This window comes from Talpa occidentalis, unplaced genomic scaffold (genome assembly GCF_014898055.3).
Source record: "Talpa occidentalis isolate TD23 unplaced genomic scaffold, MPIMG_talOcc4v2.1 talOcc4.10, whole genome shotgun sequence".
NCBI lineage: Eukaryota > Metazoa > Chordata > Mammalia > Eulipotyphla > Talpidae > Talpa > Talpa occidentalis.
This window is the reverse complement of record NW_023600993.1, coordinates 305237-432267: the sequence shown is the minus strand read 5'-3', so window position 1 is coordinate 432267 and position 127031 is coordinate 305237. Positions and strand designations below refer to the sequence as shown.

The window sequence follows — 127031 nt, the reverse complement described above, 5'->3', positions numbered from 1 at the left end:
CCAGCTGGGCAATTGCTGATAAACCCGCCTCTGCAGTGACCCTTCAGCCTGATCTCTGATATTAAATTTCTTCTAATGGCTTTTTTAATCTTCACTGTGAGCTCAGCAAACGCATCCACACAGGCACGAGGCTCCCCTCCCGGCCCCAGAGTGGCAGTGGGCAAGTCTCTAAGCAGCATTAAAAATGCAAATGGGCTGCGAGTCGGAATACCCACGCACGGCTTTTCACTTCAAAACATGGCACCTCCATGACCTCAGGCAGTTGTTTAAGAGCTTAAGCCCGGCTCCCCGAGAATCACAGGGGTGCTTCCTGAGGTGGGAGGATTATTTGAGATAATGATGTAAAGGGCTTAGGACTTCTGTGATGTGCATTTAATGTCGTGTAATGCTCTGTGCACTTATTACTGAAAGATCAGCTGGAAATGGAAAACAGTTTTTTCAAGGTTCATAAATATTTCTTCTTTTCCTGAACAGAAATGACCCGGGCGGACGGGCCTTCGGAGCACCGCTGTCCAGGCCCAGCGCAGCTGGGCTGCCCCAGACCCTCGGCCCATCTCCCATGGGTTTCCTCGGAGTGGCCTGAAGCCCTCCTTCCAGGCTGACCACATGGACAGCGCGCCAGGCCCCCGCAGAGATGTCTGGGTCTGTGCTGGCGCGCGAGGGCCCTGCCGTGTGGCAGGCGGCTCTGCTGGGGAGGCAGCGACACCACTCAACTCCCACCCCTGACAGTGACCCAGCTGTCCGGGGAAGTGCCGAGAAGCCCGGCGCTGTCCTGACCCAGCCGGAGAGCAGGCCCATTGTGTCGGGAGGAACAGATTCAGCAACATGACAGAGTTGCTGATCATGAGAGAAAATGAACAGCTGTTGCAGACACCTGGGGAGGTTAAAACCGGTTTTGAGAATGTTGGGAGAAAACGAGCTCTAAAAGGTGCAGGTAAAATCCCGGCCCAGAGGGTCAGGCCGCCTACCCGTAACCCGTCCATGCTTTGTTCTGCCAAAAGGACCCAACGGCCGGCCCTTTGCAGAGCCCCAGAGACCACACTCGCGGGCAGAGTCCTCCTCTGCAAAGATTCACCCCTTTGCTGTGCTGGGACCTCAGCCCCACTAGCGCTGACCCCGTAGCACCTCTGCTGGCACAACGCCGCTGGGGCAGGGGCGTCCCCGGGAGCCCAGGAGTGTTACATCCACAGCCCATGGACCTCGTGTGGCTAGTAGAGCAGCCATTCGGGGGTAGATCGTCCATCTATAACCAGTCCTTGGCCCCAAACCCAGAGTCCATGGAGTGACGAGAGGCGGGTGGATGTGTTCATAACAGCCACAGGCATCTGGCTCCAAAGCCAGCGCACTCGGGATCCAGGGGGTCATTCACGATGCCTTTTAAAAGTTTGCCGTGACGTATATTTAAGCAATCAGACACAATGCATCACACAAATCGCCAAATATCCACGTCATTACAAATTAAAATTGGCCTTCACAGGCCGAGAAAATAGCGCCCCACACGCGGTGTGTCTGAAAGTGATCGGTGACTTAAAAATGTCCTTGAGGAACTGCGGCAAATGCACATTTACTGTAAAAATTTCAATGAAATGACCAGATGGGGCGCACAGCCTTTGCAGATGAAACCCGCTTTGCAACCAGACATTACATGAAAACTGGAAACACCTGAAAAGCGCTCGCTCTGTGAAGGTGGAGTGTGCAGCCCTGGCAGCCCTGCGGCACCCCCAGCAAGGCCAGCCCGCCCGTCCGTAGACACCGGTGGATGCCCTGACACTCACGCGTGTGCTCTGAACGGTGCAGAGATCACTCGGTCCCTCCTTCCTCCCTGAGTATGAGGGCGGGGGGAGAGTGCTCTGCCCGGGCCTCTGGCAAGGATGGAGGATGAGCTTGAGAGGCCAGGCCTGTGTTCTCCCCTCCCAGGAGGGGTGAAGGTGCAAGCTGGTGCAAGCTGGGAGGGGAGCTAGGGGCGGGGAGAAGGGTGGAGCAGGAGGGGAGGAGGGAGAGCAGGAGCACTGCCTCTGACTCCTGCAGTCTGGTCGGCCCAGGGAGGCAGGAGCTCATCACCCCATTCACCCCATTCCTGCAGTTGCATGGCCTGCGGGGAGCTCAGGCCCTGAGGGATGGGGGGCAAGTGCCCATCAGGGGAGCCAGGAGACCCCAGGAGAGGGCTGGGCCGCATGCATCCTCCCCGCGGAGCAGTGCCTCACAGAGCTGTCTTCCCCAAGAACGCAACACTGTGCACAAACACACTCACAGTGGCTCACAGTCACACGCTCACACACTCACACGGCCACACGTTCAGTCACAGGGTCACACAGCCGCACACTCATAGTCACACAGCCACATGCTCCCTGCTGCCGCCCACATTCCCCGCAGCAACGATCCCGCAGACCCCAAGGCCCCTTCCCCCAGGAGAGGTAACAAATCATCAGTCCTCAGCTCATAAAAAAATACTAAATAATTAAAATACCACATCGACACTCTAAAAAATGTTTGTGATGCAGTATTATAAAGTCTCTTGGGTCTCCAAAAATACATTAGAAAAATCCTAGGAATTTAAAATAAAGGTGTCTTTAAATTAAAAAAAGAAATTTAAATATATCAGTGGGTTCATTCACAAGCCTCGCTCTCTGAGGGGTCTGCCTGGGAGCATGGAGATTTTTCTCTGACAATGAAATCGCTGTTAATATGCTAATTCACTGAGGAGTCATCTTAAGGCCAAAACGCCTGTTCATTTCTGAACTCAGATCAGAACAATTTTGAGTGTATATCCTTTTCTTTGCATGTCTTTTCAGATCCTTAGTTGGAGCTTCCCTGCTCACGCCTTAACTGGACCCCACTGTCCCCCCACGCAGGACCCCACACCCAGGTGTGTCTGAGCCAGGCAGAGATAATCACGTTTTGTTAATTAGAATGAATTTCGGCAGCCAAAATTGCACAACACGTTGGACTGTTCTCTGACTCTGAAGACGGGATAACGTTGTGTGGGGGTCACTGTCTATGGGTGGTAAAGCGAGGGTCAGGGCACACACGAGCTCCGGCGCAGCGCGTGGGTGAGCTCTTTTGTCTTAGTCTGGTAGTTTTTTGTGGAGTGATTCTTGGTCGGAGATTCGGGAAAGGACATTCGCCCCAGGATCAGGAGGTGATCGCTATAGCCAAGCACTCCCCAGCATGGGCAGGCGCAGAGCTGGCTGGGGGCGTCCAGGGGCCCACCCAGGCCTGTGTGTCTCGCCTTAGCCATCACTTTCCTTTCATTCCTCAAAGGTGTTTGTTTTTACTTTATTTTTTTAGGTTACTTACTTTCACTGACAGCCTGTTATTGAAGTTCCCCATTATCTTGAAAACATTCAGCTCAGGTAGAGTTTAAAACTGGCAGGTCTAAAAGCCGAACGTAGTGATAAACCTAAGTTGAGTTCCAAGATTAGTCAGCACGTCTGGGAGCAAATAAAACATTGGAAGAAGAAGTTTGTATTTTTTTTTTAATTTCAGCTGACATATTTAAGAACAGATTTTGAAATATCAGTATTAAAGATCATTTTGGAATTCATTATCACCCTCTGTAAGGGAACAGTTGCCAAGGCACCATAAATAGGGACTGACACGCTAAATAATAAGACATTTCTAGCCCGTGACAACACCCGAGATCCAGATGTTTATTTGGAAACTTAGTCTCTTGCTGCCCCTTCCAGACACTTTCTCACCCGGTGCTGCCCCCAGGCCCTGCCCAGTGCCCATTGGCTGCCCGCGGCTGCCCCTCCAGGCCCGAGCCCTGACTCCCGGAGCCCGCGCCGCCCGCCTCTCTTCAGGTGTCCAGGTTGAAAGATGTTTCTTTGCAGCGGGGGTCGCGAGGTCTTCAAGCCCCAACCACGTCACTTTCCCTCCAGGCCGATGAAAAATGTATTTTTTTAAGGCCTGGAATGAATTTTCCCCCCAGCCAAACTTTCAGTTCCCGGAATGAGTTTTTGACAGCTAACCTTATTTTGCCGAGTAATACATCAAAGCAACACAGGCAGATAGTACATCACCGGCGGGATGAAGCATTACCCCCGGGACTCGAGACCGTCGCTCAGGGACACAGCCCGGGCGGCCGCCACACGGGAGGCACTTGCCGTCATGGGCACTTAGAGGGCAGCGCCTGCAGCAGGCCCAGCGCTGGGCGGGTGTCCACTGCCCCAGGGAGAACTAGCCCTAGCCAAGGCCCTTGGGGCCTGAAAGCACACATCCCTGAGGGAACCCAGCCAGATCAGAGGGAACGGCCCCCTTCTCTGCTTGCGAGTGGAGTCGCTGTTCATTGTCAATCTCCTCCCAGGCTCTGCTGTGAGGGAAAATGACCCCCTGCAGCAGAGCCAGGGCGGGGAGGCGCCTCCAGGGCCTCCCACCACGTCTACTCAGGGCCAGCTGCGGAGGGGCCAGCTCCTCACCCTGCAGAGGACACCGGCCTGCAGCGAGCTCAGACCCTCAGGCAGGGCGGTCTGGGGCCTCCCGGGCCTCCTGGACCAAGGCGCGAGGGAGGAACCTCGTGGCCAGCTGCAAAAATTGCTTAGCCGTTATTAGCGGCGCAGTGTCAGGAGCCCAGTTGATAAGGGGGGGCATCCCGCAGCCTTTGACCACAGAGCAGCCTCAGCTTCCATGGCGCCCGTGGATTCCGAAGTGCCAAGGACACCCGGCGGGCGTTTGAACTCACGTCGCACTTTCCAGGGCAAGAGAAACGCTCCTCGCCCCTCGCCCCAGCCCGAGGCCCGCCTGTCTCTGAGCTGCGCCCCCACATGCGGCCGCGGGCACCACCAGGACCCCAGCCAGGACCCCCGCCGCTCTTGGCCCAGAGTTCTGCTCCCCGACTTACTTCCCACCTGACTTTCATAGGGAACCCGGTTTGCTGAGCAGCGGGGTGTCCATGCCCCGGGGCGCCCCTCCTGCTGCAGGGCCCCCCCCCCCCCCCCCCCCCCCCCCCCCGCCCGCAGGGGACCCAGGCGGGAGAGTCAGGGCGGGGCCTGCTCGCTGCCCGGAGAGCAATGGCGGGGCTCCCCGGGCGGTGTCCGGGCGCCCCCGCCCCGCCCCGCCCCCGCAGGGCACCCCGTCCTGAGAGCGCGCGCGGCCCAGGGGCGCGAAGCTGGGGCCGCTCCGCCGGGGCTGGCGCCTGACCCCGCCTCCCTCGTTCCCCGAACCGGGCCGGCCCGCGAGGACTGAGGGACCCTCGCGGCCCCAGGGGCGCGCGCAGCGGGAGGGCGCGGGGCGCTGCTCCCCGGCCGCGGAGCCCGGACAGGGGCGCTGGGCGCGAGGTCCTGTCCACGCCGCGGGGGCGCCGGCGCGGGAACGCGGGGTGTCGGGCGCGGCCCAGGGCGGAGGGCGGAGGGCTGGACACCGGAGCGGGGCCGCGCCCCGAGAGTGGAGCCGCCGGGCCGCGGGGCCGCGGGGGGGGGGGGGACTCGCCCGGGTCCGCGCAGGCCTCGCCCCCGGGGTGGCGGCGCCCGGAGCGGGCGGCGCGGCCCGGGCGGTTGGGGAGCAGAGCCCGAGCGAGGCGGCGCCCCCTCTCTCCGCGCCCCCGGCTCGGGCCGCGGGGCGGGCGGACCCGCCAGGCCGGACCCCGAGGCCGGACCCGGAGGACGTGCGCTCGGCGCCCCCTGCCGGCCGCGCGCGGGACGCCCGGGGCGCGCGTCGGGCTCGGGCTGGGGGTCCCGTCCCCGCGGATCCAGCGGATCCAGGGGCACGACCGCCGGCCCCGCCTCCAGGGGCTCTGCTGAGCCAGCCCCCCCCTCCCGCAGCCCTGGCCTCCAAGTCCACGCGTCTGCACCCCCGGCTCGGGCCAGCTCTGCCTCCAGGGACCTGGACCCAAAGCTGGGGCCCAGATCTCAGCCCCCTGTCGCTGGGGCGCCCCGCGGTCCTCCTCCCGGGCTCTCCGGCAGCTCCAGAGTCTGGGGGACCCCGCGCTGCTCACAGGGTGGCGGGACGCTCTCTGGGTTTCTAATCCCCAGCCCAGACCCCAGCAGCCAGACGCAGTCACCCGCACAGGCCCTGGCCCACACCATCCCCCTGACAGCTGCCGGGCAGGCGGTTCGCCCTCGCACCAGAGGGGCCTTCAGGACTGTCCCTTGTCTGGACTCCTGCTGGCTTTGACGGCGGCCGTCGAGGACACACATCGGCTTGGATGGGAAGGACTCCCCTCGCTGCGGGCACCCGGAGGCCCCGGCCATGGGCGCCAGCCTCGCCGACAGCAGCGGGACACGGGGCGTCGCACCCGCTGGAACAGACGCGCGTCCAGGCCCGGTGTCTGGGCTGGTGAGTGACTCAGGGAAACCTGCTCCCTTCAGCACGTGTGGGAGCAGATTCTAAATACCCACATCAATCTCATTACCAAAAAGCAGGGAAAATATTAATATCCTAGGCATATGCAGGAATTTCAATGATCCCTTGCAATATGTTGTGATTTTGCATGTTACAAAACATTGTTATTTTAATCCTCAGATCGTGATTCAGCTTGAGAAACTTTGCTTAATTTCTGTGGACTTTTCAAAGTTTTCCTTTACCAGGAAGCGATGTCATAAGCAGCTGCAAGCACGTGAGTGTGCGTGAGGAGGGAGCAGGAGGGCTTGGCGGGTGCAGGTTCCAGCAGTGGGAGCTGGTGCGGAGCCAGGAAGAGCCGAGGGAGAGCACCCGTGTCCTCCATCGCGCTCCCCGAGGCCCAGGAGGAAAGTGCCCGTGAAGGACAGGGCCGGGGCCATCCAGCTGGCCGGTCTCCTGCGTGTGAAAACACTGACTCGGAAGCTCAGCCTCAGAGCGGTCAGGGCGCAGGCACTGAGGGCTGGCCAGCGGCCAAGGCAGCTGGGTGTGGGTTTGGGGTACCTGACCCAGCCGGTCCCCAAAATAGGTGCTTAAAGGGAATCCACAGTGTGAGGATGGGGGCACCCTAAAGAGAGCTTCTTCTGGAAGAGAACTTGGCGTCAGTGGGAGACAGTGGAGCCACCAGGGCTGGACCCACAGTGGCCGTGGGCGAGCAGGGCAGTGGTTCCAGGCCCTGTTTTCTCTGACTGTTAAAGGGCACTTTTCCATAGCTCAGCTGGTTTCTGATTTCCCTTGAACCTCCAAGAACTAGCAGGTGAGGCCACATTTGGGGGTCAGCAGCAGGGAGGCGCCTGCCCACGGCCTTGAAATCAGGTTGGGAAAGTGCATTTAGGAGCAAACGACCTGCCTGAGTCCCTGCCAGCCCAGGGGTGGTGCCAGTGCCCCTCAGGGCCATGGGTTTGCAGGGGCCTCTGGCTGGGCCTTCCTGATTCATTTGCCTAATGGCCCCTCTGGTGACCCTGACCCTGCTCAGGGCTTTGCAGGCAGCGAGGCTGCAGCACCCCTCCAGGTGGGCATGGGACACACCTTGCAGGTGCCTTCCCACCAGCTCCCACCAGCATCTGGAACTCGCAGGGCTTTGACGGCAGCTTTTACTGGTCAGCTCCCAAGCCCACGGCTCGTGCCAGGCGTGTTGGGATGAAGCATCTCTGCGGAGAGCACTGAGCTGGGGGTTGGCCTGGTCAGGAATCCAGGATGGCTGACACGCGTCTAGGCATGTGGCCACAGTGGCCAGGGCGCTCCCCTCTATCTGGGGCCCGTCCTGCTTCTCCCTGCCCCTCCCCTGCCCCTCAGGGGTTGCCAAGTCTCTACCCAGGGCCATGTGCTGGGGGAGGGTGGAGTCCGGCCAGCGCGCGGTTGGCCGAAGGGCGACCACAGGAGGGTGGCTGGGGCCACCGCCCACAGGACGCAGTGTAAGCAGGGTGCGGGCACAAGATGAGAGGAAAAGATACACAGAAATAGCTGGTGTCTCCTGAACATGTGTTTGTTCTAGATAAAATGTCCTTATCAGCACGGATCTACTCTGTCCTGGGGACTGAAGTCAGAGCCGTGAATACGAGCACACAGGGGGGACCCCGTGGCTGGAAACAAAGGGGTCAGCAGGTGCCAGCAGACAGGAGCTGGCGAGGGCTGGTCTACGCAGGTGCGCTCGGGCACAGCAGCGGGCAGGGCCGCCCCCAAGCCTCCACCCCACCAACAGGGTGACCCACGCGCAGCGAGGCCGCCGCGGGCCCTGACCCCAAGAGGTGTCCGACTTGGGCAGATCCCAGGGCACCGGCTGGGGCTGTCCCCCCACTGTGAGCACCTGCGAGGAGGCGCTGCCCCCCAGAAAGGCGCCTCACAGGAGCAGAGGAAGCGACGCCCTGGCCTCTGATGTGCCGCCCAGAACCCCAGGGTTGATGTCCATCGACCCCCATCTTTCTGGATGACTCCACAATGTTAACAACCACAACCGCCGTCAGCTTTGGTTTTGTCCTTAATTCCGCCTGGACACCGCCGCTGGGATCTCCGGTCGCGCAGGGTTCTCCCTGCACCTCAGGGGTCCAGCAGCAGGACCCCCGCCCTGCCAAGCGCGTCTAAATGAGCCCTGACGTCACCTGAGACCTGCGTCACCAGGAGCTGCTGGGTGGCGTCATAGGGGGGCGGGGAGCGGCAGCTCAGCGTGCAGAGGAGACTTTCTCCGCGGCCGCGGGCGGCCCCCCCGAGGTCACCGGGGCTGCGCGGGTGAGTGGGGTGCGGGGCCCAGAAACCCCGACCGCGGCACAGGACCCGGCCCGCGCTGGAGACCCGCGCATGTGCGCCCCGGGCCCCGGACTCTGCCGGGCCGCTCCCTGCGCCTTCCCGGGGTGCCCGCGGGTGGGGCGCGGGGCCGGCTGCGCCCTCGGGGCGCGACAGGACGCCGCTCCCTGGGGAGCTCGGGCCGCGCCGTCCCCTCCCGGCAGCCCCTGACCGCTCCGGCCGCGGCGTCCACGCGCCTGACCTGCCGGATCGCCGGGTGAGCGCGAGGCGCCGCCCCCGCCCCCCCCCAAGCTGGCGCCGGGAAAACGCGCGGGAGCGGCGCCCCGGCCGCCGAGGGGCAGCGCGAGCGTCCAGCGCGGCCCCGGAACCGAGGGCCCGGCGTGGGCAGCCTGGAGGGCCCGGGAGGGCGGATCCCGGGCGCGGGCACCCGCTGAGCGGCCCCCAGCGGGCAGAGCAGGCCCCTCGGGGCGCCCCCCTCCCCCCCGGGCCCCCAGCCCCCAGCCCCTGCCCCTGCAGAGCCCCCAGCGTCGCCTCGCGGCCCGAGGCAGCCGCTCCAGCGCGGCTGGGGAGAAGGCACGCGGCCCTTCCCGCCCGGCGTCTCTTGGCCTGAAACCCCCCACCCGCCGACGCTGGGGCCCGGCCTGCGCGCCCGGCTCCGCGGCTCCTGGCTGGGGGCGCAGCCGTGTCCACGCAGCCACGAGGCCCGCCCGCCATCTGGACCCCGGTCGCCCGCCCCCCGGGCCGCGCTCCCCGCGCCAGCAGCCGGCGCAGCCCGACGTCCGAGCAGGTGGTCACCTCCCGGGACCGCGTGTCCTCTCGAGCAGGTGGTCACCTCCCGGGACCCCGTGTCCTCGCGGGCGCTGCGCGGCCTCCTCGGGGCTGCACCACGCTGGGCGCGGGGACCGCGGGGCGCCGTCGAGGCCGCTCCCGTCTGTGTGGTCAGAGGAAACGGTGGAACGGGAACTGGAAGTTCTTCATCTTCTAGGTGTGACTATGCGATCCTGCTTCGTGAAGCCTGGGAAATACTGACCCTTTCAAAATCAGAGAAGATTTAAACGAGTCACAAACCTGGACGCGTTAAAGCTGATAATGATGCGGCCGCAGCCGGGAAGGGAGAGCAGACGCCCCCAGGCGCGCCCGGGCTCCTCGGCCACCCCCCAGCGCCCCCGCCGGACCCCGCAGCCGCACCTGGACGCAGCCGGCCGGAGGGGGCCGCCTGGGCCGGCGCTGACCGGCGGTGGAGCCCCGGACCGGCGCGTGCGCAGGGCTGCTGGCGCCCCAGGCAGAGTCGGGGCGCCGGAGGCTGCAGGAGGAGAAACAGCCGCAGGCACAGAGAGGGCCGCGGGGGGAGCCATGTCCAGGAGCCGCAGGCCCCGGAGAATCCCAGGAGAAAACGCCTGTGCGGCAGGAGGCCGACCTCCCCGCACAGGTCGCAGGCGAGCAGCCGACTGGACGGCACCTGCTGGGCCCTGCGCGGCAAGTCAGTCGATGTCGCTGCTTCTGGCGACACTTCCCCGCAGAACCAGTGATCCCAAGACACTCCTGGGGAAAAGCACGCACCCAGCTCGCTTGGAAACATCTGCCCTGCGGCGGCCTGACCACGGGCCTCTACTGTCCAGGCCACTCTGCAGACTCGGGGTCTGGCCCCCTCACTGTGCACGACTCACACTGCGAGTGTGTCCAACAGACAGGCAAATGGACAGAGGCCCCTTCTCACCAGCGCTGGGCACGTGTAGGGGCAGGAACCACAATGAGCAGGTTTTCTGACCCAGCAGACCGGGTAAAGGAGGAGTCGGAGGCCTCAGTGGTTTCGCAGGTCTTTTATTTAGATTTACCAGGCACGCGGCAGGCAGGGGCGCTGGGGGCCCGGGAGGCTGGCAGGCCCCAGCCCCCAGCAAGTCCTCACTCTATCTGGGCCCTCTGGCGTGCTCTCCGCTTCTCTTCTCTCGGCTTCCGTTCGTTCTTGGCTTCTGCTGGCGTCCCCGTGATGCCGCCCTTATAAACTCAGTCTCTCAGCCCAGGTGTACCCACTGCAGGTGCCGCCATCAGGCATGCACTCAGGACCACAGGGTTCCCTCATCCATCCTAATGGTGGGAGGGCAGAAAAGCCTGATGCTTTTACCTTCCCCTACAGCATGGCTCTGCCCTGCTGGCCATCTCCAACCGCCGTCTTGGCACCGGGCATTCCCCTGCAGCACATGAATTGGGCTGCAGAAGATAAGATTCGATGAGGAAACACAAACACGGACTTAGAAACGTCCTGGGTGATTCTTCCTGGCACCTCTCACCTGCCCAGAGTGGGGCGGGGCCAAGGGGAGGAGCCTGAGGCCCACCCACCATGACCAAGGCCCCGCTGGCCACGCTCACCATCTGCTCACAGTGGGCTGCTTCATGCTATGGGAGGGACCCGCGCCATTGCACCCCAGATCGGTCCATAGCACCTCAGCACACACTCCACCCACCCGGACACCAGCAGGTCAGCAGCCTCGCCACCCTAATGTGGACTCTCCTGACACTGCAGGCCCACCCGCGTCACACCACTCCGGCAAGACAGCTGCGCCTCCTGGACACCGTGTGAGCGGACAGACCAGGAAGAGGGGGTGGATCCAGAAGCCCTGACTCTTCTCATGCGGACAGAAAGGGCACAGATGCTTTTGGGGTCCTTGAAGTCGCTTTATTTGACAGGTTGAAATTCATGTATAATGAAAATATTTTAAACCATACATATTCATAAGCATAATACAAACACCACCTACAATACAAACACATTTTAATAAAGTTCTGCTACGAGTATTAACCTAAGCCCAAAAAATAAGGAATCAGGCAAACCTTGCTACACCTTCGTCTCTTTCAATGACGTAATCAAACAATTTAAGACCACAAAGAAGCTTATGCTCGATCCTACTGACTCACCTAGAGGAGAGGACGCGGGGACATACACCACCAGGATTACAAACCCGACCCCTTGAGAACCAATTTAAAATTGCTATAAGGATTATATCTTAATGGCATGTAAACATACTTGGGTTTCAATTGGCAATTATGTTTTAAATGCTTAGAAAAACACACCAACATTTCTCATTAGTGTTCTCTCCTTAGCTCATCTCTTCCGTGAATATAAAATAGGGAAAAAATATCATTTGAGACTTCCAGCATAATTTCATTGTGCTTTATATTTTTATAAACATGGGTACATCTAAAATATCAGATGCCTTTATACCAATAGAATAAATCCACCAAATTCACATTTTCTTATAAACACACATGCAAAATCAGTGAAAAACTTTAGTATAGCAAAGACCCTGCTTAGTTTTCTTCTGATGAACAATTTTTTGATGCAAATCACACTGCTCACGGGACAGCAGGTTGATGTCCTGGAGGTTGGCTTTTCTATAAAAATATATTTATTCGCTCACAGGACAACATGGGGTTGGTGTGACTTTTGGATACTTCCTTCCATTACAGATTGGTTGACGAAGTGAAAAGGCATCTTAGCTTTGATCGTTTTCAAATTTTTCTTCATAAAAAAGAACACCCTGTGACGACGGAGAAGGTACGTGAGGCGACATCAGCACTGGAGGGTCGAGAGGGGTCGAGCAAAGGGCCTCGGGACAGCTAAGGGCTATGTACAGACCAGCGCTGCGGCGGCCGGGCCTGGCCAGGACCCCTCATGGGCGGCCCCCCCAGCACCCACAGCGACGCATGCAGATCCAGGGGTGGCAGGGAGCCCCTCGCGTGCCCACCCCTCCCCTGCGGCAGCCTCAGGGAGGAGGAGCCTCAGGGGACACGAGGGCAGGCCCGCCTGGCCCACTGGCCTCCTGCCCTCAGACATGGGCGCAGAGGCCGGGCGGCCCCTCTGACCTGCAGGCCTGTGAGCCCCCGCCAGGCCGAGGGCAGGAAGGGGCACCGGGTGGCGGGAGGACGAGCTCAAAGCCCGGACTTCACTCCGCGGTGGCTGCAAACTGGTGGCTCCTCCCGGTGACCTGGGGGCTTGGGGGCTGACTCGGGCGCTGGCAGAGCCGCCCGGCCAGGCCCCCGCTGCCGGACCCCGCGGGCAGTGTCCATGGCGCTGGCCTGACCCACAGAAACAGCACAGAGCATGCGAGGACATGAGAACACCGAGGGGCTGGCCTGCAACAAGGCGACTGGGGTCGCCCGAGACGCAGCTGGAAGCTGCGGTGGGGCCAAGCCCTGCGGGGTCTCCCCGCCGCCCACCCGTCCGGGCTGCACGCTCTGGGCCCTCTCGCTGGCGTTTGAGAAAGACGCGCAGCCACGTGCCAGGAAATGCGGCCCGAAACGTCGCCGACGGGGACAGGAAGTCGCAGCTCGACCCCACCAAGGGCGTGCGTGGGGGCGGCTCCCTCAGTGTTTGCACGACATTTTATCCTGAGCCCGCTGCGAAGAGCGATGTGAGGACAGAATCCAGGTGCTGCTGGGTCTCCCGAGGGAGCCTGGTGTGACGGGCCCTCGCCTCTGACACCCGTGGGCCCCTGGCCCACAGATGCGGGGAGGTGAGCGTGTGGGGCCGAGCCGGCCCGGCAGGGCCAGGTCACAGAGATAAAATGTACAGATTCCGGATGAGAAATTGCCAGAGTCACACTCGGTGTCCACGTCCGTCTCCGGGCAATGGTCCGAGCTCAATAAATACGAGTGGACGGTCCACCTGTGGCGTCTCCTGCTGACCAGGTAAGCGGCACTCTAGTCTGCGGCCATCCAGGACAGTTGGATGAGACACCCAGAGTCCCCTTTACACGGTGAAGGGCGGACGCGACCACCGCCAGCCGCGCGGGGGCCAGGCAGGGCCGGTGCCCTGGACGTGGCTGAGCAGACCTAGGGCCGGGCTGTTCCGAGTCCGCCTCTGAGCCCCTGGAGCAGCGAGGGCGCGGCCTGCGGGGCAGGGCTGCGGCTGTGCAGCCACCTCAGTGTCCTCGCAGGCTGTCCAGCCCCCTGCAGACCCGGCCTCTGCCCACTGGGCGGTGCTCCTGCGCCCTGGCCGCAGGGGCAGGCTGGTGCGGGCCAGCGCTCACGCCCGCAGGGGGAAGGTGGCCGTGGAGCTGCCCGTGCTGCCCACTGAGCCCTTCTCCTTGGCGCCGGCATAGGCCCCGATGAAGGAGCCGTCCTCCCCGAAGAGCCCGGGGCCGCCCTCCCCAAAGTCCTCCAGGCTGTCGGCACTTGGTGCGGCCTGCAGGTCCCGGTGCAGGGAGCGCAGGCTGCCCTTCAGGGGCTTCTCGTCGCTGTCGCTGGAAACACACACGGGGGCTGCACCAGGAGCACAGGCGGGAACCCCACTCCCCTCTTAGCTCCCCACACACCCCAGGCCTGGGGCGCCCCTCCACCCCAGCTCCCCACATGCCTGAAGCCCAGTCATGAGCCCAGGGCCTCTGCACGCAGTGAGCAGGCAGCGCTGGGTGGGGCCGGGCCAGGAAGGCGCATGGGCGGGGCCAGGGCCGGGCTTTTCTGCCAGAGGCCAGCTGAGCAGTGAATGCTTAACAGTTCCAGAAGAAATGGAAATTGCTACTGGATGGGGGCACACGAAGCGGGGGAAGCTAGCCCTGCTACTGAGGAGCCTGAGCGTGGGAGGCCTGAGGTCAGGCCCCCTTCAGGGCTGCCTGAAGGGAGAAGCCTGAGGAGGTGCAGGGGCCGGCTAAGCCTCCCTTCCTCCCCGAAGCCTGCCCGGGCAGAGCCAGCTGCCCCCCAGCTGCAGTTTCATTAAGCAGGTATTGACATGCTGCGTCCTCTGCACACCGTGTCCACCTTCAGGGCAGGGCAGCGCGTGCCTCATGTGCCTGGCGCACAGTAGGGACACAGCATACTCGTGCTGCAGAGGGAGGCCAGCCCGCCAGGAATCCGGGTGGAGGGCAGCTCCGCCCCCGTGGGGAGTCATGGCGAGCGAAGAGGGGCCTGCGGCCAGCCCAGATCCCAGGGCTGAGACCTGCCCTCACGCAGAGGTGGCCCTGCCAGGAGAAGGGCTTCAGGCCCTCCAGGGGTGTCTGCGGCCCTCCTGGGGGCAACCCAGCCATGCGGCCTGTGGCCCTGGAGCGGGTCTGCGCCTTCAGGCGGAGGCAGGGTTACCTGTAGTCACCGAATGTCTCATCCTTCGCTGACTGGACTTCCGGGTCCGGGTGCAAATCCTCCTTTTCCTTCACTGTGGAGAGAGCGAGCGGCATGGGCGGGCAGCAGACACCCCCACAGGCCTGGGCTGGGGGCCAGCGGGCGGGAGGGCGGCTGCTGAGTTTCGCGTTACAACTCAGTCAGGCCCCAGCCCAGGGCACTTACCCGAGTACTTCCCGCCCTTGTTCCTCCGCACGAAGCAGATGGTCAGCAGCGTGAGCGTGAGCAGGGCCACGGCACACATGAGCCCAATGAACCAGCCCTGCGAGGCGACGTCCCCGTACAGGCCACCGTGCTCTGCCGGACAGGGGCGCGGTGAGCAGGGCCAGGCGCCCGAGCACATGCCCGACGCGCGAGGAAGCCCGCCGGGTCTCCCGGGGACGCGGTGGGACATGCGGGGCCTTCCCGGCTCGGGGCCCGGGTCTGTGCTGGCGGCCGGAGAGGCCCGGGAGGCTGGAGAGGATGGAGGCCAGAGGCCGGGGAGGCCGGAGAGGATGGAGGCCAGAGAGGCCGGGGAGGCCGGAGGCAGGAGAGGCCGGAGGCCGAGGCGGTGGGGCCAGGGCTCCGCTGGCTCTTTAGTGTGGGTTATTAGCAGGCGTTAGCAGCGAGCAGGAGAAACGTTAGGCAGCAGCAGCGAGGGGGTGGGACCTCGGGGGGACACCTGACATGCTCCCCCAAACTATCGAAAGTGGCGCTGCCCGGCACACGTGCACGCATGCCCTGGCCTCTAACGCGGGGCTGCGCGTCACCACCTACAGCACAGACGCCCAGGGCTGCCCCGAAGGCCGTCTCGTTTCTCACCTCTCCCTCGCGTCTCAATTACATCTTCAAAAATGCTATTGTTATCCACCCAGTTCTTAGTCACTAGGCGGACTATGTGCTCAGCTCCCGGCTCAAATACCTCTACTGGACGGCTCTTTTGAGTAAGATTTACTCCTTCTGACATCTTCCCGATACTTTTACCTAAGAAATGCACACAGTTAATCATAGAAAGTGCAGCCGTTGAAAAGCAGGACAGCAACGGTAAAAAAATATATATTTGACATGAGTGACAGAACCGCCTGGAGCCTTCCCCTAGACGGCTCTTAAACTCTCGGGACATGCAGAAAGTCAACATCACAAGGCTTTTCGAAAAATCGAGTAAATGAAATGAGCTCATGTCTCTGCAGACAGATGTGCGTGGGTGAAGTGGGTCTCTGCCCTGAGGGTCCCGTGGGTGAAGTGGGTCTCGACCCCAAGGTGTACCTGGAGGAAGTTGGCCCCTACCTCTGCCCGCACCATGTGCAGTCGGAGCCGACCTAGATGGCCAGCCCACATGGGCCCCGGGAGCCCGGGGGGCACTGTGGTCTAGCTACGTAGGACTTAATTTTGCTCTGGACGTCTCCACAAACATGGAAGAAATAATGCTGTGATATGGTCGTTGGCTCAACATTTGGAATTTGGGAGCTTGAGCTCCATCAAATGCAGACTTGTAGGTGCATTTAAATGAGATGGTTCTGTGAGGTTCTGAGAGCTTTGTGAAAACCAACACTTCTCAAAAAGGAATCACAAATATGCTAATCTAAGAATCTTAGGACCCACAGGAGCAAATAAAAATGAGCAAATATAACTAAATATACATGTAATTTCTGATCTTGCTGCAGAAGGTCTAAAATACTCGCACTGGGTCCACGGTTTCGCTAAGAGCCCGCTTGAGATGGTAAATGTAAACTGGGAAATGTTAGCAATTTATACGGAAAATAAAATTTACTACTTGTGGAGGATATTGGGGGGTGTCGGACTCTCCTTTAAGCGGGCACATGTCACACCACACTGCAGATGCGGCTTTCGCCACAGGACAGAGTGGATGCTACAGTCCCTGACCGCCAAAGCCTTCTCTCGAGAATGGGGCCTGGGAGACCAGGCCGGGCACGTTAGCTGAGCAAAGCCGGACGCTGAGCACCCCTGGAACAGAACAGCGAGGACGCAGCCCGTCTTGACTTGTAAAAGCAGAATGTTAGTAGGATGTTAAGTAGTGAAAGCTTTTGCAAAGTAGAGCGAAGTCAGTGTTTTGTTCCAGCCAATCACCACACAGAATGCTTTGATCAGCCCAGTCCCCTGCTCTTTACCGAGCAGGAGCTGCCCAAACCGGGGGCACTTGCGAGTCGGCCGTGTGGGCAAGTGAGGGGAAGAGGGGCCGAGACGCGGGCCCAGCGCACACGGAGCCATCGTTTTCACAGTGTTTGGGGGAAGGTGCATCTCCTCGGTGGAAACACACGTTGCTCCCTTTTCAAGACCGTGCTGAAACCGGTGGGAAGAGACTTCTGTGTCCTCTGGAAACATGGCACAGATGCCACAGACACCAGCATGGTGGGGGAGGGCACCGGGGCCGGATTGCTGGAGCCAGGGCCCTGGCCGGGGCAGGTGCACCCTGTGAGTCGCACACTGAGACCGACCGGAGGCGGCCGCTCCTTTAGCACACGGCCCACATGGCACTTCCCACCGGCCCGCCAGTGTGGAGGTGCAGCGCTCCCCAGGCCCGGGGCCCTTGGCAGCCTCAGCCAGGAGCACGGCTCAGCGTCCCGCTTGGCATGTCCGGGCTCTGCCCACGCAGCCATGGGAGGGAAGCGGCAGGCCCATGGCTGCCGTCCACTGCTTTTTTAAAAAAATATTTTCACCACTTGACAAGGGTTTGAAGTCTCAGAAAATCAGCTCCTCTCAGCTCCTGGCAGTTTCCATCACCCCCTTCCGTCTGACTTTCAGGAGGAGATAAGTGAGTTCTCGTTCACTTGGCACCTGATTCGCCCTTAGGAATAATTTGTGGGATTATTTCGGAGAAACTTGGAATATATGCACTTTTCCCGTAAAGGGGAGTTCTGGGTATGTGAAGAACCCGACTTCAGCTCGTTATTACTTAGGCTCAGCAGGACAAACAAGCAGAAGGGTGGAGCTGGCCCGAGGCTGAGCGCAGCCGACCAAGCTGAGAAAGATCTGAAAAGGGAACTGCAAAGAGTTCTGAGTCGAAAAAAACAGAAAAACACAGTCGAATCAGGGAACCGCACCACCCCCCGGTGCCCCGCCAGGTACTCACTGCCTTCCCCCAGCGTGGCGCCTTCCTCCGAGACCGGCTTCCCACAGCCCCGCGCGGTGCAGGCCCGCACGTAGAACTTGTACTTGGTGGTGGCGTTGAGCTGGGAGAGCCGCCAGCTGGGCTGGGCAGGGGCCGTGATGTGGACGTCATTCAGCTCCCCCACTTCGTAGGTGCCGTTGACTAGGGAAGGAAACCCAGGCGCTGGCCGGCCGTTGGGCCTCCCCGAGGGGCGTGGTGGGTGCTGAGCTGCTGCCGCCGTCCCCGTGCTAGAATCTTGGGCTGACCGCCCGTGGGCCAGGTCCAGGTGGGCACACTGAGCCCGCTCATGGACACCGCCTGGATCTGAGCCCGTGACTGCGACTTGGGTCTGGCCTCAGGTCACAGCCACCAGGACCAGCGCTCATGGCCTCCAGGGCTGAGCAGCCCGGCCCTGCGCCCCTGGGTCAGGCCCCCAGCACCCAGCTCATGCACTCGGTGTGGGGAACAGTCCTGTGCTCTGGTCTCTGCGTCAGCACATGCCACCAGGAAGTGCTCGTCACACAGAATCAAACTCACTCCCAAGTCAAACCTTCCCAGCAGCCGCTGGTCAAGCACCACATGAGGTGCTGCCTTCAGAGGACCCTCAGCCTGTGCCCAGGGCCCGGCCTGGGACACCCCCGGGGCCCTGCAGACTCTGCGAGAAGGGCCAGACAAACACCTGCAGCCTCCTCCCAGATGCACCCGCCCGCCACCTGCAGACAGTGACACAGACACCGAGTGGCGAAGCCGCATCACCAGCCTTCCCAGAGCAGAGAACTCTCCCGCAGATGCCCCAAAGCCTGCCAGGGCTCCCCCAAGGCAAGGACCCCAGAGCTCGCCAAGCAGGTATGGGCGCGGCCCTCACTGGTCTGGTACTGCAGCAGGTAGCCCGTCAGGTTTCCGTTGCGTCTCCTGGGCGGCCCCCAGGACAGGGTGGCCGTATCCTTGTCCACCTTGACGACCTTGAGGAAAGTTGGCTGCTCAGGCACTAGGAGATACAGACAGGACAGAGCCCGCCAGTGAGCCTCAGGCAGCCCCGCCAGGCTGCGCTCTCGCGAGACCAGATGCCCCCATGCAGCTGCCTGCCAGGCCCCGGGAGGTGGGGTCTTTGGGGGAGGCCAGGTGGGGAGGGTGTCCGGTGGGCCACATCACCCCAATTCTGCAGCCCGTGCTCACCTCCTTCTGGGGTCTGAAACACGAAAGGCTCGCTCTCCGGACCAGCTCCTCTGGAGTTGAAGGCCAGGACCGTGAGGTGGAACTCGCTGAAGGCCTCCAGGGAGGGCACGATCCCCGAGGTCCTCTGGCCCGGGAACCTCAGAATGTTGACTTCCTTGGGGTGGGCCCTCCCGTCCACCAGGCTCCGTGTCTTCCACCAGTTCACCTGCAAGGACAAGAGTGTCCTATCTGCCGGGCGGTCTCGGCCTCTCTGGTCAGTTCTGTGGTGGAAGCTGCCCTCTGGCTGCGGGAGGGGGGGGCACGCAGACCTGGTACCCTCGCAGACGTCCGTGGACTCGGTCCTGGGGAACTGCGGACCAGGTCACCTTGGCGAGGCTGCTGTTGACGACCTCCACGCCCTGGACTGCAGGCGCCGCGTCGGGATCTGAGCGAGAACCACAGCAGTCAGCACCCCCTCAGGTCACCCCCCTTACCCAGACGTGGCTCTGTCTAATCTGAGGAGAGCGTGTGAGTGAGTCCACCCCAGAAGGAATCAACCGAGTCCTTAACACAGAGGGGCTCCGGGGAGGTGGGCTCCGGTGGACACTGGGCAGCAGCGGGGCCAGATGAGTGCCTGCCCAGCTCTCGGGCCATGCCCAGGGCAGACTCAGCCCTCCAGGAGGCTGGACAGAGGGGTGCTGCTAGCAGGTCCCCACCTGCCCCCCGAGGTCACGGCCCCCAGAGCCGGCGGTGTGCCCAGGCCCACTCACAGTCCTCTCCCGAGTACAGGGTCACGGAGGGCGGCTCTGGGCCCGCGCCCAGCTGGTTGATGGCCTGGACCTGGACCTCGTAGGGCGCGTAGACCGCGGACGTCATCACCCGCAAGGTGTGGTTGGTGACCGTCTCCTCCCCCCACTCCACGGAGGCACCCTGGGGCTTCCAGGTGACTCTGTACTCCAGCCCCGGCCCGTTCTGCTCCATGGGCTTCAGCGGCTGAAAGAGAAGCCGGCTCAGCTGGGCCTCGCAGCCACAGGGGGCCGCCATGGTCAGGGGCTGCTGCCGGGCTCACACCCCTTTTGGTGTGGCCACAGCTGTGGAAGGGCCTATCCTTAAGTGTGAAAGTCGGTTGCTTGCCAGCCCAGTGGTGGGAAACCCACCTGGAGATGCCAGGGCTTGCCTGTGTTAAGTCTAAGAATTTACTACGAGAACCCCCCGGCTCTAGTCTTCAGTGGACTCTGTACTCCAGCAGTCCGCACCCAGAGAGCGAGGCTGGAGAAGGCCCTGGATCGGGTGGTGAGTGGGGCCCCCCGGGGGGCGTCCCAGCCACGCCTGCTGACCTGTGCCCACTGCTTTTGCAGTGTAGGAATTTATTTTATTTAATTAGCGGAGGAATTTCTATATAGGAAATGAGTTGTTTCCACGCTCATCTTGACTGGAACAATACTTAGTTCAGCCATATTCCTGGAATCGAAGCACCTGTTTAACGTCACCAAAACAGGCTGTGCGCTCAAGTGAGTTCAGTACCACTTGGCACATCAGGGAGGGTCTGAGCAGCCCCGGGTGGTGAGACCCTCCAGAGGCAATGATGTCTGTGCGTGAGTCCTCCGCCATCACAGAACAGGCCCTCCCGGGTCTGCTCACCCCTTGACTAAGTCTGTTGGCTGAAACACTTAGCAGGAGCGTGAGTTGGAGTGAGGCTGAAAGCACAGAGTGGATTTCAAGTGGATTTCAAGCTCACGTCTCCCCCAAGGCGAATCAGTAAATCAGCCGGGAGGAAAAGTGCAAACACATCCTGAGATCGCCGCAGCCCCGCGATGCTCCTCCGGAACCTCTGCCCAGGCCCCACCCCGAAGGCGCAGTACATGGGCGCTGGGTGCCCCGGGCGAGGCAGGCACCCGCAGCTAGTCTCCCGCACAGCCGGGAATCACCCCGGAATCACCGTCCCCTTCAGCCCCTGCTGACGGACACCATTTCCCGGCCTGTGCTAGGCTTCCAGGGCAGCAGCACAGGGACAAGCTGTTGCGGAGCCCAGGGGACCCGGGCCGCCTTGGGGACATTCCCAGAAGAGTCCTATAAAACTCCCGGCCTCTGGGTGGCCAGGCTCCTGGACAGACAGCAGGAGCAGCCAGTGTGGCTTTCAGACAGTGGACCGCGCGGGGCCTCACAAATTCTCACGCGCCCCCAACCGCGATGGGCGCAGAGGAACAGCGGTGGAGAAGGGCCACCAGCCTCCCCATGCAGCTGCCAGCAGGCGGGGTCTCACCAAAGGTGGCTGTGAACTTGGGGGGCAGGACTCCACATGGCCCATGGACATCTCCAGGGGACCCAGGAAGCCCACGAGCTTGTGAGTCAAACGCCCGGCGTCTAATTTCCAGGGACACCCGTGCTTCTGCTGTCCCAGGGCTCTATGGACAAAGCCGGGATTGGACAGGCCCAGACCCTCAGTGCCCTAGACCCACTGGAAAGAGGCAGCGCCCTCGTCATCCATGACGTGGGAGTAAGACCCTCTACGCATAAAACACTGTGCCTGAAAGCACCGGGCAACGGAAGAAATTCCTGTTCACCAAACGTGCGTGGGTTGGTGTGTGTGTGTCTTTGAGATTAGAAATTAACCACTTATCACCGTTCAAATTCAACATGAATGTACTTAAGAATAAGAAAAAAAGGAAACGTCAAGCCAAAGTCACCCGGAAGAATGGACTAGCTGTCCAGGTCACAGCGGCCCTGACTCCGGTGAAGGGCTGAGACATTTCATGCTGAAGACCTCGACGTGACAGCGAAGTCCATGGGTAGGAAAAGCGAGATTTAGAAGACGGTGCCGGCCAAGAAGCGAGTTCTGTCGTAGTCAAGTCTTAACAAAAGTGACACTTTTAAAATGTGCATAAGGGTTAACACAGCACAAGCTATAAAAACAATCGCTACGCAACAGGGCATGAGCGGAATAAGAGAACTAGCAACAATCTCGGCCAGGCCAGGATGCCCCCCACGCGGGCACACTCAGCGCTGCTACAGGCCTCTCCCTCCACGGACCTCGGTGGCAGGATGGTCCTGCGAGCTTGCCGCTGTCCTGTGAGGGGGGCACCCCGGAAGCTCAGAGCAGAGTGCTCTCTCACCTCGCACGTAAGCTAGGGCCCCCCCCCCCACGCTGCTTTTGACTCATGCTTAATGCTAAACAAACCAAACACCAGGTGGTCCAGTCTGTCCTCCTGTCTGTCTGTCCTGCTAGTCCTCTCGGGAAAGTTGGGCTTTCTCAAACTGCCTCTCTCTGACCAGCATCAGCTGGTCAGGAGTTGCCCTGGAGGCCGTCTCTGGGGGCGGGGCAACCTCACGTTGTTTTGTGCCTAAAGGTGCATCGTTCTGCACAGAGAACAGGACGCTCCTGCTCTGCAGTGCACAGCGGCTGTTGACCCTGGGCTTGGCGCCGCTGCCATGCCCGTTGTCTCCAGGAGCTGACTCAGGCTGCCTGTGACCCTAAGAAACAGTTGACAGGGAATTCCCACCTCGCAATAACCAGGAGTGGGGGTCCTTAAGGTCCCCGGGTGCACCCACAGCACTGGGGCACATACGGACCCTACAGGTCAGGGCAGCTGCCTCCCACACCCCTCCAGCGACGACTGAGCTGCCTGCATCCGCTCTCAGACGCTGGATGCGCTTTGCTGACGGAATCCATTATTCCAAGAGAACATGGGGTCGGTCTTGGGCATCGTTGGGGGAAGGGGTGAATCAGGAGCAGAAGGAGCAATGAGAAGTCTGGGGCTCCCCCTCTCGTTATTGCCTCCCCTGGGTCTGGGCAAGCCCAGGAGCTCGGAGCATCCTGGCTTCTCTTCAGAAAAGTGAGGCTGGTCCCTTGGGCTGCTGGGCCCCAGCTGGAGCTGAGGCCCCAGGAGGAAGGTGGGTGGGACTGGTGCTTGCTGGGGTTTGACCTGTCACCTATGTAAGTAGCATCATCATGTAGCCGTGATGTCGTCTACCTGACGGGAACTTGTCTGGGGCTTAAAAGAGAATAAAACAAATATCCTACAAGAAGATGCTGACATCACATCAGACTGAACTAAGCAATTATCAAGACAACGAGGTTGCAACTATTAGTATTTATGGCCCAAATTCAGGGGAAGAATAAAATTCTGAATATATTTAATTTCTGTGCATTACCATTTTTTTCAAAATTGAAAGTTGCAAAACTTAATTGAAATGAGAGCAAAAGGTTAGTGTGGCTATAAAAAAATGTTTACCGAATATCTCACAGAAATGGACCCTGTGACTATGCAATGAGAACGGAGGACAATACATTAGGAAAGAAAATCAAACCCGACTTTATACGTTCTAGAATTTTCCCAAAAATCACATTTGGAATGAGGTATGGAAATAAACCAGCCTTTCCAGACACACACTCAGTTTCTTCTGTTTACATGACATCCAGGGAGTTCAACGTCGAGGGGCCACTGTAGGCCTAATGGGGAATGCCAACCTGTGACTACCTTTGTCCCCAGACGCGTCCAATGCAGAGGGACAGCTCCCCCGGGTGCAGGAGCTGAGGCCTGGCCCTGCACGGTGGACGCCCTGAGAGCAGATGGAGCTCTCTCGCCCCACGCAGAAGAAAGTCTGCTTCATCGCCTCTAACAGCTGCCCGAGGGGCGAGGGGCCTGCAGCCAGGGTGGCCGCGAGAATCTGGTCTTGCCGGTCTCTGGTTGAGTGTGCCAGGCAAGATGGCTGGTCACCCTGGCCGCAGTTTCTCCAACTGCAACCCACTCTGAACCATGCTCCTGGACCCCTCAGAATTAGAAAGGGGGCGCCAGAATTAGAAAGGGATGGAAACTGTCAGTGATGGAGCGCAGTCCCGCCAGCCCACGTGGGCTTTACATTACTCAAAGCTGTTCCCGATCGCCCAACAGCCAGCCCCACCGTCTCGCAGGCACGTGCGCAGAATGGACTCATGAGAGAAACAGTCTCGCTCCTAACAGGCCCTCAGCAAGCAGACCGCGGAGGGGGGGGCCGGGCCGCCCCAGGACACGCACCTCCCACCTGATGAGCATCTCCTTGGGCTGAGAGGCCTGGACCCGGACGTTCTGAGGGTTCCTATCTGGAGCTGAAAAGTCACAAGCATTAAAGTCACGTCCCCCACGACATGGTCTGTCGGGAGCCATGGCCTCAGCCCCTCCCGCGGGAAGCAGACGGAGGCCGCCGTGCTGCTTCTGTCTGTGGCCGTCCCCCCAGCCCGGCTCCAAAACAGGCGGAGAGCAGTGTTGTTCCAGCTTCCTCGAGACACGCACGCCCGCAGACCCACGGCGTGGGCTTGGGTGTGCGACACGGGACACGGGCAGTGGACGTGCACACGTTACACTCGCAAGTGCGTATGCCCAAGCGGGCAGCACAGTGAGCCCAGCCGGCACATCCTCCCTCACAAGGCAGCTTTAATATATGTTTATGCTTTTTTTTTCTTGAGTGAGTAGCCTGCGTCCCCGGAGCTCTGTAACTCCTCCTTCGTGGAGAGTGGCTGGTCTGCTTCCTGTATCTAAATTTTAAACCTGCTCTTTGTATTTTAAAATCTGCTTTTTAAAATCTTAACCCTACTTTAAAAACGTTTTGATTTAAAATTTGCTTCTGGTTTTCCATTAGATTTCTTGCTAGAAATGCATCCAGCGACTGTTATCTCCACGGGAGCCGAGTGGAGCACCGGGGGCTGACACTGGAGTTTCGGGGGGCACCGCGGGGCAGGCGCAGCTCCGGGCCGAGGAGCTCCAGGCCGCTCTGCGGAAGGTCTAGGTGGGCATTTAGTCCCCGGCCAACCCGCTGAAACCCCACGAGCGTCGGGTTCCCTGACGCCCCCACTGCTCTGCTTGGCCACAGCGCGGGCCTGGCGGGCAAAGGGGCGCCCTGGGATCTGGACCCACCCTGGAGGCCGCGCACCGGATGCGTGAAATGCCCGCCGTGGGGCGAGGGAGACGTGGCGGGCGGCAAAGGGCCGGCGTCCCGTTCCGGAGCCGGCTCTCCGCGGATGTTCCCCGGCGGCCGGACTGCGGCCCAGCGCCTGCCCGCCCGCGCCCACCTGCCGGCCCCGCCCGCACCGGCCCTGCCCGCCCGCGCCCACCTGCCGCTCGTGCCCACCTGCCGCCCGCGCCCACCTGCCGGCCCCGCCGCCGCCCGCCGCCCGCCCGCCGCCCGCGCGCCGCGCCCGCGCGCCCCCTGCCCGCCCGCGCCCACCTGCCGTCCGCGCCCACCTGCCGCCCGCCCACCTGCCGCCCGCGCCCACCTGCCGGCCCCGCCCGCACCCACCTGCCCGCCCGCGCCGCCCCTCCCGCCCGCCCACCTGCCGCCCGCGCCCACCTGCCGGCCCCGCCCGCACCCACCTGCCCGCCCGCGCCGCCCCTCCCGCCCGCCCACCTGCCGCCCGCGCCCACCTGCCGGCGGCGTCTCCAGCGGGTCGGACGCGCGGCTGGGCGGGCTGCAGCCCACCTCGTTGACGGCGCGCACCCGGAACCGGTACCGCACGAACGGGGCCAGGGCCAGCGTGGCCGCCGTCTCCGCGCCCGAGACGCGGGCCAGCTCCGCCCAGCGGCCCGGCTCCTCGCGGTCGCCCTCGAACTCCACGATGTACTCTGGGCGGGACAGGCCGCGGTGAGGCCGGGGCGGGGCTGGGGGGGCCCGCGAGGCCGGGACGTGGACACGGGCCCTCCCCGGCGGGGGGCGGGGCCGGGGCGGGGCCAGAGAGGACGGGGCGGGGCCAGAGAGGGCGGGGCGGGGCCAGAGAGGGCGGGGCCTTGAGGCGGGGGCGGGGCGGGGGCTGTGGGCGGGGCCTGAGGAGCAGGGCCAGTAGGGGCGGTGCCGGCGAGGCGGGGCGGGGCCCGCGGGGGGCGGGGCCTGGCAGGTGCGGGCGGGCGGCAGGTGCGGGCGGGGCGGGCGCCTACCGCTGACCGGGCTGTGGTGGTCGTCTCCCGCCCGCCAGGCCAGCCGCACGCTGCGGTTCTGCGGGTCCGACAGGCGCAGGTCCGCGGGCGGGTCCGGGACGTCTGCGGACAAGACGCGGTCGGCTCCGGCCGGGGGGGGGGGGGGGCCCTCGCCGTCCCCCGCGTCGGGCCGCTGGCGGGGCCGACCCCGGGCGGGCTGGCGCGAAGCTCGGGGCTCCCCTCGCCCCCGCGCCCGCCCGGCCGCCCTGACTTCGGGGAGACGCGCTCCTGGGCGGGCGCGGGCGGCCTCGGGGCGCGGCTGCGGCTCCGCGCGGGGGCGCGTCCCAGGGCGGCGGGGCGGTCCGCGGGCCGGGCCGGGGCCGGGCGGGGCGGGGCGGGTGAGCCGGGCCGGGCCGCCCCCGCCGCGAGTCCGGAGCACGGGCCGGCGCGTTCAGAGGGGCCGAAAGGGCGAGTCCTGGGCGCCGACCCGGAACGCCTCGGCCCCCCGCCGGGACTCGGCAGGCGCCGGCCCGCGCAGACAGCGCCGCCCGCGGGGGCACAGGGGGGGCACGGGGGGGCACGGGGGGGCACGCTGATCGCGCGGCCGGCCGGGCCTGTCCAAGACCGAGCCCGGGCGCGCGCCCCTCCCCCGCCCGCCGCCGTTGCCCTCACCCCTCCCGGGAGGCCGGGCAGGCGCCGCGGGCCGCAGGGGAGCCGGAGCCGGCGGGCGCGCGAGGGCCCGCAGAGGGCGCAGCGCCCCAGTGTCTGTCCTCGCCCAGGACTCGGCTCCACCGCCCGCCGCGCGGCCTCCGCCCGGCCCGACGCCCCCTCCCGCCCCCGACGCCCCCCCCGCCTCCCCCGCCCCCGACGCCCCCCCCCGCCTCCCCCGCCCTCGACGCCCCCCCGCCTCCCCCGCCCCGACGTCCCCCCGCCCCCGACGCCCCTGCCCGGCCCCCACGCCCCCGCCCGCAGAGCAGGACCACCCCACCAAGGTCTGGCCACCCCCGCGGCACAGGACAGCCGGTGCTGCCGCCCCACACCCGTGCCACCCCCACGCCTCGCGGCTGCCCCCCCAGCCGTCTCTGGGGGCCGGCGCTGGGGAGGGGCCGGCGGGGGACGGAACGAGCGGGCAGGGCTCCGCGGTCACTGGCACGCGCCGTGGACGGGAACGTGGCAGGAACGGGCAGGAGCGAGGGCACCGGGGCCACCTACCCATGACGGTCACTCGGGTCACGTCCACGGCGCTGTCCAGCGCCGTGTGGGCCGAGCAGGAGTACGCGCCTTGGTCCTGCAGAGTGACGTTGGACACCGTCAGGGTCGCCCCCTCGATCAGGATCCTGCGGGACAGGGGGCGGGTGAGCACCAGCGCAGAGGGGCCCTGTCCAGCGGACAGCAGGCCTCGCCCGCACTGCAGCAGGCGCCACACCCAGGCTGCCCCAGAGCCAGAGAGGGCCCCCTCCCGCCCCTGCAGGGCCAGCGCCTCCAGAGCTCAGACAGGAGAGAAGGCCCAGGTGGGCCTGGGAGCCACCCGGTGGGGGCAAGCGGGGAAGCCGCCCGGCGGCCTGACTGGCTGTTCCCTTCCCGCCAGCTGCCCACAACTGCCCCCAGGCCTGGTGGGAGCAGGGAGCAGCCGTGCCCGCCCGGCGCCCAGGCCAGTGTCCTGCCTCTCCTCATTTCTGCAGATTTGTAACGAGTTTACTCCAGGAAAATGGCTTTGAAACATAGTCCTTTACGCTCTCCCTCCATCTGCTAACAGGACCATTCAGGCTGTGTTGAGATAAAGTCCATTATATTTAAAACTCAACTCACAGCACCTGTGTGGGTGGACGAGCTGGGGGCCGGGGGCCCAGGCCAGGCGGAGACTGGGGAACCCCTGCTGGACTCCCCCAGCTGCCCAGGGCCTTGTGAGCACCGAGCACCTGCCGTCCCAGGACAGCCCAAGGAGTGAAGAGGCAGCAGCAAAACCATGCGGAGCCCAGGTGCACACCCTGCAGGGCCTTCCAAACTGCCCAGAGGCTGGAGAGGGCCCCGCTGTGTCTGCCAGTGTCCGCACCCCTGCCCAGGCCTTGCAGCCCCCGAGCCCGGCCTGTCCTGTGCCACCCACCTGCCGTCCTCCGTGCCGTTGGCCTCGAAGGCGGCGCCGTCCTTGCTCCAAGTCAGCCTCAGGCTCGGCCTCAGGTGGGCGTCGCAGGTGCTGTGGCAGTGGAGCGCCAGTGTGTGCGACCTGGCCACACGCGGGCTCTGTGGGGACACCTGCAGCAGTGTCGCGTCTGCGTTTACCAGGACAGAGATGCCAGTTAGCGCTGCAAAGCCGTGGGCTGGCTGCATGCCCTGTGAGCTGCCCGTCCCAGCCCCCACGGCGCCCCCGTCCTGGCCCTGAGCCCCGTCCCAGCCCCCACGGCGCCCCCGTCCTGGCCCCGAGCCCCGTCCCAGCCCACGGCACTCCTGTCCTGGCCCTGAGCCCCATCCCAGCCCCCACGGCGCCCCCATCCTGGCCCCGAGCCCCTGCTGTCTCCTCTCCATCCGGCCCCGGCAGCCCCTCACCGCGACGGCCTGCAAGACCAACTATTCTGGACCAGCCCAGAGGACATGCGCGGGGGGGCAGTGCAAGCTGGACTGGTCACTGGGGAAGTGAAGACCAGCCGGACGCGGGGGAGACAAAGCCACTCACTTCTGACGTCCAGGGTGGCGGTGACGGCTGTCTTCCCGCGGGTGTTCTCCACCCAGCAGGAGTAGGAGCCGGCGTCGTTCTCAGTGGTCCTGGGGATGTGCAGGGAGCCGTTCTCGTGGATGAGGTAGTGGCTGCCTTCCAGGGGCTTCGCCGCCTCCACCTTCTGCCTGTGGACGGGGAGCGCTGTCAGCCTGGGGGCAGCCGGGCCTCGTCCTGCACCGACCGCACCCCCAGGCATGGCAGCCGGGGACCCAAGGCCCGTCTGCCGTGGACCCAAGGCCCGTCTGCCCCCCAGCTGCCGGAGCTGCATGGGAACTGGCATGTGGCTCCGTGGCCACCCTGCACCCTCCGGGAGCCTCATAAATCTCCGCGTGTTGACGGGACTCTTAGTTAAGGATCACGGCAGGGACTAAATGGCGGAGCAGTAATTGGAGGACATAATGAGCCCTGCTCCCTCCTGCTGTCCCGGGAGCACATCTGTCACCGGGACACGCTGCGGGCGGGTGGGGTCCCCGCTGCGGGCACGGCCCTGCTCTCACACTCGTCCACTTCCCAGCGCGGCAGCCACAGCCCCACGCGCCCCCATACACCGGACCCAAGGAGCTCCTGCGGCTCCTACAGGGTCCACGGGGACCAGGCGGCCCTCAGAGGCAGCATTTGGGGGCGGGGGGCAAACTGTCAGCAAGCGAGATAAATCGGAGTTGAGCAGACTCTTTAAAAAAACAAAAACGAGCAGAAAATAATCCTCGATGGACTTGATGGCCACGTTTCAGGCAGACGGGTGGGCGCGGCGCGTGTGCCCCCAGGGCAGAGGCCGACCTGGGGCGACCAGGCTCCCCGGGAGGCAGTGGGGCAGGTTGGCCGCGAGCCCAGACCTGGGCATCTGCACAGACTCAAGAAGAGCCCGACACACACAAGAGAGCCGAGCACACAACAGGGGCAGAGGACTCCACGGCCCTGGTGACCCCGACAGCAGCGCCCCACCCGGTGCCTCCACCCGGAGAAGCAGACACCTGGGGAGCCAGCACCCCAGGGACACGCGGCTGTGTGTGCTCCTGTGAGCAGGGGGAACCCGCCCCCACCTGGGGAGGAGGCGACTGAGTCTGCTGCCCTCTCAGAGGCCAGGGGCCGAGGGGCCTGCAAGGACGGGGTCCAGACGCCGTGGCAGCTTACCAGGACACCTCGGCCCTGGGGGACGCAAAGAACTGGCACTGCAGCGTGGCGCCGCGCCCCACCACCGCCTCGTAGCGCTCCTCGTCCGCCGTCTGGATCAGCGGGGCGACATCTGTGCGGAGACAGCGACACACGGCCTGAGGTGCGCAGGGAGAAACAGCTTGCGCGAGCAGCGAGGAGGCTGTGGAGCCCGGACGAGGGGCGTCCATGCCGCCGCTGCCAGGACAGTAAACTCAGGCCCAGCCTGAGGCCACAGGCACCGCACGGGTCCAGAGTCCAGCTACTCTGGGTGTGGCTGGACACCGCCCTGGAGGGCAGGCTGCACCCGCCACGGGCCTCACCCACGATGTCGATGTTGGCGTTGGCCAGGATGGTCCCGTGCTCGTTGGAGGCCTCGCACTGGTACACAGCCGTGTGGTTGGGCTGCAGGTTGGTGAAGCTGATCTCCCCGGGGGACACGACATCCCCAGCAAACGGGTTTTCTGAAAGATTAGGAACGTCAGCCTGATAGGAAATGGGACATAAAATATTTACACCCCATTTCTTAAATGTGTCACATAGCATCTATATTTCAACACCAGTTTAAGATGAGGAACAGCTCGGCGGGCCCAACGCGTCGAGAGCTCCCAACATCAACCCTGGGTTTTCCTTTCTGGACCCATGTACAGTTACAAGCTCCCTCAAATTTGTATTTCTTGCCAAATATCTGTTGATCTCAGCCTAATGCCTGTCCCGGGAGCCCCAGAAGGTGCTGGCGTCTCTGTGAGATGTGAGGGTGTGCATGTGGCCCGACCCCACAACCCTGGGCCCAGCCAGGAGGGGCGCTGGGCCCTGCACCCCCTTCCCTCCCCACTGCAGCATCCTGCTGTCACTGCCCCCGTCCAGGTGAGCACCCCTGGCCCTGCGAGGGCCACTGCCAGGGGCCAGCCCAGCGAGGGGCACCACCTCCACCCCGTTTATCACCCCCGGTTGGCAGGAACAGGGCGCCGGCCACCCCTCGCACAGGGTCTTACTCTCAATGGGGGCACCGTTGACGCTCCAGCGGACAGTGGGTGCCGGCTCCCCTGCGGCCTCGCACAGCAGGACGCCGCTGCTCCCGCTGCTGTAGACATGGCTCTGTGGCCTCCTGGTCCAGCGGGGCGGCTCTGCGGACACAAGGGCATGCTGTGACGCCGCTCAGCGGGGGGCGGCAGCAGAGCCTCCACCCTCGCGCCACAGAGAACAGGCTCTGGGGTGACGCGGCCGCGGAGCGGGACGCTGGGGGTGGGCCAGGGGTGGGAGGGAGGGGTGTGCAAGGTGGGCGTGTCGCACTGTGATGCTGAGCGTGTCCCACCCAGTGCACAGCGGGGACTGATGTGATGACAGCTTGTGGGGTCCCAGCAGAGGGGTCTGTGGTTGTTCTCCAGTGGGGGGCAGACGCCTCAGAGGGTCCAGGGGCATCAGGGAGGCAGAGTTTGGGCATGTGCATGTGTGTATTCGTGCATGTGTACCTGTGTGTGTGTGCATATGCATGTGAGTGCACGTGTGTGCATGTGCACGCCCACATGTCCCGACAAGCATTCAGCACGTGCGACACAGGCACATCTGAGGTGGTTGTCAGGTGGGCTCAGCCCTGTCACCCTGTGGGGACGCGTGTGTGTCTGGAGCTGCAGCTCCTTTTCAAGCTGCGGCAAACATCTGGGAGACTGACCACCGAGACGAGCACTTTGAGAATCTGCAAATGGGTTTGTTGCTCAGCACGTGTGTTAAATGTTTCCTCGGTGCTGCCTTCACCACACTCATCCATCCATGTTGCACCTGCGTGTCACAGAATTTGGGACACGTTTCCCAGAGTTTTTCCTTTTCTGTGAGGGGACAGGTATGCCTGAGGGGGCGCCGGGACAGCAGAGGAAGGTCAGCAGCCCCCCGCCCTGCCCGCCGCGGAGGCGAGGCCTACGTGGCCCACATGACTTGTCCACAGAGTGAGACCCTCTCTGTCATCACTCCGCCGGTGGGGGCAAGGGTGCGGAGGGCCGTGACGCCGGCTGACTGGGCATCAGAGGAGCCGCCGTGCCCACAGCCGTCATGCTGAGCGCTCCTTGTCAGCACCCCAAGACGCTCTGAACCCCATGTCCAATCAGAAAGGAGACTCCGTTCAGATGCGCCGAGCCTAAAATGAACAGTGTCGCTTAAACCATTTTTTCCTAAGTGAAGGAGTCAAAGGGCTGGTTGGCGGGAACGCCCAGGTCACAGGAGCAGCGGAGCCACACGCGGCCCCGGGTTCAGCCAGCAGGAGACGAGGATCCCGAGGCCCATCGTGGTCTCCGGCCTGAGAGGCCGTCACTGGCTTAGGAGGCGGAGATGGTTGGGCTGTGACCGCGCCTGACGCTGCAGGAGCAGGGCCTGGCTCCTGTGTGCTGGCATCTTGGTGTTGTGCTGCCTGTTTTTGTTTTGTTTTGTTTTGTTTTGTCTTTTCATATAATCACGATAAAATTAAGCGTCGGAGTTAGAGAAAAGTGTCCATGGATATGAAAATGCTCACGGTCACTGTGGAAAAGTAAGATGTGTGTGGCAGGAGGCCCTCGCCGTCCACCTGGTGGCTCAGAGCAGAGCATCACGCTCTCACCCTCAGGCGAGCCAAGCTGTGTGCGGGGTCTGGGGGCCCTTCGCAGACACCGTGCCCGGTGCTCCTGAAACTGGCACAGCCACCCGCCCAGGCCACGGGCCGCCACCAGGGCCCTGAGGCAGATGCCGTGGGCGGCGTGCAGGGCCCAGTGGTCACGGTGGCTCCCGGCCCACGGCTGCCCGTTGATCTGATCTCCACTGCAGGTCGGAACCCGGCTCTTCTCTGTATCGCAACTTCCTTTCTGCTCCCAGGTCCAAGTCCCTCCAGCCTGGGTCGATTCACTGGGAGGGTTAGGAGTCCTCGCCTGGCTCAGCCCACCGGCCCAGCCCTGCTCCTGAGCTCCCGGCTCTGGTCTGCACACCTCTTCCCTGCGTCTCCTGGGGAGGGACCTGCCCGAGCCCAGGGGCTCTGGAGAGGCCTGAGCGAGTCCAGCTCAGAACCCTCCTCCTCCGGCCTCACTCCCCCAGATGGAGCCCTTCGCTGGGGGCCAGGCGCTGCCACAGCCAGGGCCCCGGTGGGCGACGCAGCTCTCCCACTGCAGCCTTTACAACAGCCGTCCCGGGGCGCATGGCTGGCTGGTCTACATGGTCTACAGACTGGCCACTTCCCTCCCCGAAGCATCTGCAGGGCCAGGCACTGGGCAGGGCCTTGCTGGTGGGGGTGCTGGGGACAGAGAGCAACACGTCTCCAGGCTGAGAGCACACAGCCCCTCCTGAGGGCAAAGCCAGCCGCAAGGGCCGAGGGGAGAGGGATGGACACTGCCAGAGCAGACGCCACGCGGGTCTCGTCCTGGCCCTCTTCTCTGAGACGCAGGGACTGGCGACTGCCATGTCGAGACTCGGTCCGTGGTCCCAATCGCAATGGAGTGTGATGACGGCTGTCTCTCGTGCTGCTGAGAACTCAGACACTGGGTCTGGACGTCGAAAACAGTCAGCTGATTAGACGCTTCTCCCCTGAAGGGAGGCGAAATGAAACAGGAAATTTGCTGCCTATAAAGCATGCAGCGGAGACTGTTGCTTCAGTAACAGGTTCCTATTAAATATCTGTTTTCTAACAAGTCAGAATTTGTCAGGTCTGTTGTATTTGGGCTTAACTGCAACTTCTTAGAAACAGACTCAACATGTGAAAACACAACATCCTATGAGTGTGTCATGACTGAGCCGCACTAGGGCCTGGGGGCTCAGCGAATGCTCTCCCGTCCCACTGACCGAAAGCTCAAAAGCCTTAACCGAGTCAAAAGTTGACGACGACATGAGCCTTCACTGTGGAATGGTCACGTGGCGTGTGGCCGGCCTCACGCTGATGCCCCACGGGGGGCACCTGAGGGGGTCCTGGCTGTTTCCTCAGGCCCTTACGGGGTGGGGTGGGGTGCGGCTGCTTCACATTGAGCAAGTGTGGCTCCCATTTCAGGATGTGACTGTTTCGTAACGAGGGAGAGAACACGCACTGCTCCCTCAGCCGTGTCTCCAGAGGGCCGAGTCTCAGGGCGCAGGAGCACAGCTCTCTTCCCGGTGGCAGCCCCTTGCTACTTAATTTGAGCTTCTAAGCAAGCAACAGAAACAGGGAAAAAGAAATTACAGACTGGCAGAAGAAGCCGAACAGAAGTGAGCTCACCCATTGAGAAGCGAACCGGGGGCACAGTGACTCTGTCACACTCGAAATAGAGGCTCTTGAGCTCAGCTTGCCTTTCACCGGCAAGTGTGAAGAGAAATCCCCAAACATTCCAGCCAGGCCCCGCTGTTTAGCGATTTCTCATTACAGGGAGAGGATTAAATGTCCCCAATAAAAACATGATTTACATCTCAATAGCGCTAATAGCTGCTTTAGGAGCAGCCAGCACAATTTGTTCAGGAAACCTACATCCCTTCTGAGGGCCACAGTCCACAATTTAAACTGCACAATAAATTCTACATCCTTGATTTTTTTTTTTTTTTTTTGCAACCTTTGCAATTCTTGTGAAAGCTTCAGTCTAAGAGCGAAGGCAAGCGTGGCCAGATTGCTAAGCTATTCAGCTGCCGCAGCGGAGCCCAGCCATCTGGAAGGATTCCGCGCAGTCAGCAGCGCGGGCAGGAGCTGAGGCCCCGGCGTTGTGGCTGGCGACGTCCAAGTCGACGGGACACATCCCGTGTCCTCTTAGTGTCTTCGTGAGTGACTCAGCGCCGTGCGGCCGGGGGCAAAGCGGGAGTGGACAACTCTGAGCTCTCCCCGCAGAGGCCTTGATTTGGCTGAGGCAGGACGACGCTGCTCTGCCCCTGGCACGTGCTTCCCCCAACCATGCCCACGGGGAGCCCTGGACACGCGGCATCGCCCAGGCAGCAGCCTCCAGACAGCCACGGGCACACTGGACGGCAGTGTCGGGCCCCTCTGTCCTTTAACAGGGCCACTGGCCAGGTGCTTCCTGTGCAGCTGAAGCTCTGGGAGGCAAACTTCGCTGGGGACAGCAGCCACGTTAGCACCCCTCCGTGGCCCAGGACCCAGGAGGGGTACTGTGTGTACCACACTGGGCCCCAGAGAGGGACAAAGTTCCCTGCAGCCGGCAGTGCTGGCAGCTGAGCTGTGGACAGGGGCTGCGTGTGGATGGACCCAGAGGCCAGCCTGCCCCAGCAGATCCTCAGGCTGGCCGGACAGTGCCCACCTGCCCAGAGGGTGGCCAAGGGACACCGTGACCCATCCTCAGCAACACCATCACGGCCTGCTCACGCCTGGACTCCAGCATACGAGACACGAACCCCGCAGGTCAGAAGCAGGGGCGACCAGGACACGATGGGCCCTTTGTGCAGAGCCCGTGGCGCGCCTCTCTCCTTCAGTACACACCGAAGGAGTGTACTGACATGGCCGGACATGTCATGTCAACCTGCGTCTAGGAGAGTCAGGATGCATCTAGGAGAGTCGGGATGTTTGTCCCACCCCCCCAGTTGCTGGTGGAGAAACAGGTACAAGAAGGAGAAATGACCACCAGTCGTGAGCCCACCCAGGCCGGGGCCACAGAGCCCAGCCCAGGCCCAGCAGCCCCCCAGCTGGACAGCCACCCACTCCTGCGTCCGGCACAGGGTCTGGTCTGTCCCTGTAGTGGTCCTGGGGGAGATGTGAGCCCTGCAGGGCAGCGCCCTGAGCCTTGAGCCCCATGATCAAGGGGAGGCAGCCGCCACGCCCCCCCCCCCACCTGACGCCTCGTGGCTGAGGAGCCTGCACACCGAGCGCTGAGGTGAGTGGGGAAGCAGCGGGTACCTTCTACCACGACGCGGAAGTCGTGGGTGGCGGCCCCCAGGGCGTTGCTGGCCGTGCAGCGGTAGCTGCCCCTGTCCCGGTAGGAGACACTCTCGATCTTCAGAGTCTTCCCGTAATTCTCCTTGGCCTCTCTCCCCTCCGGCAGGTCGTCCCCTACCTTCTCCCACTCCACCAGCGGGGTTGGCCTACGAGACAACAGGCCTTTCTTTCACGGGAGAGACAAAATGCAAAGGAAAGCCTTGGACGCCCCCCAATGGCAGGCGGCCCTGGGCTCCGAGGCGCCAGCCTTGGGGTCTCCCAGGACGCGCCCAGCCCCTGGGCCAGTGCCTGAGCAAGGACAGAGACACGCAGCTGCCCCTAGAGAGGTGAAAGGTGCTTCCAGTGCAAGCCCTGCGGGCAGCTCAGGCCAGCATCTCACTTCCCGTCTCAGGAAACAGAGGAGGGGCCGGGCCGGAGAGGCCAGGCTGGCCTGATGTTCGGGACGTGGGCCCCGGGGGGCGGCTCCGCAGAGAGCCAGCGCGCTGAGGACACTGGACCCCCCAGGGCAGGCCCTGCGGGACAGGGGTCGGGGGTGCACCCAGCACCGACTAGAGTAACAGGGAGACCAGACAGCCCGGGACAGGGACGGGGTGAGCACCGGGGGAGGAGACGCGGGACGTGGAGTGCAGGCGCGGCCGTGGGTCTGGCTCGAGACCTTGGCTGGCAGGGGTGGGCCGTGGGGTCTGCCCCTCTTGAGGGGAGACACTGAACCTTGCTGAGGTGTGGAGGCGGCTGCCTCGCCCCATGTCTCTCTCCTGAGCAGCTGCGGGCACCGGGTAGGCCTGAGGGGTCCTCACTCCGCTCCAACAGGGAAGGCCCATGGCCCCGGGGGCTGTAACCTGCTCCTGTGCCCAGGCAGTGAGGACCCACAGAGCTCACCCTCGTCTGCCCCAAGCCCGTGCTCTGTGTGCTGTGTGCGGTCACATTGAGGACCTGTCCTCCCACACCTCTCACCGTCCACCCCGGTGAGGTCGGCCACTAGCTAGAAACCAACCCCATGGTCTGTGAGGCCCCTGACCGACGACCCTGGGGAAGAGGACGCTGCCCTGGAGGGCCTCCCCTCTCCGCCTGCTGCACCTCTCGGTCGGGGCTGCTGGCAGAGCCAGCTCCCTCCTGAGCTCCTGCGGGCGGGAGGCAGTCCCGAGTGCTGGCTCTCCGCACCATCTGCCACCATGGCCACATGCCAAGCACAGACTGCGGGACCTCAGTCCTGCACATTGGGGCTTCTCCTGAGTCTGGCCTTAATAGCACAAGCAGCTCACCCTCTGCGGACGGCCTGAGATCAGGCCCATCCTCGTACGCCCACCGGGAGGGGCAGGGCGGGGTGCGGGGAGTCGGGGCTGACCCACGGGGCCAGCAACCCAGAGCCGCCAGCTGTCCCGCTGCTCTGCTGGGTTTTGTTTTTTAGGAACGCTCACTAATGGCACGTGAGCAGCAAAGTCCTGAGGGAAGATGTGCCCACCCTGCACGTGGACCCCCATCTCGGCCTTTGCGGGGTCCTCACCCAGCGCCCCCGCGAGCCTGAGTCCCCGGGAGCATGCACAGCGGCCGGATCAGGTCCCAGAATGGGTGAGAGAGAAACAGCGGGAGCCGACACCTCCTTTTGGGCGGAGACTGAGCTCTCCCCAGTTGCCGCTCGCGCAGGAGAGCAGCAGCTGACCTGGAGGTGGGCTCCAGAGGTCCTAGACCCGCTTGGCGTGGCCTGGCCCTGCCCAGCAGCTGCCACTGGCCAAGCGCGGCCCTAAGAGCTGTGGTCTGAGCTGGACCCAAGTGGTGGGGGAGAGGCCGCCTCACTGGGCCGGGTCAGGACAGCCCCTCCGTGTGGTGTCTGGTTCTAGGACCCACAAGGGACCGAGCGCAGGGGCTCCAGCTCCTCCCAGAGGCCTTGGGAAGGCAGATGGCTCCTCCGACGTGAACAAGTCGGTCCACTGTGTGTTGATGTTGAAGACTGTCTACTGGCGGCTCGGCTGGGTGTGCCAGAGAGTGTAATAGGGTGGTCCCCACCCATTTAGAATAGGCAGGTTTGCGGGGTTTGGGCTGCCCCTCTCCCTGCCCTGTAACAGGAGGACGCGGCCATGGGGAGGACTCGGCCGCTGGGAGGATGCAGCCACGGGGAGGACTTGGCCGCAGGGAGGACCCCACATGGGGAAGCTGCCAGGAGCTCAGCAGGAGACACAGGCGGCAGAGAGTCCCAGGGACTCCTGGCACCCAGGCACTGGGCTGATTCCCGGCTGGCGCCTGTGCTTAGTGGGGAGAACACAGCACCCCCTGCCCTCCGCGCCCCTCCCCCCGCCCCGAGCCCAGGCAGCACTCACAGGCCCTCGGCGAAGCACTCGAGCAGCAGGGTGTGCCCCTTGAGGACGGTGACAGAGGACTCGTGGCCACTCTCCGGGGGAGGCAGGAGCATCCTGGGCTTCCTCTGCTTCATGGAATTCGCTGGAACAGAGCAGACGGGCCCTGAGTGCTCAGACCGCAAGCACAGCCCCAGAGCCGAATCTCCTGCGGACCCGGCCCACAGGTGGGGCTCGTCCCCTCATCGCCCTCCTGGCGGGCCCCTCACGGAGGCCCCGAGGCCTCAGCCACGAGCAGGCCGGCTCCGGGGGCTGCTGGGCTGAGCTGCTCCTTCAGGTCTGGGGTTCAGCAGGGCCCAGGGTTGCTCCAGAGAAGCCTCCTGGTGGGAGCAGAGGCTCAGGCCATCCCCTTGGCCCGGGCCTTGGTGTTGACGCCTGCGAGTTGCTGCTCTAGGGCCTGAGTGTTGCTGAGGTCCCTGTTCTCAGCGCTCTGACTCCCCCGGGGCGTGCAGCTCAGGGCCGATGGGCAGCGACCCCGTGGGTGGTGGCCCCGTGGGTGGCAGGACCCGCAGGGGCGCGGGCACGTCCAGGACAGCACGGCCCAAGGCCCCTCTCCTCGTGTGCTCGTGAGAAACGCAAGCACCAACCAGGAGAAGCCCGCTGTCAGGACAAGGTGTTTGCTCATTTGCAAACTATTTCACACCCAGATCTGGGAAGATGCGGAGGATACGGAGCAGCTGGGTCAACTGGCCCTGACCCCAGCAGAGGGCTCTCCACAGGGGAACACCAGCATTTTAATAGAGAGGGATCGAAGACAAAGGTCGAAGGTGAGATGACAATGAGCTACTGAGGCGAAAATGAGCGACACCCATGAGACCAACTTACCCTTGGGGCCCGCCTCTGCGGGGGGGCTGGAGCCATTAGCATGCTTTACTGAAACAAGAAGATGGAAGAGACACTCACAAACATGATGGCAGATGCTGAATCAACAGAGAAGGAAAAGCACAGTTTTCTCCTAGGAAAAAACGCAAACGAGGCGTGACCACGCGTCCCTAGGACAGCCTCCACACGGCTGGGCCAGCCGGTGAGGAGCGTGGCCTGGAGGGGGCGGCCCGGAGGAGGCGCTGGCTGCGAGAGAGAGGTGGCGCGGGCACTGGGTGCAGGTGGAGGACGTCCACACACAGACAGACAAGGAGACTGACGGATGAGGCGGCGCCCGGCCCCTCACGCTCTCCCCCAGTGGCTTGTCCCACTGGGCCCAGCCCGGCCTGCGGAACCCAGAGGAGTCACTCAGACAGCAGCTCGGGGAGGGCAAGAGCCCGGCTCCCCTCTAGCTCTGGCTTATCCCCTCCCGCGCTCTCAGCCTCTGCGTTACCAAGACCTCAGCCGAGACCTGCTTGGGAGCCCGGAGCCGCATGCTCCCCCCACCGGGAGCCCCCGGCCCCCGGACGCCCCGGGACACGGGCCTGGCTCCAGCCGAGGCAGGTGTCCTGCTGCGGGTCTGGGAGCGAGACCAGACGCCGGGATGCCCCGCCGGCATGAGCGCTGCCCCTGACTTACAGCTGCTGACCGTCAGCTTCATGGGCATCTTCTGCACGATGGTCCTCAGCCTCGGGAAGGCGGCGAAGCAGCAGTAGTCGCTGCGGCTGTCCTTCTCCTCCACGTTGGCGAAGTACAGGTCCCCCCTCTGGCTCATGTACACGCGCTCATCCTGCTCGATGTGCTGCAGGTCTGGGGCACGAGGGGGCACCCACGTCAGGCTCCACCGTGCTGCGCCCTGCTCCCTCCCAACCCCTTCCTCGGGTGCTGCTGTTTTATCTGTGTGTCCACTCCTGCCCTCAGCACGGCCTGACCACGGGGTCGGCGGAAGGGAGGTCAGAGAGCGAGCAAGGAGCAAAGATAAAAACAAGGCCAAGCTCGCTGGGTCCCCTCAGGCAGCTGCCGGAGCTCTGCCCCTCGGGGTCAGCGCAGCCGCAGCTCTTGCCGTGCTCTTAAGACTGGCCTTGGGGTCACACAAACAGCCCGCAGAGGGACTCCACGCTGGGAAAGAAGTGGAGCCATGACTATCCGCTGACGAGATGGTAGAGTCCACGCGGCTCAGAAAGGGACAGAAACCACGGAACGCAGTGGCCACACGCGCCCAGGCTTCCTCAGCACAAGCACACGAGGGGCATGAGAAACCAAGGGGAGCCACTCGCCACTCCAACAAAAATCAGGCACCCGGATGCGATGGGGGGTGGAAGCCCCGCCCAGAGTCACCAAAGGACTCGGGGGACCCGGAGGTGGGGGGACACGGGGTGGGGGTCACGGCCTCCCCGGGACAAGCCAGGGCAATGCGCAAGTTCACTGCAGCCCCCAGCAAAACCCCAGCGACACCTTCGAAGAGTGAACAAAAACCACTGACATTTATATGGAACCACAGAAGCTCCTGAATTGCAAAAGCAACTGTGGAAGGAAGGGTGGGGGGTGCGCGAGGGGGGAGTGTTACCTGACTCCAGGCTCCACCACAGAGTGACAGGGTTAAAGCCGCGCGGCACCGGGGGCACCAGGGGTCATTGGGGGGCACTGGGGGCTCGAGGGCCGGGTTGGAGCCGGCCTGGCGCACAGCTGGACTCCCTCCTCCAGGGACGGCCACGCGTTTGGCAAAGCAAACACGAAGGCGGATGCTGACTCCTCCATGCCGCCCTGCACGCGGACGCAGACGTGCAGAGCGCAGCGGGCGCGGAGACGCCAGCCTCCTCGGGCCCGGGGCCACGGCAGCGAGCGGCCGCCTGGCCAGCCCGTGGTGTCCTCCAACATCCCTTCCTCGCGGCGGCGGCCCCCGTGGGGCCCCGGGCGCCCGTGAGCGGGATGCAGACTCACCGATGTTCATCCAGTAAATGTGCAGCGGGGGCAGGCCCCGGGGAGGGCTGCACGGGAGCACGACCGGGTCCCCCTCCTCCACTTCCAGGGGCTCGATTTTTTCTTTCGGGAATTTAGGAATATCTGGCATAAAAAAGTAAGAATTTAAAATTAGCCTTATGCCACAAGCCATACCTTTACTCACCCATTTTATAAACAATTAGGGCATTTTAGGTGAACTCAGTGCAGCGGTCCTGGCCGGCAGCCCCTGCAGAGGGGACGGCTGGGCGGGCAGCCCTGGACCGGGGGCAGCCCAGCACGTGGGGGCCCAGGCAGCCTAGTGCAGCGCAGGGGGCGGCACAAGTCCCTTGAGGGCAGCGGGGTGGGGGCAGAGTCCCTCGTTCCCCAGGCCACCAGCACTGTCCGGCCTGGGCGCCCCTGGGGACCCTCGGGCCCTGTGGGGTCAGGCGTCCTCGCCGGCTAGGCGGATGCTTCTGGTGAGGAGGGTGCAGAGCCGGCTCCTGCGCTCTGGCCGAGTCTGTGCGTTTCATTCTTAATTTCTGTTGTTTACTCTCAGAGGTTTGCAAAACCACTGGTGAGCACGTACACTCTCCATCTCCAGTGACAGGCACCAGCAGAACTCCTTCCTGGTGGGGTGTCTTTCCCGCCCCTTCCTGGGCCCCTTCCTGGGCCTCTTCCTGGGCCTCTTCCTGGGCCTCTTCCTGGGCCTCTTCCTGGGCCCTCTTGATGAGAAGAGGCTCTCAAGGCCGGCGAGGTCCGGCCACGTCCTGGGCCCTTCCTGACCCTTCCCAGACATGCACCATCTTCTCACCTTGACAACACGCGTGTCTGGCTCCCCGAGCATCGACCGCTGCGGTGGGTGTTTTCCATGCTCTGAGGTGGGTCCCGAGAAATGGCTTCCCTGCCCAGCATTGGCTGTTCTGCGGACACCAGCCCCGCCGTGTCCAGGAGCAGAGGACGCTCTGCCCCCACCCCCACCCCCAGGAACAGCCACTCGGCCTTGGTCCCGCAGCGAGTCTGTTCTGCAGGCCAAGCCCCGACTGTTCTCATTCTTCAAGTTTCTACTAAATTGTTTCCTCAAATATACTTGTGATGTCCACAAACAGGAAAACAAAGATAAACCAGAGAGTCCAGACGTCCAGCAGCGGAGAACTGGTCTTCAGCCTGCCGGGGCCCATCCCCAGGCTCTTCACAGCCCAGGGCAGCGGCGCCTCCTCTTGGCCGGACCCACCGCTGCCCACGGTATCCTCGCCCTGCTCTCGGAGTTTGTTTTGTTGTCTTAAGCAAGGTCAGATATTTTTACCGTAAAACAGCGTTATGGGTAAGATCAGAGCGTTAATTTTCACCTTCCTTCCTCTCTGACATAAGCGTGTAAGGCTGGAGAGTCGCTCGGCCCAGGCTGCCACCCCCACAGGCCTGTCCTTGCTGCACTCATGAGGCCCGTGTGTGCCTTGCGGAAGTGCTGTTAACTGTGAAGGGCAGCTAAGACTTTTCTCGTCATAATTTCTTTGTGACTCTGTTGTACTTGGCCATATTTTCCTCAGTTGTTACATCCTCAGGTAATGGCTGGCGCAGGGCGCGGCCGAGCCTGCTGGCCTCCACGCGGCTGACCCCCCGCCCGCACCGGCTTCCTCCCTGCTCGGCACAGATGAGCACAGAGGCATGGTCGTTCCCTCATCAACACGGTGCCTTTGTCTGTCCCCTTGCGGTTCTATTTTTGCTTCATACATTTTAATATTACACATGCCTTGTGAATTAATCTCCAGGAGGCCTTTTTAAAATAAAGTCTGTTTTGACTGATATAAATATAGACGCACCTGCTTGATTCTATAAAAGGACTCACACAGACACGTCTTTCTGTCTTTTTAGTTTCAACCACTCTGGTTCCTCATGCCTCGGGCTTGTGTTCCGAACTATCTACAGTTGGAACATTTCATCTGTTTACTTTTACTGTAATTATTTGGGTTTATTTCTACTTTTTAATTCTGCATTTTCTTTTTCTCTCCTTTCATATATTTTCCTTCTTCCTCCTCCTACCACTGCTAAAACCGTTCGCATTTTCCCTACACGCTCGTGTCACTGCTCTGCGCTCCAAGATGCATGGTCACCAGCACGAGTCCAGTGATGGACAGGCCTGCAGTGGACTATGGACTATGGACTTGGCCGGGGCCAGCGGACGTGTTCCCCTAGGGGCTCTCCTGCAGCGTGGGGCAGTGCCCACTCCAGTGCAGGCTGAGGGGGTGAGGCCACGCCTGGGGCCTGTGTTTTCTGCGTCTCTTCATTGTCCACAGGAGTCCTTGCCAGAGAGAAGTGGACCCAGTCTGTAGGGAGCCTATGAAGCCTCTGGTCAGGATCAAGCGCTGCTGGACTCCCTGGATCGGGACAAAGACATGAGCCCCACGAACTGAGTCCCCACAGGGGCATGGGGGGGGGGGGGGTGCAGCGCCTGCAGGTCCTAACTGTGGCCATGCCCCCAGGCGTCCAGCAGATGGACACAGCTTGCCACCAGGCCAGGTGGCCACTGACACCTCCCAGCACGGGGAGCTGACGCCCCCGCAACAGCTGTCAGGTCAGCCCCTGGGCTCACGAGCACTCCAGGGTGCTCTGTCTGGGAGACGGGGCTGCCCAGGGGCCCCAGCTCAAGGACGGGGCGGGGCGGGGCCTGAGGTCTGCTCCCCACACCAGCCACAGGGAGCCGGAGCTGGCCCTGCTGCAGGCCCTCCACCGAGGTGGCACAGGACTCTCCTGGGCTGGCGGGGTCGCCGGAGGCTGTGGGGGCGGAGAGGCCGTCCCAGGCCCTGGAACCAGACGCTCTCGGCCTGGGGCTGGAGTCAGGGGTGTATTTTACATGATTCTCCTTGTGCAAAGTGTCACAGATACAATTTCCCTACGTCAGACATGAGGTCACCGAAGCACAACAACGTTGCTTTCAAGGTGATGTCCCTGTCAGTGCCAGGCCTAGAGGAGACCCCCCCCCTCACAAATAAATGGATGGCGAATGGGAACAGTTAGACCTGGGGTCCCGCCGAGCCCAGAGGAGCCCGCCCAGCCCCTGGGAGGCTGTACGGCCCCCCCACCCCGGGCACCTACTTGGGACGACGAAGTCGATCTCCTCCGACATGGCGACGCCCAGCCGGTTGGCAGCGAAGCAGCGGTACTTGCCCTGGAAGGCGGCCACGTGGCCCTCGTTAGGGATCTTGAAGGTGCCGGAGCCATTGGACACGACGATCCGTGGGTCGGACAGGTCGAAGGGCTTCCCATCCTTCGTCCACGAGAACCTGCGCGTGGCAAGGAGGCCGTCCTGAAACCACGCTGCTCCCGCGCTCGCGGTGTCTGCACACGTGACAGAACGACCATCCCGGGATCTACACACAGCCCAGACAGGGATGGCGTGGGGGACACCAGAGAGTGTCTGGAGCCACTGGCAGGCCCCAAGAGTCCCGCGGGTTGAGGGTCTACGCCCCACAGGTCCTGGGGCAGGGCTGGGGGCTGTGTTATAAGCTCCCAGTCCTCGGGAGTGGGGTAGGTCCACTCTCCATGGCACAACCCCGATGGGCTGTGCCGGGCACCGGTCAAACGTGGGCGCAGGACAACGGGCTGCCCGTTCACACATCTGTCCTGCCCACATGGTCAGCCTGTCTAGACGCTCTGTGGTTCGGGGACACAGCCTCGGGGCGGGGGTGGTGGCTGGCGGTGTCCGCACTGGCCCTGCAGCCTGACTGCTCTTCAGCTGACCCTACAGACAGGTGTCATGGTGCTGACCGGTCCTCATTCATGCGGACTGGATGAATTCTCCTTCACCCATTGTAACTCTATTCCCATTACGTGTATTAATCCGATATATTCTGTTTGGGAAATTAATAGAAATAGTGACATTTAACCTGTTAAAAGTCAATATTGATATTTTTTAAACATCAAATTATTGCACACGAGTGTTATTCCTGATGTAATTTAAAATAATCAATTGTTGGGCCTCCACGGTGGTGCAGCGGTTGAGAGCTGGGTTGCGAAGCTGCCCGCAGCCTCTGCAGCACCGGTTCGATCCCCGACCACGGGGTGAGGGTCCCACATGGTGTGCAGACCTCTCCTGCCACCCGCTGCTCCCCTCAGCAGTGTCCTTCGGTCCTTCTGCCTGCTCTGCTCCCCGCTCTGGCTCTGGTGAATTCTCTCACCCTCCCGCGCTTCTGACTGTACCCAGTGCATGTATAAATAAATAAATAAATCTTTAAAAATAAATAAATAAATAAATAAATAAAATAAAATAATCAATTGTCAATAATATGCATCTTCTTAGCGGATACAGAACACTCAAGTAAATCCATCAAAGTGTGCATTGAAGTTTTGCTTCCTGTTTGGAATCGCTTAGAACCTGAAAGCCTGGAATCCTCCCTGCAGTTTCTCCACCCTCATTTGCGATGTCCTCACCGCTTTACCTCCCTTCCAAAACGTGGGGTATTTAGAAAGAATTCCACGAGGAAGCATGAGCACCTAGACTAATGCATCATAGGACACCGGCTGCCAGGGGGAGCTGCAGGCAGCCCTCGGCCCCAGACGGCTGCTACACAGGCGGCTTGAGAGACCCGAGCAGCATGGGCACCGGACAGGACGGCTTGCCACACACAGCAGCTGACCGCAGGTGCTGCTCGTGAATGTATCAGCTTTTGTCTTAACAAATGCCACCTCCACTGAGGAGGACAGTGGGTTGTCGGGGTCTGAGCTGGCGTGTCTCCCCCTAATGTGAGGAGTGTGGGATCTCTGCCACGGCCACGCCCACGCCGAGCATCTAGCAGAAGAAATAATACCACTGGCAAAAGAGCAGCCGTGGAAGATACACGCTGGGCTTTCACCAACACGGCCGACATGCACGCAGAGATCCTCACCTTTGGTCAGGTCTAGTCTGCAAGGCTGTAACAGGCGGAGCAACAGGCAGCGCGCAGGATTGTGCACGGTTATCGGGTGTGCCGGGGCGGGCGGGGGGTACTCACAGAGGCTCTGGATTTCCTGTGGCTTCACATTCAATCAGGAAATACTCGTCGAAGGGAAAGGCCACTTGCACCCGGGACTGCCTGGTGATGGTCGGCACCTGCGGGACTGAACGTCAGAACGCGCATTTGAGGAACGTGCTCCCTAAAGGCTGGCGGCTGCCTGCGTGGTGGCAGAGACACCGGCCACGCCTCACACTGCTGACAGGGCGACCACGAGGGAGGGCATCGCGGAGCGGATCTGGCCTCCTCTGGCCACAGCGTCTGCTTCTAAGGGACATGTTTCCCTGACATCGTCTCTCGCTGTCATACATGTGAATTTTATTTCACCCAGGATAATGTAATGATTTTCTAAATGGAATAAACACTGTGTCATGATTGTAAACATGTAATTGTAAGCTACGGCGCCAGCCCATGTAGACGCGGCTCACACTGTTCCTTACCTGAGTCACCCTGACAGCTGCTTCCTCACTGTTCTCTGACAGACCTTTCCTCCCCGTGCTTACATTTATCTCTACTGGTGCGTAATTGTCCTGGTATTAGATATTAGATATTAGATTTCCACTTTTCTCTTCCCGGGAGCGTCCTTCAGCCCACACCCTCGGCGTGGCCTCCCGGTGGGGCAGCCTGTGCTCTTGGGGCGAGGCTCACCCCCGCTCAGAGGCGCAGCCACAGCGCCCCGCGTGGAGCCCCGCTCCCTGCTTCCATTGATGCTGGCGTTTAAAATGACAAAACAGCAGTTACCGCTGAGGAAGCTGTAACGCCCTGATTCTCTGAACTTTTATTTCCATTTCGTTCCTCTGTTTTGTTGAGGAGGTTGACGCTGGTTTACAACACTGTGCGCCCCGGGCGACCTGGAGCCACATGCAGGCAGAGACCCTCTCCTCGTCTGCAGCGTCAGGTGAGGCCCGGACGTGCTGGCCTCGGGCGCCTGCGAGTCTTAGAGATTATAGGGGCTATGGTCCATGAGGGTGGCAGCTCTCAGACTTGCTGTATTGGCAGTTACAGCTGAGAAGTCTTGATTTGTTTGAATAATCCTATCACACTTAAAATGTATAACGCCCTTAATCAAGAACTTGGAGCAGAGAGAGGACAGTGGGCTGTTCTGCCTGGTGTGAGTCTCCAGCACCGCAAAGCAGGCCGCCCTCACACCCACACCCACACCCACCCCCCACTGTGACGCGCGGCTTTGTCTGCATAAGCCAGGGGATCGGGGCCCACGCGGGCACACGCCTGGGAAGGAAGAGCACTGACAGTCTGTCTGACGACTGTGGATGTTCCTCTCCGAGAGCTCCCCAAGCTCCACAGGCGTGGCCCTCACACACCTGCCGCGCGGAGCCTGTAGCCAGGGAGGCAGCATCACATCCTGTTCCAGGAAATGCATGTCCACGCATCCTGGTTGGTTTCCGATCTCACAACATGTACAACTGGGAGAATGTCGCTTCGTGGAGTTCCCGAGACCTTCCTAATAGCAGCATGATCTCAAAAGGGTCGCATTTCCAGCCCGATGGCCGGCCAGGGAGGGTGACGCGACCCGCCTCCACTTCCGAGCCCTGCGCCTTGCTTGTGTGTACAAATCCCATCACCGAGTCTCATAGCCAGAGTCAGCGGCCACGCTCGGTCTTTAGCACTGGACACGAGAAACGTCTTGGTGAGACGCAGGACCCTGTCTCCTCACGGACACCTGCCTGGCTCTGATTCCCACAGCTGGATTCCCAAGTGGAGGAGGCCTTGGGCTTATTGCAAATTCACGTTATTTCAATTTCACTGCAGTTATGAATGGAGCGGGGACGCGCCAGAGTGGCAGTCCCTGAGATATCAGCTAATAACTTGTGAACAAGTTGTTGATTAGCACATTATTCTTTCCGAAATTTGCAAAGGTTGTAAAGCCTTCCCGATAACTAATGATTCAGGGGATGAAGTTAATAACCTTTGGGTGTTTATAAGAATATATATGCTACATTATAAATCCTTCCCTCCACAATTAGGCCAATTAAGGAGCCACCAGACTCGTTGACATTCAGATTGGGCACCTGCCTTGGATGCATTTGCCGGTGAGGGCCCTGGAGTGCCGGAGTAAATGGTAATGTTCAGTTGTTCTCTACGTGTCATTAATATTTTATAACAGTTGTTGTCTGAGGATAATACAGCATGAAATGCCTAAGAACCGAAACAGCCGGGATAAAAATGTGAGCGGCGGGTCACAGCGAGGCTCACGTCCTCAGCGGCAGAGGCGCGAGAGGAGGGTAGGAAGGGTGTCCTGAGGGCACGCGGCCGGAGTCTCAGGCAGGACCTGCCTGCGTCTCTGTGGCTGCTGGAGAGGGCGTGCAAGGGGCCCCCAGTGCCGGCTGCTCGGCCTGGGGTTGCAGCGGATGGACCCGGCGTGGGGTGAGTTCAGGCTCTGCCACAGCCGAGCTGACAGGTCTGGGGCCGGGGAACAGGCCGCGCTTGCTCCCAGGGACCTGCACGTCTGCCCGCGGGGACAGCCCCAGAGAGAGGACGGGAAACTGAGAGGGCCAGGCCGGAGATGACCCTACTTCCCTCCTCTCCACTCTTGGGGCTCCAGGGGAGGGCGGCAGCCAGCCCACGCCGTGCTCAGGCGCCGCTGCTAGCACACATGAGCATGTGCCTCCTTTCCACGCCCTGGGCCCGCGGGGGGTCCCGGTCTCCACGAGCTCCTCTCTGTGCTTACTCAGTTACCTGAGGTGAAGACTAAGTCTCCAGAATTTAGAGGATGCACAAAGATCATTTCCAAGGGTAAGATTCTAAGAAACAGCCAAGGCTTCTTCTGTAACAACTCTCTGGCTTCCACGTGGAGGCACAGCTGGGTGTTACTTGAACTTTTTGCATAAAATACCCCAATATTCTCCCGAGGGTCTTAGAACCTCGTGTGTTTATAACCCAGAGACACCCAGAACCTGACGCCTGTCACTGCGTGTGCAGACCTGCCACTCCTGGACTCAGGTACTGTGATGGGCACAATGATGTGTGACGTGCGAGGACTGATGTGTGACGTGTGAGGACTGATGTGACATGTGGTGACTGATGTGTGACGTGTGAATGACACGTGACATGTGACGTGTGATGATTGATGTGTGACGTGTGATGACTGGTGTGTGACATGTGATGACTGGTGTGTGACGTGTGATGACTGACGTGTGACGTGTAACATGTGGCGACTGACGCGTGAGGACTGACGTGTGAGGACTGAGAGCCTGCAGCTGCTCTACATTCACACTATACCCAGACAATCTCTTGATACAAGTTCATACCCCAGACTTGTAGTTTTACAAAGTGGGTATCATTTGATACATTTCATTGGATCCACAAATAATGGCCTTTTAATTTTTCCTGGTTTATGGTTTTCACCCTTAGATACGCAATCACTCTGAGAAATAGTATAGGGTTTGTTCAATTCCTCCTGGTCATAACTGGTGGAATGTTGGTGATTTCTGAGTCATAATTCTCCCCAAAATAAACCAGCCCAGGCCTAGCAGTCACCCTGCTGGGCACACCGCGACCGTGTCCAGGCAGGTGGCAGCTCCCCCGCAGGTCTGCCTCCTGCTGTGCCACGGCAAAGGGGCGATTCCCGGCTGTGGGATAATCCAGCCGAGCAGACGCCACAGAGTGAGCACGGAGACAGCGCCCAAGGACAGACTGCGGGAAAAGCAGAGACCTCGCCGCAAGCCAAAGTCTGAGCCCCCGGGCCCGCCCCGCCAGGCGCAGACACGAGCCCCTGTTACCTGAGAGCGGGATCTCGGTGGCTGCAGGGACCCGCAGCAGGAAGAACAGCAGGGCCAGGACCCCGCACCCCAGCAGCGGCGACCCCATCGCTCCTCAGGCCCGCACTGGGCGTCCCGACGGCGCCTCTGCCCTGGACGTAAAGACGAGGAGGGGCGAACCTGGAGACCGGAGAGACAAAGAGAACAGCGATCTCAGCTCCCTGCTCTGAATGTCCACACGCTCAGACGTTCCTGCCCGCCCAGACGCTCCCGCAGAGACCCACGCCTGCCACCGGGGGGTCATCAGTCATTCCGCTTTGCCCTGGACAAACGCGGGGCAGGCGCAGGCCAGCGCCGGGCATCATGGCCTCCAGCCCGTCCCGTGGGGGCCTCATGGGAAGGCCCGACCCTGAGCAGAGAGGCCCAGTCGCTGTCCTCGCCTGTTCAAGGGGGCTCTTGCAGCCCAGGCTTCTTCCAGGCTCGAGCCCGCTGGAATCACCATTAAGTGTGGCCCATCCAGTCTTTCATTTTCCTGGCAAGTTAACTCTTCCCGACCCAAGTCAGCGCAGCAGTAGAAGGGGATGAGGGCGGCGGGGAGACAGGAGGGGCAGGGGAGGTCGGCCTGGCTTTGAGTGAAGCCGGGGCGGGCAGACGCGGGGGCCAGCCCCCAGCCTAGACGGGGGCACCGCTAGTCTCGGCCCCCCGCTGCCCCCCACCGCCGCCATTTTGTTCCCAAACATGAGACAATGGACATCTACACGCTGTTCTTCTAACAGATTTTGCTTCAAACTGTGATAGTTTTCCAGGTACATCATGTTCTCTTTCTGTAAAAATCAATGATCATATTTATTTGCTTTGAACTGGTGACAAATTAACGAATGTGACACAGACGAGCCTTTAAAGGCCCATTTAATCCTGTGTGTGTTGGTTTTGTTATCCCCCGAGGGCCTCTGACAGCAGACGAGCTACAGCTCGGGACTTGGAGACTGGCTCGCACCTCCGTGTGAGAAGGGCCACACCGCTGACGACGGACTCCCGACCCTATAAACACGGCGCCATGTGCCGCGTGTCCCGTTCTGCTCTCCTCTGCCCACTGGCCAGAGCCGTGTCCACTGAGCCCGAGCCTTGGCCTTGTTCCCACTGCCAGATCTTCCCTGAGAGCGAGAACTAAGACGGTGCTGGGGCCACACGGGAGCAGGCCGGGCCGCCCAGTGCAGGGGGGGCCTGGCATCGGCAGCTGCAGAGCGATCGCACGGGCCTGACCACCCACCACCGGTCCTGGGCCGACGCTGCCCCGGGGAAGCTGCCCTGAGCCCTGGGCTTAACGGAGCCTGTAGTGAGAGGCGCGGCCTGCAGGGGGCACCATGGCTCCGGAGGACGGATGAGGGGCAACCCAACTTCTCACCTCCTCCCCCATGACCAGTTCTGAGGATGACATGGGACAGTCACGTCAAAGCCGCTGCCGGCCCCAGGGTGAGGAGGGCAGGTCCGGAGCGGCCTCTGATGAGGCTCCAGTCACCGTCGCCGATGCCCGGCCGCCTCTGTGTAACGCTAGGAGATGCCATGAGGCTCCATTTGTCTCTCCACACTGGGTGACTCTGATGCCGCACGCCAGGCCCCAGAGATAGGGGACCAGCAGGGCTCAGGGGGGCCGATGGCCAGACAGAGACAAGACACAGCCGAGCGCCTCAAAGGCCCTCTGACAGCTCAAGCCAGTCCACCGCTCTTATGCTCGTAAGTTGACGAGTTTCCCTGGTTTTGGACACAAAGGGTCAGACCTTCCCGCTGTCCAGCTCATCCTTCAAGAGAATCAGCCCTGACGCCGAGCCGAAAAGATAGCTCCGCCTCCCGGAGGAAGGCCTGCGGGCATGCAGGGGGCGCTTGGGGCGGTGGGGCGGCTCCAAGCCAGCAGCTGGCCAGGACTCAGTCTGTGGGTTGCACGGTTGGGACAGGCCGAGGGGCAGCTAGGTGTCCGCGTGCCCCGGCTCAGGCTGCAGCGGCTGTGTGGGGCCGTGAGTACCATGGCGCTGGGCACCTGACACCAGTGAGGATTTAGCGAGACGGGGCTGAAGGAGGATGGAACTGAGTGGTCTCCAGGAACGGCGGGTGAAATCCTGAGGCAGGTCACCTGTGGGGACAGCAGCTCAGCATGGGCCTGCTCTGCCCGCATCCCGAGAGGAGACGCCAGCACGTCAGCGAGGCCGTCTCTGCCCCTCCCAGACAGCAATGGTCATCTCTGGAAGAGCATCTGCCCCAAGGCGCAGCCCACGACATCCTGCCACCAGCGCATCAGACCGGCTCCTGGCAAGTCCAGTGAATCCTAGGCATGGCAAACAAAGGCTCCAGGGTCCATCGCTGATGCTGGGGTGGCCTCCAGCCTCTGCCACAGAGTCTGGGTGGACGGGGCAGGCAGACAGGACAGGGCTCTCCCGTCCCTAAGCTGGGGCACCGGTGGCAGCACTGGGCTCGCCTCCCAGACAGGGCTGGGCTCCGGCTCTCGGGAGGGGACGGCACGGCCTCATGTCCAGTGCCACGGCCAGCGCCTGGCACAGGGACAGGCTGGTGGACGAGACAGACCCATCTGGCCGCCGGAGCTGAGGTGCGGGCCGTGTGCAGAGGGCAGCGAGGCTGTCCCCCGCCCCCTCCGGTGCGTCCACGCCGCTCTCTGCAGACTGCTGAAGCGCCGGACACTTGTGGGGCGATGGGGGGGCAGGGAGGCTTCACAGCAGGGCCTGACTTGGTGATTTATGTTTAGGGCCCACATCTCAGCAGGAAGCCGCAGCTTGGACTCAAGCATCCAGCGCAAGGGAAGGTGCGATGACGAAGCCGTCATCCTAATTGGAATTTCAGTCACGCCTGCACACAGCCTCTCCTCCAGCACAGATGCTGCTGCAGGCCCGCATATGGGGAGGGCTCCCAAGTAGGGTTTCTCTCTACAGGAGCCTGAAAACCCAGACAGGATTGCTACCATTCCTCAAAAGGCAGGCTAGGTTCTGTGATGTTTACACTGAGTTTCACGCCTGTTATCAACAGAATCACAAATGAGTTCATTGTTTTTCATTAGCACCAGCCATGTAATCACCCAGACACACACCGGCTCATTCACACCTCGCTCTGTCTTAAGATGCGTCTCCAGTGGGATCTTTGGGAAGGCTCAGAAACCTGAGGAAGGTCTTTGATGAGTCAGGAAGGAGACAGAGCCGTCTTCAGGGGGCTCTGCCCAGCTCCCTCTTGGCTCCCGGGCAGCGGGTGGCCCAGGCCGGTGGCCACAAGGGGTCAGCCCACATCTCCTTCACTGTCTACTTGTCACAGCCTTGCGGGGAGGCGCGGCGCCCTTGAACCAAACCACCAGATGCCCAACCGCCGGGGCCTGTTGCTCCCAAGAACCCGTGTCCACGTGTGCGGGCCCCGCTGCCCTGGCCCTTCTTTCCCCGACAGAGCCCGAGGTGCACGATGTGTCGGCCGCTGTCCCCACCCACCACCCTCCGTGGCCCAGAGGGCAGCTCAGCGCCCGCGTAAGAGCATTTTAGTTTCTTTTCTTTCCTTTCTATTTCCTTTCTGTCGGGAAGCTGACGTCCCTCTCAGTAGGATCGCGCCCAGCGGTTCCAGCAACACACTGTCCAGCGGGGAAAGCCCTTTGATTTCACGCGAAGGTCTATATTCGGCACGAGAAGAGGCCACGCAGCAGAGGCATCCTAGCTCCCACGGCGAGGCCCCTGGCATCCCTACTGCAGCCAGAAGAACTGCTTGGGAGTCCCACGGCACAGAGACTGTTCCACCAGCGCCAGGGGGCTGGGAGACAGGGCCAGAGCAGGCCCGCGGCTGGAGAAGAGCAGGCCGCTCCCTCTCGTGGGAAGAGAGAAGGAAAGAGGCTCTTAAACCCATTTTGTTCTTCGTGTGTCTGAGCATAAAGCCCACATCTGAGAAGCATTTCACTGAGCCTGGCGGGGAGAGGGCGGCTGCAGGAAACCAGCAGCAGCATGACCAGTATTACCAGCAGCAACTAGTATGACCGGCAGCATGACTAGTATCACCAGCTGCAGCACTGGCATGACCAGCAGCACCAGCCTGCCCTGGCCCTCGCAGCAGCGCCAGCGGGAGTAGCAGCAGCAGCGGCGGCAGCAGCTGAGGACATGGCAGCAGCAGTGGACACCGGCAGGCCTGGCCCCGTCCCATGGTGTGAGTGGGCCAGCACGCAGCCCCACAGCTTCGGGGCTCGCTGAGGTCCCCCCACGCCAGGCCCACGGGCTGGGGACAGCGGGTGTCCACTATGGCTGTGTCCTGCTCTCCAGCTCTAGACTTTTAGGCAAATAGTCCATTGTGGAAAGAGACAGAAGGCCTTTGTTTTCCAGAGGACAATTTCCTACAACCCAGGACCGTTTGATTCATCAGAAGCCCTTTGTTAGGAGACCGAGGACCATTCATGCCGAGAGTTAGATGATGCGCATCCACGAGAGCTTTTCCTCCCCGGTCTGTGTCACCGACCGTGGGCACTGGGGATCCTCGCCGCGGTCCCAGTGTGCGCGTGGCGGGTCCGGAGGACGCGGGCGTGTGTGATGGCCAGGGCTGGCTCTGGGTTAGCCTGAGGCCTCAAGTCATTTCCTAGAGGTGCAAACTGGCAGCAGCTGCTCTCGGGCCCTTCCTTGGAAAACTTCACGGAGGCCTCAGATGTCCATTCAAAAGCTACGCAGCATTAGGACTCCCAGGTCCTTACTCCCACTGGGACACAAACAGCAAATAACCCCAACTCCAACCCTCAAGATGGGCCCCCAGGAAGGGCAGGGGCGGCCATGTCCATGGCGGGGTTGCCTCAAACGGGCACGGAGAATTAACCCTCTTCCCGAGCAGTGACACAGGGTCACCGGAGTCGAAAAGACTCTTCAGCTCATGCATGACTGACCAGTCACCCTCCGGCAAGGACTGGACGACCGGCCAGAGCGGAGCACCCAGGAGAGGACGACAGGCAGCACCTGGCTGCGCCTTTCTCCTGCGACAGGGCAGCCGGAGGAGCACCTTGAAAGCACACGGGGGTCCCCTCTAATCAACGAGCCCAGATGGGTTCCTCCGAGGGAGCTGCTCAGCCGAGTCTCCAAGAACGAGTGAGCAGAGCTCGGGCACAGCCTGTCTCGAGCAGCCAGGGGCCCGCACAGGCCCTGGCCAAGCCCAGGTGCCCAGACCGGGAAGTCCTTCAAGTCTCTACGTGCGAAAGCAATTCGTGCGTGAATCAAAATGTCAGACAATCCTTGTCTTTGAGAAAAATGACTCAAGGACCCAATCACGTGACTGAAGCTCCGCTAGACAGAGGCGCAGGCCCTGGCAGGAGAGCCAGGCCAGGAGAAGCTCAAGGGGGTTCGGCCTCCCCAGGCCTCCGGAGGCCCCCCAGGCGCTGAAGTTTCCAGTAACAAAACAGAAATCACTGCCTTTCCCTAACATTCCTTTTTAAAACAAAACCACAAGCCAGCAAAATTCAGAGCCATCGGGGTGGGGTGGAAAGGAGACATTTCCAGTGAACTGTTGAGCAAGCCTGTTGCTGCTTTTCTCAGTAACTGCTCCAAGAGTCGCAACCTCCGCTGCTTCAGTGCCGCCTGCGGGAGGAGGCTGAAAGGCTCTTTCAGAAGGCGGGCCCATTGATGAGTCACGCAGCCTCAGGGCGCCTGAGGGGCCAGGGCCCTCCGCCTGGGGCCAGTGCTCACCCGCTGGGCTCTGCTTGGGCCCTGCCCCTCAGCAAGAAATCCACCCCAGCCCCTGCTCTCCAGATTGACCTCTCTTTGCCCCACGCTTGGGGCTGAACAGCATCTGGTCCTCACGGAGCAGGGTAGAGGGAGGGGTGCCCTTTATACATCTAAAAGATCATTAAAGAACCGTGGGAGGGACACCAGCCTTGGTTCGGTTGGTACTTGACCCGGTAGAAGGCTCCGGAAATCCTGGAATCAAAGGAGACAAGCTCTGCTCACAAGTCTTTTTTGTTTGTTTGCTTTTAGTTTGCACAGTAACTTTATTAAAGGCCGTATTCACGTCCATTTCATAAACATTAGGAGTTTTAACACTAAAATTCAGATCACCGTCCTTTCTTTGAAGCATTGAATCTGGCAGGACCAGTCTTGCTTCAGGACATGGCAAAGCTTGTCCAGAGGGGAGTGGAGCTTTGCCGTGTCAAAGCAGGCTGCATTCTGGTGCCCCAGTCCCCACCACTCCCTATTGCTTTACACGTCTCTGGATACCTCACTGCTCAGCATTTCAGCGTGTGATTCCTGTCCTGTAGCTACCATGTTACCTTTGACCATCAATATACTCAAACTACAGTCACGCTCAAACTAAATCACTGCCTAAAAGAAGTTAGTAAAAATATATCCTGCTCAGTTTCTTTTTATCAAAATATAAAAGCCTTGGGCTTCCCCGGTGGCGCAGCGGTTGAGCGCTGGGTTGCAAAGCTGCCCGCAGCCTCTGCAGCGCCGGTTCGATCCCCGGCTGCTCCCCGGCCACCGGAGGAGGGTCCCACATGGTGCGCAGACCTCTCCTGCCGCCCGCTGCTCCCCTCAGCAGTGTACTTCGGTCCTTCTGCCTGCTCTGCTCCCCACTCTGGCTCTGGTGAATTCTCTCACCCTCCTGCGCTTCTCACTGTACCCAGTGCGTGTATAAATAAATAAATAAATAGATAGATAAATAAATAAATAAAATAAAGGGAAAAAAAAAGAAAAACAAATATATATATATAAGCCTGGATTATAGTTCGGCAGTAATTGTCCTATGCAATTACCTTCTGATTCAGATTCCGCTCCCCTTGATCATGCCGATTCAGGTCTCCCGGAGCAGGGCCATAACCTGCGGCTTATGTTTTTCAGTGCTTAGCCCGTTCGTTGAGGTTTAGGTTGACAGGCACATTAAGAATCGAAGGGCCAAGTGCCTTTTCAGGTGGGAATGTGGCTCCAGGGCCATTCAGCCTCACCGCGTGCCATTTCCAGGGAGCGCTGCTGGGGGCGCAGCAGGGAGCAGGAAGCCATGGGTGGCACAGGGTCTCCTGGCCTGAGTCCAGCGCTCAACTCTAGGAGCTGACCTAGTCCACGCCGCTCCATGAGGGAAAGTGGCACTGTCTGCCCAAGGTGGGGCCCTTCCTGTCTGTCCCCTCCTGTGGTCCCCAGCCCTCCCGTCTCATCTCCCTCCCTCCTTCCCTCTCTCCCTTCCTTTTCTCTCTCCAGTTGCTCCTCCTGCCCTTTCTCCTGCCTTACTTTTTTAAGACCCACCGGCTTATCTTGGGCAAGACGAACACACGTCACAGCGAACAGAGCACGTGTCCGTGGCGAGGAGCACGGGGGTGTTCACCTGGGCCGGCGGAAGGGGCTTGTCCGAGACAGCGGGAGAGAAGGTGGAGCCACCTCGGGAAGGTCTCAGCTTCTCCAGACACGGCAGAGCCAGCTTGGCCAGTGCCCGGCCCTTCCCGAGCAGCAGGGCAGGCCCCGGCGGCCCCCGGCTCCCCGCGCTGTCCCCTGCTCCCTCCGGCAGCGTCTCTGGCACTCAGGGTCATGCGCACGACCGCCCGTCAGTTGCTCGCAAACCACCGTCACGTGAGTGCCCGCGAGGCGCCACGCTCCCACGGCACCCAGAGAGCCCGGCCCCGCATCCGGCAACGGGGCAGACCCTGGCCGGCCCAGCGAGTCAGGAAAGAGGGTTTTTTTTAACCGCACACAATTGCTTCCACTATATCACACTAACAGCTCAAAACATCCTCTCCTAGAAAACAGCCGCTGCTGAGGCCGTAATTACAGCAGGAAGCATCGAGAAGGTCAAGAATGAAAGGGCCTGTGAATAGCATCTGAAAGGAAAACCGGATTCAAGTGGACTCCTTGGGCCGAGACCCGCCCACAGGCCAGAGCCGCTGGCCAGAGGAGCCGGCCCGTCCCCCAGCCTGTAGGAAGGAGGCGGCAGGCCTGGCCTGCTGCCCGGCCCCTGTCCCCGGCCCCTGCACTCCCTTGTGGATCCCCCACCCCCCACGCCCACCCTTTGTTGCAGACGCCCCAGGGACCTCGTGGCCCAGGCAGATTCAGAAGCGGCCAGGCAGCCTGGTGCCCTGGGTGAGAAGCAGGGCCCAGCTGGTTCCCGAAGGCAGGATGGGAGCCACGTGCAGGGAGAGCTGCTCGGAGGGCAGAGCGCCCTGGGCCGTGTCATCAGATGCGAGCTGGGCTGGCACCTCCACACAGGTTGGGACAGGCTCCCAGCAGCAGGCAGGACCTGGAGACGGTGCTCAGCATTGGGGGGTGGCCGACTCAGGTCAGGGCTTGGCTGTGCGCAGGGCAGCCCCCTCTACCTGCCTGGCCACCCCTGTGCATGCGAGGGCTGCTAAGTGGGCGCGCTCTAACCTGGGAGGACAGCTGGATGACCTCAACCCAGTGGCATCTGGACAAGGCCCTGCAGAACAGCCATGAGAAGTAACAGGCCCCACTGGGAGTCACCAGCTAAGCAGAGGGTAAGGACAGGTGACTCCTGGATGGGGGTCACGAACCCCAGGCCACACTGGTTGGGGGACACAGCTGTAGGGCAGAAGGGGAGATGGAGGCCACCGGTTTCCAAGTCCCCCTGGCCTGGAGGCCTCCTCTGCTCCTGCTCACACCCACTTTCCTTGCCAGGGTGGGACACCGCAGGCAGGGAGCCTCACATCACACCCTGGGCATGCCACCGCCCCCTCGTCCTCAGAGATGCAGCAGCCAGCAGGGACAGGCGCGGCCAATGCGGGGCGGTGGCCCTCCTCGGCAAGCCCCAGCCCCAGGCTCACCTCTGGGCGTCGACCAGGCCAGTGCCATGGATAGCACAGCGTTGCGCTGGCAGGGAAAGGGCAGGGCCGGCCTGGATCGAGTGCTGGGCCACAGAGGCTGCGCGGTGCCGGCTCCTGGGGCCAGATCCTAGGCAGGGGCACAGATGGGGTGCCCCGGGGTCGGGAAGCGGCGGAGCGAGTTGGGGACAGGTGCTGGGGGCAGCTGGTCAGGTGTTCTCAAGCCAACACACCTGGGCGTGCACCTGCCGCTGGGGACAGTGGCACCTGCACCCTGGACATGGCGTGTGGGGCTGGCTGCGTGGGAGAAGGCGAGAAGGCGGCGCTGGGAGCGAGTGTCATGCAGGGCACATGGGAGGCCGGAAGCGCCACAGTGGAAGGTCACTGCGTGAGGCTCTCCTGTGCCTTCCCACCTGCGTCTAACTGCGGTGTGGCTCGTCCACCCAGATGCTGGGCAGGTAATGAAACGCTCGGGTAATGTAAGAGTCAGGTTCGCAAATCTGAAATAGCAATTTAAGGGGAGCAAGGAGGGTGAAGAACTGCCCTAACCAAGCGGGCATTTACCTCTGGATAAACGGCGACCTGTAAGGACGCCCTCTCCCCCTTCCCAGGTTCGGGACAGCGCCAGGGGTCGGAGACGTCCTGTGGTCTCTCTCGAGGGGGAGGGCTGGGCCTGAGGCTTGCTTCCCACCATTCCACTTCACAGTTCTTGGATTCAATTTCCAACTCAGCTTGATATTTTTAGTTGGAAAACTAAATTCACTTTAAATAGGACCGTAAAACGTGACAATTGCAAAGGGAATGATTTGAGAAACCTACTGTAATGGGAAATCACACGTCCCGCCGAAGCACTGTAAAGTCTTTTTAGCAGAGGAAATATGTGCTATAAAAAGTAATCTAAGATAACAGAAGCTACTAGAATGGATTAAAGGAATGTAAGTAAAGCTGCTAAAAAGTGATACTGTCCCTTTCCAAGGTATACTTCCCCAAACCACCCCTTTCCCTAACCTGCCCGTCTGCGCTGAAATTTTCAGCTTTACATTGTGTAGGAGATCGGGAAAAGGTGAAGCAGGAAAGAATCTTGAAATCACTCAATTCAGCACCACCTAGTTCATAGACATATGACGTCAACACTCAAAGTAATGAAGTGACCACCGGTCATACAACTCAGTAGGGGGCCCCCTGGATGACTCAGAGGGTGGAGGTGGTGATGGCGGTGGTGATGGTGGTGAAGGTGGTGATGGTGGTGATGGTGGTGATGGTGGTGGTGATGGTGATGGTGAAGGTGGTGATGGTGATGGTGATGGTGATGGTGATGGTGGTGATGGTGATGGTGAAGGTGGTGATGGTGATGGTGGTGATGGTGATGGTGGTGGTGGCGATGGTGGTGATGGTGGTGATGATGATGGTGATGGTGATGGTGGTGATGGTGGTGATGATGGTGGTGGTGATGGTGATGGTGGTGATGGTGGTGATGGTGATGGTGGTGGTGATGGTGATGGTGGTGAAGGTGGTGATGGTGGTGATGGTGGTGGTGATGGTGGTGGTGATGGTGGTGAAGGTGGTGATGGTGGTGATGGTGGTGGTGATGGTGGTGGTGATGGTGGTGAAGGTGGTGATGGTGGTGATGGTGGTGGTGATGGTGGTGGTGGTGGTGGTGGTGATGGTGGTGGTGATGGTGGTGGTGGTGGTGGTGGTGGTGGTGGGTGATGGTGGTGATGGTGGTGAAGGTGGTGATGGTGGTGATGGTGGTGATGGTGGTGGTGATGGTGGTGGTGAAGGTGGTGATGGTGGTGGTGATGGTGGTGGTGATGGTGGTGATGGTGGTGATGGTGATGGTGGTGAAGGTGGTGATGGTGGTGAAGGTGGTGATGGTGGTGGTGATGGTGGTGGTGAAGGTGGTGATGGTGGTGGTGATGGTGGTGGTGATGGTGGTGATGGTGGTGATGGTGATGGTGGAGGTGATGGTGGTGATGGTGATGGTGATGATGATGGTGGTTGTGGTGGTGGAGGTGGTAATGGCGGTGATGGTGATGGTGATGGTGGTGGTGGTGGTGGTGGTGGTGATGATGGTGATGGTGGTGGTGGTGGTGACGGTGGTGATGGTGGTGATGGTGATGGTGATGATGATGGCGATGATGGCGATGATGGTGGTGATGGTGGTGGTGGTGAATGTGGTGATGACAGTGGTGTTGGTGCAAGCAGCCGGCGTCATGGCTGGGCCTTACTCTAGACACTCGGCCGTGGCATCCTAGCCACAGGCTCCTCCCTGTAGCGTCTGGGATGCTCAGAGGCCTCCAACCCCACACGCAGCCTGGACACTGCTTTTCATCCCTTCACTTCTGAGAAGACTGATCAACGTCTCCTCTGAGCTAGAACTTCACTTAGGATGAAGTCAGAGATGTGCTGGGTGGAGTGGCGACCCCCTCCCAGCCAGTCCCCAACTCAGGGCTGGTGAATCGGGCTCCAGGGAGAACCTGTCTGAGAAGGCTGACTGACTTTCTCTCCATTCTTCTAATGGCCCTGCCGGAGTGGGCTGGGTGGCTGCGGGGAGAGCCGTGGAGCGGGAATGGGGCAGGCAGGACTTGCGGGGCACAGGGCCCTGGGGCGGAGACACCGGCCACTCCTGGACCAGCCCCAGCAGCCCCAGGGCCCCTGCTCTTAACCCCTCTTCACTGAGCATCTGAGGCCCCAGTGCACACCCAGCAAGCAGAAAAACTCGGCAAGGCCCAGGACCCTGGCAACCCGTGGGAGCGACACTGGGATGACGAGATGCGGCCAAGGGCAAGCACGTGCTCCCCGCGAGGCACTGAGCAGGGACCCTTTGTCACTAGAAATACTTTGGCTTTAAAAGCTAAAATGGCCGCACTGAGCCAACAATACCATGGCTAGACCAGGGCCTGGAGCACCGGCAGCACAGTCTCGCCAGCCCCCGCGGCAGGACAGCGGCCCCCATGCCAGATGCAGAGCTGCCCGCAGCACCCGGGGTGTGGCCTGCCGACAACGCAGCAGGCACCGTGCACAGGAGCAGGGCTGACTCCCGCAGGGGACCCGGTCGCGTCTCCCCAGTGTTGGCCCGCGGTGGAGTTGCTCAGACACACAGGGTCAGGGGTTTGCTCCCCGGACCTGCAGGCCTGCAAAGACACAGCCCACCCCACCCCACTGCGAAGCTCACACCCCATGGCAGACGGATAAATGCATCAGGACGCGACGGTCAAAGATGTGGACAGGCCAGCTGGCAGGAAGAACGTCTGGCTACGAGCTTTTGCGCTGTCAGAGGAAGCCCGTCTCAGTGGGACTGGACAAAGCCACCTGAGTCTACGGTGGCCGGCGCAGCCCCGGCCCCTCCCGCAGTGTGGGCGCGGGCGCGGGCAGAGGGAGTAGGCGCTCACAGCCTCCCTCCCCGGCCTCCCCGGCCACCCCGGCTGCGCTGACTGACCAGGCTGCAGCCTCGTGTCCATCCTGGCTGGCTCTTTGTGACACCTAAGGGGGATGAAAGTCGTCATTTTAGAGGTGATTTCTGTCTGGGAAATGACCTTAGAGTAATTTTTACCCCTTTCCACTGTAGAAAAGTTGACTTCAATTTTCCTCCCACCATCCGGCCCAGCTCCCAGCAGCAAGCGCCCTGGGCTATGCAGCACCCGAGCCCCCCCCCCCCCCCCCGGGTGCCTCAGACCCGGCTCCTGGTGCCTGAGTCGCTGGAGCAGCGGCCCACACGCAGGCCTGCAGGCACAGCGCCCTGCGCTTCACCTCACAGGAGCTCCTGACAAGCCTCGGCTCGCAGACCTCGTGTTTTGCAACAGACCAGCTGCAGGAATGTCCGCTTGGCGGGCGTCCTTGAGCTGTTTTTCGTAAGAGCCACTTGTGGTTAGCTGAGCTTGCGACCCTCCCACACACCGCCACCCAGGCCGAGGTGAGCATGGGGCGCACTTGCGGGGAACCCGGTGGGGGACCCACCCCCAGCCACGTGCCTGGCCCAGCGAGGTGCCTCCTGGGACATCTCTGGCTTGGCTCCAAAGCCACCATCAGAAAGCAGCCAGTGCTGCCTCTGAGCCCCACCCCCCCCCCCAGTGCAGGAAGCAAGGCCCCTGGCGGGAGCCCCAGCACCCCCAGTGCCCCCAGCACCCTGGGGGTCGCCCTCACACCAGGACCAGCACCAGAGTGTCCCAGGCCCAGTAGGCACGACCCGCCTGTCCTCTCACTCGGCGTCCCGTCTCAGGGTCAGCGCAGGATGTGTGCAGTGGCCCCGCCTGAGTCGCGTGTGCCCACAAGACATCAGAACGACCTGCATGACACAGCCAGCCCAGCCGAGTCAGCTTCCAGCAGCAGTGAGCGAGGGCCGTGCGGGCCCTGGGGCTGGGGCCTGGCCTCACGCTGGGCCCGAGAGCAACCGCTGCAAAGCCAGGGCCGGCGTGTGCTGTGGCGCCTCTGCCAGGGAAGTGGAGACCTCCTCGGCCCCCTGGACCTCAGGGACGCGTGGGCACAGGGGTACTTCAGGAGCTCCGAGGAGGCACTGGGAGCCGCACCACACAGACCTGGGGTGAGGGGATGCCACGCCCGGGCAGCCCCTGCTTCCAAATCACAGCACTTGGAAGGCCCCTCCAGGGTGGGTGTCCGGACCCACCACCCGCAAGTCACCTGGGGGGCCATGGCAGGGGCTCCCCTATCCCCCAGCACTGTGAGTGCCCCAGGGAACTGCGCATGAGCTGCGTCGCTGCTATAAGAGTGAATCATGGAGACACTCCTCAGATCCCAAGCAGGACCTCGCCCGATTCTGTATTACTTCCCAATGAAACCAGAGGTTGTCTCCCCAGGAGGTGAAAATGCTCTTCACACACTCACAGCAGCAACTCTGAAAATCCTGGTGAGGTCCACGTGGCTTTTATTTGTGATCTAAGTTATTTATGTCGGGAAAGGCTCTTGCACTACAGTTGATCAAATCACTTTGTAACTGAGGCCAAATGGTTGAATTGCTCTCAAACTCTGCATCACAAAAGAGAAAAAAGGCCAACTTACCCAACTTTCTCTCTGGCTCTGCAGTCCCCAAGGCCGTGTATTTGCCGAATCGCCAGCGGAACAAGCAGAGGGGCTGACCTTGAGCAGAGCTGCAAGGTCAGCTGGAGCCAGGAGGCTGCAGATGCAGGGGGTGAGGCCTGGCCGGCCCCAACAGATGCTTGAAACACTGTTCAGTGACCTGGACAACGGCCTTCATCCTCCGCGTGCCAACCGCCCGCGACCAGCCAGCGAGCTTAGCCAAGCCCATGCTGCTCTGTCCTTAGCCAGTGCCCTTGTTCTCCCCGCTCCCCAAACCACATCGCCTCATTTCCTTCCCCAGCCAGCAGGCGGCTGAGAGTGAGTGGGCTCCTGACCCCCACCAGGCTGCCCGTCTAGCTCCTCTCTCCTCTCACACAGCGCCATGACTTTGGCTTCCACGCACGCCGGGCAGGGCGCTCACACTCAGTCCACGGTGGATGTGGGCAGGCTGCCAGGCCAGCTGACGCAGCAGGGAGGCTGGGACACAGGTGCGTGCCAACCTCCGTCCTCAGTGGACAGTCACGCATGGGCCCTCTGCCTGTGACGGGCACTCGGCACTACGGGAAACTGGAGCCGACGCAATCCTGCTTTGCGGACTTGAGGCTCAGCTCGCTGGGCCAGGCCTGCTCCGTGCTGTGAATTGCGCGTCCGCAGCAGTCGGTAGGCCCCAGGCTGAGGAGGGTGCGGGCAGGCGGTGCCCGCGATGCAGGAGGAGAGGGGAGGCCAAGGGCCGCGCATCCTGCCTCAGCCAGGGGAGTCACGAGGGCATGTGCTCTTATGAACGTCGGGGAAGCGCCTCAGCTCTCCCATCCACACTAATCCGCTCCTCCAGGGAGCGTGAGGGCGCAGAAGGCGGAATCAGTAAATACAAACCAAAAACCTAACCCACTGTTCAGGGGGCAGCTCGGGCCCGCGGGTGACCACAGCTGGCAGGGGGGTCCAGTCAGAGAGCCACGCCTGACTCTGGAGAGGGGCAGTCCTCGGCAGAGATCGGACACGCGTGTCCACAGTGCAATGATGGCCGCACCCTAGGGCCCTCATCACTTTGCGCACACGGACCATGTGAGCACTGGGGGCCCCGTGGGGCCACACCTGACGGGGTCCCGATATCACTTCGATAAAAAGTCAATAAACTTAAGAAACACAAAAAGGAAAGGCCAAAAAGACGCAGACAAAGGGCTTGACGACTGGTCTCACAGGGAAAAGCCGCCCCTTACGTGGGTCACCAGAGCGTCCCGAGACACGGTCAACGTAAACAAGAACGGGAGCTGGCAACATTGCAGACCGCCTGAGATGGCACGGCACACGTGACAGTGGGCGAGGCCTGTCCCCAGCCCTCGCGAGCCCTCCGGAGCGGCTCTACTGGGCCAACTCAAAGGCTGGTGACACCTCGAGTTCACACACGGGGGTCAGGTGTCGACCCCAGCTGCTGAGTCCTGCTCCAGCCCCTTTCCAGCCATGTCACAGCCAATTTCTAGGTGAAAACCCACAGGCTGCACTCAGTGCCAGGGGCAGATGGGAGGACCCGGCCTTCCTGGGCCTTCCTGGGCCTTCCTGGGCCTTCCTGGGCAGGAGCAGGGTCCCCATCACCCCCAGGGAACAGCTCTGCAGGGGCTTCTCCCCTGGGTGTTTTAAGCCTTTGCTCCCATCCAAGCCTGTTTATTATGACAAAAGCCAGCGGGAGCCACAGCGGCACCTGTCCCAGGCCAGCGTGAGCTCAGAAGGCAGGATCCATCCCTCGCAGCGCACACTGGGTGCCCCACCGGGGACAGCAGCGCCCTCTGGTCCATCAGAGCAGGACTCTGTGATCTCTGGGTCAGCGGGAAGCACCCAGGGGCTTCCCCCGCGGCCAGCCCACCCAGCTCCTGGCCAGGCACGCCCCATGCAGCTCCTGCCTGGTGCCTGCAGCACAGGGACTGGGGGACTGGGGGGCGGCGTGGAGACCAGGGGGTGGGAGGATGCAGGGAAGCAAAGCAAAACAGAGGGAGCAGGGAAGAGGGGCGCCAGCCTCCCTTGGCGAGAACAGGGCGCGCCCGAGGAGGGAAGATTGTGCCTCTCAGCAGGTGGTATTGGGGGGAGGTGGAGGGCCGAGGCAGAGGCAGGCTTGAAAGGCCAGAGGAGAGCGGAGAAAAGGCTGCTGTCCACTCTGCAGGCGTGGACACGGTTCCTGCATCCCCGGCCGCACAGAAGGTAGCAGAGCACAGTCTGGCCAGTTTTCAGGGCCGCGCTGACATCCGGAGGGGTGTTGGAGCCCCCGGGGGTGGGGGGCCTGAGGCTGCACTGATCACCTGGGAGACTCCAGCCCTAATCCTCCCACATCCAAGACCAGTTCGGGAAATTCTGGGCCGTGGAGACCCACCGAGTCTGGAAAGCGGGCCCGGTTCCGAGCAGTGAACCCCCCAGGACAGTCTCGTCATTTTGCCTTGAGAAACGCAACGTTCTCTGGCATGTCCTGCGCGCGTGGCTCCCTGCGAGCCTGTGCTCCAGAGAGACTGGGGCGACTCTCGGTGTCGCCAGGACAAGGTGCTGGCCGGGCGCTGTGGGAACATTTCGTCCTGTCATTTTTTACACATCAGCGCTCAAAGTTAATGAGGTTTCTGAAGGACATAACAATTGGGGAAGAAGATTAGGGAAGACTTTTAATAAATTGTATCAGGCATAAAACATGTTGCCGGAAATTATGATTAATAAAAAGTGACTGTCCCCCATACAAAGCCGAGTCTCCTTAGAAACAGCACGTGCGGCCGATGCAAAAATCAATGTCCCTGTGTGGCCGCAGAGGCCAGAGCGCTGGGTCCCGTCCCCCAGGGGGCACCGAGCGCTCCAGGGAGAGCGTCCGCGAGATCCGTGGGCTCTGAGGCGTCCATCACCCGAGAAGAGCATTTTTACCCACTTAAGGATAAGAGTCTCGGTGCCTGCTACGCATGTGGTCGAAGCCACCATTAAATTAGTCGTCAGGAACCAGAGAACACTGATCTGGGGGTGCAGAATAAACTGCTGAGGGCATCCAGAGTAGGGGGGGATTTAGAAAGCGCCAGGAGAAAGATGCCCCACAGCCTCCGACATGACAGTGACCGGCCGCCCCCAGCAGCCCCGGGCTGAGGAGCTGCTGGAGACTCGCAGCTGTGCAGGGCGCCCTGCAAAGGCAGACGCCGTGAGACCCCCAGCAGCCTCCCAGTGGCCCCCCAGCAGCCCCCCAGCAGCCCCTCACAGAGTACGGGCCCTTTCACTCCACTGCAAAGACAAGCGAAGTCCCACGGGCAGGTTCTGGAGCTGCTGTCCTGGGCGGGGGTCCTGGGCGGGGGTCCCGGCCCCCCGGCGGTGATGGGGACAGTAAACACCGCAGAGCAGATTGTTTCACTGCTAAACACAGTAATGGGTTTTTAATGGCTGCTGTCCAAAATCACACCGGAGAAAAATGGTTTATTAGTAATAATAATCGCTGGCACTTTTGTCGTCACAGCACTTCACAAATATTGGCTCATTAATCGTCTGCCTGCCTCGGGGCATGGGGAGAGTGGACCCTCCGCTGGCGGCGTGGTCGGGACCAGGAGAGGCCGGGCTTGCCGGCAGTGTCTGTGGCCACGGCCCATCCACGGCCCATCCATGGCCCATCCACGGCCCATCCTTGTGTGGGGTCTCCACACAAGGCTGCTGGGCAGCCCCTGACGCCACTGGCCCGAGGGGATGTTGGCTGGGATCAAGCCCATTTATCTGAACTTCACCCTCAGAAGCTCAGCAGTTGCCGGGGGGTTCGATGCAGCCTCTGCTACGTCAGGCAGATCGACTGTGTTCAGCCCAAATCAATGACAAAAGGGACAGGCTCTGCCGGACCCTCGGGGCTGGGCCCGCAGACTCGCTGTGGCCACACCGCGCACCGGCTGAGGTCACACTCACGCCTGTGCCTGGGGCTCCCGCAGCCTCCCGGCCTCCTCCACGGGGCAGCGGGCGCCTCCGGTCCAGGCCACACCAGGCACCCCTGCGCTTGCTTCCAGCTGGGCGGAGCATCCAGCTCCCTCCTGCGGCCCTGAGCCGCCGCCACGGTTGTGTCCAGTCCAGCGGGCGGACTCCCCACTGGCCAGTGCTGCAAGGCCCAAAGCCCATGGCACAATCCTCACAGCCGCCCTGGAGAGTCCCTGGTCCCACGTGCGCCCCCTGGCCAGGCCCCGGCCCAGCAGGCGCACTTGCCGCCCCACATCGTCCTGTGGTCCCTCCTCACTGGGGACGCTGTTCACAGCAAACACACTTCTTAAAACTAACATTTGCCTCTCAATTCCACAAACCAAAAAAAATCAAAAACCCCAATACACTGGCCGTGCCTGGAAAATTAAATTTTTGAATTGCGTCTTTGGCGGCGGCTGTAACCGAACCCGTATCACCGCGAGAACAGCTGGCCCCGCTGTCCTTCTGCCTTTCTGGCTGGCGGCCGCTCCGTGCTGGAGAGCGGTGGGGAGCGGGGCCGGGCTGCGGGCTGCGGGCGGCAGCCCCTCCACACAGGCCCTGTGCCTGGGCTGCTGCCTCGAGTCTCTCCAGGGCTGCAGACAAGCCCTGAGCACCCACGACTGCAGAGTCCACGTGCCGGCCTCAGCGTCCACGCAAAGCAGTTGCTCCGTCTAAGCGCCAAGGACAGCCCCAGCCCGAGGGCCACGTGGGCCCCACCATCCCTGCTCCACAGTGTGTGCTGTGGTGAGCCCCAGGGGGTGGGTCCAGGCCAGCTGTCCAGCAGCCACAGGGGACAGACCGGTCAGTGCAGCGTGGCAGGGAGGGGGCAACGTGCAAGGACCCAGCCCGGCAGCCACCCCACCCCAGGCATCGGGCACTTCTCCACCACCCGGTCCATGCCGCGCTGCGTCTATGTGTCTGCGCTGAATGCGCTTCTTACAAAGCACTTGGCTGGGCCGCCAGCCGCCCGTGTCCTGTCGGACAAGGAGCCCGGGGATGGGCTTGGTGTACGGCGAGTCAGGGTCTGGTCCCCTCGCCCTCTGGCAGGGTCAGTCCATCTGTCTGTGCAATGCTGACAATGTGCACGCACCCTGCATGCACCACACCACTGCCCAAGCCAGACGGGGTAGAAAGAACGACCTTCTAAGAAGCGGGACGCACCCCAAGAACGCAAGTCAGGTGGCTGTTGCGACGGGGAATCCAGCAGTGACCTCGGCCTATGGCCAACCGTCCGTCTCAGCAGAGGAGGCGTCCATCTTCCCCTGAGCCTGGAGCTGTGTCAGGGCCTCCCTCTGCACAGTGTGTACACCAGACACCCCACAACCGCCCGACGGCACCACTTTGCCTTCCATAGCGAAGGCCTTCATTGTGACCACAGACGTGCTCCGCTCGGCGCCACCAGCGGCAGGTCGCCAAGAACAGCCATGCTCTCTGACCACCTGCCTCCCGGCACGCCGGGCAGCACACCCCTGCCTCTGGCTCCCAGAATGCCGGGGAGCACACCCTTGACTCCAGGCATGCCGGGGAGCACACCCCTGCCTCTGGCTCCCAGAATGCCGGGGAGCACACCCTTGACTCCCGGCATGCCGGGGAGCACGCTCCTGCCCCACGCCCCGCCTGACACCAGGCCAGGCCTGAGCTTTGCCGGCCTGTCCCCCACCCTCCCCACCCTGACAGCCTGTGCCGAACAAGGGGGATCCCCTCAGTCACTCTGGGCAGGGCTTAACCTGCGGGGGACCCCAGGCAGGGCGGCAGCCGCTGCTCTGGAATCGCCACTAACAGGTGATGTCTCTGTGAGGGGTCCCTGCTAAACGCGCCCGGTTACCGTGGAAGCTGGACGTCATCCGTGTTACCTCTGCCCCAACGCGCTCATCTGCAAGAGGAGGGACAGCGGCGGGGGCGGGGGGTGGGGGCACGTGAGCCCTGGAGAAGCCGGGTGGCCATAGAGCCCGTCCTCCTGCGGGTGAGCACCTGGGTGGTGGCAAGCTGCCGGCAGGGCGAGAGCCGGACGCCCTGGCTTCCGCATGCTCCCAGCACGCCTAGCCACGGCTCTGCCCAGCAGAGACGCCCTTCCTCACCCTGCTGGGCTCCAGCCGCCCTGGGGGCCAGCACTGTAGCCACTCAGGGGCAGCAGGGGCTCCCGGAGGGCCGGAACTTGGCAGGCGCAGCCCACCCCCAGGCACAGCTCCAGCCCAGGGTCCAACCCTGCAGAGTGAAATCTCCTCTGCCCCCAGGGCACTCCAGGCAGGAGGAGCCCTGGAGCGGCCCCGCCCAGTCAATCCATGTGGCCCCCTCCGCAGCCTCCCCTCAGATGCCCCAGAGTGCAGCTAGCATAGGCCCAGGGCCTTCCCAGCCCCAGCCACTCGCAGCCAGGGTGGTCAGCAGTGTCCTCTGCCAGGCCTCAGCATCAGCCCTGGGAGATGGAAGGTGGACGAGATAAGCCAAATGCGAATTTCTCCAGGAAACCTCCAGTTCACGATCACCGGCCGGACAGGGCCAGAGTCCGCCGTGGCGCAGGAGACACTTGCAGCCTGGACTCTGCCGGGAGGCGTCGGGCCTGGAATGGCCGCCCTCTCCCCACCTGCACGCTGGAGGCACCGAGTCCGCCCGGGACGGGGCCCTGGTTGGGACGGCAGCCGAGGCCCATCCCTCTTCCCAGTGGACTCCCCACGGCCACGCAGGTGAGGGCACAGGCTCCTCTCCACCCGCGAGACATCGGGCAAGATCACAACTCCGTGAACTAAAGTTCGCTTGTGGGCCTCCCTGGGGGCGCAAGGGGTTAAGACGCAACCTATGAAGCTGTCCACAGCCTCGGCAGCATGAGTTTGATCCCTGGCCAGGGAGCTACCCACATGGTGCGGCAGACCTCTCCTGTCTCGCCCACTGCTCCCCTCAGCAGTGTGTTTCAGTGGATCTGCCTGTTCTGCTCCCCACTCTGTCTCTGGTGAGTCCTCTCACCCCCCACACCTCTGGCCTGTACCCCAGCTCTTGTATGCATAAATAAATAAATCTGTAACAAATAAATAAATAAATAGATAAATAAATAAATAAATAAATGAAGTGTGCTTGTGCCCCGTCAAAGAATCGGGCCGTCGAGCCCAGGGGTCAACAGGGCCTCGGAGGCTGACAGGGCTCTTCTCCTGGCCTCGCTGGGCAACGCTGAGTCAGCCTGGCCTGCGGGAGGCCCACCCAGCCTGAGGTAGACCCAGCCCTGGTTGCGGCGGGCCTGACCCGCCCGCGGTCCCCACCCAGGGATTCCCACCAAGCTGACCCGGCCGGCAGGAGCCGCAGGTGAGAGCAGAAAAGCCACACCTGGGAGCAGCTGCCCTGCCCCACCCAGGCCTGCCAGCCAGCCTGGGGGCTGCCAGCAAGAGGGGGGGAGCCCTGCCAGCCATGGGGCCAGCTCACACCCACCCACACTCACGCACACTCGCCCATCTCTGTCGTTCCCCGTCACACACCAAGCACCAGTAGGAAGAACATAATTATTAGAACAAAGAGCCAAAATGCAGGGGGAGCTGGAGGCGGCCCAGCCGTCGGGGAGCCCAGGACGGGCGCGTGGGCCATCAGCATGGCTGGCCTCGCTTCCCAGGCCACCATCAGCCTCCCGGAGCTGAGCTGCCTCAGCCAGCGACACACGTGAGGCGTCCTCAGACTCAGGCCTGCCTCAGGGAGCCCGCCTGGCCAGCCGGATGCTGGACGCCACTCCAGGGTGCTCGTGCGTCCAGCCTGAGGCTCAGGGTGGGGGGTCAGTGCCCTTGGCTATGCCCTGAGAAGGGGACTGGGGCGCACACTGACCCCAGGGCTGGGCAGGGGGGTGGTGGCTGCATGGAGCCTGGAGTGACGCCAGGTGGCCGCTGTCCTCAGCCAGGACTGGGAAAAGCCCAGGGAGGGAGGGTGCCAGAGTCGGCTCATGGCCACGGCGACACAGGCACTACCGGACCCACCACGGCGGCACTGCCTGGCCCTCCGCTCCCCCAAGCCCCGCAAAGCGCCACCAGTGCAGACCGTGCTTTCTGGGAGAATTCATCTCAGTCCGGCCCCTACCTCTCACTGACAAGTGGCACTGGGCACACACACTCCCGGTAATGTGACTTCCACAGAGGTAAATAAGTCATGATCTTTTGACAGCAGGGAATTAAGGTGAAAGTGAAACAAACATTTTTTACAGAAAATAAAAAATTGCAAATGGAAGATTCTTTCTTCCTGTATTTTTATCATCTAAACACAATGGGAAGGTTAGCGGCATCGTTTTGAATCCACAACACATAAAATCTCAATTAGTTATGGTCTATTTGTGCACTGACTAAAAACATTCGTTAACAAAACAGAATTTTCTAGTTTACTGGATAAATATACCAGCAGAAACTGCAGAATAATGTTAGGTTGCCAAGCAACTCAGCTTCCTCCCTCCCGGCCACGAGCCAGCCAGCTCATTCATCAAGCTCTGAGCCAGAGCCGGCCAATCCCAGCAGCTCTCTTTTGCGAAAATTATAGTGACTTTTGGTAACACAATCACACTTATTCTCAGAAGAGAAACTTAGAGGTTCTTTGGATCAAAGGGATGTGCTAATTCATTATTCCCTACATGGCGCTGATGAGAAAGCTATAATTAACTAACTACACTATTGCAAGGCAAAATAAACTGCAGTAATTAGTAATATTTAAGGTGTTAACCAGCCTCCAAGATTAGAAAACACAAAGTCTTTCTTCCAGTAAAGATGCAGAGAAGGGGACAGCAGCGAATCTAATTAAAATGAGACTGTTTTCCTGCCCCTCTCCCAGGGAGAGCCTGCGAGCCCCAAGTGTGAGAGATTCCCTTGGCAGCAGAGAAAATGGCTCCTCGCTGAGCTCCTCCAGGTAGACGTGGAACGCTGAGCCCGTCTTTCCTGTGAAAGAATGCTTAGCACAATATTTTTCTAGGGATGAATAGAGAGAATATTATGCCTTCACTCATTAGCAGTGTTAACGCAGCACGTTGTATGTAAATCACCATAATAATTGCATTCTCTTCAGGCTGAATTAGCGAGAAGGAAGCTGTAACCTCAAAGCTTGTGACTGACAACACAGCGTCCTAGCGTCCTGGGTCTCCGCGTGGAGAGAGCAGGGGCACGTGAGCCAGACACTGGCTGCTTCTGAGCCAGGAGCAGCCCCTCTGCGCACACCTGGGCACTGGCCAGGCACCCATGTCACCCCCTGTGGACACAAGGAGCATAGGGACGGGGGCACAAGGAGCGCAGGGACGGGCAGCTCGTTCTTGTCTCTAGAGCATCTGGGACCTGCAGGCCACACAGTCCCAAGGCCACAGGCTCTCCAGTGGGTGAGACACTCAGTGCCCCAGGCCTGGACCAGCCCCCATGATGGGTACCTCGCTCTAAAGAGGACACAAAGGAGGGGTGTTTGCCCTCCAAGAGTCAAAGGTGAGGTCACACCTGCTCTCTGGAGGGACACCCATGGGCTTCTGACCCCTCCTGTCTCGTGGGCACACCAGACCCTGCTGTGCCAGCTCCTCTGTGAGAGTAAAAATGAGTAGAATCGTAAATCAGTCTCTATTTCTCTGTTCTAATTCTCCTTGAAAGTGAATCAGGCCAAGTTATTTCAACAAAGCAATGTTGGGGTCTACAACCTCCTGGCTCCAGAGAGGAGCCGTAAAATCAAGACCCTGTCCAGCGACTCTGTCCCCAGGTGAGCTATATTTGTGCAAAATCCCAAATGGCGAGATCTACTTCAGACCCACGGAGACCTGCCTTTGATTTAGTAAGTGATCTTGAAAATGTGTTTAAAGCCAGTTCGCGCCTGGGGTGACACAACCCAAGGGCAGCGAGTGTGCTGTGTGCCCGCCGGGTCCTGTGGAGCCTGCAGTGGCTGCAGACCTCAGTGGCTTGCTCCCAGGTAAGCCGAGCACCTCTCCTCCAGGTAGCAATGGACACAGACAGCCTTTTCTTCAAAGGGCAGGACCCACAGGCATAGGTGCAGCAGAGAACTCTCTGGAAAGGCTCTGTGCATTATCCTAGTGCTCTGCTTCTGCAGCCGAGAGTCGGCTGAGGACTGTGCACCTGCTGCCACACCTGCCAGCCCCACCGCCCGCCAGGCACGCCCAGGAGGGGCCAGCTCAGCTCTCCAGAAGCCAGCTCCCCGCAGGGGGCCCCCAGGGGAAAGCCTGTCCTACACCAGCGTGGGAACCGAGTTCAATCTCCAGCCGCCCTGGTCAGTCGAGGAGAGACGGAGAGGAACCCAGCCGCGCCTCACAGGTGGCGGGGAGGAGCCCCACAGCCTCAGACCACATCCTGCTGGCCGAGCTCTGCTCCTCCCAATGCCCGGGCCAGCCAGCCTGGCCAGCGCCGGCCAGCTTACAGCTCGCCCTGCCACCCCGGGCGCTGCAGGTGTGGGCAGGCCAGGAGCGCCCACACTGGCGTTCTCCAAAATGAGAGAAGTTGGTATTTTGCCTTCATTAAAGACGCAGAGCATTGAGGACACTCGTCTCCTTAGCGGGGATTAATCAATGGCAGCGTGGCCGCCAGCAGCCTGACTCCCCGCGCGCCCCGGGGTGCGGGACCAGCCCCTGGCGACCGCCCCAGTGAGGAGGACGCGCCCCCCCAGGGCTGAGGAGGCGGGCGGGAGGCTCCCCGCGGGCCCCAGCGCAGGCCAGGGCAGGAGGCCAGCCACGTGGGGGGGCCCGCGGGTGCCCAGGAGGCCCCAGCGCCACCTCCGCTAGCGGGCCCCGCGCCCCCCAACACCCCCCCCCCGCGCGTGCCCCTCCTCCTGCGGGCTCCCCGCACCCCGGCTCCTTCCGCACGGCACCCCAGCTGCGGGCTGAAGGGCTGAACCATCATCCCCTCCCCCGCCGGAGGCCGGGCTCCCGCCCGCCCCCCCCACTCCCCTGCTCCCCTCCCCCGCCCCCCACGCTCCCCTCCACCCCGTCCCCGCTCACGCCACCTGCCCCCGCCCTGCCCTAAACCTTCCCGCAGCCTGTCCGCAGACAGACCAGACCACCGCCCCCTTGGACAGACCACCGCCCCCGCGGACAGACACCCCCCCCTTGGACAGACCACCGCCCCCCAGGCGACAGACCGACAGCCCCCGAGGACAGATCCACCGCCTGCCACCGACTGCTCGTGCCCCCCCCCGCCCCCCGCCGGCAGCCGCCCCGCCCCGCCAACAGCCCCTCCCCGGTGGAAAGGCCCCCCGCTGACAGCACCTCCCCGCTGACAGCCCCCCCGCTGACAGCCCCCCCAGCTCACAGTCCCCCCCCCCCCGCTGACAGCCCCCCTGGCGGACACCCCCACCCCCGGTTGACAGCCACCGCCCCCCGCAGAGCTCCCCCCCCTGCGGACAGCGCCCGCCCCGGGACACCCCCGCCCCGGGACACCCCCGTCCTGGCGCACCTGGCCGGTACCTGCGGCGGGTCGCGGCGCACCTGGCGGCCGGCGAGGGGCGCGGCGCGGAGCAGCAGCGGCGGCAGCAGCGGGGCCGGCGGCCGCTCCAGTCCCCGCCCGCGCGCGCCGCCCGCTCCTCCCACGCGCGGGGGGGCAGCGCACAAAGGCGGGGGGCGCGTGACCGGCATCCCGAGCGCCCCGCCGCTCCCTCCGCTCCCGGGGCGCCATGGCAACGCTCGCCGGGCCGGGCCGCCGACCCTCCTCCTCCCGGGCCGACCCTCCTCCCGGGCCGACCCTCCTCCGGGCGCGGGGCGCGGGGCGCTTGGAGGCCGCCCACAAAGAGCCGCGCTCGGGGACGGGGCTGGGGGGGCGGGGGGGCGCGGGGAGGGGCGCCCCGGCCGGAGCCCCGCGGCTGAGGCAGGGGGGAGGGAGGTGCCCGGACCCGCCCCCTGCTCGGCCCGCGCCCCCCCCCCCGCCCCCGCCCCCCGTCCGGCCAGAGGGGCTGCGGGCAGGGCTGGCGGGACAGGTGCTGAATACCTGGGGTCCCTCCACACACCTGCGACCCGGGACTGCCCAGGGGCTCCCCGAGCCCGAGGGGCGGGCGGGAGGAAGCCGGCCGGAGGGAGCCGGTCCGGGAGAGCGCGGGGCCGGGGCGTGGAGACCCCGCGCCCGCCCTGCCAGCCCGCCGGCCACCCTGCCTCGGCCCCGGGCTCTCCGGGTGGACGCGCCCCGGGCGGCGGCCCGGCGGACGTGGGTCCCGTTCACCCGCGGCCGGAGGTGGGTCCTGCCCCTGCGGTCTGCAGGCGGGGCTGGGGGCCCCCACGCACCCCACCCCGCGGTGAGCCCGGATTCCAGGGCGCTGGGCTGGGAGGGGCTGCCGGCTCGAGGACACCCTCTGGCGTCCTCCTGCAGGGGCGCGGCGGGCTCGCTGTGGTTTCACAAAAGATGCTACAGAACCAGAACCGGCCATGCGCGTTGGGCTGGAAAGGCCTGGTGAGCGCAGGCCGCCCGCCCAGGCCGGAGCCATTTCCCTTGCCTGCGAGCGCCCCCTGAACGGCAGGTATTTATTTTGGGGTTCCAAAACGAAGATGGGGACGGCCGGCCTTCCGCAGTCCCTGACCTCCGTGACCCCCTCGTTCCCTTCACCCCAGATCACGTCTTGCAACATCTCCACACAATGCCACAGGAAAACAGCCCCATTGAGTTCCGTCCCCTTGATGGTGAGTCACTGATTTCTAATTTCTGCTCCGAGACAGCGGCTTGACCCGCAGGGGTTCTGGCTCCTGGGCTGGGAACAAGGAGGGCATTTAGAGTGGGTGCTGCCCTCCCAGCCTGCGCCCCGAGGGGGCCGCGGCAACTGGGGCTTGCAGGAGCCCGGCAATGCGTGGAAGTGAGCAGGGGAGGCTGTCACCAGCCGCCCGCCCTGGCACCCGCCCCTTGGCGCCGGTGGGCTGGCTCCCGTGGGCTGCTCTGCGACGAGGGCAGGGTTTGGCCGGAGTCTCAGCTGCCCTGCCAGCCCTTCTCTGCCGGGCCAGCTATTCATGGGCTTTCTAGAGGGAGACAAAGCTGGACCAGTGAATAAAATTCCAGCAGGGAAACACTGTGCCTGCAGGAAAACATTCCCAGGTCGGGAGTTTCCAGAGGGCCGGAGCCTGCGGATGGGGGTGGGGGCGGCCCCACCTCCAGGGAGCCAGCCGCAGAGCCAGGACCAGCCCCTCCCGCCCGGCCAGCGGCATCTCTGCCCAGCCCGCTCTCCTCCCACCCTCAGGCTGGACGTGGGTCATTCCTTACAACAAGAAAGGATGGGCTTCAGCACCTGTGGCACCGGCACCGGCACCGGGTGCGATGGACACACAGTCGGCTGGCCAGTTGCTCTGTCAGCTATCCCGAGCAGAGAGGACGCAGGCCGGACATGCCTCCCCGAGCAAGACGATGAAGGGCCCTGACCGTGGGCTTTTCTGGGGAGGGAACCACACACGTGCGGCCTCTGACGCTGCCTGTGGATGAGTGAAGAACAGCCCCAGGCCGCGGCCTTCACGCACCCACACCGCAGCCCAGCAAGCGCCAGCCCACTCTGCCCCGACACTGAGGCCAGAGGAAGAGACGGGGGAAGAGACGGGGGGGAAGGGGAGAGAGGGGAGGGAGGACAGTGAGAAACTAAACTGTATTTGAGAGAAAGGTGCTGACACACTTTTAAAGGCGTGAAAGTGGGGCTGCAGGAAACACCTTGTAGCTGCCGGAGGACGAGGTCCTGGTTAACACGGCAGCCCTACAGGCAAGGGCCTCGGCTTCCAGCCCAGCCCTCACAGCCCTGCTCCCCACAAGGCTCCCGAGCCCCTGCAGCCAGAGCTGCACCCCCTGCCCCGCCCCAGGCCTGGCTGGCTCCTGGACTCCGGTCTGACACCCTGTCCACGCCCATCTCTGCTGGGGCCCATCTCCACCCAGCCCAGTGCCAGCCCCGCCCCCGCCGGCTTTCAGGTGCTGAGAAGGACACTGCCCACCGTCCCGTGGAGACTGGACCTGGGCTGCAGGGGCCTGGCCGCCTCTCACCCTTCAGGGACGGGAGCAGAGGCCACAACATGGAGGGTGGGCTCTCGGGGCAGGGGCGGAGGTGGGCCAGACAGGCCAGCCTCTGCAGGACGAGGAACGCTGGGCACTGCGGGCCGGACCAGTCACGGCGCCCCCCACCAGGCTCTCGCAGGCTGCGGCCTCTGGCAGAGCTGAGGAGCCGGCACCGGCGTCCTCCCTAGAAAAACCGCCCAGCAGCAGAGCATGGCTTGGGAAATGGCGCTTGGGCCTGGCAGCTCCGAGGACAGACAGATGACAGGGTTTTCTGGCCCACCCCGTGGGAAGGCCGTGGGGCGCACGGGGCCGGACCCTCCGCGTAGCCGCCGGAGAGAGGCCCTCAGCCGGTCAGCGCCACCCGGCAGCCTCGCTCTCCTCAGCAGGAGATCAAAGGCCAGCCTGCCATCAGGGTCCCCGAGCCAGAGAGGAGGCAGCCCAGGCCTCCCGAGGTCGCGGACGCTGGATTCCGCTCTGGGCGTCGCGGGGCCAGACCCTTCAGCTGGGCTCGCAAGGGCCCGGGCCATGCAGCAGGGGAGTGGGGCAGAGAGAACCCCAGCATGTGGTGGGGCCCTGTGGTCACCCTGATTTCCATTCCCCGAGGCCCCTGGGGAGTCCGTGCTCCCGGGAGAGGGCGGCAGTAACCAGGACGAATCTGAAAGCTGACCCCGAAGGCTGACCCCGAAGGCTGACCCCGGGGCTGCCCGCGTGTGAGCTCCGCTGAGAACCCATGCAGGCACCAGGGAGGCTCTGTGGGTCAGATGGGCCGGCCTGGCTGAGGCGCCGTGTTCAAGGTCTGTGCAGATCTGGACATGCGTGGGGACTATTTTTTCATTTTCAGTTATGATCGTAATATCCTTTGGAGATAACTTCCAGCAGATTGTTAAAATCATGGGCCAATCAGCCCTCGCTGCACGGTGCTCAGGGGTTACGATGCTGGGGGACAGGATTCACATCAGGGTCGCCCTGTCACAATAACTCTCCTTTTCAGTGGCTTTTTTCCTGCAAACTAAACAAACGGATTAGGGGCCACACATTCAGACCACAGGCTGCTGGCCCTGCTGCCTGGGTCAGCACAGACCTCCCAGTGTGCTCACAGGCTCACCCTGGGTTCTCCCAGGGGTTAAGTGAATCTGCTGTTTCAGAAAGTGGTAAACAGACAAGGCCGAGAAGGCCAGGAGGGTCATGCTCCTCGCCCTGGGGCAGGAAGTCCTCCGGGGCTCACGCTGACCACCAGCCTCCATCTGACCCCTGGTCCCCCCATCCTCTGTGTGTCTCTGGCCCTGCAGCTGGCCCTGCACAGCACAGGCAGGCACCAGGCACCAACCGTCCCAGCGGCTGCACCGCCCGTGTGGGGCCCCCTATGAGGTCATCTTAAAAGGTTCATAATGTTAGGCAGATTTATGTATCTCAAATATGCGCAAAGGAGGAAATTAAAGGATGAAAAGCCTTAAATTCTCCTGGTTCCTAAAATATTCTGATACTGCTTTCCAGAGAAGACACACCTAAGTTAATAAGCACCGTGAATATATTCAACATAGACAATAAAGAACAGAACACAAATTAAATTGATAATATTTTTGATCATTGATTAAAATTTTTTGCTAGTGAAAGATGGTGAAACCCACAAGTCATTGCATTTACCCAGGCTGAGGATGGGTGCCTTTTCCACACCATTAATTCATGCGGCCATTTGAGGGGAATAGTGACGGTATAAGTTATTACATTAAAATTAAATCATAAAATTAGCAATCAGATTCAGGAAGCTTAAAGGCCGAGAGGCTAGACCCAGATTGCAGGGCCAGGACACCTCACTGGGCCACAGGAAACTCTCGTTATCTGACTGCATCCGACGCGTAAAAATGGCATCAGACCTAAAATGTTCGACCTAATAAAGTGTCTAGCAGGGCCTCCCTGGTAGCGCAGGGGTTAAAAACAGTGCTGTCACTCTATTGCCAGTCACTACAGCACGAGTTCAATCCACGGCCGGCCAGGGAGCTACCCACAGGGCGCAGCAGACCTCTCCTGTCTCCCTGCTGCTCCCCTCAGCAGTGGATTTCAGGGAATCCACCTGTTCTGCTCCCCACTCTCTCTGGTGGGTCTCTCACCCCCTGTACCTCTGGCCTACACCCCCAGTTCTTGTATGCATGAATAAATGAGTCTTTTTTTAATAAAAAAAAAAAAGCATCCTGCAACCCCAAGATAAAAAATCTAAAAGTCTATGTTCAAAAATCGCAACACGAGAAACTCTTTCCGGGGTAAAGTTGCAGACTCCTAGCAACGGCCTCACTGGGACCGACCCCCTGCAGATTGAAGTCATGTTTGGGTAGCCAGGTGTCCTGGGAGCTGAGGGGCAGAGCCGGGCGCCCCAGTTGCTGAGGGGCAGAATTGGGTACCCCGGGAGCCGAGAGGCAGAGTGGACAGTGGAGGCGGGAGAGCTGTGGCCCAGGGCAGCACCCAGCCGTCCTGTGGACAAGCGAGGAGAGAGGGCTGCAGGCTCAGAGGCTGCGGGGACAGGGACACACAGCTGGATGGATGAAGATGGGAGGGCAGAGGCGCGAGGGGGCCCCGGACTCTGGCCTCGCCCAGGACCGTGAAAGGACACCGTCCCCAAGCCCTGCTGAGGCTGCAGAGCCGTCCCTGAAGCAGACTGAGCTGGATCTTGGCCCCTTGCTGCTTGTGCAGAAAGCAAACATCGGCGTCTGGAGAACCTCGCAGGGCCCAGAATCACGATACCTAGAAAACCCCGAGCAACTCACCCATGGCGGGACAGGAGATGCGCGTGCGGAGGGAGGCCGGGCCGCTGGGCCCACGGGCTGGGCGCACAGTCATGGCTGGGCGCAGGGAGCAGCAGGAGACAGTCTGACGCAGAGATGACGGCAGTTCAGACGCCGAAGCGGAGAAATCGGATCTAAAACAAGAGCCAAGAGTGCATCTTAGGAAAAACGTAATGTCTGAAACTTAGACGATGGATCTGCTTATCGCTGGTTTGGAGACGATAAAAAAAAAGTCTGTGAACTTGAAACGAGATCAGTGGAAAGTTTCCAACCTGGAAACCGGAGAGAGAAGACACTGAGGAGAAATAAACAAATACAGCCTCAAAATATGTAACACGTGCGCCTGGACCCCCCGCAGGGAGCGGGCGGGAGCAATACGCAGCGAGTCCAGGGCGGCAGGAAACTCACCAGATCTGGCGGAAGTCAAGAAGGTGTAGGTTCAGGATCTCAGCCAACGCCAGGATGGATGCGAGGCCAGTCCCAGGGGTCAGTCAGTGGATCAGGTCTCTGAAAAGCAAAGAGAACTTTGGAGGCAGGTCCAGAGGGAAACGGCACACGGCGTGGGGAGGCACGGGAGGCGATGGGGCAGTCCATTCCAGTGGAAATACGTTCAGGGATGAAGGCGACAAGCTCCAGATACGAGAGGCCCAGAGGTGCAGGCCAGAGCTTCACCCCAGGAAGTGAGGGCGGGTTGTTGGGAAAAGAGCTCCTGAACAAACTCCACAGACAGGTTTCATGGGCCCCGCCCGCACCCCGGACCAGAGAGATCCAGGACCCCAAGGACTGCAGATCCCCAACATCCTCACCCCCAAAGGTGCTGCTGGGACTGGGTGCAGCTAAGCAGCCAGCATTGGCATAACCAGACTGTGGGCCGGGGGCCTTGGCTTTTCACCGGCTCTCAGCGGCTACTGGGGTTCTCTCTCTCTCCCTGAATCATTCCTTTCTTCATTTCCCCTTGTGTAAATAAACCCTGTAGTGACCTTTCTGTGTGTGCCTGCGGCTGAGTCTCCTAAGTCCCTTCTAAGCGCGGGTGAGGACCACAGTCAGGCCACCCATTTCACATTGGGGCTGCGGGGACAGGATGGAGCCTCAGGCACGAACCCAGAGGGCGTGGGGTGGACACCAAGGCCCACAGGCGCACGTGAAAGAGACGACACCCCAACTCAAGGGTGCGTGCATCGGTGTGCACGAAGGCATCTCCACCGTGAGGTGTTTCCATAACCCGTGTGTCCTGAGTGAGGCCTAGCCCACTGCACGGGGGCTTCACCCAGAGTCTGTTATGGCACAACTGGAGAGGGCAGCGTTTGCAGAAGGCCCAGCCCAGTTGGATTAAAGGAGAAAGTGTCTTCAGGTCTAGCTTTTGCATCCTTGTCTCCGGAGTAGATTGCTGAATGATGATGTATCCAGGCTCTTTGCTGGTTCCAATGCAAAACACTTCGCATCTGCATGTGAAAACCAAATGACATAAATAAGGCTGGGCCACTTGAAAATCAGAGGCTGAAGCTTCACCAGCATGGCAGGGACACCCTGGAGGAAGGACCAGGGGCGGGAAAGAGACACCAGCACCCTCACTGGCGTTTCCCGCAGCCCCGCGGACCTGCGAGCTTCCTCGGCTGCTGTGGTTCCAGGCTCCGAGAGCTCTGGTTAAGGAGCAGTTAAGGGGACGGACGGCAGGGCCCGAGCGCGGCACCAGGCTCTGGGGAGCACCTCGCCGCCACCTCGGCCCCTGCGCAGCTCCAGACGTGTCCTGTGCTGGGGAGGGAGGCGGCCATGGTCAGGGCGCAGGGCAGGCTCCCAGGCCTCTCTCCTGCCCCGGGGGTGGGGTCTCAGTGCCCTCTTGGCTGCCACCAGGCGTCCAGCTGGGTGGTGCCTGCGCAGCCTGGGGTCTGCAGGATCTGCTGCTTGTTTGTCCTGAGGGAGGTGCCTGGGCTCCCTCTGGTCTGGGTGAGGCCAAGTGTGGTGGGTGGTTTGGAGTCTGATCGGGAACCCGCATTCTGAATCCCTCTCTCCTCTTCTGAATCCTGTCTCCCCCCCTACTTTGAGCCTCTTGACCAGGAAAGCGCCTGGAGCACCCAGTCTGGAGCCTGGGCCTTCATGCTCGGTGCTGGGGCTCGGGAAGGGGCCAGGCGGTCCTCCCTACTCACCCGGCCGTGGTGCTCCATGCTGCTGCATCAGCGGGGGTCCGGCTGGGACAACCCCAGGTCTCAGCTCAACAAAGTGAGCTTGTCCTGCAGCCCTAAACACGCTTCTTTATGACGCAAATATTAGCCGGGCGCTGTGCTCTCCAGCATACACCAGGGTCTGCAGATCAATGTGCACGCCCAAAGCACAATTTTCATCACCTGCTACTTCAAATGCACTTAAAATGCTTGTGGTCTGCTCTCACCCGGCACCCAGCCGTCTCTAATTTGCGACGCCCTCCAAAACTGGTAAGATCCAAGTTTCACTGCGATGCTCACCACGCCCCCTCACGGAAAGCCTTTTGCTGGCGGGCAGCGGCCTTCTCCAGAGGCCTGTGCGTGAAGCCGGCATACGCGCCGCCTTCGTCGGGTCTCACTTCCACTGTACGTTCTAGAGGAGAAAGGCGTCCCGAGGCCGACCTCCAAGCCCTCGCCAAGAACCCGCCCAGGCCATAACTCTGCCCGCTGGCGGAGCAGGGCAGCACACGAAGGGGACTGGGCCCGAGGGACAGTCTCTGGAGGTCAGAAGAGGCTTCCCGCACGGGGTGGGGCCTGCTCTGCCCTCCTCTCCCACCCGCATTTCCTGGGCCTTCTTGCTGCCACAAGCCAGGAGGCAAAGCTGCAGCCCCTGTGAGGATTATCTCAGAGGGCAGAGGAGAGGCCTGGGTGAGCGCAGGGCTTTGTCCCTTGGCTTTGGCGAGCGGATTCGCCTGCTGGGAACCGCTGTTAGGTGAACGGGACTGGGGCGCAGAGCCCAGTGCCCCAGCCCTTGGGGGCGTGTGAGAGGCGCGTCTGTCCTTGGCGATGCCCAGGGCTGGCTCCTGGCAGGACACAGAAAGGGCCGCTCCGGCGATGGCACAGGGAACGCAGGCCACAGGGAGGGCCCCCCCGGGGAAGGCAGCTCCTGGGACCCCTGGGCTGGGTCTCCTCAGGAACCACCTGCGCTGGACGTCACAGTCCCCAGCACACGAGCCCTCAGCAGCCTGTAGGGCGCTTGGGGGACACGGCAACCTGGACTTACAGAGGAGCCTGCTCATTGTTTTCAGGGAATTGGAAATTGAGGGGTGCACAGGCAGCCCAGTGCACTTCTGAACCCCAGATTTTGCAAGTGTTTCTTGGGTTGGCAACCGAAGAATCTGGCGACACTGTAGAGACAGGGAGAGCAGCAGCTCGGCTGCCCTCCTCGCCCGCCCGGTGGCTGCAGCGGGGCCGGCCGTGGGGTGGAGCTGCCCACGGGGCTTCTTAATCTAATCAGGAAACGACACTGAGCGATGGCTCTTAATCAGCGGCCTCTTCGCCTGCATCTGGGGACGCGCGCCTGCGCGGTGGGGGCCATGCGCGGCCTCCAACAGCCTCCTCTTCGCGGTGGGGGGGGGGGCTCTGTCAGCTGGAGGGGATGCTGCCCGGCACCTCCGGTCTGTGTGGCAAGGTCCGGAGGCCTGCAGGGCGAGGGCCCTGCATTCTGGGTGGCTCGGTGGAGGGGGGTCTTGGGGGGTGGGTAGAGGCTGTCAGAGCTGCCAGGCCCGGAGCGCCCCCCACCGGAGGTCGGCGGACCCAGGCCTACCACCTGTTTCTGCAGGCAGGTGCCCGCAGCCCCACACCCTCTGTGCTAAACAGGAGCATGTAAAAAATAAAAAAGAACACCCCGGAACCGCCCTCCACCAGCCAGGCGCTTCCTGACCTCGGCCCACCCTCTCTGAGGGCTGAGGTCCCCCAGGGTTCCTCTAGAGGAGTCCACCAAAGCCTGCGGCGGGAAACAGGTGGGGGGCGGCTGGCGGGGCGGGCGGTGGGTGTGAGCCTCGCTCTGACCTGGTTTAAGGCCCCTCTCGGGAGCCGGACTCAGCATTTGGCACCCGCTGAGACGCAGCTGGGGGAGCCGGGCAAGCCCCGTGGCTGGGGTGAGGCGCGACCCTGGCTCCCTTCAGTTTGGGCCAAGGGTGACCTGGTCAGCTCCTGGCCCGGTGTCCCTGCTGGGCGGCAAGGATGTGAGGCCGCAGGGGCCCATCGGCACTAAGGCCCATCCGCTCCTGGGGAAGACGGCCGTGGAAGGACCAGGCTGTGCCCTTCGGCCTTCAAGCGCCCCAGCCGCTGGGAGAAAATGGCAGGCCGGGCAGGAGGGCGGAGGGCCAGCGAGGAGAGGCCAGGACCGGCCAGGCCGAGGGCCGGCAGTGAACAGCAGGCCCTGAGCTGAGCCGGCTTGTCCACCCCCGGCGGCGCTGCTCCTCCACCACGCCCTGCTCACGGAGCCTGTGAGGGCACATGGGCCCTCGGTGGGCCTCATAGCCCCTCAGCTGCGGGAGCCGGGGCACACCTGAGCCGCGTGTGTGCAACGTGTTGTGCGTGTGGACTGTGTGTATGTGCACTGTGTGTGGATTTTGTGTGTGTATTATGTTTGTGTAATGTGCGTGCAGAGGCATAAGTACCGCTGCAAACACACACTGCACCGTCTCCCTCAGGTCCTGCATCTCCTCGAGGGGCTCCGCCCCGCGTCCACTCCTCTTCGGCCACGCCGGGCTCTGACCAGGCAGAGCGTGGGGACAGCCACGTCTTCTGTCCCAGCACCGTCCACCAATTCTCCAGGCGCTGCAGAGGCTGGCGCAATCCCCTGAGTCATCCAGGCACAGGGAACCCGCGTTTGCTGGGGTGGGGGGGACACCAGCAGGACCCTCCATTCCGTCTGTCTGCCCGTCAGTCACGCTGGTCAGGAGTCGCTCACTCGCCGTCTTCATGGTGCTCTGAGACATCATTCAGTATTTTTTTGACGCAGTGAGGAAAAATGAGCTCCGATTCCTTTTGTTCCTCTGGCAGCTCTGCCAGCAGCGTGGGAAGGCCGTGGTGTGGCTTCCAGGCCATGGCTCACACCCAGCGGCCCCGGGTCGCCAGCTCCTCTCCTCCCTGAGCTGAGCTTCCCTTTCTGACACTCCCGTGTGCCGGGCAGCCAGCCGCCCAACCTGCCACCTACCGAGCACCCAGAGGGAAGGCGAGACCCGCTGGCTGGCGGCTGGTCTGGGCACAGTGAGAACCTGCCTGTTCCGGGGCTGGGTGCTCGCCACATGCGCCCACTGCCAGGGTGCTGGGAAGCCAGGGGTGTTCGGCATTTCACAGAGGAGGAAGAGATGTGTGTTATGCTTTGTCTGTCCTGAAACCGGGGAAACCCGACTGACCTGTTTGCCTGACTCCGCCCCTACAGCCCACAGGGAAGAAGGTCCTCACCAGCTCACCCACTCAGCCCGCCCTCTGCCAGGGAGAGCCCTCTGCCTGGAGAGCGGGAGGCCTTTCCAGGCCTCCCAGGGGAACGTTCAGTCAGGTCAGATCCACGCCCAGATTCCAGGGAATGCACTTGAATTTGTTGACGTGCTCAGACATTGGTAGGGGACGTAACACATTGGGCACGGAACCTGCGCTTTCAACCCACAGGCAGCAGAGCCTGGTGGGACAGGACAGGGCAGATGCTGCGGCAGGGAGGGAGACGGCCCAGCAGGCTGCAGGGTCACCTCAACTACTGCAGCCCCTGACGTGTGGGGAGTGTGTGGAAGAAGAGGCCGAGGCCGCGCGGCTCGCCAACACGGTGCAGCCACGAGGTGGCTGGGCCTGGACCGCGCAGGACGCTGGATGCTGGACTCGGGGGGGCTGGCTGGGGCGACTCCACCCCGAACGAGATGGGACACGGCAGCATCTGCCTCACCGTGCTCTGGAACGCCCGTGCCCCAGTTGCCTGCGCCTTCAGAGCTCGCGTGCTTAGTAGTTTAATGATGTTCACAATTGTGAAATTCCGGCTCCAGAAAATGTACAGACGCATGTGGCGTCACGTCATATTAAAAAGTCTTTAGTATTTTACTCTCAGCTCACAAGGTCAGCCCTGAAGAGCGGTGCTCGTCGAGCCAGCCAATGAGCGCGGACGCCAGTGTCCTGCTGGCCCCAGAGGGCCTGTGTCCAGGTGACGCGCCCTGTGCTCCACAGGCCAGGCACTAGGCTGCTGCGGGAAGCCTCCTCCAGCCAGCGGGATGCTCCCTCTGAGCCTCCAGGGGGGCAGCTTCCTGGGCTTGCCAGAACTCAGCCCCGTGAACCATGGAGCTCTGTGAGGCTGGCGCTGGGGCAGTTCAGGGGCACCCACCTGGCCGTGCCAGCATGGAAAGTGAGTCCACCGAGCAGTGAATTCCAGGACCCAGTTCTGGTTTCAGGGAGAAGGCTGACCCACTGCTGTGCCAGCATACCTGCCTGAGCACACATGCCCAAGCGCACCTGTCCTAGCACACCTGCCAGAGCACACCTGCCTGAGCACACCTGTCTGAGCACACCTGCCCGAGCACATCTGTCCTAGCATACCTGGCAGAGTGCACCTGCCTGAGTACACCTGTCCTAGCACACCTGGGGCACTCAGGCTTCACACCTTCACAACCTGCCTCCAGGTGGACAACACCATGTCTTGGGAGGGGCAGCCCATGGCGACTCTGCCAAAGCTTACCCATCGCCCTGGACCGTGGGGCTGGGGCGTGGGTGGGTGGGAGGGCAAAGCGGATGGAGCTGGAGGAGTCTGTCATCTGCTCTGCTCTCCACCCCAGACACAGTGTCTCCAGGGTGCACGTTTAAGAAATATTTGTAAAATGAGTGTGTCTTAGTAGAGAGAAATATTTATTCAAAGCCCAATTTGTTCCGGTGGGCTATTTACAATACAGGACAAACAGCCAAAACATAAACTATGAATGAAATGAGATGCTCAGCACGAGCTCTGAGCGGCACCTGGGAGGGGGCGGCACGGGCTGAGCTTCGCCAGGTTGTGACTTGGGCTGCACAGCGGTGGGGGGACAGTGACTGCTACGGCGCTGGGCGATTAAAGTGGTGGAGATGCTGAGCTGCGCATTACGTGTTTTTACCACATGAACCATTTCACGAAACATAAACATCTGCAGAGTGAAGCTAAAATATAAACCCTGGTGAATTAACCAAACAAAGCCAGAGATGGCCCAGGAAGCGGAGGCAGGCCCCTCCGGCGCGGACTCCAGGCCTACGAGGTGGCTTCTGGGGAAGCTGTGTCTACTCAATGGCCTGAGGAGCGAGGAGGACCCCGAAGCTGCAAGCCCCTCACCCCCAAGCCTGTCTTGACATCCCCTGAGGGCCCCAGACAGAACAGAACCACCAGGCTCAGACTCCTGGACCCAGGCCGCGCCTCCTGGCTAGTGTGGCCACGAGTAGGGGCTTTTGTGCAGTGAGACCTGTTCTATAGCAACAGCACAGAGAAGACATTTCCCATCATAAAGCTCGCTTCACGTATAGACGCCTGGTGTCACGTTCACCTTGGCCCGTGCCCACCGGCTCCCGCGTCTGTGGTAATGGCACCATTGGCGGAAGCTCCTAGTGCCGGCGGCCTGGGCCCTGGCAGGACACCCAGGGGGCTCGACCGCCGACAGCATCAGCAGAGACTCCGGGCTTGGCTGGGCCGTGCCCTGGCCCCTGGCCCGGGCAGCAGACGCTCCTGTGCTGACACGGGGGCTCCGTGCCGCCCTGAGCCCATGACCATGTGCTCCTCGGGACCCTGGGCTATGGTAGGACGGGAGGTGGGGGGCTCAGGGCCTGTATCAGCATTTCCTGCTAAAATAACCCAAATATCTTGGAAAGTGACACAAAGATACCACATCTCCACTGACCTGTTGTATCACCCTCCCTCTCCTGTTCCGCCTGGAGCTCATGGGGAAAACACCTCTGTACTGTAAGGGAGTGAAGTCAGATCATAAATCTTCTACACCTGCTAAATTCAGACTGTGATTAAATAGCCAAACAGATTCCCCTCGCTGGATATGCAAGAAGAAAGCAAGGCAAGGATCTCTGCAAAAATAAACGGGAAGGTCTGAGCCGTCCAGAGCCCCACCCAGCCAGGAGGCCGCCCCGAGGCCACGCAGGCCACTGCGGGCAGCATGTGGGTCTCCTCCAAGGCGCTGGTGCTCCCCATGCACGACCCCGACTGTGCCAAGGCAGACCTGCTCCCTTGAGGCTGCGGCCAAGGCCACAGCAAGTGCCAGACGGCGTCCCTGAGGGCAGCGGCCCCTCGAGGCCCTGCTGGCTCTCTCAGGTGGTCACCCATCATGCTTGCTCCCACCACCGGCCACAGCTGGGCTGGGTCAGCAGAAGCGAGGGCAGCAGAGCAGGGGACACTCAGAGCACAGGCTCGGTCTCTGGCGCGCAGAGGCAGGCTGTGGGTAAGCAGGCAGCCCCGGTCACGCTCACTGTGGAGGGACGGGCCTCAGCGCTCGGGACTTCTCCACTCTCCCCCACCCCAGCCCAGCTTCCTCTCCTAGAACCAGGCAGCCTGCAAGCAGCAGGGAGCAAGGACACTGGACGGGGTGCTCAGCAGGGCCACAGCTGGGGCAGGTGAGCTGGACGGAGCCCCCCGCGGAGGCCCTGCCTGAATGGGGCCTGGGGCTGGGCATGAGGGGGGGGGAGCTCGGCCCCATGTGCCCAGAGGGTGTCTCAGCCCCCAAAGCTAGGCAGGGCATGCCCTGAGGACGCAGCGGCTCAAGAGGGTTGGCCGGATGAGTCAACGGCGCCAGCAGCAGGAGTGGTTTTCTCACCATTGGGGAGACAGAGGCAGAAATGACGCAAGAGCATCCAGGGAGCTCCGTGGTGGGGCTGGCTAGAGGGGGCAGCTCACTGGGCTCCAGGACCAGGAGTCGCAGGATGCTGGGCCTCTGGTGTCACCTGCCTTTGTCCCTTCCAGGGGGGGGACAGGGATGCCGGATGAGGGGCACAACCAGCGCCAGCGAGACGCCACCTGCAGCTCCTTGACAGGGCTCAGGGGGGCTGAAGCCAGAGGCACAAGGAGCCTCGTCCACCAGGACCCTCGGGAGCACCAGGGGGAGGCACAGGGCCTGCTGGCCACCGTCCACCCCAGGGGTACTGAGGCGCTAGTCTAGCCCCTCGGAAGCGTCAAGGGCCCGAGTTCAAGGACGGCCCCGCGTGGCCCTTGGGCTCCAGCAGACAAGGGCCCTGGGGCCCTGGGTGGACCCCGCTGCTCCCTCTGGTGGGTGGTGCCATGGGGGTGCCTGTGGTGGCCTGGGCGGCACCTGCCGGAGTCCGAGAGCTTCACACCTTTCAGCACCCACAGACCCTTTGGATCAGCCCCTCTCACGGCACAGTCTGTGATTCTCCCGCTTCAGAGAGTGTGATTATTCCGATTGCTCTTATAATCTCTGGGTTTTAATAGGCGTCACAGATTCCAGCACCCCAGAGAATTTCTATAGAGTTCAATTATTTTTCGAGTTCATTTTCTGGCTCGCCGTGATGTGTTTGCCCACTGCGCCCGGGGACCTTAGGATAATGCAGAAAATCAATTGTTTAATAAATGGGAGGAAGGCGAGCCCCGCCGACGCCTCTCGCGCTGGCCCCAAACCACGCCCGGAGGCCTGTTTCACAGTGAAATCAGACGACATTAACATTCTATTCCGGTACCCCCCAAAGTCACTGAGCCCCCAAAGCGATTAGCCACAAAGAATTTTTAATTAGTTTGATGAAATCTGCCTTTTAAGCAGTTGTAAACGTGGAGATCCAGAAAATGATCTGTTGTTTTCCTCTTAAAAAAAAAAAAAAAGGAAGCAACAGGGACCCTGCGGGATGAGGCGGCTCGGCTCTCTGCCCGGCCGTGGCCTCAGACTGCACCCCTGGCTCCCACCCCGCCCGCCGCCGAGGGGCTGGCGCTGGGGCGCACGTTGCTTCATGGAAGCATCAGCGCTTCACAGAACACGGCCGACGTGCCGGAGACGGGGCTGGCAGCAGGGCCCTGGGGACTGACCGCACGTGGGCGGAAACCACAGCGTGGGGGCTGCGGGCGCGCCTGGTGACGGTTCTCTGCCCAACAAGACCGGGCTCCCTCGGGATGCCTGCCTTGCCCCTGCATGCCATCCGCCGCCCCACGCACCCGGTCTCCCGGGCCACCCGCCGGGCGCGCGTCCCCCCGCAGTGCCGGGCGTCTGGCACCTGCCTAACTGAGGGACAAGACGGCTCTGGCTGGCTGCCTGGGGCGCCCGCGGGGAGGGTTGGCAGGTTGGGTGGCTCAGCCCCCAGTCTGTCCCGAAGCCCCAGGCGGCGCCAGACCAGATGGGACCAGCACCGCCCGGGGTCACTCCCCGCAGGCTTCTAGGGGCGGGGCTGGCTTCTACGTGTCCCCGACTACCCCAGGGTCTCCAGGGCACTTGTGTAGGTGACTGTGCTGCTGACTCCCAGCTGAGGTCTGGGGGCACACTGAAGGCTGAAACCCACGCTGGACACCGGGAGGTAACGGGACCGATTCAGCTGACAGGCAGGTGGGGGCGTCTCCCCCAGGCTGGCGATGCGCCCATAGGCCGTGCCCACCCTCCACGGGCAGCTCCTGACCCCACAGCAGCCGGCGCCTCCCACTGGTCACCTTGCACAGAGCCCCCTCGGCCTGGGCCCCGGGCTGGTCGCGAATTCTTTGAATTCACAGGAAGCGGCTTGCACCCGCACCTGCACCTCGCAGAGCCTCATGCAGAACCCAGACCCCGGTCTCTGCTCGCCTCCCGGGGCCCGGGGCCATGGCGGCGTCCTGCCCAGTGTCCCTTCCCATATTCCGCAAACATGCTCTGTGCTGTACTCTCAGGGGCCCGCCCCACAGCACCTCGTCACACCTCCCATCTAGTAAACTGCCTGTGAACTCGGCTTGTGCGGCAACTCGGCCCCGGGCCACGTTCCTGCACTGGTCCTGGGGTCTGCGGGGCTGAGCTGGTGGGTCCCATGGTGTGGGGCCCCTCGCAGCCTCAGCTCTTGCTGCTCTCATCTGCACTGGGGACCCCTTCTCTGGGGTACCTCCACCCCCTTCATTCTGGAGCGGCGTCAGGCCGCACCCTCCCTGCCGTCAGCGCTTGGCTAATAATAAGAATACCCCTCACACGGAGCCCTGGGATCGGGGCGGGGGTCAGACGGTGGGATGGGGTCACCCCTTCCTTCCACAGGCTCGACTGTGAGGGCAGGAACCAGGGTTTCTCCTCTGAGGTCCCTGGGGGGACCCACCTGTGGGCGTGAGAAAGAGACGATGGTGGCGACTGGACTGAGAGCTTCCAGATCAAGCCGAGCCTGAGCTGTCCACTCCTGATTTCTCAGCCCCACAAGCCCACATGTTATTGTTTTATTATTGTTATTTTTCTTTACCACAGGCGTCGGGTTACACCTACGCGATAACCTAATACAGAAGTCTGCTCAACTTCCCATGAACAAGTGAGGGCGTCTCCATCTCATTTTTCAGGAGCAGGTATCCTGATCACAACCGGGGAGCATCTTCATGACATGGTAACCCCGCCCCGAAGGGAACCGGGGGTCACAGTGTCTGCGGGCACATTTCTCCCACAAGGACATTCCCCGTGGATGGTCTCACCCCACAGGCCAGTCCTGTAAGAGCTTCGAGTCTCACCCTGAGGCTAGTCAGGGGCTGGGTCACATGTGATGAGCCCTGAGGGCTTGATTTCAAAGGCACCTTGTGCCCCCCCGCGTGATGGACACTCACCCCGAGTTCGCGCTGCTCTCCCCGGGCCTTCGTTTTCACGTGGCAGTGAAAAGCTTCATGGTGTCTGTTGCCGTTCTTCAACATGAAATGTAAGTTGACTTTAAGAGCATGAACCTTGCTTCAGGGAAGGGCCATAAATGTCCACTGAGATTTAGAGGTAGCTGACGGAAGTCTCTGCCGAGTTTGGGGCTCGGATCCAGGCGCCCACAGAGGTGGCAGCTGGGCGAAGCGCAAACCAAAGGCATGAGAAGGTCACATGGGGTCACGGGGAAGGTCGCAGAGGTGGTGCCTGGGCCTCAGACGGAGGGACGAGCCACGGTCCACGCAGGTGCAGGCTGGGACAGCCCCGCGGAGCCGCCAGCAGGGCCCCTGCAGCCTGAGCCTCCTGGGGCCACGGGATTCTTCCTTCTGGCAAGGGCCCTCCTCCTCCTCCACACGAGCTGCCCCCTCGGCCCCTCTGCGGTGCCCTGCCCGCTGTCACTCATGCACAGGGATCCAGGCTCCCTGCTCCATGCTGCCCGGCCCTTCCCCTGAGCCCCTGTCCAGGCAGCCTCGGCAGCACCCACCCTGAGCTGCAGCCACAGCTGCCCCTGCACCTGCAAGGTGGCCTCCTGAGGTTCACAGCAGCGAAGCTGCCACCGGACAACTTCACTTCCAGAACATTCTCTCCACCTCGCACCATCAGCTTCAAGCCTCGCCTCGCCAGAGCCCACCACGCCCTTCCTCTGTGCTATGCCCCCTGTGGTCACCCTCTCCCCCTGGGTGCCTTCTCCTGGGCCACCGTCACCCCCTCATTCTGCAGCCACGAGGGAACCTCCCCACGGAGCCTGGCTGCCCGCAGTTGCGCCCAGAGCCGCCTTCCTTAGTCTCAGCCAGCACCTCTCAAACCTTAACGGGCAAAACACAAAAGGCCCCCCACACCCAGGGGAGCTCCTGACACCCCGAATGTGGCCCTGGGCTGTGCTGCGTGTAGGTGCTGCTCCGGGAGAGCCAGCTTCGCCGCGGGGAGAAGCCGGACGCGCCGACGACTGCAGCCCTGTCCCCCACAGACCGACAGGTGCCCGCCATCACTCCCGCCCCTGGCCTCGCTGAGCGTCAGCAAGAAGCAAAGCAGCACGGCAGGGATTCGAGAAGCAGCATCCGTCAACACCGCTGGCGCCCCTGGCCTCGGCGCCTGGCCTCCCACCCCAGCCTCCCGCCCCGGCCTCGGCATCCTCTGCTGTTTTCTACACCAGGTACACAAACAAAATGGGCCCGTCTGTCCCCATCGGGAGCCTCTGAAACGCTTCAAGCCAGCCTGGGGTGTCCGAGGCCCCTTGGCCGCGCCCTCCTCTGGGGCCAGCCCATCCGCGCGGCTGGCTGCAGCACACACCCTGGAGCGGCTGTGGCTTGGGAGCGGCACAGGAAGAGGCCTGCGCCCCCCTCGTGCAGCCGGGCGGGCAGGAGCCTCGCAGACTCCCTGGGGCTGCGGGTGAGCAGCCCTGAGTGCTGCACTGAGCACTGCTTTGCATGTCAAAGACGGCCTCCACCTTTGTCTGGAAAAACACCTGATTTTCACACCAATACAGAAAGGACTGAGCCGGCCAGAATGTGGGGCTGCCCTGGGTCCAACAGGCCTCGGTGAAACTGCAGACGCGCAGATGCCATCGCCAGGCAGTTCACGAGCCAGAGCCGCCTTGATTTTGTCATTATTTTTCACACAAAGGCAACTTTGATGGGATTTCACTGTACAGCAGGCAAAGGAGCAGGTAAAGCAAAGCCTGGAGCCTCATCCCACAGAATCCTGCTCCCACACCAGGGTCCCCGGGGCTGCTCCTGACAGCGGCAGGCCTGAGCCCCAGCACCATGCCCCACCCCGCCCGCAAGCTGCACCTGCTCCTCTGACCAGGGCCGAGAGGCCGCAGCCCAGAAGCCGGGAGAACAGGGGCCCCACCCACCTGGGCCGCAGCACTTCCTGAAAAGCTGCTCACAGTGACCTTCGGGGTCCCTCCGATGCCCAGTCCGCTGCTCCGAGATCTCCACCCCGCCTCGCCCCAGCTCCCTTCAGGGCTCCCACACCCTCCCACCCTCGGTTCCCCCTGGGCCCTGCTGTCGGCCTGTCAACCAGATGTCTGGGTGCTGTCGTCTAACATCCGAGCAGCTAATCTCTGGGTTTTTATGAGCATGGGGTGAGCCTGCGGATGAAGCCCCTGCTGCGTGGACGGGCCACACGGTGCAGCCGCTGCTCCATGTGCATTGGTCTCAGATCCTCACAGGGTTCCAGCCACTTAGGAGACAAGACGAGCAGCTGGTCGGGGCCGATTACGCTGGCAACACAGGTGGCCCAGGCCCGGGCCTGGCCAGGCACAAGTGTGGTGCCAGGAGCAGACCCTCAGCTGTGAGCCCCACGCTCAGAGCTGCCTGCCTGGCCGCTCAGCCCCTCGTCCATCCATGGCCACCACGCCCACCAGCGCTCAGCAGGCAGCTCTGTGCCCCCAGCGCACCCACCACGGGGGGAGACCACAGCTGGCGAAGGCTGTGCCCTGCCACTGCCTTTCTATGGGGGCCACTCTGGCCCTTGGAGATGAGCAGGGAAGCTGTGCCCACGGAGGGGCCGCCGGGAAAGGTGGCTGGCGCGGGGCTCAGGAAATCAGTAGGGTGGCTGCCCGCTCCCCCTCACTACCAGCCAGAGCAGCAGTCATGGCACCGAGCGCCGTGGAGGCTGGGAAGGCCACGGCACTCACCCTGACTTTCACAAATGACCTGCAAGGGGCGCCCCTAGGGAGGGCCGGGGGGAGGGCAGGGGACTCGCGTCATCACCCTGAGATGAGTGTGGCTGAGAAGTGGGGCGTGGCTTCTGCTGGGGCTGCAGTGTGGGGGTGTGGGCTCTTGGTGGACGGCAGGCTGCAGGGTCTGACCTTCCCTCTGAGCACTGCTGGTGAGGCGGGAGCTGAGGGACACGCTGAGGGGCAGTCCCGGACTGTCGCTGGGACTCAGGCGTGAGCGCCAGGGCTGAGGCTGCAGGTCGAGCAGAAGCCATCGGTGCCCACCTCGGGGTCACCAGTCTCCTGTCCTCTGTGCTCTTGGGACCTCCAAGCCAGGATGAGAGCTGCGGCTCGGCGCCTCACAAAGGGCCAGTCTCACCGCCCCTCAGGACACTGGTCAGTCGCTGCCTGGCCCTGGCTGGCAGGAGCAACTGTCAGACGCAGATGCTGCCTCTCCAGGGCGGATTGGCGAGCGGCTTAACGGGAACCAGAAGGAAAAGCGAGTTGGCCTAACTGGAGTGAATTAACACGATGGCGCCTCCTCTGCCCCCAGGGCCAAAGGCTTCTCAGCTTTGTGAGCACAGCTCGCACCAGACTCCCGGCCTGCGCCTTGGCATCTGGGCTGTGGCAGGACGACTGTCCACACCCCGGGACCGTGGGCGGCTCCCGACCGGCACCACGGGCCCAAACAGCAGGGACGTGACGTCGGCGCGCCCCCCGCGAGAAGGGCCTCCGTGCCGGGCAGGGCCAGGCAGGGGACCTGGGGGCACCACGGAGCTGAGGCCGGAGCAGGAGGCGGGTGAAAAATGGAGAGCTCCAGGAGACCAACCAGGTCGGAAATTTGCAGGAATAACAGAGACTTTACTGACCATAAAAATCAAAATTCATGAGGCGGCTGAAAGTGCTTCTCAGGGAAGACGCTTGGAGTCAAATTACTGAGCCTGGAGCTCCAAGTGGGGCCAGCCAGGGTCCCCCGGCTCTTGCCGCCTCCGCAGGGGTGTGGCTGCCGCCTCGGGGACCGGGGCCACGTGCTCCAGTGCCAGCCCCGCCTCTGCCCACTCACCCAAGGCGCCCCAGCACCTCTGACCTCTGCACGGACAGCCCCTGGCCCCTCTAGTCGGGAGCTCCTCTGAACCAGGCACCTGGCCGCAGGCTCCTGGCTGGGGTGGCACGGCCGGCCTGGGCCCGGACCCCCTGCTCCCCACGGCAGGCGGAGGGTGCTCTCTCCACGAGGGTCGTCTCAGAGGGGAGTCCTGTCTCTCCCGACTCTCCGCAGCGCCAGCGACACTGCCCAAGACGGACCCCCCGTGTGAGGAGTGAGGGTGCTGAGCCGCCTGGCAGGAGAGGGCACAGACGCCGAGCCCGCCCCACAGCCTCCTCCTCCTGGGCCCGAACGGTGATTTCAGTCTGTGGCCGTGCCAGCTCCCAAGTGCCATGGGCCGCGATAAGCTTTATTTAATTGGTAAAATCCTACAGGATTCGGGGGAAGTCACCATTTGGCGACCACCGTGAATGCAGCTGTTGGAAGGAAACAGTGGCGGGGTAACCGCGCCCCGCAGGCGTCCCCGCAGGCGCCCGGCAGGACCGGGCTGGCCGGGCGTCCTGGGCAGCTCCCAGCAGCAGCGGCGGTTTCTGCAGGAAGAAGCAGAGCCCCGGCCCTTCACCGCTACCTGTAGCGCCGGCCGCGCTGTGGGTCCCCTCCCTCGTGCGGGCTGGACGCTGCGGCGCCGCGGGGCAGCAGGGCCTGTGACGGGCCACTGGCCACGCACTGTGGGGCTCAGGCCACGCTTGCCCCAGAGGCCTGGGCCTGTGCAGACACCTGGATGCGCTGCCACTCCTGCCCCTGGTCCCCCCTGGCCCATCTGCAGGGACACCCTGGGGGCCCGGCCCACGGCCCCGCCAGCCGCTGTTCTCTCAGTCGCTCGGCCCCTCAGCCTCTTGATCCCACATCCCGCAGATGGAAGACAGGAGCCAGGTGGGGGCTTCCGGGCAGCCACAGCCTCGGCCAAGGCCCTCTTCACCCGATGCTCCGTTCACCGTATGTGGCGTGTGAGACGCTGAGACCTGCTGCCACACCTCGACAGCTGGGGAGGAAGGTGCAGCAGAGACTGGGCTGCAGGCCCTCCCGCAGGCCCTCGCCCCGGGGTGGGGTGTGCCAGGACAGCTCTGGGAGGGGGTCAGCCCTGCCCTCTCGTCCTGGGGTTCAGAGCGTCCTGCCCCCCAGCCCCATGCAGCCCCTGGCAGAGCCGGGAGGGGCGCCCTAGCAACGAGACACCTGTGCCCTGGCGCAGATGACATCACAGCATTCACATGAGCAGCAGATGGGGTGACACGCGTTCGTTGCCAATTCTGGCGGAATTTCAACCAATTACATGGACCTGAAATGTTTGGTCTTCCGTTGCCCGACTTCTGAGAAGTCCCCTTCACTGATGCCTGTGCTGACAAACCTGCTTCTCAAAACCCCTCCCGGCTCAGCCCCCTCAGGGCTCACACCCCGCCCTGTCCGGAGCCCCTACCTCTTCCCAGATCCTCTCCGGTTTCACGACGAGCTCCTCCCGGCTCCGTGACACCGGCTGGAGCACGTCTTGCCCTGTCGTTCACGTGTGGAGCTGGCCTGTACCACCGGGGTCAGTGCGGGCCCAGCACGGGGAAGGTTCCGGGCCTGTCAGGGGCACAGCTGACAAACACGTGTGCACATGCTTGGCCCTCTGCGTGTGGGAACACAGACACACGTGAGCGTGCGCATGTGCGAACGTGGTGCCCAAGGGCAGTGCACACACCTGAGCAAGCGTGCGAGTGTGCGTGCGAGACTGTGCGGGTGGGGGTGCGGGGAGGTGCGCGTGCAGACCCAGGCGTGTTGGGAGCCCCCACCCGAGGCCGCCGCTGTCAGGAGCTGTGGCTGCTCAGACTCCCCCACGGTGACCAGAGCTGCAGAGGCTGCGAGGGCGTTCACAGAGCGTCCCCGCGCCCTCCTCAGCCACCCGGGCTGGTTCCGCTCTGGCCCCGGCCTCCCTGCGCTGCTGCAAAGAGCAGAAGGTGGCACAGAGGGGCCCGGGCACTGGTGCCAGGATGAGCAGCCGCCACGCTACGAGGAAGCAGCGGCCCTGCCAGACAAAGGCCGTGAGAGAGAGGCCCGGACCACTTCCCCGGCGGCGCCCCCGCCCGCCACGCTTGCCAGGGCCATGTGGGCACCTCTCTGGGCACCACGGGCTGCAGCTGCCTGCGCTCAGTGAACCTGAGTCCCGCCAGGCAGTCGCCCCTCCTTGGCGAGACCCGTCACCCCTCGACCAACAAGACGGTGCGCCCCCACCTCAGCCCCCCCCGACGGAACCACGTCAGCGCTGACTGGGGGTCTGGCCCCGCCAAAGGCCTAGACCCCCTTCCCTTGTGCAGAAGGGAGCCCCCTTCTTCTGCTGAGGTCAGGGTGTCCCCAGCACACACAGGGACCTGCAGCGGCTCTCCTGCCGCAGGCGGCCTCTCCTGGAGGGGGCGCTGGGGTGGGCCCTGCCTGTGGGGTAGGCGACCCCGCGCCTGGCGCTCGTGGCCCGGGTCTGGGCGGGCCCAGGGCGTGGCGCTGGCACAGAGGGGCCCCCTGGGCACAGGGTGGGAATGGCCTAGCTGTGTTCCCTGCGCCCAGCCCACCATCTCTGGTGCCTCTTCCCAAACAGCCCAGCCCGCTAGCCCAGAAATGGCGTCGGGGGCCCTGACCACACACGCTTGGTGCTGCTCGGGACGCGGACACAGCAGCGGTGTCTCGGCGCTGCCGGCGCTTAGGTGCTGGCCTTTCCCTTCCACGTGCAAAGGACACACACGCGAGTCTGGGAAGGGAAGCCCTGAAGTCTGGAAACAGCGTCCAGCAACGTCAGTCACCCTTGGTCACTGAGTGCCGCCGCGGGCGCCCTCCGCTGCCCTCACAGTGGCCGGCCAGAAGTCCCGGCTTCTCGCCTGTGGACAGGGCGCACACGGCCGAGTGCGGCGATAATGGTGGAGCTGCGACAAGCGCGTGGGCCGGTGGGGCGGGCGGCCCTCAGGAGCTGGTGCCGCGCGGGCTTGGGGACGGGACCAGCGAGAGGTGCGTGTCACCGTCCTCCCGTCTGATCTCACACTTGCTGGGGCGTCCCCAAAGCCGGGCGAGCGGTCAGCGTCAGCCGCCCCATGTCCTGCTGCAGGGTCCCCTGTGCCCACACTGCCCCCCTGGAGCCATGGATCTCAGCCGCCCTCTCCGGGGCTGGCGGCCGAGGAGGCTGCCCCGCGGGCAGGAAGGGCCGTCGCAGGCCTGGCCGCACCCAGGAGCCGCCTGCCCGGGAGCACGGACGTCTGCGGGTGCCCGGGGCCTCTGCTTCCCTCCCTCCCCCCTAACCCGCATCAGACGGGGGGCGACTTAGGAGCAGCCCGGATACCCCAACCACCTGGGGACAAGCCCGGAAACAGCAGCTCCCTTGTGTGAGCTGAGGACACGGGAGAGCGCCCGGCACAGGCGCACGGCCAAGCCCGCCCGCAGCACAGCACAAGCCGCGCCCGACACCACGACCCAACGACGAGTCTTAGTAGAAGTCCCAACGCCCAGAACGGCTGAGACTCGCGGCACCCGTGTCCGTGCTGCTGGCGTGGGGCGCCTGACGTCACGCGGGGACCGACGTCACCCGGTGTGTGTGCGTGTGCATGCGTGCAGCGGTTGACGTCACACAGGGGCCTGGCATCACGCGGGGTGTGTACGGCCTGACGTCACCGGAGCTGCCAGTGGAGAATGAGCCTGGAAGCAGCACTTGAGCGAGTCACACAGTCATGGTCAGCTACGTGGAAAATCACAGCTAAGGAAAAGCCCCTCCCTGGCCGGGCGCAGTGTCTGTCGGGCGGGCTGTGCGCGGCTGGAGGCTGCAGGGCGGACTCCGCTGGCTGTGGGGGCCGGCGCCCTCACGAGGACTCGAAGCCCCTGACACGGTTCCTGCGGCTTCCTTCCCATTAGGGGGCAGAGGGCGGCCCGCGGCAGAGGCTGCGCGCGGTTATGAAAGAGACAATTATGCGGCCGCCACCATCCCGATGCGGGTTTCTGAGCCAACAAGGCCCCTTTGTCTGGTCGTCAACATGGTCCCTTCCGAGAACCAGCAGGGCCCGGCCGCGTCCTCTGTGCCGGGAAAGCCCCTTCCTCTCCGCTCGCTGGCCGAGCTGCGCCCCTGCACGCTCAGTGTCCTCGCCGTGGACGGCCCCTCCCCGCGTGGACAGAGCCCGCACTGGTCCTGCCTGCCCTCGGCTCTCCAGAAGGGCAGCAAGGGGCCCCGGCCTGCAGGGCCCAAACACTCCTCAGCTGAGCCCTGAAGCGCGGAGCAGGAAGGCGGTTGCAGATCCCCTGTGAATTCTCTGGGCCAGCGGGTTCAGGCTGCTCCGCTGAGACTCGCTCGCAGCCTCGTCCCCTAGGCTCCTGGCCTGCTCTTCGGGGCCCGGGGCCGCCTTCGGGGTCAGACGGCCAATGTGGCAGCCGGAGCCCCCCTGTGCAGGCCGAGGGCTTGCTTCGAGGTCTCTATACACACTCGCGTGCACGCGTACATGTAACACCACAGGGACACGAGGGACACGGGTCCAGGCGCTTGTCGGGCCACATAGGAGCCCCAGGGGCACTGGCCGCTGACCAGGCCCGTCCGAGCAGGCCCCTGCGCTCACTGCAGACTCGGAGCCGATACCGATGCCTCTGAACATCCCTCCCTGGCTGTACCCCCTCCTGGACCGTGAGTGGGGATTGCTGCAGGGCCCCTAGATCACAGCGAGACCAGCCCAGCCCCAGACCAAGTGAGCCCCGGCGGGCAGAGCCACTGAAGGTGGAGCCCCACACCCGGTCCCAGCGCAGGCCTCAGCACCTCGGGGCACGTTCCCCTCATACATGCGGGACTCTGCGGGTCAGCGGGAGGGCCAGGGAGGGTGGATGTGGGTCTGCACCTGCTGTGAACAGCTGTCCACGGCGCTCCCCTCCAGGCGCACTTGGCCCTCGCTGGACTGGCCAGGCAGCCTGCGCCTGCCTCGGGGCACCAGAGCCAGAGCCAGCCGCTGGATCATGTCCCAGCTGCTAATCCAATTTGCGGATTTTTGAACATCAGCAGCCTCCTGGCCCCCCACAGCTTCTTGCCTGCGGAGCATTTACATGCTTGTTAGCACCTCCCCAGGGGGGGGCCATTACCCTCCACTCAGGGCCACCCTCCCTGCCCTGCGGGGTGCAGCTGTGGGAGGGGAGACCCGAGGCCCCGCTCCTGTGCCCCAGACGCCATCCGGACCCCACCCCCACGCAGGGCCAGGCGGGCAGCCCAGGGAGGACACCTATGTGCACGTCAGCCTTTCTAAAATAATTACCAGCTGAAATGACTTTATCTTATATTTATAATCTGCTACGTCTGATGAATCTCCTAACAGTTTATTTTGAGATCCTTATGAGAAAATTCTTATTTTAATTTTGAAGGAAAAATGCATACGCAACCGAGGCACACAAAATGGCGATTTGCAGGGACGCCTGCGGGCCCCGGGCAGCTCTCGGACCCCCACCCCAGGCCCGGGGTCCTTCAGGGAGAGCCGCCGGCCAGGTCAGCTGACTCGTGCGCAGGCCGCGCTCCTCGGCCGCGTCTGCTCAGACAAGGCTCTGCCGGCCCAGGAGAAGCTCCACGGCTCTTCCTTGCTGGACCCAGATGCCGAGCAAGAAAGGTCAGCCCAGTGGGCTCTGACGGTAGCACCTGCTTCTCGCCTCAGGTGTGCGCATGCACGCTCACCACACACAACACACCACACCACACACCCCACCACACACAACATACCACTCACACCACACACACCACACACCACACACAACACACAACATACCACCCACACCACACCACACACACCCCACCACACACAACATATCACACATACCACACCATACCACACACCACAACCACACGTTGAAAACCCACCCACTGTACAAAATGCAGCAAGTGTACACATTGGAACACACCTATGCATGCACTCAACAATGTGTGCGCACACATCCTGGCACATGCACGCACCCTGGCACATGCACGTACCCCAGCACATGCACACACCCCAGCACACGCACGCACACCTGGTCTGAGCCGTGGGCCCCAGCAGCCGGCACGCGTGTCCCAGCTTCACGGCCCGAGCTCTGCAGGGAAAAGCCTGGCGCCACCTAAGCGCCGCCTGCTGTGAGCAGCAACCCGGTAGCAAAGGGTGTGCCCCAGCTGCTCATCACCCATGTTTCTGCTGCGCAGAGGGACGCAGGCCGTCCACACAAACACGCGTGTCTGAGAAGCACAGGCTGCGGGGGGCGTGACGTGGCATGAGCCCTCGCTGCGCCTCGAGGGCCCGGGACGGGCAGATTCGGCCAGTGCCAGACACAGGTCCTTCCCGGCGTCCGCACGTCCACGCTGATGTGACCCATGGAGCCGAGGCACGGACCTGTCACTCTATCTCCCTCAAAAAGGCAGGATGGCACCCCTCCCCCGTCCAGGGCCTGTAGCCGGGGACAGAAGAGGGAGCCCCAGAGAGGGGGGGAGCTTGGGGGAGCCCAGGTCAGGGCTCAGAGCAGCCCAGGGGTGTGGGGGGAGGAGGGGGAGCCCCAGGTCAGGGCCCACAGCAGCCCGGCAAGTGGGGCGGGCATCAGGGGCTAGCGGGCACCCCCATAGCCCGAGGGGTCAGGGCACTGGGCCATTTAGGGCTGGGACAACGCGAGCCTCCGGGTGGGAAGGACGCAGGCTGCGGCCGAGGGGGCAGGCGGGAGGCTGGGCTGGAGGCAGATGACAGGCTGGTGGGCCGGGCTGGCCATCGATCAGCCGTCCAGCCACGCACAGCCGGGGGCCTGGGCCCTGTGGCGGGTAATCTGGTGATTCACAGACAAATCCCTCAAGAGGAGATCAAAAGAAATCGTCCTCAATTTTCTTACCCAAAGTGACAAGGTCAGACGCAGGCGTGTGTCATTCAGATAGAGGACAGGATTAGGACACGCGTGCCCTGCTGGCCGTGGACGTGGGAGGGGACCGGGCACCCAGGGTCCTGCTGACTGGACTCGACTCAGGCGTCGGGGACCCCGAGATAGGGGTGACCAGGCCACCCAGGGCCGGGATCAGCGGGGTCACCCTGGGTCCTTCGACTCTGTGCCTCTATCCTCTGGCTGTGATGAGCGCCAGGAAGGCCTGCGTTGCTATGGTAACGCCTGCGCTTATGCTGCAGGCGGGTGCTGAGCCGGCGGGAGGAGGCTACAGCAGACCCCTGGCCTGGGGTGAGCAGAGAGAGGATGGCGCCCCGACCCTGACATAGGACGCCCAGCAGGTGCCCCAGCAGGCCCTGGGGGCGGTCAGGTGTGGACCGGCCCATCCACCGTGCAGACCAGAAGAAAGGGGACTTAGCGGGTGAAAGGGGTCTCGTAGCAGCAGTGGGGTGCGGCGCGGTTCCCCAGCACACAGAGGGCCTGGGGGCAGTGCTGGGCTGGCGTTTTCGGGGCAGGAACACGCTGGTGGCACTGGACGCTCCCCCTTTGCGATGCCAGGAAGGCAACCACGAGCGACCCGGGTCCGGGGGGTGATGGCGCATCCTCGCCCTCACAGAAATAGAAAGGAACTTGGGCTCCTTGACAAATCTGGTTTTCAGTTCAAAGGGATGTCAGGTGACTTTGGAAACAAAGAAAGGGTCGGGGAGAGCTGTGCGGCACGTGGCGAGGCTGGGAGCTGCTGTGAGGAGCGAGCATGGCAGTGGCAAGGGGTGGGGGTGGGGGTGACCAGGGGACAGCCAGGCCCTGTTGAAACGTGGGTCCCCTTGAAGGGGCCTCCAGGCCCAGGAGCAGGTCCTGTCCAGCCAACCCAGGGCTCAGGCCTGCCCCGCCTCTTGGCTCCGGCCCCCGGCTGGAGCTCAGCTGGCTGCACTCCCGGTCCAGCCCCAGGAAGCAGAGCCCAGAGAAGGGGGGCGACGCGGCGGCCTCTACGGGGTCAGCAATAAGGAAGTCAGTGCAGGGGAGGCGAGGGGAGGGGTAGGGGGCCTCCATGTGAGCTGTTGGGGCCTCGGCGCATCTGAGCAGCCGTCAACAGGCCTGGGCAGTGCCAGGAACAGACCTGGGCGCAGGAGCTGAGAACGTGCCCCCTTGTCCAGGCGCTGCAATCTCCCTGTCTAACAAGTGCTCCCCAAATTCTTACAGCGAAAGCCCTTCCGGGCACCCTGCTTGCTCCGAGCTGGGCCTGGGCTCCTTCCCAAGGTGGGGAGAGCCACTCCTGTCCTGCCAGGCAGCGCCCACGCCCCCAGCCGCGCGCCGTCCTCTTGGCGAGGCCGAGGGTCCGAGGAGCCGGTTCTGCTTGGAAATCTAGTGGCTGCGCCTCGCACAGCCCACTGAGGGTCTGGCTGGCATCCACTGACAGGTGGTGACTGGGGTTCAAGCCACGCGCTGGTCACGCATGTGTGCCATGCACGCGTGAGTGTCACATGAAACGCACCTGCCCCCTCCGCACCCAGGACAGCGGGCACGTCTCCCCTCCCGAGGCTGAGCGCAGGTGCACACACGGACGTGCCTCACCTCCCCTGTGTCATGAATAACTAACTAAGGTTGGGGAAATCTTGTAAAATTTTCAAAAACAGACTTGGCTTTCGTAGCCCGTGACGCTCGGTCCCCCGCGAGTGCTGCGCCACCGCCAGCCAGGGCGCTCGGCCACACGCGGCCTCAGTCCCAGGCGCGTTTCCCGTCAGCATCAGACGCATCGAGAGCTGGTTCCGTGTGCTCTGCGGGGCCGGGCCCAGCAGCCGTGCGAGTGCCGTGACCGCCGGGGCAGCCTGCCCTGCGCGCCCTCCGCTGTCCTGTCCTTCCATCCCCCGTAGTTCTGTTTCCTTCTTTAAAAAAAAAGTCCTGTGTCCTCTCCAGGATGACCCAGCAGGGGACGCCTCGCTCACGTGATGTGGAGGGAATGACCGAGCGCTCAGCCTCCTGTTCTCATTCTGTGTGTGGTAACTTGGGGCGCCCCACGTTCCTGGGCCCCTCAATATTCTTTCTCCCCTTGCCAGCCCCACAGTCAACACCAGCAAGGGGCGCTCCCTCCCCACAGACAGCCTGCTCCCCGCGTATACACCAAAAGCTGCTTCATGGAACAACGTTAACAACCAGTTGAAGTGACGAAGCCCCACGTCTGATGTGCGGCACCGACGCCCCTCCCGAGCCTGTCACAGCCGCCAGCACTGCTGCCCCTGCCTGCAGCAGCGGGTGCAGCCAGCGTGGGGGCCGCGAGGCTGGGCCAGACTGCCCTGCTCTGGCCAGCTCGGAGCCCCATGAGGGGCCCTTGGCCGCCCCTTCACTCCCCACATGGGCGAACACAGGCTGCCCTGCTTTCCCAGTGGAAGGAGCTAGAATATTCAGCTCACAGCGTGAAATCCAGACTGCCCTGGTGGCCGCGCAGTGGAGTCCAGAGGCCCCTCTGGGCAGGGAGCCCACTCTGGGGGCCCTGGGATGACCCCCCGGTCATAGCTGCCTGCGTGAGACCGACATCTGGAGCAGCACAGGACTCACGCCCTGCGCTGTCACTCCAGAGAAGCACCGCGTGCCCAGGAGCCACGCGCCGTCCCTCTGTCCACCGGGCAGCACCCGGGGAGACGGGTCAGTCCCTCCAGAGTCGGCCGGTGCCCAAAGGCCCTGGGGCTCAAGTCCAGGCTGCAGGCGCCTGCTCCTGGCTGCGCCCCAGAGGCGTGGACCTCGGTCCTGTTGCGTGGAGATGCACCTTCCATCAGGAACCTGCTGGCTCGCATTTCCCTGTGAGACCGGCTGTTCCAGCTGGTGGATGACCTTTAAAGTGCAACTTATAAAAATCTTGACGACGTCCCAAAGTATCAATAGTTTTCTTCTGAGGTTCGTTCTTTGTGTGCGGTTCCTGAGTCCTGGCCTGACTACAGAACGTCGGGGCAGCCGTGTGGGCCGCGTGGGCTGATGGGCGTGAGGCTCGGAGCAGCCCTGTCTTCCTGTGTGTCCACAGCCACCTGCCCGCAGCGTCTGTGGGAAAACTGCCTTTCCTCACGGAGTTTCCCTCACAACGTCCTTGAAAGCCAGCTGGCTGTCCACGTGCAGGCCTGGTTTGGAGTTCTGTGGTCTTCCTCTCATCTCTCTGTGCTGACGCGACACTGTCCTGACTGGCATGGCTTCCTGTTGCTGTTATTTTGCCACCTCTGAGTCCTCCAGACTAGGAAGTGTCCATGTGCTTCACGAGGCCCTTCCCTCCGCCCCGGCCACTGGCGCTGGCCTGTGAGGGAGACGGCATTTGCGCTCGCCTTCCCGCAAGCCCAAGATGGCCTCACGGTGGCTGAATCCGTGTTCTCTCTCATCTTCAATCTCCCCCCGTGGCAGCTGGAAGACTAGAAAGTGATGGAAAGTGGCAGAACAGGCCTCACGGTTGCTGGAAAGTGTCCTATAGGAAGTGCACCCTGAAACCAGGGGTAACGGCGGAGCGGCTGGCGACCTGGCACCCGTGCGGTGGGGAGCCTCTCCCGGTTCCCCACCCCCAGCCGACTGCCTGCCCCTGCCACCACCCTCCGCTGGCTCAGAACGCAGCCCGGCCACCTCGCAGGGCGCTCAGCTTCGGCAGACCAGCACTTCTCCACAGCTCTTCTTGTCTGAAATATGTGTGATTGTTACGGCATTCTGGAGGAAGTTCTTCTTGATTTCAAAGGTGCCTCCGCATCATCCCCAGGCCAGCGCGGTCAGGCGAGAGTCTGTGGTTCTCTCTTTCTCTCTCTGTGATGTGTCTTTTTCTCTGGCTGCTTTATTTTTAAGGTCATTGAGATGCCATTTGGTCCACGTTTTCCAAACATTCACTTATTAGCTTATTGGTTGATGTGTGGACACAGTGACCGAGGGCCCCAGAGCTTCTGTCGCCGGCAGCTCTGACGTGAAGCTGCGACGGTGTGATGTGAGTAGCCAGGAGGAAACACATGTTGGCTTTTAAAAAATCAAATCTGAACAGTGCATGACGCGGGTCTGGAGAGCTGTTGGGTTCAGAGAGCGGTTTAGCCTCCACGAGCACAAAAAGGATATTTTTACTTTGCTTCAATCTCCCCACATTTTTCCATTGTGTCTTGTAACCCGAAATCCAGTCGTGCTCCTTCCTGCTGCTGCCAAGGGAGACCCTCATGTTGAGTCTTAGGAGCATTAAATAACCCGTTTGGGCCTCTCCTGGTGGCGCAGCAGTTGAGCGCTGGGCCGCGGGGCTGCCCGCAGCTTCTGCAGCGCCGGTTCATTCCCCGGCCGCTGGCGAGGGTCCCACAAAAAACAAAACAAAACAAAAAAACAAAAAAACCCGTTTTGGGCAGTTGAGCCATAACTCGCGTTGGAGTGTTGTTCCTCCTGCTGCTTCTACGCAGCTTTGGGAAACGGTCCCCCCGAGGCTTTGCTTTCATGGGCTGTTCCTCCAGACCCTCCCTGGGTCCCCGGAGCAGCGTCCTGCCCGCGCACACGCGGCTGCCCCGAGGACGCCGGGGCCAGGGCAGCGCGTGTGAGGAGCGCGAGGAGGAGGCGGGCAGGGAGGGCCGGGAAGCGCGACGTCTGCGCCTGCCAGGTCGGGCACCATCAGGGAAATTTGTCAAAATGTACGAAAACCACGCAGGCCGCCCGCCCGGCCTGCCCTGGGGGGGCTGCGCGCGGCCCGGGGCGCTGTCCGCGGTGCTGACGGGCGGAGCCGCCGAGCCCGGGCCCGGCCTGTCCAGGGCGCGGCCCGGGGCGCTGTCCGCGGTGCTGACGACGAGGCTCCCGGGCCCCGCCGGCTCCGCCCGGGCCCCGCGTGCGCGGCGCTGTCCGCGGTGCTGCCAGGGGCTCCGCCGAGCGGCGCGAGGGTCAGGGCCCGGCGCTGGCACGCGTGCTCTCTGTGCGCGTGCACACAAGCGTGTGCGCCGTGCGCCGGGCGAGCCTGCTGTCCCGGAAGGTTGTTTCTATTCATAGACAAAACCGCTGGAGTGGGAGCGCCTGAGGCGCCATCAGCACCCACAGGCGTGAAGCCCCGAGGCGCTGCAGCTTTCCAGAGGCTGGAGCCTGGCAGCGGCCCCTTCAGCAGTCACGGGGCGTGGGGGTTGGGGAAGCACAGAGGCGGGCGGCGGGGCGATGGGCAGGTGTCGGGGTGCCTCCTGCTTCCCAAGGCCTTGCAGGCGGATGAGCAGGAGCGTGGCCACCCACACACAGGCTACCCCACCGGGGCTGAGCCGGGCCCTGTCAAAGGCCTCGTGGAAGGGGGAGCAATCCCGGTCCTCAATGCAGCAACTCCCGGGCCTGGGCTCAGGCCCCAGGCGCGAGGGCCAGACTCGGGGCAGAAGGTCCAGGCTCCGGCTCTGCGGCCTGTTCTCCAGGCGCCGCTCCCAGAGGCAGGGCGAAGACTCCTGCGGGGTGACTCTGTGACCACTCGGCGGTGCCCCCGTCATGCCCGCTGCGGGGAGCCCGAGTGGGAGGAGCCCCGCCCGCATCAGCTCCCAGTGCTGACCCGCCAAGACCCATTCTCCTGACCGGAGCTAACGACAGACAAGCGCTTTATACATGGGCTCCATTTTCATTAATTTTATGTGGGATTTTAGTGAGAGCAAAAATAAAGTGGATAAAAATATCTGCAGGTCCATTTTTGCCAACAGTTATATATTTTGGGCCTGTCAATCTAAATCAGTTGACTTTGAGTATTTTTGCATCAATATTTAATCCTTCGATTTCCCCCCGAGGGATTTCAGTCGACGCTGGCCCTCTCGGGGAGGACACGCCTTATTTTTTAAAGCAGTGTCTCCTGGCAGAGACCCAGAGGGTGACGCAGAGGCCCCCCACCCTCCCGGCCCTGGCTGTGTGCAGAGGTGCCCACTAGAGGGCGCGCCGCCCCCGCTGATTCCGGCCCCCAGCCGGCAGCATGTCAGTCCCTTTCCTGGCCGCCTGTGGCCTCGGGACGAGTGACCACACTGTACACGCGCGCCCGCGCACACAGGGCCGCTCCCGAGCCCACTGACAAGTTCCCTTCTGAGGGGGACAGGCGAGCCCCAGGGGGGCGTGGACATGCCCTCAGACACCGCAGCCCACTCAGCCCCCTCCTGACAGGCGGGCCGGCCCTATTCCTCCAAACACAGGGACTGGGCAGGGATCCCAGCCCAGGGGATGACTCCGCAGCCCCTGAGGCCCCTGCTCCACACGCTGACCAGTGCACTCAGTGTCCCTGCGGCCAGTAAGCCCTGTGAGGAGACTCATCTTGGCGTGACTCCGACAGAACGAGGTATGATGTGTGTGGGGTGTGTGGGGTGTGTGTCTGGTGTGTGTGTAAAGCAATTCCAGGTGTGCGGAGCAGGTGCGTACAAAGTGCCTGTTACTCTGCGTGTCTGAGCGTGAACATGGCATCACAGCGCCGAGGGGCAGCGGGACAGGCCGGCAGCCACACAGGGGCCACGAGAGCGGCCCTGAGGATGAGCTGTGCCCGGGCCGGCCCCACCCGCAGGTCTGCAAACTAACCCTCGGAAGCGGCTCGTTCTCCGGCGCAGTCCAGAGAAACCCACAAACTAAATGAAGAAAGACGGCTGGCGTGGCTCGGGGGAGGCAGCGCGCAGACGTCTCTCTGACTCCATCACCCCTCCCAGCGGGCCAGGCCGGGAAGCAGGGCTGGGCTGTGGAAGACACAGCCGAGGGGCAAGGGGCGCCTCCCTGGGGCCTGCACTTGGCATTTCCAGGTGCCAGGGCCACTCCGGGGCCACCTGCCAGTGCGCTGCGACCCACACAGCCCCAGAGACTCAACTTAGCCCTGTGCCCCCCACCGGCGAGGGGCGCTGCCTACGCATCCTTGGCTCTTGGGACGCCCCATGTCAATGCAGGCCCGAGTGGCGGCCGCCTCCACTGAGCAGTGACATGGGCCGCGGCCTCCTAAGGAACACGGTGGTGCACCCTGCGCAGCCCCGGGCTCTGGAGGGCGCACCCTGCTTCCTGCTGCAGCACGTGGGTGTGAGGTGCGCATCATGGTGCAAGGGAGAGCAGCCTGGGACACGCCAGGGGAGACACAGCCAGCTGTCACCTCCACTGGGGAGGGCGCCTTCCCCGGAGCACATGGGGCCCGGCTGCCGCAGCGACCTCAGCTGCTCCACTGAGGGCAAGAGAGTGGCCCACACACCTACCCCCTGCAACCATGTGCCCCTGACGCTGTTAATCCTCTGAAGTTAACCCTGATGTGGGCACCACCTGCTCTGCAGGCTGAGGGTGGCTGCAGGCCTGCGGGCGTGACTCCGCACCTGGCCACAGGGGGGTGAACTGCCCCACTCTTCGGGGCCCTTCCCTGGGCTGCCTCAGAGCAGGTACCCAGGGCTCCCGCGTCCCCCTCTGTGCACCCGTGTCTGCACGTGCACTCGCACTCCGTGCTTCCATGTCTGTTCATGAAGCCGGCACGGCCTCCTTCCTCACGGAAGGCCTGGGCCGGCACCGGCACTGGCCCGCAGGCACAACAGGCTGGTCCCCCTTCGGGAGGGACACGGGCCCTGGGGGTGCGTTTCCACGTGCTCCGGAACTTTAGTGCCTGCCGTGCTGACTCATCACGAGTCGCTTAGTTGGTTCTGAACTCAGACAGGTCTGGGGGAGCAGAGAACATAAACGAGAAACAAGGTGGGGGGGGAGAAGACAGGCCTGGGGGGAACACACCAGAACCGGGGGGCCTTCTGCCCAGCGTCCTGAGGGAGCTCCACGCTGGCTGCCGCAGGGGAGACACCAGCATGTGCACAGGGACACAGAGTCTTCCTCCGAACCCGCAGACGCTCCTTGCAAGATGGGGCTCTGAGACCACAAGTCAGCGCCCCGGTGTCCCCTCGCCGCCCCCGCCATGGAGCCCGGGAGCTCAGACACTGTGCGGTCCTGCCCCGGGGCACGGCGCTCGGCGCCCCATCCAGGGGAGGGCACTTCAGCCTGAGCAGGAGAAACCTGCAGGCCAGGAGCACTGAGACAGTGGAAGGGGCAAGTCAGGCGACAGCTCGTCAAGAAGCTGCACAGCCCTAAGTAGGTCACGACACGACACGGGGGTCAGCGGACCCACGTGCCAGCCCCAGGCCCCCCGCATGTGATGGGGACAAGTGGGAGGGGTCGCGCTTCAACCAGTGTTGGGAGGACGCAGCAGAGCACGGCAGGGACTGTGCCCCAGCAAAGGGGTGCCAGAGGGTCAAGAATCAGCTCTCCAATCAACACCTGAACCCCAACTTCCTGAGGCGTAAAGCCAAGGTCAGCGGTCACATCGACCTGGGGGCTCAGTGAGGACACTCCCACAGGGCAGGGCTGTGGGGGGAGGCTGACGCCCCAACTGACCATGTGGACGAACCCCTGAACCATCCTCTCACTCAACTCATTTCCAGGCACGGCAATTTTAAGGTGAAATTGCCAATCTTGCAACAAATGCAGGGGCTAGTCAGGGTGCCCCAAAGTGCTGAAGCATTGAGGGCGGACAGCCATGAGACTCCACCCTAAAGAGCTGCTGTGAGGCTGTGGGGGGCATGCAAAGCGGGCAGGCCTTAGTGGCTCAAAAATCTACTTGTTTGGGTTATGTTTAAAATAATCAGATGTGTAAAAATTTGAACTTGGCTCTAAGAGGTTTTTGAGCTAAGAGGTCTCACCTCTGCCTGCGGTGAGGAATCCACAGCTCTGAAGTCACTGCCCAGAGGCACCTTTGGCTCATTCATGTAACGTGTGTCCTCAGAACCAGGCCGACCGGTGAAGCTGCTCACGAGAGTTTCGCCATACACGCAGAAACTCCCAAAGGAATTTCATATTTTAAGTGAGGTCAAACTCAGAAGTTAAGAATGTGGCTCATTTGTTTTCCTACACATCAATCTTTTCAATTTGAAATTCTAAACTTTTATATTATTTATCTATTTTTAAAGATTTATTTATTTATGCATACAAGACCTGGAGTGTAGCCAGGAATGTGGGGCAGGGGTGAGAGGACTCATCAGAGACAGAGTGGGGAGCAGAACAGGCTGATTGACTGAAATCCACTGCTGAGGGGAGCAGCGGGGAGACAGGAGAGGTCTGCCGCTCCATGTGGGTAGCTCCCGGGCCGGGGATCAAACTCAGGCTGCAGTGGTTGCTGTTAGCTTCATAGTGCTGAGACTTAAGCCCTTGTGCCACCAGGGAGGCCCAAGGAATTCAAGACATTTAAAGGCGTTCTGTGGAAGACGGAGGCCCCGACCCCTTCACCTCTGCAGCGAGCATAATATCCTGCATGTCATGTGTGTTCAGTAAATAGTTATTGTTTAGAATGAATGAGTCTGTGATTCCAAATCTCCCAAAGCATGTGTCATTAAAATGAAATCTCTATAACAGGGAATCTTTTATTGGGCTTTAGGAAATTACTTCCTTGAAATTATTTCCTTGCCTGCTTAAATAGCTGAATTCTAATCCATTTCAAAATAGTCAAATAAATTATTAAATTAAGAATTGTGTTTTTAAGTTAAAAATATTGAATAAAAATTATACATAAGAAACGCCCCCTAGTTCAGGCAAGTAGAGGTTACCAGAAGGAATGCAATGCCTGAGGAGTCAGCTTCTTCGTGAAAGTGTGTATTCTACGTCTCCAAACCCACAAGTGATCGTGATGAAGGGAGGTGGATGGATGCAAAGAAAGATGGGAGAGAGGGAGGAAGGAAGGGTGGGTGGGAGGATGAATGAGTAGATGGGTGGATGGACGTGTGGATGGGTGGATGGATGGACGATGGGTAGATGGGTGGATGGATGTGTGGATGGGTGGATGGCTGGGTGGCTGGGTGGATGGATGTGTGGATGGGTGGATGGATGGACAGATGGGTGGCTGGGTGGATGGATGTGTGGATGGGTGGATGGGTGGATGGCTGGGTGGATGGGCGTGTGGATGTGTGGATGGGTGGGTGGATGGACAGATGGGTAGATGGGTGGATGGATGTGTGGATGGATGGGTGGATGGACGTGTGATGGGTGGACGGATGGACGATGGGTAAATGGGTGGATGGATGTGTGGCTGGGTGGATGGCTGGGTGGCTGGGTGGATGGATGTGTGGATGGGTGGATGGATGTGTGGATGGGTGGATGGATGTGTGGATGGTTGGATGGACGTGTGGATGTGTGGATGGGTGGATGGCTGGGTGGATGGACGTGTGGATGTGTGGATGGGTGGGTGGATGGACAGATGGGTAGATGGGTGGATGGATGGGTGGATGGATGGGTGGATGGACGTGTGGATGGGTGGATGGATGGACGATGGGTAGATGGGTGGATGGGTGTGTGCATGAGTGGATGGCTGGGTGGCTGGGTGGATGGATGTGTGGATGGGTGGATGGCTGGGTGGCTGGGTGGATGGATGTGTGGATGGGTGGATGGGTGGATGGATGGACAGATGGGTAGATGGGTGGATGGATGTGTGGATGGGTGGGTGGATGGATGGGTAGATGGGTGGATGTGTGCACGGGTGGACAAATGGGTGAATAAATGGATGGATGATATTGATTTTCAAACAACTGTGTGAGGTTTAATGTTTGGTACTTATATTATCTTATATTACATTGTATTATATTATATAAGTATAATATATAAGTATAATAATATATAATACATTATATTATACTTATATTATTTCATTTAGTTCTCATAATGACTCACCAAGAACAGTCATTATTATCCCATTTTGAATACAAGGCCTTGGAAGGTAATGCTACTTTCACAACAGAGCAAGTAAATGAGACCTGAGCACAGCGTCACTTGTTCAGAGTCCCCGCGTGGACACCCACACAGGCCAAGACAGGAGAATGTGGCTTGGACAGATCCTGTTCTGTAGAAAAGAACATTAGTTCTTTCCCTGTTGACTGTTCAGCTCATGTGCTTCCAGCGCCCCTTTATTTTGAAAAGACACTGAAAACACAAAAAAAAAAAAAACAATGTGGAATTATAGTAAAGTTCCAGAACCTAGAAGAAACAAAGCAGGTGGAAACCTCTTCCTTAATCCTAGCTGAGCTGCACAGCGCCCACTGTTGAGTCTAATGTCAGGCGACAGCAGCATCCCTGGCCGGTCCTTCACAGGAGCATGACCTGATCCTTCCTGGAGCAGAAACATCAACATGGGGCACTGCTGCTACCTGCCAGGGGACTATGCCATTAAAATGATTCAAGATAAAATCATTTTTGTACAAATCTCTTGAATCTTTGCTTCTCGTGGTCCTTTGTGTATGCACCGCCACTGTGTATTGTATGGCTTTATAACCATAGATCTTCACTCAAGAAAAGTGGAGCCCTGACGTCTCTCCTTTTGGATGAGCTCAGCAACGAGACACTTGCAAATGCGCCAGGTAAATTAGAGATAATTAAGTTGGCAAAGGAGAAACCTTGAGTGTTCTTTAAGCAGCTCATTAAAAAGATGTCTCATTTAAGTTCCAGAGGCAGGAGAACTTCAGCTCCTCTCTCTCTCTCTCTCTCTCTCTGTGTGTGTGTGTGTGTGTGTGTGTGCGCGTATGTGTGTGCATGTGTGTGTGTGTTTCGAGTGCAGCAGGACACTCACCGTTAACAGTTGTGACACTCAGGAACACAGCTGTTAGGTTGCAACAAGAAATAATGTCAAACACTTCAGATTCTGACAACAGAGCAAACAGTCTAGATTTTCTGCAAGTCATGCTAATATTTGTTGTTTACTTACTTAGCAAAGTGTGGCTCATAAATTAAACTAGAACACAAGCTCACACTCTATAACAGGCCTGGGAGTGGCCCACAGTCCTAGCATTGGTGATAGAGATTCGGGGAGAGGCACCTGTTTGTATTACTCCCATCCTGGGGGACTTCACCTCAGAAGCAAGTCCATGGAGCAAAGCCACTGGCATCTCACAGCATCTGTGGGAAGAGCACATCAGGAGCTGCTGGACACACTTAGTTCACAAATGTCTTCATTGGTCTGAAGACTCTGGGCAATCTTAAAATTGCCAATGTTTTAAAAAATGAAGATATTTCAAACCAAGCTCTGTGATTCTCCTTTCTCTTGAAAATGCCAGTGTCTCCGAGTGGGGCACAGAGGCCCTCAGCAGTGATCCCTGAATCAAGGGTCCCTTGCAAGGGTCACAGGCTTTCCTGAGGCCAGAGCCCCACCTACCTTGGGGCTCACTGCATGTCCTAGTGGAACTAGAAACAGTACTAAGGGTGAAAGACTAAGACAAATTTCACCACTTCACCCAAACTTGAACTTAAATTCCCTAAACAGAGATAAAATCTAGCACTACTTTTGCTTGAGAGTCTAGCAGGGCATTTGAAGGTCCAGAGGTGTCAGACATGCGGGACACCAAACAGGGAAAAATTTTTGTGGGATTCAAATGCAGAAGCTGTATCCCGAGGTCTGCATGAGCCCAGATATATCGTCCCATTGGCCTCTCACCAACTCAATGGCTGCCTGACCAGATCGGCTGGAGTCACCCCACTGCTGGGTTTGCTCGCTGGGGACATCAGCCCTAGTCCACACACATGACTTCCACAAAAATATAGTGAACTGGGAACTACTTCCCCAGTGTCTCTTAAATCAAACAACTGTAATATGGAGAAAACAAAAGACAGCACAATCACGGGAAAACAAAGGAAGCAGAAGGGAGTGATTTTTCTTAAGAATTACATTACTCGTGTGCAACCAACCATAATTTTGTAGTGTGTGGTGCTTTCTGTACAAACTGACATTTCATTCACCACTACTTTATCTTAGTAAAAGGTAAAACTCTGAGAAAGCCTTGGAAAAAGATCTACCCTAGTGTCTCTATACCTGTAACAAAGAACTACTTCAGATTGGTAAAAAGTGAGAAAAAAATGAAATGGTTAGATATACGATGGCTTTATTTGCTTTTGAAGGAGCAAAATGTTTGTGCCTACCGGGTTGGTCACGATCAGCAGGAAAATTTGTGAAAATGCATGGAAATCACACAAGCCACCTGCCAGGCCTCTCCCTAGGAAGCGTCCGCTGGAGGGTGAGCTTCAGCCAGTCCCTGGGGGAGGCGCTGCCCGTGGTGCTGACCAGGCGCTGTCCACGGTACAGAACGGGTGGCGCTGCCCATAGTGTTGACGGAGATAGGCCCGTCCATGGCGCTGTTTTGGGAACCGGCCCCGGTGCCGATAAAGAGCCGTCGTGGTCCTGATTCGGCACCGTCCAGGCGGCTGCAGGCGGCGCTGTCCGAGGTGCTGACTCGGTGCTGGTTGCAGCTGTCCGTGGTGCTGACGCGCGTGGTGCTGACCTGCGGTTTTCCTCACCATCTTCCCACCACCAGACTCAAATTCCAAACGAATGGCAATGAAATGTAGTTTTCTCTCTCTCTTTTTAAAAAAATATTTATTTATACAAGAACCGGGTACAGGCCAGTTGCACGGGAGGGTGAGAGGATCCACCAGAGACAAAGTGGGGAACAGAACAGGCAGACTGACTGAAATTCCTGCTGAGGGGAGCAGCGGGGAGACAGGAGAGGTCTGCAGCGCCATGTGGGCTGCCCCAAGGCCGGTGGGGATTGAACTGGCGCTGCAGAGGCTGCCGACATCTTCACAGCACTGCGCTCAACATCCTGCGCCACCAGGGAGGCCCAGTTTTCTCTCTTTTCTCTGAAGCCAATATGACACTAGGAGACACCTATTAACTTTATGAACACCTTTTTTTTCTGTTATTGTGTGTCCTGTAAACTGTGGTAAAGACCCCAAAGAATTCAGGAGTCTGCTCTCCACTGGCCCACTGCTCCCAGCAGGAGGCTCCCGCTTACAGAGTGGACACGCTCGTCCAGAAGGAGCAGGCTGCTCGACACTCACCCCACAGGTGCTCACTGATGTCTCTATTTTTAGGTCTGACCTAAAATACTAGACAGGAGAAATGTAACTGCAAGGGAAACAGAAGATGTTCTGGAACTAACCAGGAGACTGAACTGCAGAAACACTAGTCTTTGTCAGCACAAAAAAACCTCACAAATACCAGTGTGTGTAAGTGTATTAAAGAAAACAGTCCTGGTCATAAGAGGTTTTTTTGAACCTGACTTACCCCAATAGGATGGCACTCACTAGCAATGTCATTGGTAAAGTTTTTTAGGTGCTGCAAGAGGAAGAAGGTTTCAGAGACAGTAAAACCCCTTGCACTGGCTGCACATGGCACAGCAACCAGTCAGGTGAGAGGACCCTGCCTGTCACAGCCTCACCCTGAATGCTGTGGGAAGCATCCAGGAGGAAGACCACCTGCACCTCGTAGCATTCACGGCCTCTCTGACAGGACCAGACACACAGGGTCATGGAGCTGCTGGATGTCACTTTTCTTTTGTTGTAACTATTGCATGGACATCTAGGTTAACAGAAGCAAAGATAACAGATAAAGTATAGATAGATAGACAGACAGACAGATAGATAAAACTTCTTCGGTTAACCAATGGAAAGTAAGCTGCCTCCCATCAAAAAACTATATCCTTTCACATCTGACTACCTTTATTTGCATAAAGTGGCCACTATTTACAAGAAACTCCTAGTTTAGCATATTTCACAAGGTTCATTTACTATATCCACAAATAAGAATAAAATATATAAGAAATGGAAATACAGCTCATACATCAGAGTAATTTTAGCCAGTGTGATTCTGTGAAGGACATTTCACTGTCTTGGGTTTCTTATCTAAACCATATAAATTTGCAAAATTATTAAAATGGGGCTGATTCATAAAACAAACACTAAGCCTCGTTTATCATTTTCAGGATAGTCTCCTATGCTCTTCTGATTAATACTTTTATTAGAGGCATTCAATATAGATAATGCAAAATTAAATGGATTTTGCCAGAATGCATTATAGCCATTGAAATAAATCAGACTACTAAATGGAGGGAGAGAGTAAAATCTGAAAAAGAAATAAAATTCCATAAAACTATGACAGAGCTGATTAATCACCTAAGTGCACTGTGAGAGCTTCCCTGTGAAAGGGAAGGGATAGAGCTAGTGTAATATTTCATCATTACTGCCACATGCTCTGGAGAAGAAACCAGGGCCACGGACGGGTCTGTACTGGATACAAGGACAAGATTTTCTCAGTTCTTTTAAATTCCCTTGACTGCAGCACTTTCCAGAGACAACGTGAAACAAGATACGGGCCAGTAAGTACCAGCCGAATTTCAATGCTCTCAAAACTGCTTGAAGAAAACCTCTTGAGAAGAGCCATCACCTGTCATTCTGCCTTGATGTCCGGCTCTGCTGCCGAAAACTTCCTCCCGTAATCTACTTCACAAAACTGCCTTCAATGTCCAATTACTTTAATAACAAGATAGAACATTTACTTGACTTTAATTATTGAACTTCACAAGTTTTTTGGCCTTTAAGACTTCCCCTTAAATAATGAAAAAGACGACAAGATGAATGCTTTGATACGAGCACAGTAGTGAGTGTCCAATATGAATTCATAGAATTCTGATTAAGTTCATTTTTGCCAAATACCAAATGTCTGCTGTGAAGCCTTTTTAATATTGCCTGTGTTTTATGCCATTTCTGAAATTTATTATTTATTGATTTAATAGATTTTTAGCTGTCAGTTATAATGTAGTGAACTGAAGGGATAACTGAAAAACTTTTTTCTCTGTTATTACTTGATGACAGTCTTAATCAATCAAAAAATTTTACATCCGCCTATTAGGATCTGAGTGGGATAGTTAGGAAGAGCAACATAGAAGAGATATTTGGGAAACGCTAAAATATTCTTAGATGATGCCATGGGGATTAAGCAGAAAGAAGGGAAAGAAGGAGAAAGAGAAGAGGTTGGATTTGATGAAGGGGTGGGGGGACTCGTCTAGGTCAGTGTCAAGATTCTGAGAAGATAAGCCTTGACCCCCAGCACAGATATGGGAGGTGTGGTTAGAAAGGCCCGGCGCAAGCCCCATGGGACGGACGTAGGCAGACTAAATGGGGACAGTGGGGGCGAGGGGTTGTTAAGTTGGCACAGCCCTCCAGGAAGCAGCACGTTATTATGGCTTGAGAGACGGGCATTGTTTTTAGAAGCTTGAGTTCACTGCGTGACTCTGTCACTTTCAATACGTGTTAAATTGGGCAAGTGACTAATCCTTTAAGACTACCTTCCTTTGATCCTTGTGGGATTTATGTGGCTTTCCACCCACCCCTCTCCTCTTCTTCTTAGCTCATAGTGATGTCAACACGCATAATGAGATTTCCAACGCATGAGTCTCTCTGAAGCCTTTCTTCCTTGGCCGCCGCGCTCCTGCGTCTACTCCCAAGGCTCCCTCTCATGGTGCCATCAGCAATTACCAGGACCCCTCACAGTGCCTGTCGAGCACTGTGCTTGCCAAAGGCCATTTCAGTCTCTCCAGAATCCTCCTGAGAAGTTCTTCCTTCTCATTCTGACTTCCAATTCTCTTCCCCTTTCACGTTTCAGGCCCCCACGAGGTCCTCACTTCTGCTCTTATTCAGCTCAAAGGACATGGCTGACTCCACCATCACTGAACTCACTCCCAGGCACACACTCCCCTGCCCTTGTCAGGCCAAGTGCTGAATTCGGTGAAGTCCAAGCCTTTGCCCGTCAGGGCTGCACTGAGCACTCCTGCAGAAAAGGCACAGCCACACGACAGGTGTCCCTGGGGATTCTTCACAGAGCTCTCGGGTGGGCTCCGAGCACCCGGCAGGCTCAGAGCATCCCCTACTCAGCCCGTTCTCCTCCTACACGGCCCTATCAGGGATATTTACTCTTGCCTCAAGCTTTCAGTATCTCCCACCTACTGCTTTTCTCCGCTAAAGGCACAGCACAAGTCTTTCCACAAGAAAGTGCAGGATCAGAACAAGACCAGCACAGTCTCCATAGGGATCTGTAACCTGCCCTGCCCCTGTAGCCCTCCGCTCAGCCTCCCCTCCCAGGTCACAGAAAGGCCCACCCTTTCTGTGAAAGTAGGGGTTGTGGTGAAATCTGGTTGAATCCAAGATTTGAAGACTTACATTTTCAAATGGTTTTTAAGATATCAATCAAAGAATAGTCCTTCGTGACACACAAGGTGATGTGAAACTCACAGACCCTGGCCGTGGGGCAAGAGTCGCAGGAGCACAAGCTTGCACGCCTGCTGCTGTCTCTGCAGCTCTCGCGCTCTGAGAGCAGAGCTGAGCGTCATGGCAGAGCTTTGTCAGTGGCGGACAAAGCCGGAAACATTACTACCTGCTCCTGCACTGCAGAGACCCCTGCCTTCGTCCCAGACAGTCACTCTCACGCCGCAGTCACGTCCATGTGAAAAAGCAAGGCCCGGCCTGAGCCTGAGCAGGGTCCCCGCCCACCGCAGAGAGGCGGCCCACGCGAGCCAGCACCGGCAGCACGGGGGACGCTGCGCTTGCTCCTCCTGAAGACAGGAAACGGAGGGGCTGCTCACGCTTCTTTCAGCTTCAGCTTCCATTTCTGCTCAGCCTGGCCTCCCCCAGGGTCTGAGCAGGAGGGTAAGCTACGCCGGCACAGGCGCAACCACTGTTCGTCCTCGCCCCTCAGGCTCGCCCCTGCCGGGTGACGACGACACGGAGCTGATGGCGCCCCCTCCGCGGTGCCGGCAGTGCGTGGGCTCTTTCACAGCATGTACGTGCGTGGCAGTGGAGGCCGGGTTTACATTCAGAGCACAAGCTCTCCTTTGGAAAGGCAGCCGGGAGCATCATCACAGATGAATGCTGCAATCCAGCCTCCCTTGGGGTTCCGGAGCCTCTGCAAGGTCACTGGGCTTATCTCGTTTGCTTCCCTTTGGTGCAACATCACAGACTGGGTGTCTGTGACGTCAAAAGTGCTATGCTGACCACCATCCCCGTGGTCACCTGGCTGAGTGGTTGCCGTGGCCTGCAGCAGTCTTGGCAGGGATGGCGCTGGGAAGCTGGCTGTGATCCAGAGTGATGTGAGCCAACGTGCAAAGAGGGGTCCCCTGCACGAATACTGAGTGTTCACTTCAGAACTCACACCCAGGCTCTCAGACAGCCCGGTCACACCCACACGGCAGGAGCCGGTTGTGACTCAATGCAGAAGTCACTCTCGGTTTGTTTCTTTTTTAAAAAAAAGATTTATTTATTTGTGCATACAAGAACTGGGGTGCAGGCCAGAGGTGTGGGGGGTGCGAGGATTCACCAGAGACAGAATGAGGTGCAGAACAGGTGGATCCACTGAAATCCACTGCTGAGGGGAGCAGCGGGGAGACAGGAGAGGTCTGCTGTGCCCTGTGGGCAGCTCCCTGACTGGGGATCGATCTCGTGCTGCAGGGTCTGAGGGCAGCTTCACAGGTTGCGACTTAACCCCTTACACCACCAGGGAGGCCCCTCGGTTTGTTTCTTTTTTTTTTTTTTTTTTTATATTTTTTATTTATTTATTTATACAATCATTGGGTACAGTCAGAAGCGCGGGAGGGTGAGAGAATTCACCAGAGCCAGAGCGGGGAGCAGAGCAGGCAGAAGGACCGAAGGACACTGCTGAGGGGAGCAGCGGGTGGCAGGAGGGGTCTGCGCGCCATGCGGGACCCTCCTCCGGTGGCCGGGGAGCAGCCGGGGATCGAACCGACGCCGCAGAGGCCGCGGGCAGCTTCGCAACCCAGCGCCCAACCGCTGCGCCACCGGGGAGGCCCTCGGTTTGTTTCTTAACTGGAACAGGCTGAGCAGCAGAAAAAGTAAACGTTCCATCCCTTCTTCCCTTCCCACAGGAAGGTGAGGCACCACCACCTTTGCCAACGGGAACCCCGGCCCGGCTCCCCATCTATGACGACGCAGGGCTGCTCTGAGCAAACTCCTCTCAAGAACAGGCCTTCTCACCAAGTCGCCACTGAGACTGCAGGCCGGCAAGCGATGACTGAGGGGAACGGACCCACCAAGCCCTGGGTAGGTCTGTTTCCCAACCCTGAGGTGGTGGTGGGTGGGAAGCCTCCCGAGGCCAGGCTTTCTGTGGCTCCCAAGCGGGCACGAGCGCAGGGGCCCGGGCAGGCCAGCTCCGCAGCGCCAGGCGGCAGTCGCTGCGACCCGCGTCATCTGGAAGAACCACAGCCTGGGATGCTCTGCCCTCCACCCCCCATAAAGCCGGCGAGGCCCTCCCAGGCTGCCGGGGTGGCGCGTTTCCCACTCCGGGCGCGGTGTCTGCGGCGCGGACCCTCCTGGAGCCGGGCCTCCGTCCGCGGGCGCTGCCTGCCAGAGCCAGGCAGACTCGGTGGTGCCGCGCCCTGGCGGCCGCACGGGAGGGGCCGAGGGCCACCCGGGCGGTCCAGGCTCTCAAGTTAGGCCCGGAAACACCCAAAGCTCGACTTGCACACGGAGAAACCCGAGGGGTAGTCCCATGGCACGCGAGAGCAGACCTCAGGCTAGAGTTCTTACCTGAGAGTGTGCGAGAAACGGTTTGATTTTTCTCTCCTGAACACATTTTTTTGTTGATACAACAATTCCAGCCAGGGTTCAGAAAGCTCTAGCGCTTATTGAGCAATTTAGGACACTACCCCAGGGTCACCCCAAGCACTGCTGATTGTAAATGATTTCCGGAGGTGAACGCGCAGGTAAAAAGCGGCCCAGAGTCTCCGCCGGCCCCGGCCTGTGGGCGGACTGGCCGCCGCCCGCCGTGCTGTCCCCTCGGGCTCCGGAGGCCGAATGATGGACGGGGCAGAGGCTGCTTCCGGGCTCTGTAAAGTTCAATGGAAGATTCACCTCCCGAGAGCAATGTTCCTCTTTCTTTCCCTGCAACGAGAGTGTGATAACCCCTCGTTGTGGCTTTGACACATCCCACCTCACGGTCATAACTAAAATGTCTAAGTGGAAATTTTTGTTAAAACAGCTAAGCAAGGTCTCGTCACCACCACACGGTGACTACTTAGTATCTGCAAAACTAACTTTGGTGTTTGGACTATTTTTAATTATCAAGCTGAGAGAGCCTATGGTTCCATCATTTAGCAACGATGACTGGGAGGCTCTTCAATGGTTTTGACGCCAGTGACCGCCACAGGGAGGGGCGGTGACCGCTGGACTTCACGGTGAGCGTGTAGCCTTCTGATCTACAGTCTCGCAGGACGCGTTCTCCTAAGGGCTTGCCATTACTCTTGTGTAATTTAATATTTACCTTTGACTTCTAACTTTTAGTTTATAGCTTCATAACCCTCACTCAGGAAAAAAGAAAACACAGCTACCCAGTAAAATGAAAATAAAAGTAAAACAAAACACTGCAGAAGATTTGGACTCAAAGTAAGTGAACATCTCCCCCACACATTAGGAAATAAAATTTTATTTTTAAAACTCAATATTTATAAAAGTATTTGAGATGTGTGCTTAGGAGAAATAGTTCTCGGGATGTTCACAGGAGTCTGACAATATGTGGCCATGATCTGACAAGCCTCAGGCCGTGGGGGATGTGGTGCCATCTACTGGCGGGGGCCTGTGTGGGGCCTCTTGCACTTGTATGTTGGGGCTTAGGAGCAGATGACACCTCCCTCCCTCTCAGGAGTCTCGCTAGAGCAGCCCGGGGGCAGTCACCACTGCCCGTGCTTCTAAACTGTGTGTGACTTTTATTGCAAGTAAATCCACACTTGAGGGTAAACATCAAAGCAAAGCAGGGAATGTCTCGACCCCCGCACACCCGCCACATCACCCCCCACCCAGCCCTGCACTGAAACACGGCTCTGGCCCCAGAGCAGGCAGCGGCCCAGGCTCCACACGCAAAGGCCCATGGGCACGGGCATGGGCATGGGGATGCCAGTGCTGACCACGGACCGCTGTGAGTGTGAGGATGCTGATGCTGGGGCCAGCAACTACTTGCTTCCGTAAGTGGGCAACCGTATGCACAACTAAACACACACACATATATGTGGATATACAGCTGCAGAAATATAAACAAAGTACACATATGCGAGCAGGGCCCACGTGTGCACACGACTTCATCTTGATTTTCCTCACAGCCCGCCCTGAAGTGCTATCCCAGGGAGAGAGTGGACACTGGGATACGCGGCCACCTTTACACAGGAGGTCATGGCCATGTCTCCTGGGGCTGAGGCTGGGCTGGTCCTGCCTGCTTTTCTGCCTCCACCCGCGTCTGGCCGCCTCCCCAGAATACAGAGCAAGGACCAGCTGCAGGCTGCATGTCATGGGGGTGCCTAGAGCCCAGTCAGGATTTTAATTGCTGTTCAGCAAAGTATGAAAGCAGCAATGTGTGTCCCAAATGCAAGTATGACACGAAGAGCGAGACCCACCCAACTGTTGGGACGCTGCTCCCCTCTGGCTGCCCTTCTCAGCAGCAGTCTCCTCACGTGAAGGGGCGTTGGAGGCACCGCTGCTTAGAAACACATGCAGAGAGGAGGCATGAGCTTTCAGCCCCTGAGTGCCCCACGCCTGCTACCGCCTGGCCGCACACCCAGGCCTTGGGCACCAGGGGAGAGGCGCTGGTCCTAGGGCTCTGCATGGGCGTGGTTGCTGGTCCCCAGAGCGGGGAGCCCTCAGCACGGGAAGTGATCATGGCTGACAGCTGAGCAAATATTGAATAATAAGAATGCATGCCCTGCTTCATTCAGCCAAGTGTCCAATGTCATAGATCACCCCAGCGCGCCGGGCCCCACGGAAGCAGTGAGCACTACGTGGAAGGGTCTGGTGCCAGCCTGAGTCCTCCGGGCGCCTCAGTGGGGCAGGGTGAGTGCGCTGCCTTGGGGTGTCCGTCTTCCTGACCCCATGCTGAGCCCAGGAGCACCCATGCTATAGACGCTCGCCGGAAGAGCACGCCAGGGAGGCGTGAGGAGCTACGCTCTGGTGTCAGCTTTTCAGAAAACTCACCACACAAACTGCAGAACACGGCCCTCCCGACCGCCAGGGAAGAGGCTATGATTTTCTCTCCAATAGAGGCTAGATATGGCCCACCTGTGATCTGCGGGGGGCGCCCTCCTGCACAGGTGTCTGCAGCGCGGGGGCCGGCAGGATGAGAGCGTCCAGGCAGGGCCGCTGCCCCGCCACGGGCACCCTTGCTCCCTACCGGTGGTTCTCTCGGGAAGGTTCTCTTCCCGGTGAGATTTCTCCAAAGTGCTCCAAGAAGTAAATGTTTGCCGAACGGCTCTGCCGTCTCCTGAACTCACAGCACCGCCCCGCTTCCACGCGGGCCGGGCATCTGGAGTTCCCACACGGACGTGATCCCCACGCACGCAGAGGACAGGACAGGCGTTCATTTAGCACCATCTGGAAACAAACTCACCCTGGAGACACAGGAAATCAACCTAGGCCAGGAGACCCACAGCCGGGGCTGAGCTGCCGTGTGGGGCGGTGCGTGAAGCTGCCTTGTCTCTGTGTCCAGAGCCGGCACGGCCAGACGCTGACTGTGGGTGCCATTTTGCTGATTCCTCTGGTTAGTACATAACCGTGCTTTAGAAAGTGCTTAATACACGCCCAAACGCTGTCTAAATACCACATTTGCAGGGGTGTTCTTGGAGGGCGCTGGGGACGGTCTCTGGGGTGTCGTCTCTCAGCCAGGACAGCTGAGCGGCATCTTGACGAGGCTGCCGTGGGAGAGCCCGGCGCCCTGTGGGAACTCGGGCGGCTCACCCGCGGGAGCGACTGAATGTGACAGCGCCCGAGGGACACGTTTCCAGAGAGTCAGGATGCTGAGAAACAATTACCCCACGCCCGAGGTGACCCCATTGCGAGGCCATGAGGCCTGGTCCTGGCTGCCTGCACCTGGCCTCTTCCAGACAGAAGGGCATCCCCGGCCCACCCAGCTGAGGCCCCGGTGCGAGGCTGGTGTCGCCTCCGCGCGTGACCCTGCTCGTCGCCTGAGCCCGCACCTGCTGCAGCGCTCTTTCTCAGGAAAATGAGTCAAGTGTCAAGCTGATGCTGTTTGTTAAAAACAAAAAACAAACAAACAAAAAAAACCACTAAAAAATGTAGAAATTTGAGAAAGGAAATTTTGAGTAAATTTCTCCGCACACATTCATTTTTCAACAGCACTCACACTCAGGCACACATGCACACTCAGACACACTCACAGGCTCCGTGTCCTTTCAGCAAACCCTGAGTGTCCCACCCTCAGCAGGTGAGGCCTCTCCCAGGATTCCATCCGCTTCCCCTTCTCCACCTGCTGTCCACAGGCAGGCGCGGGCAGGTGGGCAGGTGGGCAGGCAGGTAGGTAGGCAGGTAGGCAGGCAGGGAAGCCATCCCCTACAGATATTACCCTAAATTTCCTATTAAATTTTCAAAGCAAACTCCTTGTCTTTGAGACATCTAGAGGGGACATTACTCCTGGGCTTGTCTTAGTCCAGGTTCTTCCCAGCGGCGCCGGAGGGGCAGGTGCTGAGGTGGGACCCCAGCAACCGGGCACCAGCATGCATCACCCATGGGGGTACCCCCAGGAGCCCTACAAAACCGGCCTGGACCCCACCTATGGGACAGAGAGGACAGTACTGGCCTTGGCTCCCGACCCTGAGGAGGCCGCTGGCCTCACACAAGACCCATCTGAACACTGGGAGAAGGGACAGGTGCCCCCTTCCAGGACAGGCACCCCCTTCTGGGACAGCTGCCCCCTTCTGGGACAGGCGCCCCCTTCCGGGACAGCTGCGTGGGCTCAGGACACACCCGCCACCGCCGGCCCCGCAGCAGTGCTGCAGAAGAGGGGCTGGGTGCCTCCCTTTTGTGTCTCAACCTCACAGAGCATCTCTTAAAATCTGATCCTCTTATGTTACAATCACAAACAACTTAAATGTGCCACTTAAAGACGCTGTAAATAACCACTTGGCGGGGAGCGAGCCCGGAACACTTGATCACTTAATCTCCGGGCTCCTGGCGATGGCGCCTTGGCAACCAGCACCCGCAGAGGGCGTGCAACATCCATGGAGCCACGGCCTTCCTGCGGCGTCTTAAGCGTAAAAGCCGAAGTTCTAGGAGAGGCTTCCCAGACTCCCCAGGGCCAGGGACTGAGCTGCAGCTTGCACACGAGCCAGTTTCTGGGGGACAGTGGCTGGATTGGGCGGGGGGTGCCGAGGGCTCACCAGCCATCCCTGAGAACCTCCAGGAACCGTGAGACCAGGCCCGGGGTGCCTCACTGGGTGTCGCTTTGACTTTGATGCAGTCACTCAGAGCTGGAGCCCGGCTAGCCCCCTCTGCCATGCAGCCCTTCTGAACTTAACGCCCCCGTCTGCTAAGATAAAGATGGGACAGTTGGCAAAGCACAAGCATCCGCCACCGCAAGGCAGAGTCCTGCGTAAGAGATGCGGGCAAGAACATGCTGGGCAAAACATGCTGGAGATTCAGCTTTGCTGCCCGCGGGGCCACAGAGCCCCGGGATCCAGGCCCACGCACATCTCACGCTGCCTGGTGGACACCAGGCACCCCCGATGGCCCTGGCTCTCAGCAATAAAGGTCAGTCTCCAGGGAGCCAGCCCGCAGCGGGGCACCCCAGAAGCCTGTCCAAGGGGGCGGACACGGAAGAGGCAGAATCCACTCAACACACTGAGAGTTTGATGCCTAAAACCACCATGGCAGTCGGGAAAAGAAATGCCTTTTAAAAAATGTCCAATTTGGGGTCCTGTGTTGAAACATGTCACATGAATATAAAAACAAATTGAAAGAATTGAAAAATATCTCTAAGATTTTAATTACGGGACAAATCATTTAAACGAATTTCCCTAATAACCTTTAAATGAAAGTGTGCAGATAATGAGAAAAAGTATCTGCTTCACTTGAGCCCTGTCGCTAGAGCATTTAGATTAGCATATAAATGTGAGAGGAGAGAAATTCTCATCATAATCAAACATCTTTCGTCCAAGGACATTATCATCAGTGACGCACATGACCCTGAGCAGTAGCAGCTGCGGGAAAACGCCCC

The 127031-nt window shown here is 61.1% G+C and overlaps 1 protein-coding gene and 2 long non-coding RNA genes across 5 annotated transcripts; 2 read left to right on the top strand and 1 right to left on the bottom strand.

Annotated features, from left to right (window-relative positions):
• The first annotated feature begins 10064 nt into the window (after positions 1 to 10064).
• Positions 10065 to 12703, top strand: LOC129145600 (uncharacterized). Of its 2 annotated transcripts, none has more exons than XR_008551387.1 (3): positions 10065 to 10354; positions 11096 to 11259; positions 12040 to 12194. It is a non-coding gene; the product is annotated as an uncharacterized LOC129145600 (long non-coding RNA). The 2 variants fall into 2 exon arrangements; XR_008551390.1 differs by lacking the exon at positions 10065 to 10354 and adding an exon at positions 12660 to 12703 and having other exon boundaries at positions 11063 to 11259; positions 12040 to 12127.
• Positions 12704 to 13597: 894 nt separating this feature from the next.
• Positions 13598 to 63311, bottom strand: CHL1 (cell adhesion molecule L1 like). Of its 2 annotated transcripts, none has more exons than XM_054694082.1 (27): positions 63166 to 63311; positions 49407 to 49565; positions 45667 to 45772; positions 43772 to 43959; positions 40682 to 40804; positions 39380 to 39550; positions 38705 to 38752; positions 37844 to 37964; positions 35490 to 35674; positions 30670 to 30801; positions 29998 to 30138; positions 29657 to 29768; positions 28484 to 28650; positions 27917 to 28082; positions 27025 to 27149; positions 25834 to 25935; positions 25327 to 25524; positions 23944 to 24014; positions 19699 to 19921; positions 19258 to 19373; positions 18950 to 19154; positions 18639 to 18761; positions 17756 to 17935; positions 15487 to 15648; positions 14851 to 14982; positions 14647 to 14719; positions 13598 to 13814 (listed from the first exon to the last, which is right to left on the bottom strand). In XM_054694082.1, the coding sequence occupies exons 2-27, from the start codon at positions 49492 to 49494 to the stop codon at positions 13598 to 13600; spliced, it is 3675 nt and encodes a 1224-aa protein (XP_054550057.1). In that variant the 5' UTR covers positions 49495 to 49565; positions 63166 to 63311. The 2 variants fall into 2 exon arrangements, with proteins under 2 accessions (XP_054550057.1, XP_037377827.1); XM_037521930.2 differs by lacking the exon at positions 63166 to 63311 and adding an exon at positions 56627 to 56725.
• Positions 63312 to 75417: 12106 nt separating this feature from the next.
• LOC119252392 (uncharacterized) lies at positions 75418 to 76615 on the top strand. The gene is made up of 3 exons (XR_005126799.2): positions 75418 to 75561; positions 75653 to 75721; positions 76270 to 76615. It is a non-coding gene; the product is annotated as an uncharacterized LOC119252392 (long non-coding RNA).
• The last annotated feature ends 50416 nt before the right edge of the window (positions 76616 to 127031 follow it).

What these genes read in the sequence shown, in the direction of transcription:
- CHL1 (XM_054694082.1), bottom strand. Translation starts at nt 49,494, where the DNA reads ATGGGGTCGCCGCTGCTGGGGTGCGGGGTCCTGGCCCTGCTGTTCTTC. An exon ending in ACAGGAAATCCAGAGCCTCT is followed by an intron (nt 43,960 to 45,666) that starts GTGAGTACCCCC and finishes TGCCACGCGCAG; the next exon opens with GTTCTCGTGGACGAAGGATG. An exon ending in CCACCACAGCCCGGTCAGCG is followed by an intron (nt 25,525 to 25,833) that starts GTAGGCGCCCGC and finishes TGTCCCGCCCAG; the next exon opens with AGTACATCGTGGAGTTCGAG.